General features: G+C 35.5%; 1 protein-coding gene across 1 annotated transcript; it reads left to right on the forward strand.

Moving 5' to 3' along the window:
* Nucleotides 1-3,562: 3,562 nt before the first annotated feature.
* Nucleotides 3,563-99,470, forward strand: LOC140148648 (uncharacterized). The gene is given in 18 exon segments (XM_072170680.1): nt 3,563-5,616; nt 15,377-15,555; nt 16,829-17,049; nt 20,851-21,008; nt 31,511-31,599; nt 51,985-52,198; nt 67,233-67,389; nt 71,005-71,180; nt 75,782-75,904; nt 77,832-77,903; nt 85,706-86,080; nt 90,520-90,647; nt 92,067-92,268; nt 94,230-94,337; nt 94,340-94,486; nt 95,424-97,394; nt 97,910-97,992; nt 98,180-99,470. Coding segments are annotated over 18 exon segments (6,840 nt in total). The 5' UTR covers nt 3,563-4,392; the 3' UTR covers nt 99,393-99,470.
* The last annotated feature ends 44,709 nt before the right edge of the window (nt 99,471-144,179 follow it).

A 144,179-nucleotide genomic window follows, 5' to 3' on the forward strand; every position in this document is an offset into this window, starting at 1 on the left:
TGTCAAGTCTGTAATATGATTGATATCAAATGACTGAAAGACCATATTAATTTTGTCTCATCATACATATTGACATTAAGATTTCCAAATCAGTGTATTAGTTTCGGCCATGCATGATATACCACATTTGAGACTATTTCGACAGTTTTTTTGATGATTTCTTCGGAAATATACCAACATTGACTGAATATCGGAGCCGCGAATGTGGGTTCAGTCCCGGGGTTCAGTGGGATATTGACTGAATAGAGACCAGGTTGGCCGAGGATTTAGCGATCGCCGATTGAGGATATTAAAGGGCGCCACCTGTATTTTTTTAACTTGTTAAACCTGCATGTTTGACTAGCGATAAAATCATTATTAATTTGGTCATATAGGCCTATAAATGAAGGTGAATTTCAGCCCACATAATTGTATTTTTATAACATGTTAACACCTTTTTACAATATTTAAGACTTTGTAATTCTTTAAGAAACTCAAGGAATCGGATAGGAAAAGGAATCCGATAGCAACGTGCATAATATGTGCACCATGTGCACCGCGGGCTATTTTTGTGAGACCTGAGAGCACATCAGACACACCAAATTGTATTCTGAATACGAGGAATGAAGTTCGCGATAGGCCGCCTATCCTATAGCAAATTATTAACAAATTGATATCTTTTTTATATCATGTATATCATTTATAACAGTCCTCGAAGTAAACTTTATAAACGTAATGGTTTGTACTTAAAGTGTATGTAGGGGCCTATAGGCCCCGATGTAGGCCTAGCTGGAGGAAAACCCGTCCATCCGTCATTTATTTGAAAATTTCAACCCTTCGTATTGAAGATAATTAAGCCTATAGGCCTACATGTTCCTACCTATATGGTTTTTTTTTTTTGGGGGGGGGTGTGGGGTGTGAAGTTCAATACGAATAAAGGTCCAAATTTGTAAATGATGGACGGTTTTTTTCTCCACAGCTACACACGTTAAGTAGGCCTACATCATGATAGTTTATCATTAGATTTATAAAGTTTACTTCGAGGATTATTGAATGTTAAAAAATATCGATTTTTAATTAGACTATGCCAAAGTCGATTTTTGATAAATAAAAATATGTTATTAATCATGATGAACGCATTCAGTTGAACCTGAAATTATACTGATGTTTCATTACATCTAAATAAAAGTTTATATTATTAGTGGCGTTAAAAGTGCATGTATTGAATGCAAAATTTCTTTAAGGGGTCTGGAATGAGCGATTTGAGCGTTTCGACAGTATTTTTTGTGGGACATAAGAGCACATCAGACATATCGAATTGCATTCGGAATACGAAGAATGTCTTTCTGATATCAAATAATTTTCATTTTTGAAATTCACGATATAATACAAATTTTATGACAAATTATTAAAATTTGATATTTTTCACATTTTTGATATATAACAGTCCTCGAAGTAAATTTTATAAATCTGATGATATATTCTTAAAGTGTATGTAGCTGGGAGGAAGAGTCGACGATCAATTGAAAATTTTGACCTTTCATATTGAAGATATGGATTTTTTCCAAAAAGTCCTAATTTTTTGGTGTTTTGGGAAAAAAATCCATATCTTCAATACGAAAGGTCAAAATTTTCAATTGATCGTCGGCTTTTCATCCCACCTACATACACTTTAAGTATATTATCAGATTTACAAAGTTTACTTCGAGTACTGATAAATATCAAAAATATCAATTTTTAATCATTTGCCATAAAATGTGTATTTAGGCTATACATTGCGAATTTCAAAAAATCAAAATTATTTGATATCAGAAGGACATTCTTCGTATTCAGAATGCAATTCGATATGTCTGATGTGCTCTAATGTCCCACAATAAATACTGTCCAAAGGTTCATACCCCACCCCTTAATGGCATAATTATAATGGCTCACTTCAATACGGAACAATTCTGATTTTAGACTCTATACCAGTTTCGAAAGCCGAATCACTTGGGAAGTTAAGGTGACTGAAAAGATCAGATGTTAGAATCTATCAATTGCGCACAAATTAATACAAATCAGAGTTTTATGCTTAGCCATAATGCACAATGGGCAAGTGGACTACGGAGAAGTCTAATTTTTAACAAGTTGTCATAAAATTAGCATTTTATCGCGAATTAAAAAAAAAAGAATCAAAATTATTTGATAGGCCTATATCAGTCTAAAAGGACCGGCATTCCTCGTATTCGGAATGCAATTTGTCTGATGTGCTCCCATGGCCCACAAAAATAGGCCTACTGTGCAAACGTAGCTGTTCGATCCCTTAATACAAATACAAAATAAGTCTAGGCCTATAGGGCATAGACCCTGAAAACAGGATCTATGAATGATTATAGGCTACAAAAAAAACACATGTTTTACGGGCGGATGCACTTTTCAAGTAGGGGCGGTCGGTCCGACGGGAGTAAGTTTTTTCTGGACTGACCCTAAAGGCTAAAATATCACCAAAAGTGATCGATAAATAATTTTTTATATATTTTGAAAACGTTTTCTCAACGTTTTTTAGTCAAAATCAATGGGCCTACTGAAAAAAGAGTAAAAAAATAAAATTCTCCCTAACTTGAACACAAAAATCTGGGTTGGTCCCCGGGGGTTGGTCGGGCCCGTAAAACAGTTTTCCGTGGCCTTAGAGAACAAGGAATGGATCATTTTCAAATAATTTTGTGGTGTATAGGCTTATCCTGGTTTATCCTCAGAATCTTATATTTATTTTAAAGGAAAGAAAAAGGGAATTGTTGAACAAAAACTTCTATAAAAGCTATAAAACAATGATATAATTTTTTTTTCCTGTCTCTGTTAGAAGATGAAAACTTTTTGTCTATAGGCTACCCACTTCAAGAGGTCAAAATTAAATTAAAACAAAACAAAACTTTTTTTGGCCCCTGTTCCAATCTGTGTCCCCTCGCCGAAGTATTTCCGAGACTATCTATGCTCTGAAGCAGTATTAAAAGGTCCCGGAATAGAAAAGTTCATAAAGTAGGGTGATTCTGAACTATCGAATGTGAATATCTCATATCGCCCATACGCAAAAGAGACGTTGCAAAGTTGCGATGGTGAATTCCCCGGATGAAAGAAATGACGAACTATAAATTTCACGCCCTATCTACAATGTAAAATATCCATTAAAGTAGACCCAGAAAAGATCTTGCCAATTTAGACGAAATATTTTGTTGCTCCTGATTCAAATCAAGTCAGTTACAAAATATAATGATTGCAATATTGGTTAACTGAAAATGAAAATTTAACTTTCGAGGGCAGATATATTAATTTTGTACAGTTGGCAAATTATAAAACCGAATCACTTGTTTTGGATAATTGATAAAGTAGACCCGATTAAAATGGGAACTTTTGGAATTTTTTGATTGTCGTTATTTGAGAGATGAAGTTATTGACACTGGTTGTTAGATGCTCATGTAAAATTCTGAATACATGATAAATGAGAAGAGATGACAAAAATGCATTTGTACAAATTAATGATTTCATAGTAAATTGTCTATATCAATCCGCAGAAGTGATTCGGTCCTATTTTGCAATCCAAAACAACGAGACAACAGAAATCGGTTGAGAAATGTGAAACAACATGGACGACACTGGCGAATGGTAAAATAAAAGCGAATCGGCCTTAACTCTTTAGTTAGCGCCTTGCTGACTTGGCGCCGCTAATAGGCGTTTGATTTGTGGCAAGAAAAAATCAACCTTCAACAGAACACACCAATATTTTACTGCCTGAGTGGCTTGATTCGGACAAATATTGTCAGAAGAAACCCGGAAGAACAGTCTGCCGGTTCGCATAGGATTTTACATACGCCGAGTTTACACACATGACACACACATTATGAATGGAAGGTGATATCATGCCCTTGCTTTGCCATTATTTGGCTAGCTAGCGCAAGAGAGATTTGTGGCAATTTGTACCTTGTGCTGTACATGTTGTGCCGGAAGAAGGTGACTCACTGTCTACAATTGGTTAATATTAGATTCTTTCAACCAATTTTCAGTTTGGAAAAGTATACGATCAAAGAAAGTTTCTCAATCTCATCGCATCGGTGAAACAATTCATACAACGAGAAAGAGGTGCAATCCACGAATGTTCGTCATGTGTGGTACACTTGGAATAAGCTGCCACAGCCATGGTGAATGTAGCTACAAAGCAAACATTGTGCCCATTTGCCTAAGCAAAAGTGGCACTTGCTCTTACTTGCTGTTTTATTGTAACTTATAAATCAAATCCTCAATAGGAATTAATTCATCAAGACTCAGAGTGTGACTGACACACACTGAACTGTATTGGTTCAGTGTTTGCAGTCAACTAACACTGTTGTTGTTTTGTACAAACGGCATTTTGCAGTTCTCTGCTTGATCCTCTTATAAAATATGAACAGGAAACCTGACAAGGGTCCACATGCACCAAAACAACAACTAGGTAAAAAGGAAGTCATTTCAAATGGAGTGGCATCTACTGAGTCTGAGGAAAGAAATCTTGCATCACCAGACATGCAAGAGGCGTGCTATGGCAGCAAAGGTAAACCAGAGAGTCGGACAGGGAGAACTATTGGGGCAGGGAGTGTACATATTAATGGTCAATCAGCCTCAAATACTTCCACATCACCAAATGTTATCACAGTCAGTCCAAAGGTGACCCACAAGAAAAGCGAGAACATGGTGGGTTCATCCAAGGATTCGGACCATATTACAAGTCACAGCAGAAGGACTAGGCCAAAAAATATAGGCGGTACAGCAGATGCTAGTTTATCCTCAAAGACTAAGGCAATGAGTAAGTCCCATGATACTCATTTGCCAGTAAAGAGAGGTGTGGATAGGAAAGGATTTGAGAAGAAAGTCTTGGAGAAGAAAGGTGCAGAGAAGAAAGATGCACATGTTGATAAGAGAGGTGTGGAAAAGAAACATGCACAACATGGGGAGAAGAAAGATGGACCAGAGAGGAGAAGTACTCCTGGTATGGAGAAGAAAAGTATCCACGGTATGGAGAAGAAGAGTGTGGACAATCAACGGACACCTTCAAAGGAATCAAAGAACTCATCACATGCTATAAAGACAAATGAATCTAGCAACACATCAGATTCAGAAACCCAGACAAATGAAAGAACTTCAAAATTATCTATTGCTGTATCACCATCGAAAACCCTGTCACAAACCAAGACAAATGAATCTAGCAACACATCAGATTCAGAAACCCAGACAAATGAAAGAACTACCACATTGTCTCCTACATTGTCTCCTGTATCGCCAACTGGTGGAGGCAAACGAAGATGCAAGTCAGTTACTATCATGGAACCAAGAGAATTTGCAGATGGTGTTGTGCAGCATAATTTACAAGGTGAAGTTGTTTCAATACCACCACTTTTAATGCACAAAAATCCAAGTTTAGAAAGTGGTCATACCCCTGGAAAGGAACCTGGAGAAGTACCGGTAACACCAGAACATGTTAACGAAGACATTGTTGACGTTGCAGTGGATAAATCATCAGATGGCAGATTTTTGAAGTTTGATTATGAGGTCGGCAGAGGATCCTTCAAGACTGTTTATAAGGGACTTGATACTGAAACTGGTGTAGCTGTTGCTTGGTGCGAATTGCAGGTTAGTAGTAAGCTAGTATTTGGTTTTGTCGGTGTTTATATCCCAAAATTTTTCCATTTTGATATAAAATTGGATCAATTGAGCCCATATTTATTGGTCGAGCTATGAGATTTTAAATATTGGACGAGACATAGTCGAGTCCAATATTTTAAAACACATAGCGAGACCAATAAATATTGAGCGTAAAGCATCCAATTTAATCATTATTTAATATGTGTTGGATCCAATATTTTCACACACTTGGATTCAACAAAACATAATAATGAAGAATATTGGTCTCGGTCACGTCACTATGTCTGTTGTCATGAAGAACGATAATTTCAGTAAGATGTATCGATAATTTATACCCATCATGAAAGACTATTTTAGTATTATTTTGATCTTTTAAAAAATGTCTACCAAATTCTCATATCTGCTAACTTAAAAAAAAGGGAAATATAGGCCTGCTTTGAAATTACTAAGAAATTATTGACGATTACTAAGTTTAAAGGTTGTTATTCCAGTTCTTTTCAGAGAATGCATCCTTGCTTGACTCCTTGAGGCATTTTAATACAAGCCACAAAACCTTGAAAACCCACAACAAATTTAACAATTGAGAGGAGTGGTCAGGTGTGCACACTTCTTTTAAATGCTGAAAATATGTCATAAAACTGTATACAAATTAAGAAAAATAAGTAACTTTTTCTGTATTTTATGGTACTTTTTGTGGTTTTACAAAACTCAAGTCAGATACCTCAACTCCTTTATATTTTTTATATAGGCCTACGTGTAATAATGTGAATATTTTTTTGTAGTCAGGGCAAAGTAGGCCCTATTCTTAGTTGGAGATTTTGGGGTGATTTATGTCAAAATAACATGTATATTGGAAGGATGGAAACTTCAGGGTGCCCGATTATTCGAATCCTATTTTAAAGGAAGGTAACCTGATATATTTGGAAAATAAAATTTAAAAATCAAATTCTTTAAAACTTACGTACATGTATAACATAACATGTTGTCTAGTAAGGACCGTCGATGTTAGGATTTTAAAAAATCGATATATCGGTCACTCATTATCGATAATAATCGATAAATCGATTTTCCTCCCAATTTTAGTGACCTGAAAATTCAAGTCACTAAGCTTCTAAAATTTGAATTAGGCATATGGAAATGTATTAGAAACTTTTAATAGTGGTGAGGTAAAATAACACTTATTGATTCTAGAAGTTTTTACATTTCAAAACACGTCTGTACTGACATAATTGCGGCAGCTAACACACTGCTTACGCCCGATTTTTGGATTTTTTTTTCATTATCGGCAACTCCGATATATCGATTTTCTTCCGAAAGTGATATCGGCGATATTGATATTATTGGATAGCCGATTTTTTTATTATTATCGATTCATTGACGGTCCTTATTGTCTAGAGCTATTAAACATTCATGCAAAAAGAACACATATAAATGTGACAAATTCATGGAATTACTGACATTTATACAGCGTGATACTGGTAGTCTATAGTGTTTATAAATTATTGATAATCATCCTTGACCTTGATATCAAACGAGAGATCATATTTTTCTCATTAACATATTGAAATTATGAGTTCCATATCGGGTTGACAGTTTTGATGATTTCTCCAGAAATATACCGATTTGGAATGCCTAATTTCAGTATGTTATGAGAAAAATATGCACTTTCACCTGATACCAAAATCTGCATTTTGATGGGGTAAAGTGGGGGATGGGCTGTTAATTTAATCAGGTTACCCACCTTTAACAATATTATTGCCTGGCTGCTTTGCATAGTGATCGCTGGAATAGAAAAAAAAAAAGGAAAGTCACATTTGATAAGAACAATTTATTTTAATTCTACGGGGTATGTTTTGTTATAATTTTAATGAAATAAAGTACAAATCACTTGCAAGTATGTTTAGGGAATGTCTCAAGCATAAAAAATTTCAGTTTATTAAAAAAAAAAAAAACATTGTGGCCCAAATTGCACAATTTTTGCAGAAATGTCAGAAATACATGTATACATAAAAATTGAAATTTACATTTTCATCGCATCGGTGAAACAATTCATACAAAATAAAACACTATACATTGCGCAAGATTTAAAACATAATTGGTTAAAAAACAGCATTAATTTTTTTTAAAAGTTAGTAAACCACTACCAGTCCACTCCACAAGTAAACAACCCAATATTAATTATGCCCTCAATTATATTGAAATTTGAACCCCTAATTCCACCCGTCATGAAAATTTACATACAGACGCACTACATTGATAATGGAACATGAAAAGCAAATTTATGGAGAAAAGCAGGGAAGAAATGGGGGAAGGTAAAAATTAAAGAATTAATCAAAAATGCTCAGTTGGCTACAGAAAAATTATTTAATTTGTGTACATCATGGAACATACGCTTTTTGTGTGGCTGTCAAACTGTTGTACGCAGATAACTTTGCAGAGATCGCCAATATGGACACGTAGAGTAGCGTTGTATGCTCGTGTATTAGTATGATTAGTCGCAGAGTAACAAGCGTAGTTGAATTGAATGTTCCACGATGTACACAAATTAAATCATTTTTCTATAATATTCCCAATCATCCTAAATGTAGCAAGAAGAGACCTCTGTAACATGGCTTGATGGACGCTTAGCGCGCATTACTGCACCCCATAGAGGAAAGAGATAAACAGAGAAAGTACCACCGGTCAAAGTCTCCGTGTATTCAATTTAATGCTACCAGTTCTCGCATATTCATGAGGGCCGATTGTTCGATCGTGCCGTGTCAAACAATCACACCAGCGCTGCGTGCCTTCGCGTATAGAGCGTTGCGTGATTACGTGATAGACCATGAAAATACGCGGTAATTGCGTAGCAGTCTCGCCTGTCGCATTTCATGGAATAATCGGCCCTCATTATCGGATGAGGCGGAGACTTTGATTGGTGGTACGCGCTCTGTAGTCCTCTGTGCTGCACCCCCCAACTGAAACTAGTTCTTTTTTAGAAACCATAACCATCCATGGCCAAATTGACTTGTAAAAAACTAACACAAACATACATGCTTGTATGTACTACGGTACAAAATGTACATAACATACCAGAGCATGTTAAATCTTGTTTAATTAATATTGTGTGTTCACCAGGTACCTTTTCACTTCTTTCAAACTTAATGGATATTCATGAGGATTTTATCCACTAAACTATTGATGAAAGAGTTTTTAGGAATGTACATTGTGACTTGTGTGTTTTGTAGTGAGACAGAATAAGATTAGATGGGTTAGGGAACAAACCAAAAGATTGATGATGTCCTATTATAACAAAACTATTTTCGCTTTAAATTAGGCCAAATAAAAAAAAATAAACATGTTTCACGTCCCCTCCGCTTCCTTTTTGAGGTTTCCTCAAATATTTTTTTATTTTCTGAAATTCAGTTATAACTTTTCAAAAAACATGTCTAGGAAGTTGGGATGCTTTCTATAGCCTTGTTAAGATACAAGAATCATTTTAGGAAGGTTTTGTGATCATTAGAGGGGGTGTAACTCTCAGAACAACAAATAAAAAAGGGCCTCCTCCTTTTTCCAGGCATTATTGTACACGCTAAAACAGCTCCAAGTATGGGTATTTACACCAATTTTGCGATAAAAAATAGAAAATAAAAGCCCCTCTTCCTCCTTTTTTTTCAAAAACCGGACGTGAAACATGTTTTATTTTTTACTTGGCCTTAGAGGGAAGGGGTAAAAATACTTGATTATGTTTGTTACAAAACATCGGTCTGAAAAATGTGTCATTATATATTTTTAAGCTTTTCATTTACTACAAAGATAAACTTCTCCATAATTGTGGAGAATATTCACATAGAACTAGCTCTGTTAGCAGACCGCTACACCCCCACCCACAAGCGAAACAAGCTTTATTAATTTGGAGGGCACTTTGTCAGTTCTACACGATTGGTGTGTTACAACTTCACCCTCTCCCTTATTTACTTCACATCGCCCACCCCTACACATGATCCATTTTGCAGGAACTTGACATAAATCTCAGAAGAATGCCATGGCTACTAGTATGAACAGGTATCCCAAACATTTTGAGACAGTGTGACCGACCAGTATGTCCGTTTTGTGAAGGCTGTAAGATTCTGTAGACACACAACAGGGGGTACAAACTTGAACTAATTTTCTGAAGAATATCCATCTTGGGGAATGCTCTACAAAAAATGTACTCACAGCTAGACAGGAAGTCATAGACTGGTGTCAATCAATGACCATCCAATTTACAGGTGTCAAAAGAAAGGATATCCACTGATATCTCTTTGTGTTTCTCAAGTGTGAGGAAGGAAACTTTCAAATACCGTATTAAATAACGAGTAGGTTTGTTTGTTGAACACCAAAAGCAAAGAATAGCCTGAAATTGTTGGTAAAAAATTTACGATTTCAAAAATCATTACTTGTGAAATTGTTTCTAATCTGAGACAAATTTTGCAAGCTATTACTTAGAAAAACATAATTTTTTTCCTTCAAAAAGTGGGGAGCCATAGCCTTCCCCGGCGGCCGGCTCTCCACTTGTTACGGCCCCAGGTCACTGTGTTTATGGGAAAATACATGAGCTTTTACTTATACATTTACATGTACCAGGTGAAGTGGGCGAGGGGCAATCGTGTCACACACCTTGAATGACTAGATTTTTTTGTCTCTGATCCCATTATCCTTTTATCACAAGTTTTGTTTTTACAAATTTATGGCAAGCCAAGATGTGTAACTTTAGATGGCCTATGATTTAAAATATATAGAACTGGGAAAAATGACCTGTTGGCCCATTAAAATAATTTTCTATTTCAATTTTGGTAATGAGCCAGCAAGCAGTGACAAAGCAAGTTTTATCGAAATTTTAACACATGTAGGACATCACAGTTACACATATTGCACAACTTATGAACCGATACTTGTATTGTAAGTAAATTGCGTAATTTGAAGTTTGCACTTTGGTCAAATCAATTTCTACACACATTGGGGCTGGAAATGCCGATTGATAAACCCTGAATCCTTTTTAATTTTAGAAACGTTGCCTGACTGCAAGGTGTGTGACCTGTAAAATAGGAAATAATTATTGAATCAACTATTGATACAATGACAATTTTTTTGTTTATGGAGATATCTGATCTTGCTAGTTCTTGCTGCAAGCTCAAGAAGTCTAGCTTCGGATTTGCTCACCGATAGCTTCACATGCTGTAGAAATCTAGTAGTAGAAATTGATAAAGCATGACACCGTGTAAAGCAGTGAAAGTTTGGAAGAAAATACTGATCACAATGGTGATCACATCAATCAAAAATGTTAAAAATTGCACTGCAACACAATTTTAGTCTTTTTAGACTGTTCAAAATAGGCAACCTTTGCTTTAAGGGGGTACTACACCCCTGTGGTAAATTTGTGACTATTTTTGCATTTTTCTCAAAAAATAATAACACACTGGTAACAAAAGTAATGTATTTTATTGGGGCAAGGGTTCCAATTACTACACTGAAATTTCAGTGACTCAAGACAAGCGGTTCAGTATATATGATCGGAAATGAGGTACACCCTAGCGGTACCTTATTTCTTATCATAAATAAAGAACCGCTTGTCTTGGGTCACTGAAATTCCAGTGTAGTAATTGGATTCCTTGCCCCTATCATACATAACTTTTGTTACCAGTGTGTTATTAGTTTTTGAGAAAAATGCAAAAATAGACACACATTTATCGAGGGGTGTAGTACCCCCTTAAAAGATACAGATGACTTTGTCAAAATAACTACGGTAATACCTGAATGTTGTAGGCCTAAATTCATTGCATATTGTAGATTGTACTGTGGAAAGAATGTAAAAACCTGTTATAAAATTATATAATACCTTCATATTTGTAGTGTTGGGTCATGAACTGTGAATTTGAAAATACAAGGAATGCTTGGTCAGTGTGCAGTTCAGGCCATGCAATCCCAGCATGCAAAAATTATGTTAGTGTGATCTGCAAATCCCACAAAGCAAAGCATTCTTGGCATTGTTTAACTGCCCAATTTACTTTTAAGGTGGTATTGGATGCATTTTCTAGAAATTAGAAAATGCTTTGAGCATGTTTTAAACAGATTAATTGAGTAGGGTAAAGTACACTGATCAATATGCCTTTTGTTTAGACAAATCGGGACATACGGTTTCCATAATACATCAATTTATATTTTCTTTGTATCCTATTGTTTTGTCAATAATCAATGTAGTTAATGAGCTAAAATGACTGCAAAGGCTCATGAATATGTAATTTTAGCCAATATTCTGCTAAAAATCAATGCATAAATGTTCAGGGTACTTTTATTTTACATAATTTTGCCCTGAAACTTGGTCAAAGTGTTTCTAATATGTCCTAATGTATTATATAGTGAAGCCGCCCTCTAATTTGCATATTTGCATAATTAATGAGCTAATTTGCATAAATGCTAATTAATTATGCAAATATGCAAATTAGGGGGCGGCTTCACTATATAATACATTAGAACATATTAGAAACACTTTGACCAAGTTTCAGGGCAAAAGTATGCAAAATAAAAGTACCCTGAACTGGATTTTTAGCAAAATATTGGCAAAATTATATGTTAATGAGCTTCTCCAGTCATTTTAGCTCATTAACTTTATTGATTATTGATAAAAACAATGTGATACAAAGAAAATATAAATTGATATATTTTGAAAACCGTATGTCCGATTGACTCAAACAAAAGGCATATTGATCAGTGTACTTTTGCTCTACTCAATTAATCTGTTTAAAACATGCTTAGAGCACTTTTATAATGCCTCCATAACCACCTTAATAGCTGTAATTTTCTCAGAGCATTATTTTCTTCTTGTGCCTAGCTTTGTACTTCCAAGGCTCTTTCTGAAAAGTACCAATAATTCCTACCAGGTACAAACAAATGTGTTGCCTGCAAAGATGAAGCCAAAATGACCTCATGTCCAGTGACTCCGCTCAATTTGCTCCATTCAAGTGACAATACAAGTACTACAGTACTGTAAGCTAAAGAAAGATGCCATGATGTTAATTGTTATGATATGAAGTACCGGGGGGTAGTCAGTTTTGACCCAGTGCATTCAAAGGACATGATGACCAGCAAGTACCAATTTTAAGCAAAACTTGCCTGCATTTTCATTGAAAAAAATGAATGGGGTGGGTGTATAGTACTAACAATACAAAGACATTGTATTTAGTATTGATAAAATGTCTATAAATTCCAAATTATGACCTGCACCTCTTTGTTTTGTTGCTATTCTTATCAAGTATAATGTTACCTACTTACTACATGTCTGTATGGCAGTAAATTTCCCCTTGCTATACAAGCATTAAGCAGTCATACTTTTACAAGGAATCAATATTTTACATTATGACCCTTCAATAAAATTGATCATGTGAAACTGGTAAAAGGGATTTAAGGTCTTAAACATGTTAATGGTAGAAGGTTATTTAGAAAAGTAGCTTTCCTGTGGGCATTGTGACACCAATCTTTACTTCAAGCATAGGCATTTATGTCCTTCCATCTTCTCTAGTCCTTCAAAAACAAGCCTAAGAATACCAAGGACTAAAGTACCCACCATTCAAAATGTCCCAAAGCAGACTTAGCTCCATTGAAGGAAAGCCAAATTGATTAATTAAAGCAAATCAACATTTTAACCTTGCTCATGTACAAAAACTAGCGTAGCGTGCATGTATGACTGATCAATGTGGTGGACACTGGTGGTTGTTTTGTAAGTGATTATTAAAATGTCCATGAAATTTCAGAAAAGTCATGTTATTTCTGCTTGTCACAAACATTTACAAATATGGAACATTACACATGGGGTTAGAACATATACATGTATGTAGGTGTGTTTGTGTGGGAAGGGGGGTGCTACAAGTATGTACTTGCTGAAACATATTTTATGCTAGGCCTACATAAAATACAGTCATGCATATATTTAAAGTTTCAAACAACTGTAGTGTAATGAAAAAAAATCCCAAAACAACAAAACCAAGCACATGCTTAAAATGCACATGAAAAAAATAGCAACTTTCTACAATGTATGTATTTTATACAGTAATGTGAAGTATGAAAATTACATCAGCCAAACTCACTCCTCAATATCGAATGAAATGTTTTCCAAAAATATGGCAATATTTTGGGTTACATGCTGGAAACTGAGGCTGGAAATATGCAATTTTAGAGGCCAAAAAGCATATCTCAAATATCTCAATTTTTCAAAATCCGCAAATAAATGAGATTTCCCAATTGTCATTTTTTTTAGAGTGGGGAAAAATGTGATTTGTGCTGTTATTTGTACTGTAGCATGCCTTTACATTGGCTTTGGAAGATTTTCAACATAGGGGGAGGCTGGCCAAACAAAAAAATTTGGTGAGCCATCCAGGAGGTGCTCGAGGGGGCAGGAAATTTGGTGAAAAATAGGTCAAAAACACCCATTTTTTTTTTGTTATCTGGTCACAATATCCTTACATCAGCGGGGGGAACTGATCCCCAGCAAGCCCCCTCCCCCGGTTCCTTAGCCTATACTTTTTATATTCCTATTTAGCACTTGGCACACTGCATTTGTACATGTGCTATGTATGTAGCCTGTAATATGAAGCAGATTCTTCTACGTTCACGATCTGTTGATGGAACATGGCCAATGTGAAGAGGATAAAATTACCAATAAGTGAGGAGCTTGTCACATTCATTTCACATGCTCTAACAGTCTAATGCTCATTTTCCCTTGGAGTTTTCTATTTTGTATTAGAAACTAAATCATGAGGAAAATGGAAGAAACTAGTTTTGGTTTGTAAAAGTTACAAATAAATTACAAGTTACAAATAGAAAATGTTTAAAAAAAGATAAATAGAAAGAGAAGCCGTAGTAAAAGTTCTAAAGAATAGATTGTTGACATTGTAAGGTCAATATTCTAAAGCTTGATTGATTGATTGGTATTTTTAGTTTGTTTGTGTTCAAGCACAAGGTTTTTCAGTGGATTTGAAGAACTCCTGAACCTATTTGGAACTCTCTGATCATTCATAGTTATGGTACTTTAAGAAAAAAAAATAGATATGAAAAAATTGCAATTTGTCATATTCAAACTTAACTTGTGTAACTACCTCTTCATCTATCACATACTATTAATGCATGGAAAACACAAGTGTATATATATATATGTCAGTAATTCCAAATTGTGTCACCTTCCTTTAAATGGACATACCGGTTTTTGTATCTCGAAATGCCAAGACCCCTGCATAATGCTGGTTGAAGTACTTAGCTGCAGGCCTTGCCGCTTGAGGCGAGCAATCGCTCTCGCCTCGCCACTGCTCGCCCAAACTCAATTTCTAGTGAGCGATTTTCCACTTGCGATACATGTAGACACTAACAATTGCTCTACTGCAAATCACCCAAAAATGAATCCAATTTACTCGGTACTTTAAATAATTGATTGTAAATTAGCCTTTCACAATCGCTGAAAATGAAAGCCCAAATGGCCCGCAAAATTTGTGGCAATTTGCTCACTTTTTTGTGGGGTTCATAGGTTAAAATCAGTGGCCCAAATTTGGGCTCACAAAAATTTGTGAGAGCCCTCAAACATCTAAGATCAAGGGCCCAAATGGCCCTCAGAAATTCTGGCATATTTCAAGGCCTGTCAGTAAGCCTTTGGTGTTTGTTAAATTTAAAAGTAAACTTTTTTGTGTGTTCAAGCAACCCACTAATCCCTTGAATGTTTGTTTTAAATTTCATTTGTTTGCAGGATAAAAAGCTCAGCAAAACCGAGAGATATAGATTCAAAGAGGAAGCTGAAATGTTGAAAGGACTAAGCCATCCAAATATAGTCAGTTTCTATGACTACTGGGAAGCAACGGCTCCAAGATCTGGTCGTAAACACATTGTACTAGTGACGGAACTGATGACATCGGGAACCCTTAAGACGTAAGTTACAATATCATCAATGTAGTAAACAAGAAATCCATTAAAAACTAAAAATAAAACAATGGTGCAACCAAAAAAACAACAACTTGCAGTTATCGGATTGGATGGATTCTATTTTCAGTTGGTATTTTAAAATACGTATATATATATAAAAATAAAACACACGCTCACACACGCCCCCATACACCCTCGATGTGGATCCACCAGCAAATTTGGACATTGATAAACAACTTTCACAATCTAATGCAAACATACAGAGTTTTAGTTTTATTGCAGCCATTATATTATGTCTTTTTAGAGCTATCTGGAACCACAGATTATATAATCTGTGCTGGAACTTATGAATGTCTGCGCCTTTCCTGCGCATCTGCTTTTATACATATTTCTGATGGGTGTGCCAGTGTTTACAATGACACACCTGTATGCATTTACATGTATGCAAACAAACCTTGTAAAACCTTTATGAAATGATCCAAGATATACATACTCAAGATCCCTTGTTTTGCGTTTACAAATTCTAAATTAGGGTTTAATTTGTTGAAGGCTTCTGTGGTTACTCAATGTACATTTACTGGTCATCAAAAAGTGCATTAAATATAGTGCCATAATTTAATTAACATTTCTGTTAAAACAGCTAGGCCTGAAAAAGTGCAAATGAATTTGTCACACATGGACAAACAGGGGCACTGCAGTTATGTTTCCCGTCACAATTTAAATCATTTAAGTGTTTGGTTGTTAATTAATGATTGGCAATTGCTAATTACTTTAAGTTTGTAACCATTGACCATGTATTTCCAATGTTTTTGATGATGAAGGCCGGGCAAAGATACATGTATGCATGTTTGGTTCTGTTTTTTTGACCGACTGTAACCGACTGACCCCTCCCCCATTCCCATAATGGTGACCAAGTTCAACGCATAAAAAGTTTTCTTTAAAAATATTTTGCCAACTGACTAAATGACCTTCCTAAAACTTATTGTTATTATCGATAAAGTTAGCACTGGTTTAGGGCATCGTGATCCGTGGAACTGTGGTAGTTCTGTGACGATAAAGTTTATAGTGAAAAAAAAACCCCAAAAGATATTGGACTGCCTGACTCCAGCCCCACTTTTAGTTGAAATGGGAATCTGATATATATTTTGGAGAAATGTTGACACAATACTGACAATAGGATGGTGCAGCATGAAGTGAGTTTTAGCATGTTAAGCGTTTGAAATTGCTTGGTTTTAACAATGTAATGGTCATGTTTCTTTTTGGATGATTTTATTAAAAGGTATCTGAAACGTTTTGAAGGGGTCAAGATGAAAGTACTACGAAACTGGTGTCGGCAAATCCTGAAAGGTCTTCACTTTCTCCACACAAGACAACCTCCCATCATTCACCGTGATCTCAAATGCGACAACATATTCATCACGGGGACGTCCGGGTCTGTCAAGATCGGGGACCTGGGTCTGGCTACGTTGAAGAAGAGCTCCTTCGCCAAGAGTGTAATAGGTAAGACTGCATAAGCCATCATTAGATATCCATTATTATTGTGCCTTGATCAATAATAAAAGAATCTTAATGAATGATTTATGGAGTATAATTGCTGATGACTATTATACTTTGTTTCATTTTGGATAAGAATTCAATGTATATTTAGGAGTAAGTGGTACTCGAACTTGAGTGTTTAGCCAAATTGATTGACATTTGGCTGAACAGAGCTAATTTGCTGAAAACTGAAGTACACATTGAAATGAAACAAGATGAGACAAAGTGCATAATTATAATGTGTGTTGTACTTGTAACCATTTGAACGATCCTTCATGATTTGAAACTTCATTTATTTCCTATTCGTTATGTTCAAGAAACTTGAAGCTATGGAGATATAATTAATTTTTTTATTTGTAACTTCAAATGATATCGGAATGCAAGTTGAGAAGGTGAAGAGTGGTCATCGTGATAATAAACTTGTTTTGATACCGTCTGCTAATTCCCATTTAATTACACCTGGAATTCACATCAAAATACTTGGACAGAAGTAGCAGCTTTTGAAATGCCATTGCCCATGAGATAGTTGGAACTTCTGGGGACCTGATTAGAAATTGTATTTTCCCCTCTATTATAAACTAATGTGTTTAGAATTTCCATTGAAAGTTATACTGTTTAAATTATACAATGTATTCAAATCACATTCACCTAGCTAGGATTGTCCTAAATTGGATTTCTTTCAATCATTTCTTGGAATCTCGCCCCAAGAAGTGGGCCAACATATACTGCATGTAGGTCATAGAATATTGAAGCAGAACTTTTTTTTTGTAATGTTGTATCACCATAAATCATGTGGCGTGTTGCTGTTTAGTATTTTTGTCATGAAATGTAAAAAAGCTATTCCTATTGGCAGGTTATAAGCTATTCCAAGCCCAAATATGATTGCTGATTTGAAGGAGGGTAAGTGAGTCATACAAACCAGGAATTATTTTCCTTGCACCAACACACGCTAGAAATGAAATAATAGTAATTATTTAAGTATCAGAGATGAATTTATCCCTTTAATAAATATTTACATGCGATGACTACAGATAACATTTAATGAATTTTGACTTGTAATAAAAATATACAAATCATTGTGATATGATTATAAAGTGGGTGATAAACCTACACAATTACAAGTCTGCACCACTTGGCTCATAATAATGCGTCATATAGATGACCCACAGTGTTTTGACTGATACTTAATCACTAATTGATTTAGAGATAAGATAAACCGACAAGATGTAATCGCAGGCATTTTAAAGATGCAGCGGTGTCAAGGATGGATTGACATCAAAGTTAGGATTGGATGATATTATTACATGTATAATAATATTGTTTTGTTTGAGTAAGCATAGAATGCGGCATTTAAATGTTATCCTTTCATGATTTCATCACTATTATTAGATTTATAGATGACTTTGATAATACAGAAATCATGAACACATTATAAACCACCATCAATCATCGGATTTTCAGTCATCACATCTGCACATCAGTTTTATTAGCTGTGATGTAACTGAGCGCTTAGAATATCTTCTCTCTCTTGTCAAACCCACCCTTTAATTTGAAACTGTGGTGATATGATGGCGCATGAATCAGACAAAACACAATAATGTATTGTACCTAAACTATGAGGCAGTATGAGTTTGATGGCAAGCTAAGTTAATGACCACTATGTTAGTCAGTAATGCAGTTAACTCATAAACATCTTGCAGCAATTTATACTTAGGCTTAAACTTTGACCGATAGGAGGAAAGATATTTGTAGTTCACGTTAGTCAGGATAAGTCACAGACAGTTGCATCTTCCCTTGAGTTTGCTAATCAAATATAGTTTTTGTGTCTCGTAGAATAAAACATGGTAAAAATAATCATGCAGCGTGAGATTTGAATGGGTAACAGACCTTACCTGATATCAAATTAGAGCCGTTACCTAGTGGTCACAAGTCCGTAGCATGATATGTAATTAAGTTTATTATATGAGATGCAATCTATTTTAATCGGTATAGTGTGTTGGGCAGGTGATTATAAGACCTGGTTGAATATGACCTCATAAATCTTTCTGTAGTTGCCATGTGTTTGGTTTATGGAAATTGTCAAGGCTACGTAGTAGTTATTGAAGCCGAAAATGAAATTTAAATTGTCCGTCATCGGGTAACGCTTTTGTACATCATGTGAAGTGCGATGCAATACCATTATTGCTATTGGAAGTGTGAAAACGATGGTTATTCACTGTTTGAATACAATTTATAGAAGGTCGCATGTCATGAGGTGGTCCATTTTGTGTTACATGGTCAAAATGGTCAAAAAAATTATTTTTTAATATGTTATAGATATTGTAAAACTGCAACATCTCATACCATTTTTACCTCAAAAATGTTTATCGTTTTGGTGTAATTGCCTAATTAACAACTAATTAGCCCATAGGCCGCAATGTAAATCAAAATTTTCAAATGCGTTTTTCTCAAATTGGACCTAATTCACATAAAATATCCCACAACAAATGTCTGAAGTTGGATTTTGTCCAATGTGCTAGGATATGTTCACAACATAGTGATGCATCAGTCTCACCCTTCAAAAAAAATTATGCAATCGCATTCACGATATACAGGGTGCGCCAAAAAAAGTTGATATTTTTAAATTAAAATTTAATAAATCATTCATATTTTCCTAACACTACTTCCTACCATTTTTATAATGCAAAAATTAGTTTCCTTGTGCAATTTCCTTTCAGAAAATACATACATTTATCATGATACAGTGAATATTAAAGGAGATATGGACCTTTGCAGTTTTTGCACGTGATTGCATTGACTTCTGTGCATTTAGAGGCAACCCGTGGTACAAAATGTAATGAGAAACTAATATGGAATATGAAATTGATCAATTTTGAAGTCAATCTTGTTTCTTTGAGTAATTGGCTCTAAAATGAGACATTAAAAAGCTCAATATGACAGGGAGTTATGAAGATACAATAATTTATTCAAACCAACAGTATGGAAATCTTACATTTTCCTATGCTAATACATTACTCCTCACCCACCTGCTCCTCACCCACCTGCTCCTCCACCCCGTCAATTTTCAATTCCAGCTGATGCCATTTATTTAGTTTGACTCACTTTTCAGTACTAGTTTACACAGTTTTAGCCCTGTTCTTTAGCTTTAAAATGAGACCCAAAGCAGCTCAATAGGACAAGGGGTTGGTTCACTATGACATTTTTCATTCACCTACATTCGAAAAATTGTAACACCTCCACCTTTTTTGGGGTACCAACTTGTGACATGCGACCAGAAGGAAAGAACATATCAGTTTAATTATGGAATAAAATGTTAATTTGCAGAATTTTAGTTGTGAATTTTGTCTTAAAATTTAAGGTACTAAAGTATTATTTATTTAGAAATCTTTGTTTATGGTGCTTGTTTTCCTTTCGATTTTAATTTCTGTTTTGTGTGTGACTTTTTATAATGGATTTTTTTGTGTTTTCTGCAAACAAAATTGTATTTTTTCTCTCATTCCCAGGTACAGGTCGCATGTGATACGCAGTCACGCTCATCACAAAAGTAGGAAATTTCTGTTTTTGCTTTCTGGTATGATACTAACAGCCCATGTTGTGTTCCTAGTTTGCAGGGGGTTGTAGCTTCTTTGATGGACGCAAGGATTAACCAAGATGTTTTTTGCTCACCGTCAATTTTTTGCTTGGCGGTCTTTTTCCCCCACAGGTTGTTACTTCTCTTCACAGCCAGTGAACTCTCAAAGCGAAATTGGGTATTTTGTATTTAAGGTACTCCGGAATTTATGGCACCTGAGATGTATGAAGAACACTATGACGAGTCTGTGGATGTCTACGCTTTCGGAATGTGCATGCTGGAGATGGCCACATCTGAGTATCCATATGCAGAATGTCACAATGCTGCGCAGATTTACAAAAGAGTCACAACGGTAAGTTACTTTTTCAAATGTATAATTTTTAATAGTAGAAAAAAAAGATGTTTTGGTGTTTGCCTTCATCTGTGCACAGTAACATCAGCTGAAAACTCCCAAAGATAGCACAGTTTGACAAGTATTGACTGCATTCAGTTGAAACTCAGTGTTGCCACAAAATTTCGCCTAAATTTTTACAAGTCATTTGGAAAATCTTCAAAAGTCACCCAAATTGGGCTACCAAATCACAGGTTTGGCAACCATGCTGAAATGCATCCATTATTATAGTGCTCATGGAACTGGAATCACTGCATGGAAGAGAAGGCAAAAAGCCACAAAGGAGTAGCCTGTGTAGTATCGCATGTTGAATAGGGTCAGTGTATTCCTCTTTACTCCCGCAGACAATCTTTCCCACAAATATGTTCCTTGAAATTCACAACGTACATGTACGTACGTTGTACCAAGACACACATACTCATGCATGCGATTTGATGCAAATAAAACAAGCTGGTGTCTTTACTAGTTTACAAAGTCCTGTTATCATTGTGTTAGCTCAAATTGTCAAATCATTTTGGAAGGAAGAATTTTTCACTTGTTTTGGCTTATCTTAAATAATTCAGGTACATGTAGTCTCTTTCTTTGCATGTCCTCTCTGTTCTTGCATTTGTCGGCTTGGAAACAGACAGACAATATACATACTAATTCAATAAATGTAACTCTGAATAAGTCAACTCATTGATTTTCTCTTAACACAAACAGTATAAGTGCCCTTATAAAACTAATTTTATTATGGCCTAGATAATTTTATAAATACATTATTGAACACACCAGGCAGTTCCATGTAGCCTGCCTTTGAAGTACCTCGTTAGAGATTTTGCCCAAAGTTGGGACAGACTACTTGAAATTCCTAATAGATGAGCAGTGTGCTTGTGGTTGGAGTGGGTTAGGAGGCATCCAATCCAAATATTGGGTCATAAGTGACATAATTCAATTCTGGGAATTATCAATAGTCTCGATGGTGACAACTTGGGAGACCTGTATAAGACAGCGTTCAAGCTTTGACTTACGTTTGGTGGCCAGAATGGTGAGAACTTAAAGTGAAAGATATCCTACTTAAAGGAACATTTTCTAGGGTGAAATTTTGTGTAGAAACTGAATCTGACATAAAAAATGCATAAAATTCAACTTGAAAATTTTCCCCATAGCACTGTACAGGCATATTTCTGCCCGAAGTCTTCAAATTTGAGCAAAAATTGGTGCAAAAAAAATAAGTCCTTCAAAGTGGGGATATAAGGGCTAAACAAAAACATGTTGCTCTAGAGGGATGCATTGGTAAGGGCAACATGTCTTTTGTTTAGCCTCAAACCTCCCAGTTTTGAAGGACTTATTTTTTTGCAAAATCTGTGACTTTTTTCACGCCTCAAAATCCTTAGGGGTGGGGTAGCATTCTGCAAGTTATTTTCTTTTCTGTATATCTAGCTTACTTGTTTGTTATATCACCATTTAGCTATTGAAATGCTGAGCAAACAAACACTTAAAGCATCCCTATAGCTCATATCATTGTGGAGATATGGCCTTTTCAAATTGAAAATGATGCGAATATTGTATTTTTTTCTAAATCAATTGTCACCCGAACCCTCAAGTTTCTACCCCTGCTACAAAAATAACGAAATATGTGGATCCCATTCAATGCTTTTAATATCACAATTGTATCCTTGTTACACAATTAGCATAGAAAATTAGGCACTATTTGATAGTTTTCATGTTCATACACTCACAGGAAATCTGCAAGTCAAAATTTTTGTCACCCCAAAACGGCTATTTTCGGCCAAAATCGGACATAAAATTGAATTTTTCTTGAAATCTATAAAAGATAGGGAGTTTTAAGTGCTAAAATCTGATTCTAGATGATATTTTACCCTTGGAAACATATAAACAATCAAGAATTTTTATTGTTTTCACCCCTAAATACTTTTTTCACACCGGTGTCCGCCAAACGTAAGTCAAAGCTTGAATGCTGTCATAAGTAAACTTTTCTTGCACTTGAAGTACTGATTTTATACATGTAGAAGATGGTTTGAAAAATAAGTTGCATTCAAATTTATTGTCAAAGTATTAATTGATAATTTCAATTAAAAGAGCTCAGTTACAACCATGATCATACTTAATCTGCAGGTTTACTGCATTAAGCTCCTGACCAAACATATGTCAAGAACAGTAAATTATAATTCTCTCTATAGATGTAAGTGAATAATAAAATGGTATTTGGCTTCTTATTTTACCAAGCTGGTTCAGCCCAAGGTTTTTTTTGTTGTATGTGCTAAATTATTCATACCATAATTAGGAAAGCATCCATATTGAAAGTAATAATTTGCATTGAGTGGTTTTTCATAACATGCTAAACAGATGAATTTTGAACAGAAATTTGAACAATTTTTTCTTATTTGCATGGAAATAATACTAGATATTTTTTCTCGGACCTCGGTGCACAAATAGATCCCAGACAGAATATTTTATTATACTTAACACTGTCAAGTTTGTGCGCTCAAAAGGCCTGTCATTGATATGTGAAAAATATTGTTAATTTTATGAACAGAAAGATATAAAGATGGCCTCCAAGGTTTATTAATCAGTAAAGATGGGGATGGTCGAGCAATGTGAATTAATGAATCCGCTGCCTTGGAGCTGTAGGTCGAGAGTGATGTTGCAATAGTAAATCTGAAAGATGGATGACATACCCAGAGAGATGAGCAGCTCTGAATAATTTATGATAGTTATAGGCAGCAGAAATGCCAAGTGATGAAAACATGAATGAGTAAAATGTCAAAATGAGGAAGAGGGGATAACAAAGTAAATATGAACATTGCTACATAGTATTCCAATTCATTCGGTATGGACAGCGTATACATCAAGTCAATTTCTAGTTGAAGTTGCTGCTAAATTGAGTTGAAAATAACTGGAATGAAAGGTTGATTGGTTTTTCCTAATCATACTCCTGTATTATGCTCAAGATAATTTATAGCATTTTCGATGCTTTATGAAACTAAAATTGCATTTAGAAACTATCCATCATAATTCAATTACTGGGAAAATAGGAAATGGTTTGGTTTCATTATAGTCCAAATAGTTACAACTCTTTGATTGCAAAGAAAAATTTGAAGCAATTCGGTTCCATTGGTGGAAAACTGAATTAAGGCCAATATTGTACTAATCAGTCATAAGGAGCGTAGCATACTTTTGTGATTTAACTTACATCACTTGTTGGAAAAGCGATTGACGATATCCAAGTGATAAGTCTCTAGCATACGCTAGTGTCAAATCGCAACACAGTCCAACCTCTTTTATCTGGCTACGATGGGACCAAGCATTCGGATATCCGGATAAGTGAAAAATCCGGATAAGTGAATTACATTTAATATTCTGCATTAACTGTCCCAAGTACTGAAATTAAGACGACAAAAGATCGTTTTAACATGAGGTGGTAACACTAAAATGGCTTGAAAGTGCTTTATGCAATATGTTATTCTAAGCATTCAGAGCATTGAATTAAGGTGTTAAATCATCAAAAATATGTTTTCCTGTTAAGATTTCACAGGGCTCCGGATAACAGAGAGATCCATATAAAAGCGGTCCTGATAAGAAAGGTTGGACTGTAGTTGTCTTGTAGGCCACTTTGTCGCTACGTCACCAGCCATTACTGGATGCTAGTAGCGATTGTGGAAATGCTACCAGCGTTTGATTGCTTGATTTTTAAATTGCATGCTGCGACTGCTTGTATGATATGGACATTAGACACATCACATGGTATGATAATGTCAAATAGCTGTCATGGATTTCTTACCTTAAATATATATAGACAGTAAGTGCTGAGAATGTGTCTGGCAAATCTGTCATGATTACATTGTTTATTATTCAGCAAATGTTATACAAATGGATACTGGTTGTTATCCTAACATTCAAATGGTCTAGTGAAGCTAATACAACTAACTTGACACGATCAGTCAACACATAAAACAACTGAAAATAAAACAATAATTGTGCATTGATTGAGAAACCACTGAGTTATGGTCTGCCTCATCCAACGTTGATTGACACATTCCGGTATAATGTTATTGCTGAATCAAGCGAAAGAGTGTCGTTTTTGCCTGTAGATTTTTGCCCCAATATATTTTTTAATTTCCAGAAATCTATTATAGATACATTTTATATGACCTTTGCCTACAGGGATGTGGCTTTATTCATATTCATGCCTTGGGAGAAGGCATTGGCAAGATACAATGCAGATCGATGAGACACTTAAAGTGTTACTTCTCTCATCGTGAAATTTGTAATGATGGCATGCTCATACAGTGATAAAAAGTAACTTAATCATTACTTCCAAAGTTTAAACAATGATTTTGCTCTGTATATATTTGACGTCTACATGTATGATATTATTATGTTACAGAGAATAATGATTTGAAATTACTGCATACTCTAGGTCGATAAACATGAGTAAGAAAAATCTTACTCATACAGAGAACAATGTTTTGATGAATTTCATCTAGTGCAGGTATTCAAGGTGAAAAAAATACATCTTACAAAATAGCGAATCCATGCAATTCTTTGACAAACCTGTTTTTGCTTTAATAGAGTCACCATGGCAACCATACAATAATAAATCATGTTAGGTGATTAGACTTAGTATAAGTCAGGTACTCCCGTACAATGGGTACATGTTTTTGAATACATCTGAAGAGAATTATTGTGGGATCATGTATTATTTTAAACTTGTCAAAATTTTGCTTATGCCTATGGTAGGAGTTATTTCCACTATTGAAAAAGCAAAGAAAAGAAGGCAATATTTATACAAATTGGCATTTATCTTGGGTCAAAATTATCAATGACTTTGTGATGCTGTTGGTTGTAGAGATATTAAATTTGCAATATTGTTGGGTAGAGTAGTGCAAATATGAATGTTGTTGAGTTTTGTTACCAAACAATTTTTAAAGGCTAAGGAAATTCGCAGAATGTTAATTTGAAGGTGGTTGGCATTGTTGATATTTCTTATTGATTTTCCCCGTTAGAGAGAGGGTGTTAATTAGTTTGTTAGAAATTAATTACGTTCTTTGATTTCAATAAGTAGTTCCAGTCTGCTTAATCATGACATGACATCAACATAAAGTTCATAAAACTGACATCCTGAATGCATTTTTTTTTGAGGCAGGATCTTCTTTCCCATGTATAATATTAATAATAAAACTGCAATATGTATAATCTCCGCATCACTGAGTATAACCATGATAACAGCACAACATTATCTTTAAACTCTCACTAAACAAGCCAGCTATGAATACTAGCTGATTTGTTACTGTTCAGTACAAATAAATCAACAAGGTAATCAGAAAGGTATTGTGGTATTTATATGATTCCTTCACAATAATTGTCAATTAAATGGGAAATTTAAACAACAAAAAAAACACTAAAAGAATGAAAGCGGATTCAGTCCATCATTATGACATCAAAAAGTAATAATAAATTAAATCCCTGTGTATGAATTGTTTATCGAATAGTATTCTATTTGATAAAAAATAAAGCCCTGTATTTGATATTTTTGGAATGATTTCCATTTATGATTCGGTTTTATACCACTTCATTATCATCAGTTGTCAAAAACAATCTAGAGCATATCCCGGAAGGCCAAAGTATACTTTGGACATGATATCATGTTTGTTTTAAGTACATGTTACAGTCAGTTTACATGAAGCAACTTGATGTATGCCATTCCCCAGGGTGCAAATGTCTTATCAGTTGCAATATTAATATCTGCTAATGTTACATCTTATTCCCTCAATGCTGTCTGCTGCCTTGATATAATTTGGAAGCTGCTAAATTTGAAACAAAAATGAATGTGCTGAGCTGTTATTACCTAGCTGGGGGGTTTACACCCCCCAGCTAGGTACTGTAATGCTCTCCGATTCTTCTTTCTTCTTCTTCTGGCAACAAACTTCAAAATGCTTCTCCTCCTACATGTTACACCCTACAATTATGTAACTTGCACATATGTATCGCCTATATCCAGTGCCCATATGGTGCAAACAGAATTGGGATCAAAGGTCATTAAAGGGGCATTTTCGGTATATAACCAAATATATCTTCAAAATGCTTCTTCTGCCACATATTACATAGCACAATGACGTTACTTACACATGTGCATCGGCTTTACCCAGTGCCCATACCTTGCACACAGAATTGGGGTCAAAGGTCATTAAGGGAGTAAAATCTTACAATTGCATTATCTGGACATCTGTAAGGAGTATGGGGCTCAAACTCGATACAATAAATCTCATGACCAGGGGAACATTTTATGGGGTCAGGTCAAAGGTCATGCAGAGGTCAAATTTTAGAAACGCATTTCCTGGATACCTGTAAGGGGTACAGGGCTCAAACTTGGTGACAACAAACTTAATGATCAGGGGAACATGTTGGAACACTTTGCAGGGGTCAGGTCAAAGGTTATCTGGGGTCAAATCTTTATAACTTCATTTTCTGGATATCTGCAAGGGGTATGGGGCTCAAACTCAGTGACAACAAATCTCATGACCAGGGGAACATTTTGCAGGGGTCAGGTCAAAGGTCATGTAGAGGTCAAATTTTCTAAATGAATTTTCTGGACATCTGTTAGGGGTACGGGGCTCAAACTCCACAACAACAAACTTACTGACCTGGGGAACATTTTGGAACACTGTGCAAGGGTCATGTCAAAGGTCATCTGGGGTCAAATTGTAGAATTTCATTTTCTGGATATCTGTAAGAGGTACGGGGCTCAAACATGGTGACAACAAACCTCAAGAACAGGGGAACATTATGGAACATCATGCATAGGTCAGGTCAAAGGTCATCTGGGGTCAAATCTTAGAATTGAATTTTTGGACATCTGTTAGAGTACGGGAGTCAAACTTGGTGAAAACAAACCCCATGACCAGGGGAGCATTTTTGGAACTTTTTGTAGGGGTCAGATACCTCCACAACACCAACATGCCCCAGCTAAACCCCCCAAGGTCGAAGATTGCATTTTCTGAACATCTGTAAGGAGTATGTGACTCAAACTCGGTGACAATAAACCTCATGACCAGGGGAACATTTTTGGAACGTTTTGCAGGGGTCAGATACCTCCACAACACCCAACACGCCCCAGCTAGGTTTGTGGTCTATGACCACCATTTGCCACTAGTTATGACACTGTATTGCATCACTAGATCTCAGACTTTTGTCATGTTATTAGTCAATCACAACTGTCACATTTCTTGCATTCAAAATTAGACATTTTGTTATAAACAACCTCATTATTACAACAACAGAATATGCATGCATATGTGCTCCATTCAATGAAGTAGAATCAAAGTGGACCGACTCAGCTATGTTTGTGTGTCATTCATGGAGGCAACTTACATGTATGTGTACCTCCAGATTATTTTGCTCTGCGCCCAGCAAACTTGTGTGGTTATTCGCTGATCTGCATGTAATGTGTTGTGCCAAAAACATACACCTGGTAAAGCACTGCATGTGTAAACCTTCAAGCTCAAGCTTAAAGATAAATAATGATTGTTTAGATTTCAGGCTCTTCGACAAATGCTGTCCACATTATAAATCTGCCATCCATGAGCGCAAAACCAAGATGACATTGTTTGTTGATTTTAATTCATAATTTCAAAAAACAGAAATAAGATGGCAGATTTGCTATAGCATTTATACGTACATGGTGCAAATTTGAGTTTTATATCTTTGGGTATAATATCTTTGGCTCCTTTACAAAGTACACACAATGAAAACTTTGGTTATGTAAAAAGTTTTAGTGTACTGCTTAAGGGATCTAAAATGAGCGTTTATTGAGTTTCGACAGTATTTTTTGTGGGACATGAGAGCACCTCAGACCTATCGAATTGCATTCTGAATACGAAGCATGTCTTTCTGATATCAAATAATTTTCATTTTTGAAAATCACAATATAATACAAATTTTATGACAAATTATAAAAATTTGATATTTTTGAATTTTTGATATATAACAGTCCTCGAAGTAAATTATATAAATCTAATGATATATTCTTAAAGTGTAAGTAGCAGGGAGGAAAAGCCGACGGTCAATTGAAAATTTTGACCTTTCATCTTGAAGATATGGATTTTTTTCCAAAAAAGACCGAATTTTTTTTGTATGTTTTGGGGAAAAAATCCATATCTTCAATATGAAAGGTCAAAATTTTCAATTGATCGTCGGCTTTTCATCCCACCTACATACACTGTAAGTATAAATCATCAGATTTATAAAGTTTACTTCAAGTACTGTTAAATATCAAAATATCAATTTTAATGATTTGCCATAAAATGTGTATTAAATTGCTAATTTCAAAAATCAAAATTATTTGATATCAGAATGACATTCTTCAGATTCAGAATGCAATTCGATATGTCTGATGTGCTCTAATGTCCCAAAATAAATACTGTCCAAACGCTCATACCCCAGCCCTTAAGGGGAATTTTTTCATGGAAATTTTCGCACTTTTTGTGCTCAATGCAGCTCCCACAAAAATAAAATCACCCAAATTTGTTCTGTTTTTAAAAGTATATGTCTACATGTATGTAAGAAAATAATTTTAAAAGTTGTGAATTGAAAACTAGCCAAGTAATTCAAATTGGCAAATCGTGAAAAATTACAAGCACAAAATTAACCACTTGTACATTCTACCGGAGTTGTCAGCTGGGCAATGAAGGGTAACAGACAAACTACGTCAGTGTGGGGTTCCAGTGTTGTGATGCGGTGGTGGGTGTATGAAGCAGTTGTTAATTGTCAAGGTCTAGTGTCAATTTTCAAAATCCCGGAAATGCAGAAATGAATGAAGCAAATTATTGTACATTTGTGCTAGTGTCGGCTGTGTGGGATGAACAATTTCACAATGTCTGTAATTGGTCACACCTAACAAAAACAAATTGTTTACATGAAGCAAAATATTCTGCATGATCATACCCTATCAGTTTGCAGGCCTCTGTTTCAATGATCACTACTCTGTTTGATGGAAAGGTCACTGGCCATAGAACACAATCATTCGTATCTGTAAACCATGTTTACTTACATTGTTGACTTGCTGCGATCCTGTATGTGGATATTTAAGAGGCTCCTCGTTTATTATGCTGTAAAACGTAATGAGACACTAAAATACTTCTATTGATGCAAAAACAGATACAAGGACAGTTTAATTTGATTAGAAATACCCCACTTCATTTTATTTGCTCTAGACTAATATAAACACAATTGCATATCAGAGATTCCGCTTTTTAGGAAATTTCAAGTTTCAAAAAACTTTGCTTACATGTATATTAGGCCAATTTTGTGCAAAATTTGGAAACAGCTGTTTAGTTTCCAGGCATTTTAGGATTTTTTTATCAAAACCATGTAGCATCTCTGGCACATGCAACTTCTGAAAGTAATTGAAAATGTCTATATTGGTAAATTAAATCGATACAATTTGATACGTTCAGTGGGAAGAGAACGGTTTCTACATGTATATCACTTTCATTCCCAATCAAAGATTTTTTTCAGCTTTGTGTATTATAAGTTTCAAAAAATTACTTCCAGTCATATCAAATTGCAAGGAAATTTATTACAAAAAAGATACAGAAAGCAATGTATTTAGCCCAGGCAAATCATGTTGTTTGGTAATAAGACTGAAAACATTTCTATAGAATTAAAAAACTTTCTGTGCCCAGCATTGATTACCCATAAAATTTAACATGCTAACTATCCCGATCATTTCAGTTCTCTCATCTCTTGATCTGGATTCATGGAAGGCCTCTATTGCTACAAAGTTTACTTCCCATTCTGAACCCTCCAGCGTTATCTTTTCCAATAGACACATCTTGGTCACACAATGAAAACCTATGCTGCAATAGTTTATACTATGCCATATGGAACTATAGCTAGCCGCTAACTTGAGTGTATGGATTCTTGCACTAGCTAGCTAGCCAGATAGACCCTGTCTGCGGACACTGATACCTAGCAGCCTTGCCATGAGCAAAGCTGTGATATTGAGCTTAATCAGCCAGTACTCCTCAGGCTGGTGTTCGGTTGCAAGTTGTCGGCCTCAACCTGCTCAACCAATATCCCAATATCGGCTCGAAGTTATCTGATGGTCCTAACAAGCGTGTTTATGGCAAAACAAAGTCTACTGTGGTGTGGAATTTGGTAATGTTTAAAGATAACGCACACAGATCATCTTTCACATCTGTGTAAATTGAAACAGTGGGACTTAGCATTTAGATTACTACCTTTAATAGAGATGCATGCAATCAATTCCTAGGACTTTTGCATGTTTTTCCAGTGAATATAAATTGATGATAATTATGAACATATGGAATGCCACAATTTAGTCTAGTAGTTACTTAGCTAGTCTAAAAAAAGAAATGAAAATGCAAGATAACAATTTATGATATTTTAATTGATAATTTGTTAAATGTATCTTTTTCTCTTTCATTGTTGTCCAACAGGGAGTGAGGCCTGCCAGTTTTGAGAAGGTCACTGACCCCAAAGTGAAGGAAATCATCGATCTGTGTACGAAAAGACACAAGGAAGACAGGTGAGCTCTCATTTGGATCTTGTATATTTGAATGTATTAAGATAATGGATTTGGTTTCAGCTTTCCCATCCTGTTCCCCAAGTCATATTGGATACTGGTCATGACCAACTCTATCTGGGCTCTGCTTATACTAAATAGTTATCTGTTGATGCGTGCTTGATGTGTTACATGTGAATACCATGTACAAAGTTGATGATAGAAATGTTAATGGTTGTACAGGGGCTACAGCCAATGTAGCTTGTTTGTGTTTGAAATTTTGTTGGCTTTAATATTTGTTCTTGTGTGCGACTTTTTGGTCCATTGTGTGTTAGTGCAGTTGAAGACTAGATTAAATTCTATATTAAACATCAAAAACAAAGGTAAGAGGTGCCCAAGGTCTGGGGGTGGTCATCAACATTACATTGAGAGAACAAATAAGTTTACATACCACCTATCATACATCATTCAAAACAAATGACTTGCATACACCCTGCTTTGTTTCACTTCAAACACCATGTCTTGAAGAAAGTAGTGCTTATTAAGAAATTAATAGTTAATTGTTGTCCACATTTGGTTCCTTATTTGACACAGTATGACTTAATTCCTTCACGTTATTCCATTTGAATGACAACATTTTCCTTGATTTGGCTCTAAATACATAAGTGCTCTTGCTGCAATGAGTCCATTCCAAAATGAACCAATAGAAAAATTTGGTATTTAAAAGGCAGCCTTTTTCATATCATATAAATGACCAAATCCAAGTTCCTACTCAAATTAAGTTTTGCTGAATTAAGAGAGGTATCAAACTGCACAGATCAAATCAGTTAACTTAGATAATTGCATGTTAAGTGCACCAGCACTTTCCACAGTGACATTTGGTGAGATGTGCTAGAACAAACCCAATGCAGTAGCGCTTGGTATAGAAAATGCTCAAGAGCACCATTGTAGTGGAAGAGTGCATATTGCAGTCATTTAGTTGCTTAGGAAATTATAAGAGGACACTCACTGCTGCAAGTGTACTTGAAGCACTGTGCACTGCACAAAGCATGGAAAATAATGAGATACATATTTCCAGATATTAATAATACAAAAAAAGGCAGGTGAAAAAAAGAAAAATAAGAAATGCAGAGGTAAATGCACTTTTGTTATTCCTTTTGAGTAAAAGATTTTCAAAAAGTTAAATAAACGAGAGAATTGCATACTTTCACAAGACTGCTTTGTATAGTCCAAAGTTTACAAAATGTAGAATGGAAAATATCTGCTAAATTAGGAAAGCAAATAAAAAATGACAAAACAGTACAAACATTCGCATGTTAAGCACTCGCCCTTAAAAGTTACTTTGAGCAGTTCTGCAGTCTCGGAAGACTCGCAAAGTATCAAGTTTTCTGTTCTGTTAAGTTTCTGTGATTATATGATACGAAATAGAAAAGTTAAGTGCTGTAATTGTTGTGTTGTCGGTGATGTTTACTTTACAATATAGTCTCATAGGGCTTGGAGGAAGTAGTGATACAATTACACACCAAACAAAACTTTTTATGTGAAAACCATTTCACATCATTTCATCCCACGGCATCCATTAGTAGAGCAGTGGGTACAGATTGCCCATCCATATCTAAACCTTTCACGACAACGGTAACTGTCAGCTGTGTTGACCATAAATAGCCGCCTCCATCTATTGGGATAGTTAGTGATGATGATGTTAATCTGGGTTAGGAGTGAAAGGTTTCAAAGAATCAATATGTGTTCCAGTGGCTGAAAGCAAATAACAGTAACAATTGAAAGTTTCATGGCTGCCTAGTCAGTGCCATTTGACATGTACTTGTTCTTGTTGTTTTGTTTGTATTTTTTGGTAGCCAGTTTTATTATGAGGCTGTGTAAGTTCATTTGAAATTTTCACAGGTCAAAGATGGTTTCTTTTGTTGCAACAAATCATTGATCTATCACTCTGATTCTGTTTGAATACCCAGACAAACAAACACACTCACACCACAGACAGAACAGAAACAGTGTGTGTTAGTGCTTGGTGAACTGAGCTAGCAAGTGGGTGGTATGAAGCAAAAAAGAATAAAAGATAGAATGTCCAACTGAAAGAGAAGAAAAAATAATTTTAGTACTGTGCGGTGGGGTTTGTGTTTTAACATCACACCACATTTTTGTGCGCTACACTTAATCAGCAGTCCATCGATTCCCTGTTTTGCTCCGTTTTTAGCGGTGAAATATCCAACGTGCAAGCCACAAGAGCGCAATCACTTTGATTCCCATTTGAATTCATTAAGTGGTTATTACACAACTTGTCTACGGTCGACAATGAACGGTGATTAAAGTAGGGATTGACGCATGTACTAATGCATAATTCGTTGCTACTTGCAACGATTGGCATGGCCAAGACAACACATTTATATGCCATTTCCCCCCTTCCTGGTGCTTGAGCTATACTAACTAGCCTCCAGCATCCGAGTGTGTGTAAAGTGGTATGGCACATGCATGTTTAGGGGTAGCCGCACAGTACACAAAATCATGATTCAGGTTTTATACAATTCATGACAGCTTAATGTAGTGGTCATCAAAGGAATACATTTTGATGCTGTAAACTTCATTCTTTTCATGTAGGACAATATTTGAGGGTGATAGGAAACTATTGGATCATTTCTTATAAAATTGTAGGATGCGAGTGGCAGTAATTGTAACAACTACATGTTGATGAAAGACAACCCGGTTATTAATCGCCAGCAGACAATTGTGAAATGAAAAAGGCATGGCAATAATGAAGCACTTTGAGACTTGATGACAATTGTGCTATTGAGTTGTTACTATAATGGAACAGGTAGATTGTCAAGTTTAAAAAATGGACAATAGGGTTAAGTGAAACAGAAAGGCACATATTGGATGAGCCATACCACAAGCAAATAAAGGTGCTACCCCCAAGCATGGTTCCGTAAGCTGCTCGAATGTATTCAGAAGAGATGCAGCAAAGTTTCCTGTCTTGTCGATTACCCCACCTGCCATCCGCGCAAAACATGATGAGTATTAGCATCAGCATTTCATTGCTCTTCAATAATAGCTATAGAGTTGATGCGATCCTATTGACAACCATTTTGAAGTGATACAGCATCATCTAGTAATAAGTTGTTTTTTGCCCTTAGGACACAGCAAATCAGTTAAAACATAAACAATTTTTTGATACAACAATGTTAAAACCAACAACCAATAATCAAGACTTCCATTTCCATATTCCTTGATTTTGAGCAAATGATATGCTCTAGTTTTGGGGTTTATAATTAACCACCATGCATCCCGTGGGGAGTTGGCAGGTATATTTCACACCTGTGTGGCATGTGTTACTTCAGGTAGACGCATTAATGTGCACATCTGCCAACTTCTACCTTTGGCTAGCCTTTTATAGCGTAGCTTTCAGACTTGTATTCATCATGCCCTAGTCTAGAATCAGAAATGCTATGAATGTCACTTGGATGCACAATAGAGATGTTGCTGGCTTTGATAGGGTCAAGAGTTCATAAGGATGTGTCAAATATAGAGAGATAATACGGTGGTAGAAGTGTATAAGCTACGTAGGTGTTTACAAATTAGGAATCATGTTTGATTTCATTCTTGTTGTTTTTCCCCACTGCTGTGCACCATTTTTCCCAACAGTAACCCTGTAAATGCAGAAGTTGTCCAATATTGGCATTGCTTCAAGCAAATATGGAAATGGCACATGCTGATCAATTCCACGGCAGTAACAACTTTCTGCATAAAGATAGCTAAGCTATAAGTTAAAGCCACTCGGTTCTATTGATCGGAACATTGACTTTGCAGTGAGAATGCGAAAAATATTGCACTCTCTGTGGCTTGCTGTCGATACTAACTTGATCAACGAGGTTAATGTTCTAGTGAGGTTGATTTATGTGCACATAAAACTGGGTTAAATTTCACATCCCCTCCCCCATTCCTCCTCAACCTGTCGAAAATGTCCATTACTTGGCCTGCCCTATGGCCTTGCGCGACCACCCGACTTGCGTTTCTCACACTAACCATGTTTACTATTGTCAAATCAGAGCTTTACTGTCCTGTAATAATTACCATTCCACGAAGGAAAAGAATGCACCACCTGGGGACAACACTCCATCCCTGCCTCGGCCTCATTGATTGCTTACCGCTCACTGATGTGTCCTTGCTTTCTCTGCATATCAAACCTATCTTCTCCCCGTTTGTGAATATAACAGTGGATTGATTTTTTGCCGTTATTATAATTTACGAGTCTGAAATTGCCGCGGCAAACTTAAACAAATGAATATGAAAGCATTTAGGTTAACCCCCAGTGAGTGACTGGGGTTCCTGATAATTGATGATTGCATGATGTTATGTATTTAAATGTAGATGTCTGATGTATGTATGGTAGATGCTACGTTATATTTCCTGCAGAGGCAACATAGCAACACTGTCACATTAGAGAAAAGTTACTGCATACAGGCCCCGGTGGGTTCAGTTTGTATTTAAAGGTAGGACGTATGACCGTTCCAGGATTTGAAAATGACCCCTATTTCACGGGGAATCGAGGACATTTGTTGCAATTTTACCCCCTATTTTGCGCGAAATCAAGGAAAATTTGCCCCAAATACCTCCCCTATTTTTATCATTTTGAGGACGATTTTCATTTCACCCCTTATCACGAGGAATCGAGGACATTTTTCCAAACTAAATACCCCTATTTTTACCATTTCAAGGACGCTTTTGAATTTCCCCCTATTTCACGGGAAATGAGGACAATAACGAAAACTGTAGCGGTAAACGCGGACGAAAGTCCTAGAAATACACCGTATTTTTCATTTCAAGGACAATTTTGCTCCAAAACACCCCTAATTTGGACAATCGCGAACAATTTTGTCCTCGAAAATTCTGCGGATATTTCTTGAAAAGTACCCCTAATTGGAACCATCATGCGTACACATTGTCAGTGAAGACTGAACCCACCGGGATACAGGCTGAGTCAAAAAGAAGTAAACTCATGTTTGAGGGGCTGTAACTCAAGATCTGAAAGGAATCCGCTAAAAATAACAAATACCACTGGAAAGAGCAAATTCTATACGTCTAAATAAAAAAAAGAATTGTTGAAATTGCTCACAGCAAACTAAAGTTATACTCAATTGAATACAACCAGCCATTTTTGTAGCTGCACACGGCTGAATTGACGAATCAGCAAAGTGCTAACATGATTTATTGTTGAAAAGACAACTTTTGCTTTTAATTAATATTCAACAAAGTCCATGACGGTACTATACTTTGTAGGGATACTAATTCAAGTCTCTAGGAACGATCCGGTAGAAGCTTGATTGGGGAATGTTGGGTAAAGGATTGAGCTGATCTTTGGTCTTGCTGTAACGCATGTCTAACTCTAGCAATGTTCACTTGTGATCTAGCAGTTCGTGGTCTGCCTGAAGCTTCCGGCTGTCTGTTCCTTAGTGTCCCATGCACATTGAGCTTGTTCGCATTCTTATATACTGCTCGATTACATGAAACCCGGTTAGCTGTAGGAAATTGGAGACGAAAAAGACGCTGAACTTCAGAGGGACTCTTAGTTTCATGATACTTCGTCGACAGAAACGCAGCGCCCCGTCAGCGGTAAATTGTGGTGCCATGTTGTCATTTGGCCCGCTTTTATTATAAAGTAGTGCAATGAGGTAAAATTCATATTGAAAAGAGCCCTTTAACATGTAGGAATTATTGATCGAAACCAGACCTGCCACAGAACTTTATTTGCATTTGAATATCGCGCCTTACCAATCAATATAATAGGTATGCCCCTACTTGGGAAGTGAAACCGTGTGCAGCTACACAAATGGGTGGTTGTATTCAAATGAGTATAACTCAAGTTTGCTGTGTGCAATTGCATCAATTTCTGTTTTTATTTAGACGTGTAGAATTTGTTCTTTCCAGTGGTATTTTCATTTTTAGCAGATTCCTTACAGATCTCGAGTTACAGCCCCTCAAACATGAGTTTACTTCTTTTTGACTCAGCCTGTATCACCTTAAATTTGAAATGCTTGAAATTTCAAGGTGTGTAATATTGCAATGGCGTTCACTTACCTTTCTACTGATTTTCTCTTATTGGCTCTTGCCTGACAATGATTGAAATAGACATTTATAAAGGAGTGTTAAAAAGCAAAATGCTTGTCAAATTATATGTGGTCATGGCTGCTTCAATTACGCAGTGCGAAAAAAAAGGAAAATATGTCATTTCTGCCAATTAATGATATGTTACTGTAAATGTGTGTCATTTTGAATTCCTGAACGTAATAATTAATCATTTAAAAAGGTTTTATTTTCAAGGTTATGATCAATAAAGACTGTTTAAATGATGCAATTTCAAGCTGATATGGCTTCATTGTTTTTGTGTGAGATAATATCAGCAATGATTTTCAATTTTTATTCTGAATTTAACATGGCAATCAGGAAAGATAGACCCCACCGAGATAGCATTGTTGAAATGCACCTGGTGAGTTTTCCTGTTACGGGGATTGCTCTGAGGCTGTGTGGTATTAAACTAGTGTATAGTCTTGAATTAAATGAAGTATTTTACCCCTTTAGCTAAATGTCTATCACACATAACCCATCATGATTGGCTTGACAAGTCTGCTAGTGCTTAGCAAATCATGGATTCGGTTTGTGTGTTTGATTGACAATACCTACTATTGTTTAACTTGGTCCAAAGTGTAACTTATTCAGAAAGTACTTACCCCAGTTGTTGTAAATTCTGTTTGAAGTACTCTTTAAAAGTTTACACAGAAATGACAGGACATAATTAAAAACTGTCAAATTCATTTACAATGTTTTTAATTGTGTTGTAATGTGACCTGTGTATAAAATGTAGTACAGGCTGTTCACATTCATCTTGTTTCTGTATGTAGCTGAATCTAAATGATATTGTTCTTATCCTCACCTTGTCAGTGAAAATACTCGTCAATTCTGCGAGGCTGATGAGTAAGCTTGAAATGTTAGGTAGTTTCACCCTTAGCATTACAGATGAATATACATACTGTCATCTTGTTGTATATCTTAAGCATTATGAGCTTGTTGTCTAGGAGACACATGTAGGTTGCTGTCGTTTTGCATAGTGTTTTAATGATAATGCATCACATAATTTTGCTACTATGAAATATTTTTTTGTATATGTTTGTGTGCATCATCACCAATATGTGAACGCTCTTCAATAGATGCAGCATTAATAAATGATAAATTTGATTCAATAAAATATAAAATAAAATTCATAAATCATCAAACTCCCCTTTTTTATGTAGTGACATCCAGAGCTGCATACTAAATAATGCTTTATGTAGCAGCCTGCTGGTCTCTGAAGCAAATATACAATTTTTGGACATGTTTTAAATAGGAAGTATTCTTGGAAAAACAAAGTAGCATAAATTTTAAACTTCCTCTACAGCCATGGCTGTTTCATGCCTGCATGGAGCAGTAGGAACAATGTTTGAAAATGTGTTATACTATGTTACATGATGTCTACTTCACATGTAGGAAGGGAGAACCTTTGATTGTAGAAAGGAAGAACTTGTGATGAAAATTGTTGTCATATACACACATTAGAATCGTATGTTGAGTGTGCATATAGATTACACTGATCAGTATTTCATTTCATATATTTTTAATTTTGATAAAATTAAAAATATATGAAATGAATACCAAATAATAGAAATATGCATTGACAGGAAGTCATAATCTGCTCTAGCTTTAGTTCAGCAATTGTTTCCTCATAATCCATATTATGTAAATCATAATATATTCAAAAATATGTTTTTGCAGAAACATGCAGCTGGTTTGGTCATAGAAGAGTTTTATTTTCCTATGAAAGTTCAACAAATGCGTATCTGTGAGAATTAGTCACTGTTTCAATGTTTTTCATTAATATAGGAAATTTTAATATTATGTGACAGCTGAAATATGGTGTAATGTTACATTTTCTTGGATATATTGGTGCAAGCTATCACGTTTTCAAAACCATTTTGACAACGCAGATGAATTAGAGACCTTCTCTGATCTCATGACATTTTATCTATAATATTCTTTATTTGCTATAAATAAAATTAATACGGAATTATTATGAAAAATTTATAGCACTACAACAAAATTACAACATCGTGATGTGCCCAAAATTGTTATATTTTCTCTTATTCTTACTCTTAACCCTAACCCTACCCGAGGTTTTTGTGCTATCGGAAGGGAAAGAAGGAACGAAAAGGAGAGAAGATGAAGAAGAAAGTCACTTGGCACCCCCGGGATTCGAACCTGGGACCCCTCGCATGCCACGCAGAAGATCCCCAGCATGTAGCTACACAGGTGACGTTGGCCCGCCAACGATTCCCTGGGTATATATGACTTGGTCTGATTAAGCGCCATCAAGTCCCGGGAATGCATGCACGCAGAGCGTTTTTAATAGTGAGCTTTAGTGAGTCCTAGTTCTGTTAGGGTTAAGAAGGCATATAGGGAAAACATGCATGTAGCTTAACCCTAACCCTACCCGAGGTTTTTGTGCTATCGGAAGGGAAAGAAGGAACGAAAAAGGAGAGAAGATGAAGAAGAAAGTCACTTGGCACCCCGGATTCAACCTGGGACCCCTCGCATGCCACGCAGAAGATCCCCAGCATGTAGCTACACAGGTGACGTTGGCCCGCCAACGATTCCCTGGGTATATATGACTTGGTCTGATTAAGCGCATCAAGTCCCGTGGAATGCATGCACGCAGAGCGTTTTTAATAGTGAGCTTTAGTGAGTCCTAGTTCTGTTAGGGTTAAATGAGATACAGTTTGCACAACCAGTCTTAATTTATTTTCTCTGTATGCGCCAAATCAAATTATAGGCCCACTAAAAACATCCAACATTATTGTTGTTCTTTGTAAGCTAGGCTTCCTGATTGAAAATAAAATTATTACTCAAAACATAATCAGGCCAGTGTAATTGCACACTGGGTGCATTTTTACATTTGAATATACATCATTACATTATTATTTACAAAAATAAAAATGAATAAAGGCTGGATTGGCATGTATTTGTCATTTCATGCTCAAAGTCATTATGACTGTACATTCTCTGTACACTTAATTTGGCAAAATGCTGTTATATATATGTGTAATATTGAAAGCAAGTCAAATTGAACAATGAAAATGGTTGTTAAAATTTTAAAAGCGTATGTTCCAGTCAAACATATTGTAAACTTATTTGATGCAATGTGCACATTTAGGAAACTTTTCTTTTGATGTGTAATAAACAGGCCTTTTCTTGAGTTTTCTTATGTTGCATGAAATAGGTTCCCTTGGCATTTAATATCCCCATAATCATGCTCCAAACAACGGCTTGTACTTGTGGCAGACAATGAAGGAAGTAGACATATTAGATTGTCAGCTGAAAGTGTCGCTTGAAATATCCCGCTGCCGCAGGATTCAGCTTTTAATCATCATTTGATATTGTCCGCTTGTAAGGTACATTCATTTGTCTGAAAACAAACAGTACTGCAACTTTAATTGGTTTGGTTTTTTTTTTTTTTAAAAAAGTTGTTTGTTTAAGATCCATGTCCGACCAAGTATTCTTTTATTAAATTAACTGTCATGTACAACTACATTTACTGTCTATGTTTTGCCAAAATGAATGTGAGTTTATCCATGTTTCATTAAACATGTTATAGGAAAAGGTCAAATCAACTATTTCTGTGTCGTCTTATTCACATTATGTTGGTTACACAGCCTGAAAGTGTGTGGAAATCATTGCTCATGATTTAACAATCACAATAATCACAGCATGTCTGTTACACATATCTAAATTGTGCGTCATTCCTTCCTATTCACATATTTTGATTTGGTGGTTTTCATATTTGCCAAGAGATGTATACCATACCAATGAAATAGTACAATAGAACCAAGGTAGGTGGCTGGCCTTTCATCGTGTGAGAGATATGCTTCTGGTTTTGATCAGTTACAATATATTTGGCCTAGCATAAATGGTTGAAACTGAGATTTTGCTACCCTGAGCAGTCATAGTAAATGGAACGTGGCTCATTCTCAAAATCAACTGACCCCATACATCACTGTTTTACTGAACAGTATTGAAATGTAATGAAATACCATTCACAACTAGAAGGCATCATGGACGGTCCATGAAGGCACATATTGAATGTAAAACAGTTTATTTTCACTGTAATTTATTTCACAAAGATTAATGCCATGATTTTTACTGTCATAATATATGCCACAAAGATGTATTCATTTTGAAACATAACAAGATAATACTGAAGACCCTAACATGTTACATAAAATGGCTGTTCTTTGATTGTGGCACTGTCATTAGTAAGTTAGTCGAATAAAAATGGTTATGAAATGAAGTAGTTCTCTAAATACATTTAGTAGATTTTCTTACAGAAGGGAGTATTTCCTGGGTCTATGTTGTAGTCGCTATGGGTGGGTAATCTAATATGTTGTGTCCCACTATGAAAATGTTAGTTTTATGATGGTATGGAATTTCATAATTATGTGACGATGCATGCAGGAATGCTATGGTTGTTCTTCCTGCCGGTGGTTTGAATGGCTTCCCAATGTCAAGAGAAAACGGAAAATATAGCAAAGTTGATGTCCTGGTTCAATTATGCCTACCACACTGTACAGAGAAGCCATTGCCCAAAACAAAAAGGCAATTGTTTTCCCACAAGTCATGATTGTGTGGAGTGGCAATTATTGATGTTTACCTGGTCATGTCTGGATATCATATATCTCATTTGATGTGTTTATAGAGAACGGTTATTAGGTAGCCATGTATCTCCATTGATGACATAATGCTCTGAAATCCGCCATGTCATATTTTACGGGCATATTTTTAATCCAAGTTGAGCATTGAGCAGTGAGAAAATATTATGTATTTACTTTTCCTTAAGTTCTGGTAGGAATACATGAAATATACTACAGCTTTAGGCTTCTGATTGAATTTACCACACAAGTATCATCAACAAGACAAGTTTGAAATTGAAGTGTGTAAAACTGAATTTAATGATTTTTTTTGCATGTTAAAATGCTACCTGATCTATGTCCCTATTAGCAATGCCAGGTCCATGTCTCAGTGAAGGAACCCATTGCTGTAGGAAAACTAGTGATTCTGGATCATTGCCAACAGAATGAACATTGATCAGGAAATAGGGAGGAAGCTCAGACTTCAAAGTCCAGGAAGGTCATAAGGCAGCTGGCCATGTTTTGGCAGATCTCAGCAGCATGAAGCCATAATATCCGCTTTTATATTTATACTATATTTACTAAATGAAACCATGGATTTGTTGGTAAATATTGAATCATAGTAGGCAAAAGGTGATCAGTGTTAAAAGGATTTTTAAGCACAGTATTTTTTGTAGGACGTCATACTAATGTGAGGTTATTACCGCTCCATGATTTTACAAAGTGCACGGTTTACAACACTGGGTCTTCGTTTCCTGTAGATATATGCCCCAATTGCTAAATTAGTTGTTACATCATAAATACAAATACATATCCTGAGACGAAAAAAAATGTTGCAAAAAGAAATTTGGATTTTATATGTCAAGGGTGAGTAGGCCTATATGGGGGGGGGGGGGGCATTGAATTGGATTTTCTCTCTTTCTCTCTTGTAACAGAAAATACCAAATTCACTTATACTTAAAAAGGTAGGATGGTAGGATTTTCAAGGATCAAGATGGTGAATAGCAATTACAGCATCAGAGATGTTATGTACAAAATATTTAGAACAACTGCACCCCCATATATAGGCCGATTTGATTGCAAATATATTGCATAAAACATGTAAATAACCCAATCCACCCTGAAAGTGTAACTTGCTATCTTTGATATCTTCTGGCTAGCAACGCACCATGCCAAATTTCAACAGCTTGATCAGGCGATAAGAAAAACAAAAATACTGACTTACTTTATTTTATCTTTTATCTTTGTCCTATCTTGTCTAGATCAGATAGTTTTCACTTTTGCCAGGCTTGTTCCAAAAATGCAAAAATCTGAATTTTAGGGTGTTCTGGTTCAGAAAATGCTGACATGCCTTTAAGTTTTACAACTAGGTATTCCTAGAGCACATTTGGTACAGTATTTTACACTCTTACACATCTAGAAACAGTTAACATCCATGAAAGTTGAGACACTAAGGAGGCAAAGTTTCATTACCACAGGATCTGATGTTGACAAGTTCCTATTTTATAGTAGATTATGGTAATTACAGTTGGCTTTAAAATTTTAACGATAGTACAACGTGAATGTCAATTGCGTCATTAAGTAATGGTGCATACATTCCACTTGGATCAATACACTTTATAGAGAGCCATGCATAAAGTAGATGATTTACAATTATAAACTATACTTCATCATTTTTTAGTGATGTTCATTAAATACATTTTAGGTAAATGTGCATATCATCATTAAGTACATTTTAGATGTGCACATCAACATCTAAAGTATTCAATGTCTTCAGGGAAGATGCCAATATTAAGGTCTATTTAAGAGCTAATTATTAAAATTGTCCAGTTTCAATTAGTATAGTAGAGAGATGAACATAATCATGATACAAATTGGCAGTAAAGAAAGAAAGAACATGTTTTATTCATCATCGTTGACTTCCTGTTGGTATATATCTGATTTTGTTCTGGGTGAAGATAAAATGCATGCATGATAAAAATATATTGGTGTTTTCTGAAGAGCAGTATAGATTTAAGTCCAACTGTTGTATTACGCAATTTGTGGTTTTGTTATGTGAAAAAGATTGTTTATGTACTATTTCAATTGCTCATGCTGCCTTGTGAAGATATTCATATTTTTCATTATCATTTGACACAAATTGATTCACCAATGGTTCTCGGGTACAATGTGGAGGAGCTATTTGTATTGAACCACTCACCAGAGGTAGTTCACTGGAGAAGTGTCAGTAACCTGCCTTTGGTTACTCTTTCTTGGAGCCATGTCAATTTTGTGGTCATATTCTCTGCCATATTCAATGAAATATTAGATGCATGTTATTCCAATACCATCTTTGGTCACTTCTGATGCATGAAATGCATCACCACAGCTAACCAACGCTTGGGCCAATGCTCCATAATCAGTGATAATGAAATTATCAATTTCCATGTGTCTAATCTTACATTTGAATTGCCAAGAGTTTTCAACTTGGAAGTTGTGTTTATTCATTTATGTTTTCATTATTTTTTTATTCAAGCTTAAATCATTATACAGAGTAGCCCCTTTAGTGCTAGGTACTATATCCTAGGGGACCATGTGTTGAGTCCTCAATCTAGCCAATACAGTAAGTGATGTAGAGAATATTGTAGGATGGTTTTAGAACACAGAAAATGTTCATCCTCCACCAATTAATGAATTTAATGTCTTAATAAGAAGAGGACTGCTGTTGTCGAGTGGAATTTTCATTGTTGACAATCGATAAATCTCAAGATCTGACGTCGGCAAGTTGTCGACAAAGCAATACATCAATAGAATCCAAATATTAAGTTCAGAGACCATGTTATGTGTCGTTTATTTACATCCAAATATTACTTTTTAATTACAAGTAATCATATCGGTTACTTACCATTACAAAATATGTTTGTAATGGGGTTGAAACCCTTCAAGGGCCATTTGACTGTGGACAAGGTGTTAATGTCAAAAAAGGAACCATGTCTGAGGATTTTCCAGCAAAAAATAGGGACCCATGTCTAAGGATTTTTGCAAGAGAGCAACCCATTGGAGCGGCACATCCCCAAATGCCTTTTGTGTGGGAGTACCCCCTCCCTCCCCAGCCCCCACTCCCCCATTCCCCTCCTCCCTCTGGGTTGACAACAGCCCTAGAGAGGACAAAATTTTGTTTCTTCTTTTCATTTGATGCTGCTGGAATTCTATTTGCATTTTCTTCCCAGGTTGAGAGTTACATAACCTTGAAGTGTTCAACTTGATAGAGACCTTCGCATTTGCTTTATTATTTGAACAGCCATATATTCTATTTGAGGAACTGACTCATAAAACCCTAACAGTCCTTAAACAACTATTGATAGACTTTGGCATTAAGCAAGTTTAAACTTCCAGACTTCTATTGCTGTCCAACTGTTCATTCACCCAAAGATGGGGTGTACAAAAATTAAAAGTCTTGCAGTTGGGTTAACCAACTTTTTCCTTTAAAAAGCATAGCATTCCAAGAAGAAATTGGGACATCAATGATTTGTCTTAGTATATCTCTTACTTTGACCTATTTGTATATTTGTTTGTTTGTTTACTTATTCTACACATGTTTTTATATTTATTTTCAAATTAGAGAATAAGAAGTCCAATTTTGTGGTTGTTATTGTTTCAACTTCCATATATCCCCTGATAATTCCTGATTAGATTCAATTTGAATTACACCTTTACTTGTTTGTTTGTTTGTTTGTTTGTTTATTACTTTTTTTTTAACTTTGTCTAAGTTAGCTCATAGGATATTTGATCAGGTATTGCTTGTGTCCTCTCCAATTGTGGAATTTGGCTGGCTAGTCGTGTGACCGGACTCATTAGCCCCATTTCCTCATCAGGTTTACTGGCATAGAGTATCAAAGCACAGTGGGATATGCCGATATATTTGACCAATTACCTACATCAATAGTGCACGTGGAACAAAACAAGTCTGGCAGTAGAAATAATATACATATAGCGTTGTAGCAAGATATTGGTGTAAGTGTTAATCTTAATTATCATCTAGGTCAGGCATCTATTTGGTGTTGTATAATTTTCTGCAATTGAAATGAGATGAGTAGCTGCAGTTAAGCTAGTCGCATCCTTCATTTGTTGTGTATTGATTTGTCAGGGCAGAAGTGGAAAGAAACCCTTGGGTAGCACGTGCAATCCATATTGGTTTTACCTGCCTGTGGGAAGAATGCCAGACCTATTTAGCAATATATCCCGTAAGAGTAGAAGACAATATCTGCCTGAATTTTTCAATTAATTGGCTCAATTTGATAAAAAAAAGTGGATATTTACAAGTGGCTTCATCTTTTCGGTTCATATTGAGATGGTTGCCAAACAAGATGTAGCATAGACAGAATTTGTCCACTGTCTATGGATGTAGGCCCCGATGTAGGCATGATTGCATGTGGAATACTTTGTTTTCTATGAGGTAATATAAAGTGCTCAGGCTGTATGGGTGCCCAAGGGAAGATGACAAGTACATTGCACAAATCGGAGAATCCTCAAGCTAGCCAGGGAGAACACCCGCACCAGACAGTACCGTCAATTAAAATGTGCACACACGTCGTTGGAGGGAATCCCACAGCCTTACGGCATCGCCAACTCATGTCATCTCTACCTTGACATTCCCATAACTTTAACGCATCCAGATGAGATGAATGCAGGATTCCGCTGCTTGGTAGCTATTGTCATCTTAGTTGTGCACTTGGAAAATATTTTGAGATACAATATTTTTGGTATGGTGTGCAAAATGTGCTTGTCAGTTGATATAAATCTAGATAGAATAGGATGAATGTATCCATTGCAATGTCATTTGAGGTTATGTTGGTGTTGGTTCAGTTCCCCATTCCAATTGTATGTATCCTGAAATTTGGATTCAACTGAAATGTTTACTCTTTACTTCAATATCATTGTTGGACACTGGACGTAATGAATTGATTTGATCACACTTTCGGTAGCTCTATGTAATTCAACAAGCTGCATCTTAAATTAAGCTAATGTCTTCCTGGCTCAATTTGATTAGAGGTCATGCCTGTATGGCTGAGAGAGGAAGTGAAGGGGAAATAAAGAACTTGGGTCTCTCGTTGTTGCTACTCATCAATCTCATAAAGTTTGTTTCATCAGTGCCCTTTCTCTCATCTCTCATACATAGCTGCATTCATGCTACTTGAGATTGCTTCAGGTTTTTACTCATCATCATCCGATACAGTCGGTACTGTCTGTGTGCATAAATCAAGCATAGGTTTGAATGTCAATTTCATTATCGCCGGGTCGTGCAAACACTGCTGTCTGCTTAGTCCTGGGGCCGCTCTGATGGATTCGTTTTATGTGTGTATCCCCCTGTTCTCTTCCATAGATAACATGCTGCCTGTAAAAAACAAGATCTTGTAGCAGATAATGTGAGAGAGAGAGAGAGAGATGGGGAGCACTGTGAATTATTAGTTACGTATGAATGTTTATATTATGAGTGCTCGTGCCTGCATATCTAGATAGCTGTCTCAAATTGATGAATGTTATTTAGCTGTGTTTGCCATGTCATCTCTGATATATTGCCAGGCAATTTGTGTTTCACATGCAATTCCTTCTCACATGGTTATTTTCTCTCTCCTTTCTATCTCTCCCACTCTCTCTCCCGGTTCTCCATCTCTCTCTTTTCTTCCTGTTTTGCAGTCTCTTGCTCACAGACTCTTACCTGTAAATAACTCTTCCTTTACCCCTTGTCCTCCATCCATTCTTGCTCCACTTGAAATAGATTGAAATTCAAAAATACATGAGATTTGTGTCTCTTCAGAGATGCACCAGTTCATGCCATGTCAAATTTTAAAACATAAGAAAGAAAGCTAAGGCAAATATCACCAACTGCTGCTTGCGGGGCATTGTCAACACTCCTGCAAACACCCTCAAGTAATCCAAATAATTGAGGATCTGTCTAGTCCTTCCATCTGAACTCTAAATGAAAAACATAGTTTGACTTCAACCATCGCCTCATGCCGCATCTATTATCCAAAAATATTATTTCTCCTCGGAGGAAGTGCATTGTTATTTCCCATTCATATATCCAATTGAGAGATATAAGCTTAAAGTAAAATATAATAAAATGGGACATTAAGAACATTGTTCAAAGTCTTGGTTAAGAATAAGACTAGAAGACATCTTTAGACTGCCAAAATAAAATGGAGTGAAGCATTGAATTATTCAACAGCATGATTCTGTCAAAATATTATTTATACAAATGAATGTACATTGGTTTGACTGCTGCTGCATTTTAAATACAGCTTCAGGTCTTGTGTTTTCTTAATTCAGTCATGCAAGCCTAGTAAGAACAGACCCGCTTTTGTGAATCTGTTATTCGTGATTCATAAGACTTGAGGATACGGTGAAGTGTGGAAATATTATGTCAAAATTTGTAAAATTATTTTCAAGTATGATACATTTTCCAGACAAAAACAGTTATGGAATCCACATATTTGCATTGGATCAGTTTTCAAGAAGAAAACCAAAAAAAAAAAAAAAAAAAAAAAAGAAAAGAATAAAAGAAAAATTTTATAAATTTCAAAAACAGTGACTTATACTCTTGTTGACAACATTTCTCAAAATAGAACTTTTTTATTGTTTATTACATAATCTTCAAATATTCATGTACCAGCAAATAGTCAAAATACCATGAATAATTGTGTACGATTCATATTTCAAAAAATATCTATTGTGTATGTTTTTTTGTAGCACCAAAGAATTTCTGTATATCTAGGCTTTGAAATTCTGATAAAACATACTGGCACTTTTTACAATCCTGTATCTTGTATTGTAATGTATGCATACAAAGTTTTGACTTGCTCCCTAGGTAGTAGCCTGATGGTAATGGCAAAGCTGCTGGATAGATGCAAATGAGACACACATTTTATGTTCAAATTATCGCAGACAAATTAGGTTTACAATGACGTAGTATATAGGAAATTTCTTACAATTCATTCCACTTCAGGGGGGGGGGTGTGACAGTGAAGTGAGTAAGATTCTGGTCATGATGAGGTTTACAGTATGTGTCATATATATGCAAAACTAAAAGTTGATCTGATTTTGTGATGAGTTGTCCATCTCACTAGGAAGCGCTGCTTGCAATGGACGTGTTAGAATTAATGAGCCATGTTGATCAGCTGTTGCAGCGTTTCCACTCAACCGTCTCTGTCTCTGCCACCTTTGATTTTCGAAGGAGTTTGCCTAGACATGATAATTGATCCGCTAACAGTATTCGCACGTGGATGGGAGGAGGAAGAGGAGAGGGCCTGCAATACCTTATTGTAATCACTTTCAGTATGGCATGCAGCAAGGGATGGCATAATTCATGTGTTTTAGTAGTCCTAATGCAATGGTGTGAACACTTCACAGTGTTGAAATGTGTACTTACAAGAATTGGTTAAAGAGAAAGTATATATCTTGTGTGTCAGACAGTATGGAAATTGGCAAAGGTAGATAACCTGACTTGGGGAGTGGCTTTTAGGGCAACTCATCATGCATCCTCACATTCTCTCCTTTTACTGGCGGAGACTTGCAAATCATCTCTTTCCTATTCAAACTTATGAACCCACAACAAGAAAATTATATGATCACTTAATTCTAGTGGTGGGAGTAGTAATGACACACACGATATCAATTGCAGCTGCAGATATTATAGGGGAGTTACGAAATAAGCAACCTTTATCTTATGTTACAACTGATCATCCCTATCATCATTGCAAGTATTATAGACATTTTACATCTCTAGCCACACTACGCATTATGCAGTCATTGCGCTGCATTGACAAGTTCATATGTGTTATTCCGCCTCACATGTCTGTCTCCATCTTCATCAATACTATTTTTAGCGTACTTAAAGATTGATATTGCAGACTTAAAAATTGCTCTTTATTGCTCTAGAGTGAATCTGAGCTTCAGACATTATAGGGTGTGAACTTGTTCCATTTGTCTGTGCTTAAAAGCAAAAAGAAATCAGGTGTTAACACACAGGTGTAATGCAGTAAGGCAGTGTAGCAGGTTTTTACTACGTCATGATTTGAAACGGTTAGAAAAAAGATATTTTGATCAGATAGTTGGCCTCTGTGTGCCCTTATTATGCTGTAGCCTGTTAGGTACTTGCATATCTTATATTAATCAAATATGTGTCAAAATAAATTGAGAAAAGCATCCGCAGTCAATCATGTGTGATTTACAAATATGAAAATGAAAACAAGGTTGGGTGAAGTGATGACCTGCACCCTCTGGGCAGGCAGTAACGGAATCTACCCATGACGGGAATATGCTATGTGTAGTGATGACGGGCCAGCATGGCGAGCTAGCGGAGAGAGGATGATGAGTCATCCTCCATGTGCTTCATTATTACAAACGTGGTGGAATTACGGAGAGATTTTATTAATGATGATGGGGAGGAGGACAAGGTCATGGAGTTAGATTAACTAGATCAGCTATGATATGTTAACAGGAGATAGAAATATAATCTCTCTCGTGTGATTTTCATATATTAAAAGTTGAGAAAGTAACTGAGGAAGTTCACGTTTGCTGGGTGTCCACTGCTATTTGAAGTATATTCTGATGTAATCACAAATAGTACCAAAAGGACCACACACACACCCCCACACACCCACAAATAGTCAAAATCTCACTGTTTGCCGCTGTAAATGAACATTTTGTAAAGAATTACCTTAAAACTAGATCCAGCGGTATACACAGTTAGAATTACCAATTGTCAACATCATGATGGCAGATGACAGTTGTCCGGAGATGTGTTATTTTTCAGGGATGTTAGAAACTTTTGAATTGACAGACCGACCGCCCTCCCTTAACACAACTGTTTTTGGGTGTTTTTTTTATGTATAAACATGTAATGTAAAACAGAATTATGCTCATGGGAGGCTTGCAGTATTAAATTGTTGAAGCATTTCTACCACAAACAAATAGGAGTGTTATTTTAAGGCCTTCTGTTTTAAAGCAATGTTAAAATGTTTATATCCATCTTAGTTTTATATGTGGTATGAGTGTAGAGGCGAAGATCTTGGTCCATATTTCTGAAACGTTTCTCCCTCTCCACACAGACTTAATTTCATTATGTCGCTGTTGCCAATATATTTCCAAATCTATAATCAGAATTTGATTTTGGCTGGTTACTTGAAAGAAAGCAGCTGAATGTATTTGTAGAACCATATCCTTCATACATAATTATTTGTGTACACCCACATTGGGTTGTGAAGAAATTTTTACAATCTATTGACTATGCTCACGTCCAGCTCACATTATATAACGCATGAACAAAATGGCAGCTTATCCAGAATAAAATTCCTTGCATTTATTATACTTGTACATTGAGCCTAGCTCTCATAAAATAACATGAATTCATGTAGAATAATTGTGTTAATTCATGTGTTGTAAATGTGTCTGAAACTTTGAGTCAATAAATATGTTGATAACTTACTTTTATTATGACCGTTTATTAACTATTAAAGGGGCACTTCATGATTTTTATACCGTCAGAAACCTAGAACTACATAATGTTTGTATATATAAAAGCTTCAGCAATTTTATGTCGAATATGATGATATTTCTCTTCTCAAAACCAGCCTATTTGGATTGTTACTAGATTTGCATAAATTGAGATAAACTCACCACTATCCTGTATTACTTTTATTATTTTCAGACCTAGCATTCAGGATATGTTAAAACATGAGTTCTTTGAAGACACTGGATTCCGGGTTGAGCTGGTGAAAGATGGTGAGAACACAGACAACCTTCTGTTGCAACTGAGGGTAGAAGATCCTAAGAAAAGAAGAGACAAGCACCGTGACAACGAAGCACTTCAGTTTGACTTTGATCTGCAGAAGGATGAACCTGAACAAGTGGCTGCTGAAATGGTAATTATAATTAACAAACATGCACGTCACTGTTTTATTTCCAGTGTAGGATATAATGAAGGTAGGAGGAATATACAACGGATCACTCAGGGGAAAAATCAAAGGGTCCACTTTACCCTTGCCTCTGAAATTCCAGGGGTCCTCGCCAATTTCCAAGGGTCCCATAAAAGTATCAATAAAATGTATTTCTGGAAAGTGATTGTAGGGGATTTCCATTCATGAGTGTGATGGTTTAATTTTTTTCTTGAAATTCTAGCTTTTAAGTAATGTTTTTCTTTTAACCACAACTGTGTAGGTTAGAGAGAGCACCTTTGCACTTAATGTTAATCTCTAGATCACCAGGTATGGACTAGGGATACCACAAACCAAGAAATGAAATTGCAACTTCACATGGAAACCAGTTTATTAAACCACTTTCACTGTTGCTAATTTGATCATAAATCGGGGTAATAAATCCTCAAAATAAAGGGTGAAAAATCAAATAAATTAAGCCATTCATTCAACAAGAATTATGTTTAGGAGAAGTCCTATTTATTCAAGGGGAATATGTTGGGATGAATTCGGCATTACACATGCTAATTTAGGGTTGCAGAATTCGTCATCGCCGACATAGTGCATTATTAATACATTAACTGTCAAATTCGGAAGAATTTATCAACACAGATGTTTTTCTCTACACTGTGCTTGCTCAAATCTTTGGGGTTCCTGTAGACCTGTATGTTAGGAAAATCATGGGTCCTTGTCTACTTATGCTTGTAGTTGACCTGAGGACCCACCTTATTTCGAGGTCTGGGACCACTAAGACCATCTTAAAATCAACTGGTAGGTTTATGTTTCAAAATAGGACAGAAATTCTCAGGTAATACTACTGTCTAGTCACTTGTTTGTTATCACTGCACAGTTTGAGTTCAGATCTGTCTGTAGGTGTTTGTTATCAGAAGAAAAATTTCTATTCTGAATAACCATCCACTTGTGAAATTTGGCAAAGTCGGCAGAACTTGGTGGTTGGTAACCATGACAATGTAGGTTTTCATGTGTGTGCTTCATCTATAATGGGCACAACAACAGTCATAAATTCTGGACAGCCGCCACAATACAGCCTACACAATTTGCGTATATTACATTAGAACGCTACACTTGGGAAACTCGGAATGTGATTTCATTTTTCCTCTGTGTAAATAAGATTCCAATCTGGCCAAGCAACATTATTTGTCGAAGTTACTACAAATTTTATATTGCAGTTAAATTACAATGTCTTTTAGTAGTTGTTTTCAATAGAGCAGAATATAGCGTTTCAATAGATATTTGCATTTATAAGGTTATGTAAAGAAAGAGAATAAATAAAACAAGGACAAATCAGTTGTTAGTATCAACATGGATTAACTAGAATATAACTGAAAATAGAGAGTACTTTCACATTTGTGTTCTGAATAATTCACAAGGTCTGCCATATTGGCAGGAATGGAGGGTTGTCTGCCGCAGCTGATATGATGATATGATAGGCTTGATTCATCTGCTGTTTAACGACTGTGACTCATTCAATTGTTGATTAGACCTAGAGAAAGTATTAAAAAAGGACATAATATAATTGCATATTGGAAAACAACAAATCTAACATCAAAGTTGATGAAAACATATGGACATACAAAACAGATATTACTTTTGATGGCAGTACCAACTTTTACCATTTTATACCATTTTCACCCTGATGTGGCAGTGACGTCAGTGAGTATTTCACTGCCACACCAGGTGAAAAATGGTATAGTAAAAATCCAATGTGTAGATAAATATTTTCAACATGACACAATTGTTTCCATTGCTATCTAGTTTGTGATGGTTTTGTCAAGTTTATCACTAATGTGCTAAATGCATGGTTTGACAATTATAGGTTAATAACTGCGCATTAGTTATTTGGAGGGCATTGTGGAAAATCTAAACATTTTGCCTTTGGAACCGAGGGATATTCCGAGGTCCAAAGCAAAATGTTTAGATTTTTCACAATGCCCGATATATAACTGATGCAAAGTTATTAACCAATTCATAACCGCTACTTTTAACTCATCACTCAACCAAATCTGAAGATTTTATTCTCCGAAATTTGTTGAAATAAGCAATTTATATTTCGCCCTTCAAAAAGTCGAACAGGGTAAAACGGACTTACCAATTACAGCACTGCGCAATCACGCCATGTGCAAATATGGTAGTTGCGTGAGCGTATAGAGTTCGGGCGCAACAGATGCGCACTACGCGGAAGTCATTGTACCGCGTAAGCATTAAATGTCATTGATGGATATCAATAACCTCCGCACCGGTACACCGCTGTGTGCGTAAATCATCTAACGACCAATTTGATTGGGACGCAAATATGGCGTAATACGCGGAGGTTATGAAATGTGATTAGTCCACAGAACTTCAATGCAGCAAGAGATAGACTTCAAAGTTGGTAAGGTTGTAGAGCACGATGAGTGCTGGTGCTGTATAGTCATTTTATGTAACAATGAAATGAGGTCAACTTTTGGCTATTTTGTTAGTGTTTACTTGGTTTGTGTTCAGTTTTCTCATGTACTGGAAATAAATATGAGTGTCAGGATATCAAAACATAAAATATATAACCCAACAAATTCCTAATATTGTTGAATTCATTAATAAACTTCCCATCCAAGAATACTTTTGAGAATATTTCAAGGCTCTGCCAAGACAATGCTATTAATCTGCTTTTTTAACCTGAAATAGTATTGATTAGAAAAATATGTTTCCAATGTATGCAGGCAATGAAGCGAGAGTTTCACAGCTTACGCTTAATAAGACTCTGGAGGTTTTACTGTGTATTTGACAAATATGCCTGCAAACTTGCTCTTACTAGGTTCATTGTAAGGTATTTATCCGAGAGAAAAAATACTAGTGGAGGGTGAATGCGATCGTAAGAGCTTTGAATGGTATTTGTTTTAAAGCAGTACTGTGAAGCACATCAAATGGGATTAAAACAACACAAGGATAGCTGAGAACGGTAATCCCAAATGTGCAGCAATCCGTTTTCATATATAAGAAAGTAAATTTGGAGTAATATTAGAGAGTGCTTATATGTGCAAATGGCAAAGTACTTCTTGTGAATTGGGTGATTTTTATAGATTTGCAGTTGAATTACTTAGCATTAATAGCCGCAAGCAAAGACACTTTTATTATCACTTCAAGCTAAAATATTAAAACCTCATTTATTTCACTAATTGCTTTGAATCAAAATTGGGAAAATTACCTTATATACCGGTACTGAAACTGTTTCATTAAGTTGCCTTTACTAATCAAATTTTGACTTGCATAATCGACTTATTCTGCCCATGAATAATGTGAACATTGGTTCAAGGAAAAGTTACTTAGCATTGAAGCATAATTAATGAGAATTAATCATTTCTTCAGCCGCCTTCACAATTTCTGAACTCTTCAGTTGTCTCAATCTTTAATTAACTTTGCACACCTTGATTGATATGGTATACTCTACTGACGCATACGATATGGCACATCTGCCCTGTGTTTTGTGATATATTCGTTGAACGACAAAATCAGTGTCCATGCGCAGAGTCAAATGTAATCAGATAATTAAAAGATACCCACTCTGTGAGGATGTGGGTGAAGTTCCGAGAACCGACAAACGACAAACCAATATCAAACCAGCGTTATATAGAGAGCATCAAAATAACAAACACATCAAAGTGAGGTCTTGGATGAGAATTTCTTGCTCTAGTATTTTGTTAGAGAAATTGTGTGATAACTTGTATTGATTAAACAATATGGACAAAATATTTTTCCTTACTTGACCTAAGCACAATTCCTTTTAGTAGATCATAGATGAGACTGAGAGTTGTTGTTATTATTATAAGAAAAGTAAGTAGTATTTACTGTGGTTTACTTATTTTTAGAGCATCAAGTTATCAAAATATGCAAATATTATGATATTTGATGAAATTTAACTTGACATTACTTTTTTAGAAAGGAAATAAAGTGACATTTGAAGTGAAATCAGTATTTGAATATTTTCAAAATGGCCTCCCCAGTTGAACTGAATTGGTTTATCATTTATAAGCTAGGTAATGCAAGATGGGAGTTAATCTCAGATAGTGACATTTTTGCAGCTGTACTCTGAGAGGTGAACCAGTGAAATTCTAGTTTCAATGTTATAGATATGTCTGTTTTGGTATGGTCCTAGAGAGCAACTTTCAGGTTTGTATAGATAATAAGAATTCAACTTGTAGATGTACAGTGTACACAGTGATTAATTTAATTACCATTTTGAATATCTGCAATAGAAAGATGATGCTTCCATAACATGTGAAAAAGTATCTAGATGATAATGCTAGTCATGCAGAATTGCAGATACAATTTAGTTAAGTTCATAGCCGCTGAACAATTTGATAGTACATTTGAAGATAATTTTGACAAATTTATGAGGATGATGTCTGCAAAACTCATGTCTCCAGTTTCATCTTAAGGATGAGTCAGATGGTAAAACAAGTAATCAGTGCTCATTGATGTTGAATTAGTTGATCGTCAGTATGACTAGCCTTGTCCCATTTGTGTCTGAATGACTGAACATTTTTATTACATCAAGACATATGTTACATCTGCCATATAGTATTCAATACCTCTTTCTTCATCTAGACACAGTATCACTACCCATAATAATGGCATTCTCGGATTTTCCCCCAGTACTCAAGCCTAGATAAAATGTGCATACAACCAGGAAGCAGTTAGAGGCCTTCTTGTAGAAAATCTTAGCGTTATTTTCAGCACCGGTGTGTACATAAGGCCATCAAATACATTCTAATCTAGTTACCGTAGTCAAATGCATTACTCTTTATGAATGCACAGTGGTGGAAAAAGTGGCTTAGACCCGATGATATTTGATACATGTGCAAAGCTTAGATAAGGTTGTGAAGGACCAGATGCAGTTTTATGGAATATTTCCAAGAGCTTGGGCAAAAATATGAAGGTAATTTGACACTGTAGGTGTCAGACACAAGAACGTGATTAACAGCCAATTGGATTTTGATTACGAAGTAACCATTTGCCAGTTATATTAATTATTCCTTAGCAGTGGCAAATTTAACTAGTGGAACATTTTGTAGAAGTAACCAGTTGCCAGTTATATTAATTATTCCTTAGCAGTGGCAAATTTAACTAGCGAAACATTTTGTACAATATTACAAAAACACTACGTTTTTTTTGTTGCAGACTGTTTGCCGACAGTTCAACTGCTGACACTGCCAAATTATTAAAATTTATTCTGGCAAAAATGTTATTCACTAATGTTATTATGTAACAATTACAACTTGCATGTGATATAACACATTACTGTCCATTTATATTCACTTGCATGACATTATCATACTAAATTACATTGATAATCAGCCCAGTAAATTTCAGTGGAATAGGCTTTTAATTAACTTACCCACTTGCATAATGTGCAAATATCAGACCCAATAGCAAACAAATAAGAGTGATGAACAAAGCAATAACCCTTTTGAAACAGAATTGTATTTAAACATCAAAATTATGTTTCCTTTATTTTAGTTTAGGAAATTCTTTGTGATTTGTGATATACCTGTGCTTATAATTAAGCTATGGTACTTCTTACTGCTTTTCTGGACCCCTTCCTATATCTTTCATTCAGCTGCAGGGGAATACATTGTCATTGCTTTAAGGGCAGGTAGGTTTATTGATGGAGGGATTTGTTACCACATTATGAAATGCCCTCTCTGAACAAACGAACGGGAAGTGCAGAGTGTCTCGCTGTGGTTGCTATGGAACAATCTCATGTTGTCTATAGTCTTCATCATGATGAAAAAAGTGTTCGCTCACAATTTGTCTTCACTCCTCATGTAAATATGAGAATACTGACTAGGTACAAATATATTGAGCACAGTTAGCATTTGAATTAACATTAAATCGACCAACAAATGGAGAAACTATTGATAGAAAGATCTTGCATCATTTGATGAGAATGCTAAAGTTAAACTTTAAGCTTTCTGTCTCCATATAAATTTTCAAAAAAGTATAAATTTTCAAGAAAATGTTAACAGTCTGATATTAACCTTGGAGGGTCTTTGTATAATGTTTTGAAGCTTCTTGAGAAGCTGAAGGAATTCAGATAATTTAATGAAGAAGTAACTAATAAGATTTTTTTGACAATAAAAAAGTGTATTATAAGATATTTGTCAAATATTATAACAATATAAATGCATTCCAGTGAAGGACATAGATTCTATATGCTAATATCCTTTTTGACCAGCACTTATTATGTCTGTTCACAAAGCAGAACAAATTTACTTTCCTCCAAATCATTGGAATTCCAAAATAAGAAATGTAAATACTGACCAACCAAGTAGCAGTAGGTTAGTAAATATGGGAAATGTTTTATTATTTATTATTAATGGTCAGATTAGAGCCAATGGCTTGTTTACTTCATGCCTCTGCAGATATGTCTTGCCTTTTTGTTGCAATGAATTTTAGCAAATTTGTTGCTATGATTTGTAAAAAGTTTTTTAGTTCTTTTCCCAACAGACATGTAAGTTATGATGTAACCCCATCTGTACTGTTTTGATGTACACAGCACAGGTTGAGAAATATATTTTGACTACATAAGTCAATATAGACCATATTATCTTTTAACTCATTTTTCTTGGAGTTATGTCTTTGTGTCACTGACCCTTTGATTTGTACTTCATGGTGTTTCAAGAATACTGGATTTTATCCAAATTTCTTGAGCTATTTTGTCAAATGAAGGTGCTGGTCATTACATATTTGCCCTGGATCATGTTATTGACCAGGCAGCATTATAAATAGCACATTTGAGTAAAAATGTACTTGACACTTCCATCTGCTGTGTCAGTGTCAGGTAAAAAAAGAGGCCAAACCATTAGGGAGGGTGGACATGTACGTGGTACGGAGTAGGGGTGCAACAGTAGCTATGAGTCATTGCTTTTGAATATTTAACACTTAGTGTAGTTCAGTGGATTTCATGCCAAATTTATAATATTCAAATGTTAATTATAAACTACATCAAAATAATCAAAATGTTACTGATTAGTAATGTATAGTATGAGCATTGATTAGTCAGCTATGAAATTAGTTTTTAATGAGACAAATGGTACTATTATGTTGGCTATTGGGTATTATGTCTGTATAGCTACATGAGGTTGAAAATGGTGATGGATTTGCTCAGTAAAAAGATACACTACTACACTAGATGGCAGATGGCATACAGATTGATCATGTGAGGTTAATGTGCAGAATTCTTAATATTTAGCTAGATCAAACGTCAGATTCATACATGCAGCTATATATCATAATGTGAAATATGAACTGAGCACTAAACTTTCAGTGTCATTTTGACCTGATAGTAGTTCTTGTAACATAATCTGAATAATTTGTATTTTGCATGATGTAGAAATAGTAAAAATTATAATGCTTCAGTCTTGAAACAGGATCTTGATTAGGCTATTTCAGTGAGTGACAGCGACTGAAAACATACTAGAATCTCTTCATTGAGATGTTGGTATATCTTGATATGAATACTGTGCACTCAATGTGCTGTAGTACTGAAAAGCCAAATCCATTCGGTGTTAAACATTCGGGGTTTATATCCATGTAACTGCTCCCATAGTACAGTACTGGTAATAGTATAATTTTCCATTTGAAAACAACATGAACTTGTGTGTTTCACTTGATAGTGAATTAGTGATACATAAAATGGGGGGGGGGCATGGGCATGGTGGTGCTCTACCTCGCAATCGGAGGTGCCATCATGTTGTGTACTTGGGCAAAGTGCTTCATCTCACTTGCTTGCCTCTCTCTACCTAGGGGTGAAATGGGGAACTGTTAGGAATATTGCCATTGAACGCCAAAGGTATGAGAATGCCTTGAGCATTGTATGGCAGCTGACATATTCTAATGATAGCAATATAAAAGTAAAGCGCTTTGATATATGTGAGAGGCGCTGTATAAATGTCAACATTTAAAATGGTATTCCGCATGCTTTTCCATAAACCATTCAATAGCTTTTTCTGAACTTAAGTTAAATTTAACCATTTTGTGCAGGTTGCGTGTTCAGTGATGAATATGTTTATTTTTTGATTTCAGCGAAAAAACATCACGTGAAAATCTATTTAAACCTCGATATTCCTTAGAGAGAGCAACTGTTGATGGATGTTTCATTTATTTTTGGAATGTGATTCCATGTTAAATGTTTGAGTAATCCAGGCATTGACCTGTTATGGGTGCTTTAACAACAATGATTAAGGCCATGGACAACTGAATCTTTCTTTCCTGTAACCATGAACTTTTGTGCCAATACATGTCATTATTTTACATAATTTTGTTTTTAATATTTTGACCTCTATGTGAAAATAGTAATGTGCCACTTTATCTTCTACACTTCATCATTTTGTTGAGAATATTACTTAAAATCTAAAAATTTGAGAAAACCTAGGAAGATGATAATACACTGACATTTTAATTTATGTTTCTAGCATGCCAGGAATTTGCAATAAACAACCAAATTGTGTATAATCTTTGCGAACACTTTAGACATAAAATATATGCACGAATCCAGGCGATGATTTGATAATGAATCTTGTTAAATAATAATGAAATAGTCATCTCATTACCCCAGAAATGTAACAGGAAACAAGAGATTGCATTGTATTGGCCATGACAAGATGCCAATTCAACTTCACCATGAACTTGACTCATTCATTTACAAAGGCAGTAATTGTGTGATATATATCAGTAAAACAGTCAAAATGGTGGTAATATCAGGAAATAATTGTTTGTATTGGAGCAGATACGGAACATTAACCAACAGATGACCTCCAAATGATTATGTAGACAACATAAGTATGTTGATAATGAAAACGGTTTTAGTTTTAGAGCATAATCCACAATGTCAATCAAAAGGATGACCCACAACAAATTTGCAGTATGTATTTTGTAGATATGTGGCGATGCTTCTCTGGCATGCAATTATGTTGAAATAGTAAAAGGCTGAGATGGTTTACGAAAAGGCTTGTTTATATCAAGAGGTTGATGCTCATCTATCCTACCAAATCCATAAGTCAAGGTTGTAATCAGCAATTTATTTTTGGTGGATATGTTTCCTCGTAGATGTATGATTAAAGTTTACATGTTGGAGGGACATGGTAGATAATAGATCAGGTAGGAATGTTGAGGTTACTTCTAGGCCTAGACTTTGCCCTTGTTTTAATCATGATGACTGATAGACTAGATTGGCTGGCAGGCTTGCTGGCTGAGAGAAAATAAATTTATATCCCTTCGAAAACATTTATCACTGTTCTAAAAAGAAATAGCACAAACCTTTCAGTTATATTGGAATTAAGATTCAACAGAAGTAACCCAGGTACTTCAATGGATAAGACAATCATGATTGAGACCAGTCCTAGATTGAGAAATATGAACAAGAGGAATTGAAAATATTCTCTGTTGAACTACTTGCAGGTCTCGGGAACTGTGGATGAACTTTGTATGTTGTATATGATATGTTTCAATTTACTAATCACTTCAGGGATACATTTACGAACCATTTCAAGTATAGCAGAAAGAGCACTATGTGATTCATCCATATAAAAATGGGCTAAACCACTATTTCAATTGATTGTTGAAATTAATTAACCCCTGCCCCACCAAATTTTGTTTCAGCAGATGTCCTTCCTTCCATTTAGTTCTTCCCATAAGACCCGCCTAAAAATTCTTGCAACGTTACACATTCATGTGTTCATCAATTATTATTTTTGAGTTATTTTCAATTACATGATATATTTACCAAAACAGAAAAATATATTCTTTTAATTTTACAATTCATGTAGACATGATTTTATGTAGAATATTATGCTAAAATGCTTCACAATTTTTGTCCTAATTTTTGTTGTTGAAGTCCCTTTATATTTTGCCAGCTTTGTTACATCATGCAGATCCTGTGCTGAATTTTTTATGAACAGAATAAATTGTGTGCATCCGCACTGAAAGAGACAAATATGATTTGAACAAAACAAATAACTATATTCAGCAGATGTTAGGGATTCATTTTGACCATATAGTCTTTTGTCTCAGTTGCGCACAGAGATATAAAAGAATAAAAAGTCTCTTACTCAGATCTTCTATGAATGCTGGACTAGGTAAATAACATTCAAATGACAAGAGGTCGTTTGTTTGAGTGCTGAAATTGTTGGGATTCAAAAGTGTCATGTCAAGATGAAATATGAATGTATAATCATGATATCTGTCTTTGCAGTGTCCCATCAGTTTAATGCAAAAGCACTTTCTGTTAAAATTGGTAATTTGTCTAAATGTTCAGACTGTAATATTTGCAATTCGCATAATGAATTAGGTATTTTGATATGGATGTCCTTGGCCCTTGCATATTAATAATATGTTCCGCAGATTTTTGACCCCTCTGCTAAGTAACTAATACAGTCATTTTGATCATGTGAATGATAAAGTTTGCGGAGAATAGCCTTAAAAGTCAAATTACATCATATATGGCCTACAGTTCCACTTCCCGATATATGAAGCTCACAATTATTGTAATACACAGTATCAAACCGATTCGTACATAAATGAAGCATTTACAAGGTCAAAGCTAATCATAGTTCAGTTTTAGTCCTGTGAAATTATGATAAATGTTACATTATTTTTCATAGCTGCAACAAAATACCCCACCCCAAATATGGTTTACTTCATGTTAGTAATACATCAACTTAATCATGTTGATGATAATCTGATCAATATTTTTATGAAAAACATCCTTCCGCAAAATCAACTGGTGCTGCTATTTGTAATGTGAAATTTTATCCTTGTAAATATTATCTCCTTTTATATATTAATCACTAGCCATGGCGCCAGTTGTTCATTATTTTCCCTGACAGTGTTATTCAGTGCCAGTTTGATTCCAAATATGTATATTTTGGTCATAGTTTTACTTAAAATAAACATGTATTTCAGTGGCAATGCAAGAAAGTGAGCGGTATTTGCATGAAATAAACAGCTGATGATATATATATAGTAGGTAATGAGACAGGTCTGCATGTGTGGGTTTTTTTTATGGGGGGGTGAAATTGCTTCAGATAATTCTAACAAGAAAACAAGAATCTTTTGGAATTAGTTTAGTTTTAGAAAACAATGCTACCATTACAAATATTTGTGTATAACCACAGCACAAAGTAGCAATGGGTCGTGAATAAGGTGATATTATTTTTTTAGTGGTCAATGGCAACCATTAACAAAATATTTTACTCTCGTAGTACATTTGTGGATTTTATGTTTTACAAAACAAGGGAAATTTATAATGCATATATGTTTAATGACTGGCTGGAGAGAAATAGAAAATTGTAAACAAAGCTCATGATCAATTTAACCGCATTGATTAACCGATAGGTGATACACAGATGGTAATTATTCAAAACAATGTCAAATAATTAACAGGCAATAATTGTGCATCTGCATGTCACTGTACTCTGCTGTCTAAAGGTAGGAGTAATTAATACCAATGTTTCGATATTAAACATGAATAGGTGCTTCTCTGTATGTGGTAGACAGTCTAATAATAATAATTATTATGGTTACCGTTAAACAACCTTTGGGGACTTTGTTACATGAATGAATAGGGAAATTCCTGTTTAGTTCTAATATTATGGTTACCATAAAACAACATTTCATAGACTTTGATACATGGATAGGGAAATTCCTGTTTAATGGGGATTTTATAAACAAAATATAAATAGGCCGTTCTAGTGCATTGTACAGGGAGGCAAATGTTATAGTAACCGGTACTGACTCTTGGTTTGTGAGAAGGGAAATTCCCACTTCGGTAGTATGTATGATGCAATGCAGGAGTCTGCAGTGTAGGATCCCTTCTTTTGTGTAAATGTTACAACCGAAACAAATATTCAACATCTAAATAAAATGCATGAACTTTCTCAGTTTTAGGATACAGGCATTAAAGCAATAATGTGTGATTTGCATAAAGAGTAGATTCCTATTTAAATGTTTGTTTTCACTGATCACATTATCCCCTTTTAATTTCGAGCCAAACAAATGAGGTATAACGAAGAAAATTGTGATTTCATTCCAGCGCCTACAATGCGTGTACTACGCTCGCCGATCGGAACATGTAATACTACACGGAGCATCGCGCTCGATGTGTGTACACATCAGCTGACATGCACGGGAGATGTTAGCAAGCAGTCGATCGATGAACTCTGAATAAAACCGGGTCGACCCGGTTTTAATATAAAAAGTTAAATTTACTGTTATTAAAGCACTTCAGGCTTAGTCTTTTACATGGTATTTTAGTACACCACTGGGCATTATACATGTAATTGTGCAAAAAGTAGAAATCCGAGTAAAATTGAGGGTGTCGCTGTGAAGCAAATCACACATTATGTCTTTAAATGACTTTTAAAATAATGATAGCTGGTTAATTCTCGAGAGTTCCGATGTCTGCAAGGTATCCAAGGACAAAACAGATACTTGGTATGGATGTAATATGAGTTGTTTGTTGCCAATATCAAGGATGTGCTTATTGGTTTAAACGGTTGTTGACATTTCTTGTGTCAGTTCTATCAATACTTGTTTCCCTTTTAATATATCCAAAAGAATAGTTTTCGATGTGAGCATTTCTACAGCACAATGTCATTGCCTTTGTATAAATGTTATCACACTGAAACAGAAAAAGGATCTAATGAATGAAACCTGAACTAAAATGCAGGAAGAAATGCAGGAAGTAGGTGGAACTGGTGCAAACCATCTACTCACTACATTATACTCATAGTTATTCTAACCTTTCACTACTGTCATATCTGACATATTAGGGGCAAGAATGACACATGTTCTAGATTTGGACACATTATAGCTGTTCATTTTTGCAGCTTTGTAGAGTAATAAGAATGAAAATGAAAGCTGTATGTATGTATTAAAGCTTGCTTCTGCTTTTTTTGTGTTCATGTGCCTCACACAAGAACTGACTCAGACTAGTAGATTCTACAGCAATGCTTATTAGCATTTTTTGTGAAGGGGCTCTTGAGGGCAATGTAACCTGCAGGGAATATTAAGGATAGTATTGGGGAATTTGAGTCGAATCTAACAATAATGTGATGTAGTTGCTGAGAATCTGCTGCATGTTTTGCTAGTGGAATGAAAATAAAAATTATAATAAACAAAAAAGAGCTAAAAGAAAGAAACTTGCACATTAATGTGAAAGGTTTCTCATTCAGTAGAATGGAAACAAAAAACCACATTCCCTTGTCATCATTCTTCCCCATATCTAAACGGAGAATGACCGAGCAAGGTCTACTTGCATTTTCATATGTGTAAGGAAGCACCGCGTGTTCCTCGTCATTCCCAAAGGCAAAATTCTCAAGTGTCCGATGTGATAAGTGTGTCTAGGCAGCACTTTTTTTATTACACGTTGGATGTCAAAGGGAAATTTTCACATTTTCCAATCAGCAAATAGCTATCGTTTGAGGTTGGACATATTGGCTGCATTAATGTAACTTCAGAAAACATCCCAATTAGGCTCTTTATCTGCTAGGCATTGTGTGCTTTGTAATAGGATACATGGAAATGGCGCTACTTGATAAATTGAGTTTGGAAGAAAATCATATATTGCGTTGGTTTCAATTACTTTAAAATCTCATTGTATAGGTATGAGTTTCTAAGAAAATACAATTTATCCAGAAGAAATTATGAAGAAATTTAAGCAGTAGAATCTAACACTGTTAGATAACTTCAATCAGCTTGATGTAGACTTAATGTGTAGGAGTGAAATTTTCAATGCCATTTAAGGGATCGAAAATGAGCGTTTATTGCATTTCGACAGTATTTTTTTTGGGACATGAGAGCACCTCAGACCTATCGAATTGCATTCTGAATACGAAGCATCTCTTTCTGATATCAAATAATTTTCATTTTTGAAAATCACAATATAATACAAATTTTATGACAAATTATAAAAATTTGATATTTTTCAAATTTTGATATATAACAGTCCTCGAAGTAAATTATATAAATCTAATGATATATTCTTAAAGTGTATGTAGCAGGGAGGAAAAGCCGACGGTCAATTGAAAATTTTGACCTTTCATATTGAAGATATGGATTTTTTTCCCAAAAAGACCTAATTTTTTTTTTTTTGGTGTTTTGGGAAAAAAATCCATATCTTCAATACGAAAGGTCAAAATTTTCAATTGATCGTCGGCTTTTCATCCCACCTACATACACTTTAAGTATAAATCATCAGATTTATAAAGTTTACTTCAAGTACTGTTAAATATCAAAAATATCAATTTTTAATGATTTGCCATAAAATGTGTATTAAATTGCAATTTCAAAAATCAAAATTATTTGATATCAGAATGACATTCTTCGTATTCAGAATGCAATTCGATATGTCTGATGTGCTCTAATGTCCCAAAATAAATACTGTCCAAACGCTCATACCCCAGCCCTTAAGAAACTTGAAACAATTTTCTGCTCTGTTGAATAAAACACTATAATGAATATCCTTTTCAGTCTTGTTCCACTTCGTTGCCTGCTATTGCATAAGGTTGTCTGCTATTGCATAAGAAGGGAATGTCATCCAAATAATTAGATTTTTATAGAAACAACCTGTTATTCATTGCACAAGTTATGAATGTAGACTGAGGCTGGCCCAACTTTTGAAACTAATACCGAATTATTAATCTGATGACATCAATAAATTGGATGACTTTCAAGTATAGGTTGCATCACATGTATATAAGCTAAGTTTGCATTAACATTTTCTAGGAAAAGGAAATTGAATTGTTTCTACAACTAATGTAAATCTATCTGTTGTAAATCTATCTGTCTAAAGTTGCTGTGATATATGACAGAGAATTGAATCAATATAATCTTTCTTTTTTGTTTATAATCATGCTCTTGCACTAGTTTTTATGTCATAACACTTGTTTGAATAAACTATTTCTTTCTTTGCTTTTCTGTTAACTAGGTGAGGTCATCTCTCATCAACGAAGAAGATCACAAGACTGTTTCCAAGAGTATCCGTGACCGGGTCCACATAGTTAAGAAGAACAGGGTGAAAAGAGAACTAGAGAAACAAGAGAGGGAAAAGGTTGAGAAAGATCGGAAAGAAAAGGACAATAATGGTACGTTCAGTTTTCATGTGAAGGATACTTAATGCTAGACAAGAGTGAATTGTAAACTATGTAGCCATTTTATTGCATTAAAATGCTTGGTTAGTGCATTTTAATATTCGGTAATTATATTTTAATGTTCGCCAAAAAGCCGTGTAATCTGTGAGACAACAATTTCATTTCTACCCATTCCATGAAGTGCATTTTAATGTTCGGTAATTATATTTTAATGTTCAACAAAAAGCTGTGTAATCTGTGAGACAACAATTTCATTTCTACCCATTCCCATCAATTATGTTAATAAACTGAAGAAAATTTTGTAGCATTTAAAAATGATTCGATAGTCTTGAAAGATTTGCTCGACAGACGAAGCTTGAAGGTAAATATTTGATTCTGCCACCCAATTTAATGTTCCTATATTATTCTGTATTGTTGATATTGTAGCGTTGTGCCTCAGCGGTAATAGCAGTAATTGTATGGTGCAATACTAATTAAATAATCTGATCTTTCCAAATATTTGAAAAGGGGCTGGATATGAATTTTCATGAGGGACCGGCATTTTAGCCGATGATTGATGATACTGCCAGGGGATATTACACAAAATACTCCCAAGCTACCCAAATTTCAAAGTGTAACAGTTAATTGAATAAAATTCAGCAATTGGTATGCACTGTGACATTTTATAATTTCTTCATTTGATGTTTTGAACTTACCGGAGAGTCAAACATCAGTCAAAGGTAGAGAATGACGCATGAAATTGGGCAAGATTTTATCAGAATTTTGTAAGCGAATGTATATTAGAGATACTACCAGAGGACAGAAAATATCAAAGCCAGTTACATCAGCATTCATCAAAGTTATAGGTTCAAAGTCCCTCACTTATCAAAGAGTTAGTTGTACTGTTCAAGATGAATTGATATAACACAAACATGAGGAAGAATATTGCAAAACCAAAACAAGGATGAATAATTATGAACAAAGAAAGTTGTGGATTATACTTATATGAATTGAATCGTAGACATAGAACTTCCTTTCAATTTGTCATGTTTATCCGTAATTTCAAGTCTAAATTTCCTTCCACACACCAGTTTTCCGGGAAAGTGATTCTCATATGTCCCACCTTTATCATGTCTTTTTCAGGAAAGTGATTCCCAAATGTCCCACCTTTTCCATTAAAGTGATTCCCAAATGTCCCACCTTTACCATGCCTATAGCCAGCACACGTGAATTTTATTCTATAGTTGTAGCACCAAGAGATCTGAACTTCATGCCCCAGTGCGAGATTCAAATAAGAGGATTGCTTTTATTTTTGACTTAATATGAAGTACTTTCTATATTTTTATAATTATTGTCTGGGCTCTTTCAGTGGACTCAAAGACAACAGCATGTCCTTTAGTAATTTAAGATGCTGTGAAAAGCTATTAATTTCACATTATTGCTTTGAACTAGTAGTAGTAATGTGCAATTAGTAACACATGTAATCAATGTAAGTCGGTATTATCTTACTGACTGACTAGACATGTCAAAAAACAGATATTCAATACATAATGCAAAACATGCTCGTGCATTTAATGATATTTGCATGCCAGCCGTGCATGTATCAGGATGGTTTCCAGACTATAAGAAATAAGAAATGTAAGTCAAAAATGTAAAATTTGTAATGATAGGGAGCATCTCTTTTGAAAGTCTGTTTCAGAATAAAGCTCTCTTGATCCCATTACTCTCAGTATGACACAGAAGTGCAGTTGCATATAGATAGACCAGTTAAATTTTGATACAGTTATCACGGCTTGTTAAGTCATGGAAGAGATTGCACTATCATTACAGGGTTGTATCTGGGATGAGGTGATCACCTGTAAAGTACAGAGTCTTTACCCTTTACATGGATCTTCTATCTCACTATCTAAATAATGTTCTCCCTGCAAAATAAAACCAAAAAATAAATTTATTTCTAGCAAATTACCAGAATCTTTTTGCAAAGCATACATATAATTGAAGTGTTTGAGAGGCGTATGCACATTGTGCGTCACAGCCATGCACTTTGTAGCCAAGAACCTTGTTTAGAGATAACTGTGAAGAGGTGCGCTAGGAACCAAAAAGTACAAATATATCCATTAGGATGTTACACAACTTCCTTGAACATTCCTTGAACATTTGATATGTTAGAATCATGTTCGTATAGAACATTGTTATCTTCACCTGTCAAGCCATTGTCAAGAAGATGAGCAAAAGAGTCCTTTCTCACCCTATCGCCTTTGGGCAATTTGGTCATTCTGTGTAGCTTCCATAATTGGTGATTGTTTTCATCGTATTGTTTTTCAATTTCATCCTATAAGCCTTTACCCATTTGTCCAAACAAAGTGAATATCAGAATATGTTCACAGTTTTGCTTCAGGCATTATGAGGCATAACTACACGTGGAGAATAATAACGTTGACATTTTCTCCATTCATCCTGATTATTTTTTGTTTCATAAGCATGTTTTCCTTTTATCATGGGCTAATTGAAGTAGGTAGTTTTAGTGCAACCTCTAGACACAGATGCACCTAAGTAATTTGTTTTTCATTATTGCTAGATGGACATGCTTCAGTGTGGCCAGCAGCGTAGAAATAATAAAAATTGCAGTTTGCAATAGTCATGAAATGATAACCGTATGTAGAGGTAGAGAGATCTTGTTTGATTGGCAAGTGCTTTTAGTTGAGAATTGATGACTAGGTTGATAAGGTAGCTCAATCTTCTAGTAGTGTAGATTGCAAGTCTGATATGGTTAAACTTCAGCTGAAGTGTTTCAACTGGTTCTTTTTTGTTCACTAGTAACAGATGAAAAGATTACCTAAATATTATACAGCCAATTTTCTATATTAAATAGAAAGTCATGTTATGTTTCATTCTGAATTTGAGAAAATGGATGTAAATATTGCTTGCCAAATATAAACCAGTTGTCATAGCAAATGATAACATGAGCGAGGTACTACGCAGGAAATCCCATGCCAGTTAGCATTAACTTGTCCAGGATTTGCAGGTATCATATTTTTCATGTGTTAAAAAAACAAGGGGGTGTTAGCAAGTTATGCTTAGATGTTGTACATAGGCATTAATGTTCACACATTATAATCCTTAATTGGAGGATACAGTTATATCTTTTTGTCAAACTTTGTGGATGCTCTCTTGTGGCTTGATTCCAATTTGTTAAGGAAGTTTTGTCACTTCCTCTTTCGTAGGTCACCTGTCAAATGACATTGTTGGTACATGTTAACTCATAGCTGTGTTCGTTTCCTAGTAGGGCTGAAAGCTGTGCTCTAGCAGGCCGGCCGGCATCTAATCATTGGGAAGTCACATGGTCTCTGTTCAGTGTCCGACCAACCAAGTGGTTTTGGTGGAGAGGATGTGGAAGGACAACAACACTTAGCAAAAGCGGATACAATTAGATAACTAATCTAACACCAGTGAAACTTCAGTGGTGACACTGAACCAAATGCTCAATCCTGTGTTGTTGTGAGCATTCAGTATACATGTTTGTGATGTCTTCCCCAACTTCCCCAGCAGGTATTATGTATTACAAAATTGTACAATGGAGCCCTCCACCTTACATCAAACTAACAAAACCTTGGTTTCCATATTCTGCAGGCGAGAGTGTACCTACTGCAGATAGTGGCATGGGCTCATCTATTGCGCCGTCAGACATGTCAGGTGTGTCCTATGGAGTATCCCAGCCGCACTCTCAGATCCTTAATGCATCACAGCAGCCCCATGTACAGCCGCATTCCCAGCCTCAGATATCACAATTCCAACCAATTCCACAAGTAAGTATGTCACTGTCAGGTGTGTGTGTCTGTGTGTTTACATATTTCTGCATATTTATTATGATAAATGAGTGGTCTGTAGACTAAAATATATGAAGATGTTTACTGGGTAAGTAAGGTCAATTTGCTGAGATCACAAGAACTGTATGCTGCCTGCTCAAGAAGTTGGGCAGTGACGTCAATGCGGTTTTTATGATAGTGGTGTGAAATTGCATGTGTTGACCAGAAATCGCAGAGCCCTTCTGAGGGTTAGTTTGTGCATGTGATTTATTACAGAGATTGCTAGGATGTGAAGTATCATTACTGTCAACTTCAAGCTGAACAGGCTATAGTTGTAAACAGCACCAGTTTAAAACATTTAATGTTTTGTTGGTAGCAGCCTGTACAACATGTGAATAAATCATGGCACGATGGAGCGAGACTTGGGCATGTAATTTAAGCGTCATGTATAAAGTATCATTGTCATTTGCAATTCATTGGCATACCAAGCAAAGGGAATAACCAGGGTTCTGTCTAAATTAGATGATCAGCATGGCATGACGCATGTTTTGACACTGTGGATTAATTGGCCAGACAAGTGGAAAAGGTAGCCAAAGTGCAGACTTGAGTAAGACTATAAGGGGCACACATTATGTTTTGTAATTACTCTTGTCATTGCAGAACATAAATCATTTGGTTAATGTATCTATACTTTGTCATAGTTCTTTGTGCAATAAATGGCATACATTGATACCTCAAGGTTGAAGGTTCATTTCATTGGCAATCTCCTCAGTCCATAAAATACAAAAACAAACAAACATACAGCAACCTGACATGAAACTTAATGAAATTGTTATTTATTAGTTTACAGTGTTAAATGTTCCTCTTATGAATAGAGTATATTTCAATTGATTTTTATCTGCCTTATTTATTATTTTTTGTAAACAAATTCAATATTTTGTACCAGCCTGATATATTTTCAGACATGTGAGAAAATATTCCCTGTTGTCTGGAGAAACTAAATTGACTATTATTGAACTGCATATATAAACATACGATGCGAGTCGTGACCACATGGACGATTGTCCAAGAGATTGTGGCTTTGTGTAGTTATGAAAGTAACAGTCAAAATGCGCTTTGGTTATTCCCCGGGCTATTCAATCTAGTGACTGAAAGTTGAGTGAAAATCAGAAGTAGTGGAAATGCAGCATATGGTTCAAGTAGTCTTAAATCAAAGGAGAGACTATAAATTCTTATGCCTAAAGGCTGAATGTCATCCACCATTCTTCAAATATTGAGGAAAAAATTGTGCAAGTTCCCAGAAGTTTTGTGACGATTGCTAGACATCATGATGCCACGGCGTGATTGATTGAAACTGCGTAACGTATTTGAGGTGTTATCACGTTTCCAATTTACATAATCCACTACACACATGTCAAATATCCAGAGATTTATGGATGACAGTGTTAGTGCTCTTCATAAAATGCATGTTTCTTTCACCCAAAAAGAAGCACCAAGTTATAGTGGTAAAATGTGATGTGACAGAGGTACTAAATCCACTTAGTACACCTGAAGTAATCAGTCACATGTTAAACAAGTTGTTTCAACTGATTCTAAAGGATCGAATTCATACACGGATGTGAATGCATTTATTTGTAGTACATGCAGGGAAGTTTCACATGCAGTTATTTGGTATTTTGACTTTTACATTTCCTCAGGATTGTAATAATGAATGTTGTCAATGATGCATTGTTACTGGCATTGTTACTGCAGATAGCAATTTCATTGTTGGTACATGTTCAACAAAGGTTGATAGCCATTATTTTGTTTCCTTACCATAAATAAGATGTGGGTTTTTCCAATTGAATAAATTAAAAATTTATCACTGCATTTTTGGACAGTACAACAATATATGGGAATAACCACTGCATTATTTTGATTAAATCCTGACGTATATGCATTCATATAATATTTATACGCAGGAAGCCTTCCCAAAATAGCATTGAATCCCAAACACACCAGTGGAGAGTTGTGTTGCTAGCCAGCAACTAATCCCATGATGTCACTAGCTAAAAATATACATAGCAACTTAAAACTAACGTAGCAATAACACAGCATTGACACTAGACAAGAAACCACTTGCGGATTTATATCATGAAGTTTTCGATCACACTTCAATAAAATGCTGTCATATGAATGAACTAGATTCTCAGTGTAACTGGCATGATTAGCAAGTTTTAGAACTATGTAAATAATAGCAAGTCTTTGTTTTTTATACATTTGCATGAAAGTTGCATCTCATCCCTTCCTGACCTGAGATAATGAGCAGAGTCGGCGATCCATAAATATACAGGAGACCGATATGATTATGCAGCAATCTGTTACAGACTATCAACTTTTCAATACAAAGACTATGAATTTGTGATTCCGTGCTAATCAGAGCTATTTATTGAAATTAAAAAAACCCTTCTATACATAATAGTGTCTAAATATAAAAATACATGGTGACTCACACAAGATAACTTGCAAAAGTAATTGCGTTTCATCATAAATTGGACAATGTGCCAACATGCTGGCAAATAATTCAAAATTTTAACCTGTGAATATCAAGTCTAATTTGATGCGTAGGAATAAAATTGTATTTACTTTGAAAGCCTCAGATAAACAGCAAAGGTGAAAGCATTTTAAGGCCAGCCATTTCATTAGCTTTTGAGGTCATTATTTTGTAGTTGCTTTGAATGCACTTGTTTTTATAGCGTTTTGTTTCTAATATGGCTGTATTAATCTTGCGGATTGTGGCCTGTAATTTCAGATAGCAGCTTTGATTTAAGTATAATAATGGTAAACCTAATTCTGTTGTTAGATTAAAGGCAGGTCAGGCATCAATGAGGTATTCATATTTGAATATAAAAAACAACAATGACAACACAACACTGTATGTCCCTTCTGATACAACACACCACACAAATTGGTTATATTTTAACTACAACTTGCACTAAATGATCAACTATTGTCTTGTTTAATTATTTTTGATGTGTTATATGTTGTTCTTTTTATGAATTGAATAATATTCTCATATTGAATGTTTATGAATATAATGGTAAGAATTTTTCATGAGGGAGAAATATGGACTGTTCCATTCACTCAACTTAGCAAATCATATTTAACCAAATAAAAATATTCTTTCCATTTAATGAATAGAAACATTCAACATTCAATATTTTGTTTGATAAAAGTACTACATGTATATAAATTCCTTGTCTTCCACTTTTAGAATTTCGTGAATCACCAATAAAACATATAAATTGAAAAATATCTAACAGCAACACCCACACTTAAAATTGGAGAGATGTGGGGGTTACTGCATGTTATACGCTTGCGTTTGTCAATAGCTCCGTGTGAGTGCAATGAAAATAAAATTGTGTGGAATAGTCTTTTTGCAGCTATCAAATAGCAAGCATCTTTTTAAAAGTTATAAATATATTGAGGGTTTTGTCTTAATAGATAAGCAATTTTGTTTTGCAGGTTTATATTCAAAACGACATGCGAAGACGATCAAACAGCCCCTATAATCCGTCAATTCCACATATATTAGTAGATAGAAGACCAAGTGCTCCCCCTGGTTTATCCATCCCAACCAATATTGGAGACAGGCGACCAACCACCTCAAGTCACCTGCATGTTTATAACGTTGAAGATAGACGTCCAAGTTGTCCAAATCAGCTAAATGCGCCTTTCGTTGTAGACATTCGGCGGCCAAGTTGTCCCCAAACATCGGTAAATGAAAACACACTGTGCTCCTATGCAGACAGGTGTTATCTGTGTTGCTCTCACGTTGATTGAATTGTTGTGACACTTGCCTTTCATCTTCAACAAAAGGCTCCAATGAGTCTTGCACACTTTCCTGATATTATTGACATACATAATGAATTGATGCACACATAAATTTCCTTAATAAGGCCAGCGATAGATGAAAAAAACCTGCTTTTGTGAGCGGTCCTTGTTTTCTATGTCATTAACTGATCTTTGCATACATAGTCAGGTGTACTTAATGTCTCATGAAGTTAACCTGACTCTGATGAATATGCTGTAATTGAGTACCTGTTAATGTCCAGAACATGTGATGAAATACAGGGAATGTTTGTCCTGTTTGCAAGTGACAGTAGATCAGATACTTTTCCTTCAAAGACAATTTGCAAGCCAATTTGCTTCCTTCATTGCCATATCACCTTTTATATAAGTCAAGATAGCTACATTTTTATATAAGTCAAGATAGCCACAAATGACCACAAAGCAAATGATGCATTATTCAGAGAAGATATTTACATTTTGTGGAAGCATATGTTTGCGTTCAGAATTTCTTTCTCTTGCCTAGCCTTATAATTTTCATTATTAAAGATTTTGCAGCACCGGATGTTTGAGATGGCTCTTAACTTAATAAATCATTCATTCCACAGTTTTGGCTTTGAGGCTCTTTTCAAAGCATAACATTGATTGCTGTACCTTATATTTCACAGTGTGACGTGAATGAGTTGCTTACACCTGAAAGTAAAATGCAGGAGAGTGTTTACATTTAGTGTCATAGTCTCTTTCTTTGCTTAACTTTTCCCTATCTTTTACAGCAATATAATGCTCAACACACTCCAGGCGCCACAATGCCAAACCCTGCCACAGCGACAGCCCAACCAAACCAGCAGCAGCCCCATGCACATCAATCTGGAAATTATCAGATGGCCTCTGGACAGGTATGAATAGTTATTATCTCTCCCCTCTCCCACTCCAGCATGATGGTATTGAAATCTAAAGCTGCAACTCGAAACAAACAGATTTCTGTAACATTCAGAACTGTTAACATGTAGGTAAGTGTCTGGCAAACTTTGGTAGGATATGCCAGAAATGAAATAAGTCTGAAGAACATTAGAGGAACAGGTATTGAAAGACATATATATCCAGATTTAATAGTTTGTGGCTTTGTTGAGTCACATCAAATAAAGAGAGAGAGAGAGAGGGGGGGGGGGGGGGAGGGCAATACAATGGGATGTGTTTTAATAGCAGCGATAAGAATTCATAATACTTCATTGGAGATGCAAACAATAGTTTCAGTTACACTCATTGATGTTCAGTCAGGGCCAGCTTTGAAATCGGAAACCTGCGATCGTAAACAGCAAGTATAATTTGTTCAGCAAAAAACATTATACATTTATGTCTGTGTGAACGTGCATTTTTTAGTTTGAGGAAAGCGTTTCTAAGCAGGCAATGTTTTTGCTTCGTTTATTCTAGTCCGATTCTCCAGTTCCCAATAGTAGCCAACAACAGGTTAGTAAAGCAAGTGTTTGCTATGTTTGATAAGTTTTGTGAACTTGGATTTCTAGTGATTGTTTGTGCACACCAAACACTTAAGTAAGAAACCACATCACGCACCACACCAGGGACCGTGATGTTTAGTCATCTGCATGCCATGGGTTGATAGTCTACTTGTTGTTTTGTAGCTATGGCAAAGCCGAAAGGTAGTTACTATTTTTTAATGTGGTAGGACATGATCATCATCAAATGCTATGGCTTGTAGCGTGTCAAATTCCAAAGCATGAGGAGTTAGAGTTTTTGTACAGCTGTACTTGATGTTGTTTCACTTAGAATGCGGTGTAAGGTTTGCATGAATATAAATGTACAATTTTGATGTGGTACGTGGATGCCGATTTGCTGTGAACACATTAACATTGGCAATAAAACAAGCGTGGAATGCAAGTTATGTTGGAACTGTACACAGCTTTTGTAGCATGCATTAACAAGCAATCAAAAGTGGTTAGATTAATATGCAAATGTTTGTCATGACATGTGGGAAGCAGCAATAAATTTGATCTTTTTTTAGAAAATACATCATTTGAAATGCACTCACTCTTTGGAATGAAAAAATCTTCAACTGTAACAACTTCAGCGATGGGTGAATTTATGCATTCATATCAAGTTTTATATAATCTCTGTATTGCTCACATTGTATTTAATTAAAATGTTTCAACGGTAAGAGATTTTTTCATACTTGAGTTGTTGTGATGGACTGAGCATAGTAATGAATATTTTAGAATGTGTAAGAAAAGAAATGGAAACATTGATTGCTCAAACCTGTGCTTGGAATTGAGGAATTGATGTTGTTCCTATGCATTGAATGGAGTGGGAGAATAAAGCCTTGAAGTTATGAAAGAAGAAACTTGCTATAATGGTGTTTGGTGACAGAAAAACACACATTTGGGATATGTAGAATATTGTCTTCTCATCAGTGATTCCAACCGTCATCAAGTATGATGCGTGCATATCTATGATAATACATACTACAGCTAGAATTTCAATCAGTAATGGACTGCTATATTTTGATTCACAGCTCAACTATTTAAATAAACACTTAAAAGGTCAAAGGCATTCAATTGTCGATCAAAGATTTATCATTTTCATCCTTTTATGCTGGAAAAGATGCCTGTAACTTATCAATATAATTTCCCTCATTTGGTATGTATGAGAAAATGTACAATCCAAACCACCGCAGGAGTGCAGATATCCAATAAATGTAGTAACCTATTATTTGCTGCATATCATTCAAGCAGAGCAGGGATGTTTTAGTTAAAGACCCATTACCGTGTAGTACTATGAGGTGTGTGCACTTGTTATGTATTTTTGCAGACGGTTGTGTATAGTAGACAGTTCAGCAATGGATCATACAACCAACAACTTCTGCAATACCACCATCAGCAGGCATGTCTTTGATGTTATAACATGAATAATTAACAAGTAGCTGACCCAGCTTTAAGTTTGGCATACATGTCTTTGATTAATCACTTCAAACAACCTGGGTGGTGATTATTAACGCCAAAGGTTTTTCACTGCTTGCGCAAAAACCGATGCACTCAGTGCATAGGCATGGTGTTTTAGCAGGCTGCCATATCATGATACCGGCATTCAAAGGGAGGTTGACTAGGATTGGTGAAGATAAATTGATTAAATGGAATGGCTTGGTGTTGCTTGATATCACATTGACAGAATATCATGAATGCCGTACAGTCTCTACAGTCATAGACATGATTATATTCACTGTGTCCATGAATTTTGATCAACTTAAAGCTGGGTTACAAGCTTCTTTCGTTACCGCTTATTAAAAAGTTCCAACAGATACACTAATTGTAAAACCAATAGAGGGAAATCATCACAATTCTAATAACATTATTAAACTTTGTAACAACACAAACACAAACAAAAAACCCAAACATGTGATTGTTTTATCAAGATCACTTCCAAGTCATGAATTTGAGCAAGCAAATCTGCTTTTAATCAAATTAAAAAACAGATAATTATAGTCCGGATATTTTGACATCTCCCTTGCAACAGATGTTTAAATTCCCATAGAATAGTGGTCATTTGAGTGGAACTTGACAATGCTTGATAGTTGTTCGAAACTGGTATTTTGATTTTTCAGTTTCTGTTGTATTTGCATTGTATTCTTTCATGTGTGGTGACTCTTGAAAATCACAGTGCATACAACAGAAGTGAATGATTAAATCCTATTGTTGCAATTCAGAAAGGTCAATATCCCAGATGTGAGTGTCAAAACTAACAGAATAAAATTACATTTTAAACCATGCGTTAAAGAGTAAACTTTTGAAATGGAATGTGATCCTAGAAAACATACATGTTTGTTGTTATGTTTGTTAAACCCAAATCTCCTCTTCTGTAACAACTCTCTGGTGCACTGCTTTCAACCCAATGAAGTCATTAGAGTGGACCTACAACCTCCTTAGTAAACATACCTTCCCAAATTTCTTTATACTTTCCCAATTTATGAACAAATCATACTTAATTTCTCTAATTTGTATTTCTAATGTCATCCCTCCATATTTTTTTCTTCAAATTTATCCATATTCTGCAGTAAAATATCATGTAACCTCCGTACAAAATATTTTAAACTACCAAGTTTTTTCCCTCAATACTCATGTCCTGGAAATGATATCAAGTTTTGTTTCACTTCATTTAGGGAAAAGGTACACGCTAGCTGTAAAATAATACAGATAGGGAAATAAGAGTTTTGTGAAAGTTATTGTTTGCTTTTGTTTCAAGTAAACTTTATGAATATCTGTATTTTATTTGCCACATCCAAAATAATTTAATGTACAGCTGATACGAGAATTACATTGATTAATATTATTTAAAAACATACTGTAGGACTGGTTTGAATAAGGAATTCATGGACATACATACATACTAATACCTGCCACCATTAAAGGTGTTTACAGTCATTTTACCAACAAAATACATTTAATTTTTGACATCCTTAAATGAAAACCAAACTGTAATGCTTTTCACACCAAAAGTTATATAAGTTCAATTCAATTGCCCATGTATGATGGTATCCCTTATAAAGTGGAATAAACAGCACATGTGCAGTATATTCAAGGTGTTGTATTGTACTTAAGGAAGTTGAACTTACATTTTGGATGTTTAAGTAAAATGACTGTATACACTTTAACTTTATCCCTTTAAGGAATCAGATAACAATGTTTGCACAGTATTTTTGTGGGACATGAGAGCACATCAGACACATCAAATTGCATTATGAATATGAGGAGTGCCCTTCTGATATCAAATAATTTTTATTTTTTTTGAAATTGCGATATGCAAATTTTATGGCAAATTATTAAAAGTTGATATTTTAGAGTCCTTGAAGTTAACTTTATAAATCTAATGATACGTAATTTAAGTGTACGTAGCTGGAAGGAAAAGCTGTCCATCATTTGAAAATTGACCTTTCGTATTGAAGATATACATTTTTCCCCCAAAGACCTAGGACATTCCTCATATTCAGAATGCAATTTGATGTGTCTGATATGCGCTCATGTCCCACAAAAATACTGTGCAAACGTTGCAATCCGATCCATTAATTTCCCTAATCCACTAAATCCAGAATTATGTAGATGTCAGGGTAGCTGTACATCTCTAGTTTTATGTCACTATTTTCTCATCATTTTCATTTGACGTTCATCTTTGAACACAAGTTAATGAAATTTTAAGATGGAAATTTGTTTATCTAGCATATCAAATATAGATTTAAGTGGTTGATTCTGAGTTTTGTAAATGTCAATGTTTGTGGAACACTTCAAGTAATTCAACTGCATCATATAAAGACGATATTTCATGTGAATCAAATTCTACCTTTTGTGTGCATTGAAGGGTATTTAATTATTATTAGAGGATGCAGAGATTGGCTTTTCATTAATTGCAATGGCAATATTGCACATCATGCATTTGGTTTATTTCCATTTATTTCTTTTTCTGAAACATTACAATTTAAAAGTTTTTCATTAGACTCTGAAAATATTAAAAATTAGCATTCTAACTATATTCATTATAGAAACATTCACATCTTTTCAGGGTCTGAATTTTACATGCATTTATGATATTCATGATGAACTAATATGGCAGTTTGTGTCATTTCTTTGCTGATTATTAATAATGTTTAATGGCTGTTAACCAAGAGTGCTTTCGTCATAAACATGTTACCATTTTACCAGAACTGACCTTTAATGTTTTCAAAAACCAAGCCCAATCATGCTCTAAACCTTTTTATGACCGCTATTTTTGTCTTGACTATTAATTGAATCATTTTTTGGCTTATAGCCTGTGTAAACATATCAAGACCATTTTATCAAGCATGGTAGCTTTACCTTTTCTACCTTTTGTTTGCAAGCTGTAAGTTTATTAAACTCATCTAACCTTACAGTGGCTTGATGTGACCAGCTATTTCTAGCTGTTCTCTCTCTGACAGATTATATTATTTCCAACTACAAGAATCAGATTATTTTCTGATTTTTTACCATTAATTATTCAACAAACATAATATACAATTTTTTCAATTAGTCATTAAAATTTTTGCCCAAGGAGTGCAATGTCTCCAAAGTAGCTTGTCTGGATGTCGTAAACAAATACTTACTTAGAAGAAAACAGTGTCAGACTTTGTTGAATTTAAAAGCTCACAAATTTATGCTCTTTGCATTGATTCTGTTTTTTTCCGTTAAATTTTAAACTTGCGTTTTGATGGATTTGTTTGTAAGTATTAATAGATAGAGTCACTCCCAACTTGTGACAAAGTAATCTACATTCAGTTGAAATTTTAAATGAAGAGTTGCTCACAATTTGTGTGAATATTGTTTCTTCAGTATACGCATTATCACTGTAATTTTGTGAAATTTAATTTGTCAGTAAGTCGAGGTTATCAAAACAATCCAACAGTAGCCTTGTCAAATTCAACATATTAATCAGAAAATAATCTGATTCTTGTAATTGGAAATAATATAATCTGTCAGAGAGAGAAAAGCTAGAAATAGCTGGTCACATCAAGCTACTGTAAGGTTAGATGAGTTTAATAAACTTACAGCTTGCAAACAAAAGGTAGAGAGAGGATTCTTGGAATATGTTATCATAACACTTGTAAAGATATGACATGCAGCAATAATGAAGCAACACTTGTTCAATCATACTATTAATCACACAGTATGATACAGCAGATTTTCAAGTAATATTATGTGCCCATTCTATAATACATACTGTGACTGTTTGGTGTGAAATTAATTCAATGATCTCACAGTTTCAAAATTGCATCATTGGATTGAGATGATGGCGATAGATAGGTTTAAGATAGCTGTGTTCAGTGGAAACCATTTGGCCATGATGCATTCTGGTGCATATCCATTTTCTAGTCAGCCATAAAGCCATGTGATGTGATGTTAAAGGAGTTAAAGCTGTGAACCATTAATAGCAAAACAGAGTGTTGTCAGGAATCATTATACAGCCGATCTATCAGATCTCGCTAATATTGCGCAGTCCTTGATCGCTTAGTATGGCTTTCAGGGAAATCGCATCGTACCTGGTCAGGTATAAATCATGCGGCAAGTACGTCCTCCAGTTAAGTGATGCTGTTGCAGACAGAAGCTACCTATATTCATGGACAATTTTAAAATCAAATACACGAGTCTTTGTTTGTGAATCCGTTGATGTATTTGTAAATCTTTCTCTTAAATAAGCAGCAGTGTTTGTGAAATTCTATGAGATTGTGCTACAAGTGCAATTACATCCACTTTATTGCCTCAGACTTGAGAATGCATAGCTTAGAGTAAAATCCATGGACAAACTCTGAAACAAATTTCAAAATCCATTTTGTATTATTCGTATTGTTCTTTATCTTTGATACCCACACTGTAAAAAATTGGATTTATTATTTAGATGTTTACTCAGAATTTGCTATGAATAGAAAACAAATAGGCAAACTAATATTTTTTTTTGAATAGATAAAACTATTGATTTTTATTAATCATTGCTTAAGCTATTCAGCTAATATCCATATCTCAGAAATAAATTAGTAAATTTAAAGGTAGTAATTTAAAAATGCATTTAGCTAGAATACGTCAATTATGATTCCATATTGCTCTGAAGAATAAAAATAATAATGATAGTAATGAGGCTGATGTGTTAAAAATAGATGAGGCTGGACAAAAGTACTTCTCAACTCTGCTAACCCAAATTTTTTTTTAGTTGTGGTACAAATATATATTTAGGCTTCCTGCTTCTCCTACTTACTGACTAAAAACATTTTTAGCTTATGTAATATGTAACAACTGTGTTTGTTTGACCCTTAGATTGTAGTCCCTTTTACTAATGGAATTACAAATATTTATGTAAAATAAACAATATTTAGTTCATTGGAGAACATACGTTACCAGAAACATGTAAACCTTTTTATTCAGCCTTTAAAGCAAGATCAATAGCAAATATAAGATATAGCTAGGTTGAGAGAATTCCAGGAAATTGTTTCCACCTACTGTTCAAAGTGTTTCTTAAATACTAATCAATAGAAGTTGTCTTATCTCTTTCTTGCAAGGTTAATCAAATTAATGGGAATTGAACGAACTGAATTCACTCTGTAATGTTTTTGTCTTGAATCAGAAATTTTTGGTCAGGTGAAGTAGGATTTAACCTTTTCTATCGAATCCAGAAGTGGTAATTAATAATTTAAGTTTAGTCATGTAGTGAATCTTTAAAGCATGTAGGAAGGTATAAAATCTTCATTTATTCATGAGATGAAATTGAATACTCCCCTTGTTCTGCTTTATCTAACCCCAGGATATCTCGTACATTCAATGCAGTGCTGATAATAGTACACCCAACCTAAATGTCTGGCTGCATGCCTAATTAAATATATACCGGCAAACTAAGTAGTTGCTGTGCTGTGAAGTCATTTTATTTTTGCCTTTTTTTATTATATTTGAATTATGGGTGGCTAGTTCAGGCAGACATAAAAAAAAAGCATATAGCGGGAAATAGTTAAATACATAAGGCATTTATGACATGAGTCACATTGCTATTTATGCACTAGTATTTTAATATAGTTCATGTAAAAGGAATTCAAAAGAATTTGAGGAAGGGGTGACTGAATTCTAGCTCCCTGAATGATTAACTTTAGATTGATTACAGTGCTGCTTTAAAAACTTTTTTTAAATAATTCAATATGATATCAGTTACTCTCAGCCTGTTTCAGTTCATGAATCTTCCCCTTCTTGAGTTGCACACATTGATTAATAGCAATATATCAGTTTTCCTGAAGAAATTGAATTAGTAGTGTAGAGATAGCGAAAAATAGAAAGGGGGAGTTGTTTTGAAATGAGTTATATCCTGTAGGTGGATCCAAACAAGAAACTCAACATTTCCTAGTCGTTAACAGCACCAAAATTTCTTATTAAACGTGTAGGATCGGGAACCAGAATCTTGTCTTTGATCCAATTTAATTTCACAAATTGCTTTTAATAAGTGCAGAACAGATTTTCTTGTATCACATGCTAGAAGCGCTAATGCTTGTAGCATAATGGCAATTTAAGTAAAAGGTTGACATGTGAAATGGGTAAAAAAATGCATTATTTGCCATTATCTAAATTTCCACAGGGTTTTTCAACATCATTAATGTAGATTAAGATTTTGGGTTATTTCTTCATTTTCAGTATCTTTTTATTTGTATTTCCTGAATTTCATTCCCCAACTTGACTTGATAAACTGATCTAGATAGAATTTGAAACTCGAAAAATGATAATGAATTTGTTATGCATGGGCATTGATAGACTTCTACAAATTGTATCAAAATGATAGACACCCATCTGTTTTTAAGTTTTTTGTCAATGTAACATTGGATTCACTTGAACGGATCAACATTTATAGGTTGTTTGTTTCCCCATTAAGTGTTGAGGGCATTGAAAGTATATCTTATGTTGCCTCTAGATGTGATATGCTGGCCCTTCATCACTAGGAACATATGGTTACCAATCATTTTGATAAAGTTGTCATGTAGTACTGACAGTTTTAAATGCTATAATAGAACATGCAATAGATCTGACAGAATTCCCTGAAAAAAGTACCATTCATGATTGCTCACGCACCATCATGGGAGCAACATCTCTAAGTTCAGAGATTCATGTAGTTGGATTACCAACCAAAAATTAAATTTGAAATGCCCAGAATCATGAGTCTTATTTCCTTCTGGCCTGTGACCTATGGTGACAAGTAATAGAACTCTGATAAAAGACATAAAGGGAAATAAATTGCTGTTACGTAACTATTTTTAAGGACACTTAGATCATATATTGAATGTCTTTGCTGTCATTGGACCTCAAACGTAATTGCTGCAATCTATATTATGACCTGCACCCATTGAGGGTCCCCACCTGTCACATCACAGCAACTCCAGCAATTAAGGTGCTTCCTGAGTGGAAATTCTGACTCATTTCACCTATTAGAATCTAGGGTGTATTCCTGCACTAAATAGGCTTATCATTTTGGCACCCAACAAAAATTCCCGTACATACTGCAGTATTGTGAGTGTACCATTTGAATTAGTGAGTGCTTTTGGGCTTAAAATTATCTGTGGCAATGATTTATATGAAATGTAAGCATCAAAGGTTCATGTTTGTCAGTGTTGCCAGTATAAATAATAATGAACTGGGTGGGCCTGCAGGTTGTTTCAGATATGGAGTAAATCAAAACAAAAGTAAATTAAGTCCAAGCACTGCATGTAACACAGTTCTAATATAATATATTGCTAGATATTCAACAGACATTGCAAGTGTATTTTTTACAGTGCACATACTTATTTTTTGCATCATGAAAACAAGATTTAATAATTGCATGATAAATCCTGATGATGAATATATATAATTAAGAACTAAGATCTGAGATATTAGCAGTGATATATTGCATCATGCATAAGTATACATAGGATGTGCTACAATGACATGGATGCAGAAAGAACCCCTTCTTGTTTTTCATTCTTTTATTTGAACCCTTCTTTTTTCATCATCTTTATGTTCTTCCACTTTCTCATTCTACATTAGAAGTTAACAAGGAAAATGGTTTACCCTTAACTCCATCTTCAACTAAATTCAAACATTTTCATAAGCTAATGTGTTTGGTAAGTAGAAATGTGTTCAAAATGATAATTCCTAATCTTCCCTATTTAAATGGTACAGGACAACACCAATGTTCAATATGTCCAGACTACGGCCACCATAGCTCCACAACATGGACAGCAAGAACCTAAGCAACAGACAGTAGCAACACAAGTGGCTTATCAGCAACAGCAACAACAGCAACAGCAGCCAGTAGTAACACAAGCGGCTTATCAGCAACAACCAGTAGCAACACAAGTGGGTTATCAGCAACATCAGCAGCAACCACATCAACAGCAGCAGTCAGTAGCAACACAAGTGGCTTACCAGCAGCAGCCAGTAGCAACACAAGTGGCTTATCACCAACAGCAGCAGCAGGTGTCAATTACAGCAGGGCAAGTGACCAACGTAGTGCAGCATCATCCAGTAACAAGTTTTTCTGTCACCTATGTTAATGTAAGTTCAAATTTCAGTAGTTTAACCATGTTCTTTCCTGTAATATAGTAGGTGTGTTGGGTGTGTCACATTGCCGCAGCTCATGATTGCAAAACAGGTAACTAGATGTCAAGAAGTGTCTGTGTGAAAGCTTTGTATATAAGGTATGGTTGAAATCTGATAACTTAAGGAATAGACCAGGCATTAAGCATTCATCACAAGCCATGACTTTTACCAAGTCCATTAATCTACTGTTTACAAATTAACTAGAATGAGAATTCAGTTCACAACATAGGAGATTAAAAACTTGCAAGGATAAAGCAATATAAACCAAATTGTATGTGACATCACAAATCATTGTGCTGCCCATTTAATGAACTTGTTCATCTCATAGTAATAGGAAGGCATTTATTTTTATCTACCCATAATAATCCTTTTGTAAATATGAGGTTAATTTATTTTGAGGGTATTGTGAAAAATGTGAACATTTTGCCTTGGGACCGAGGAATAATATTCCGAGGTCCAGGCAAAATGTTTATATTTTCACAATTCCCGAATAATAACTGAATGCAAAGTCATTGACTTCAATTTGTTTGATGCCATCTGTATAATATTATCATATTAAAAAAATACAATTTTTACAAGTTTGATTGGATCTCAAGATATTACTTTTTAGGGTAACAAAAGCACGAGGTTATGAATAATATGTAGTCCATGATATTTACCATCTTTACCTTGGAAGTTTGTTAAGGGGTACTACACCCTGTGGTAAATTTGTGACTATTTTTTGCATTTTTCTCAAAAAATAATAACACACTGGTAACAAAAGTTATGTAGTTTATTGGGGCAAGGATCCCAATTACTACACGGAAATTTCAGTGACTCAAGACAAGCGGTTCATTATATATGATCGAAATGAGGTACACCTAAGCGGTACCTTATTTCTTATCATAAATAACGAACCGCTTGTCTTGGGTCACTGAAATTCCAGTGTAGTAATTGGAATCCTTGCCCTATAATATACATAACTTTTGTTACCACTGTGTTATTAGTTTTTGAGAAAATGCAAAAAATAGACACAAATTTATCGAGGGTGTAGTACCCCTTAAGTGGTTATTTTCCATCATGACCTCTCCTTTATTTGAGGGAGTTAATCAACAAATTGGCAATGTTATGACTCCTCATCCATCATAAGCCACCGATACATTGATGCACCTGTTGTCATCTCCTGCTGATTCTGCTGCTGTAATATTTCAATCTAAACTAACTCCACTTTGACGCATTCCAAAAGTCAGTATTATACTAGAGCTGCTGTGGCTCAAGAGCCGCGAATGTCAGGCGGTGGTTTCTGAACAATTTATTTCTCTCAATTAGTTATTTTTGCTGACCCAGTTATATTCAAGTTTAAGCCCAATAGATGACCTCTGTTCCATTTTTTCATGTAGCAAAATTTCAGCTTGATACATTGAAGTATAGGGAAATGCATAACTAACTGGACACACAGAAATGGATACAAAAGAAGTTCTATATATGAAATACCAATAAGTATGATTGCACCATGAGTTAAGGCTACCATTTACCAAATAGTGCATAGTGCTAGTCCATAATGCACTACAGTTGTTATGTATTATCATGAATGCAGCTAATCTGGCAAGTGATTCTTGTTGTTTGGTTAACATCATGCTACTGACCCTTGTGTTTTTGACCCCAAGCTGGGTACAACTTAAATTAAGCTTTAATGACCCTTAATAACCACTATGTGATCTTTGACTCCAGTTTGTGTACACTGTATATAAACCTTAGGCCAGCGGTTCTTCTAACCAGGTTTGGTGATCATAGTGTTAGCATTTAGAAGATGACACCTAATACCCCTATATGACCTTTGAGCAGTATTTTGTTTACATCACATTATTACATGAAGCTTGGGTCAGTGGTTCTCCTGGCCAACTTTGGTCAAAATTGGCTTTTCACAATATATTAGGAGGTTGCACTACAGAGCATAAGTTCCATCACTTAACATAATCAAAAGATTTGCATGAAGTCATGTGATTTTACATCTAATCTCATTATTTCAACCAACCTGTTAGATTGTGCTAATCACTGCATAACTTTTTAAAACCCAGACAGTCAATAGACTTGCACTGACATGTGCATACACGGCACATTTATCACTAACATTTAAATTGATTAACATAGAGGCTATGTATTTTCTGTAGCATTATTTAGTGACATAGCCATATTGTGTTTGAAGGTGCTTGCATTCTTGTTTCAAAACCCTTGTAAAAAGGGGATGTTTCATACTTTGGGGATTAGGACTAAACTCTATGGTAACCTGTGATTGAATATTCCAGGGACTGAAAGAAGTAATTGCAGTAGTTCACATAAAGGGCAGTGTTCTGCTTCATTTCCTGATAGTAAAAGAGTCAGTTTCAGTCATCCATTTACCAAACCATCTTGACTGTTTTACTGTCGGAGAGTCTTATATGCTGGTTTAAAATGAGATCGCAGTGTCTGCAATTGTGGACAAAACCGGTGTTTAATTCAGTCTGAAGGGGAAACTAGATTTCTTAACAAATTTGACATTGTTAGAATTATTGCAGTAGCTGTCATTGAAATGTCCTTGATTATTCGTAATGTGAATATCATTTGAATTCCTTTGAATTTGAGAACAGGGTTTCTGGTTAATCATCGCACATGATTATTTGCTTTTTTAAAGAAGTTGCCTAGAACAAATATTGTATTCACTTGATTGTCAAAGCCATGACAGTGTGAAAAAGGTTTTGAAGGTAGCATAGAATTTACAGATACAATATTTGTTCTGAGTGAGAGTGTGAGATGGGGGGGGGGGGGGTCATGCCTGTGTGGTTTGGGTATGCTTGCATGTGTGATATCTGTACAAAATACAAGCAAAATGACTGGTAAATTGTTTATATATTCGGTGTGCACTTTAAGCATATGCAATCCAGGATCTAGCTACAAAGAGTCACTTTAAGCACCAGAGAGAAACTTGTGTGATATCCAATTTCATGTGCTATGTAATTTGTACTCAAATGTCAAAATCATGAAAATAAGCTGACACTGTCAGACACTTTAGTCTGATCTAATTTAAGCAACTTTATTTTGAGACTGATTTTGACATCTAAAGTTAGAAAGTACAAAATTTGCTAACACACAGCAGGTGTTTTTTCCAATCAATATTTGTATCTTATCGCAAAAGTGAGTGATTTCCTGGAGACAAATGTAATTTGGCCTCGAATCTGAACTTAACGGGAACCAAATTTTTTGGCTCAGTCATATGAAGTGTTTCCTCCTCAAATTTATGTGGTACTCTGGAAATAGGTTTATGTGTTACCAATCATCAAGGTGCTATATAACTTTATCTGTGTCAAATATTTTAACAAGATGCAAAATGGCGGATGCTTAAGTGCATAGTCGTGTTATATGTTGTGGTCTCATGTCAGAATTTCATATGCCTTTTTTCAGATTTTGACAAGTACCAAAATAGAATGTTACCCGCTTCTGTTTAACTTAATGTGACTGTCAGATAGAGAGTGAATTGGATTACTTGTTTTTTTTTTTAAAGTCATCAATAATAAATATGCTAATTTCCTCCCGAATGGAAGCGTATTTTGGCAATCTGCTGTTCCTTTTGTATGGTGTGATTTCAAATGTTTGTCAATATGAGTTTGAGTTTCATTTCAAATATCAGTTTTAATTATCAATTTTAATCAGTATTATTGTCGTGCCTAGGTGCACCTGCCCCTATACATGCAAAACTAATCAAACATGTATCATTTTGTTTTGATAGAATGCTCTGTAAAATCATTAATCCTTGCCTCTTCCTTTTGATGAATACAAGACGACAGTATTGCACATTAACATTATGCTAGCTAGTACTACTGATATAATAGATTATGCAATCAGTACAACTTTAAAATTGGGTGTCATCATTGTCTTGTATGAAACTGCTGAAACCAAGATGGGAAGCATTTTATATTGTGTGCATGTATTCAGGGTGAGAATTAGCTTAAACATTTTCCGTAGCAGTTTTTGGCTAATTCCTCATAATCAGGATACTTCCATATACTAAAGCACTATAAAAAGTGCTATACAAATGCAAATTTGGGTAGCAATTACTTCAAAATGTGGAGCAAACTGCTATGCGATACAGCCGAATTCGAACCCTGCATGTATTAGACCACCTGTTTGCTGCTTCAACCATTCTTAATTACTGATTCGTGATGCAATGAGAAAGTCACATTATGTATTCCTGCACATATCTCTGTCTCAGTGCTTGTTAAATATAACACAACACACAGTTTTACCAGAATGAGAGAATTACTTTTTGTACTTGGTTAATTGTATTTAAAAACATAGTGTCTCATCTCATGCTCAGTTTTTTACTCAGTTTTACTCAGTTATTTTAATCTTGTTATTTGTTATTGTTGTTGTTGTTACAGCCTACTGTTGAACCTGTAGCTCAAGGCTCCCCTGCTCTAGACAGGAAGGAACTGCCTCCCACAGAGAGCCACAGCAGCAACACCACCACAGCTCAAGCGGTCTCCTCAGTCTCATCGGCAGAAGACGGGTATGTGAACTCACTTGTCAGGTGTCATCCCATAGACTAATCAAGAATACTTCCTCATTGTATAATGATATTACCTGATGTATAAAATGTATGCTAACTCAATTTAAACTAGGAAAGTAAGTAAAACTGAAACATAATAATTATGTTGGCCTGTGTTTCATCACATGACTCCACCTTATTTACACTAATTGAATGAGATCCATATACATATTTGGTCATCTTTTGGCTGTTGCTATTCACTTTATATAGCTTGTTGCATTCTGATAAAGCTCTTATGAAATGGGTTGTAGTACATATTCATGCAATGGACTAACAAAATTAAGTTCTTTTGTTTCTATAAAAATTTAATAAGTATTATTACACTTGAAATTATGTAGATATTAGTGTACGTGTGAATTATGTACAAACACATAAATGCATGAGCATCTGAATAATATCTTGCTTATGTGGACAGGATATCTTTTTTAGAATCTGATTTCCATTTAACATGTCTCACCACAAAACTTGACTAAATAACCCCAAGTCTGATCAAATAGAAGGGCATTAAGGACACAAGTTCCTTGTGGTTAAGAAAAGACAATGTGCAAGATAATGTCATAAGGAAATCACTAATTAGTATAAAAGCCTGTATATAGAACAAACACCATGAAAACAACATGTTTTTCTAAACATTGAAGATGAAACATTTCCAAAAATAATTGTGTATATATTTACAATTATATTTACAATTGTCAAGATTAAAAGCTTTGGATTTGTTATGTGTCTGACCCCATACCCTTGGTCAAGTTGCCAAATAATTCACACTTGTGGACGTGATTCCAAGTGTTTTATGTTTCCTACCAAAGTTTATAAAGGTTCACAGTTCATGTTGAGTCTCATTGGTCATTCCCACGTATGACTTTTATCTTCCGTCCCAATTTAATTGACAGTTCTGAAGATTTCCCCTCTACTTCCTTGCCATTAGCAACCAACATTTTATTTATAGCATAGACAATTCCTCAACTCCTATGATGCTATCAACGCTTAACCCTCCCCCACTTTTCCGTGCAAAGTTTTGTTGGTAGCTTAGAGAATTCCTTGCTTTCAGTTAACTGTTATTCATAGGATGCCGTGTGACCACCAATGTTATTTTCCTTTTATTAGGCAAAAAGTTGTACATACACAGGTACCAACATCATAGAAAATATATGATTTATTCACCACTATTAGTCAAAAGTGTATCTTATGTCTCACCACATATGTAATGTGTGTGCTTTAAGAGTACTAAATTGTATGTAGATTATGGGACTTTTTTAAAAATCAAATCCTCACAGATGTGAGAAATATGAAGGGTTTCTTATAATGATTTTGCAGTAGCACACTGTTCCCCTATGTTGATCATGGGTTTTATAATTTGTATTTTGCTTCTTGATTTTGCAGTGTTGAAGGAAAAGTGGAAAAGAAGGACAAGGAAAAGAAAGCTCGGGTAAAGAGCATAAAGGGGAGAAAGTTCAAGCTGAGCATCAATTCAAAGGACGAGGACCAGATCGTGGAGTGTGCATTTGAGGCTCAGCACGGCAAGCGGGTCACTTTCAAATTCAGCCTGGAAAATGATGATGCACATGATATAGTGCAAAATTTGGTAGGTGGATTTACTCAATAGACATGACAAATGTGTTCTTATAAAAACAACAAAAGTTAAAATGTTAGAAAACTTAAATTATGTGACAAATTTGAAGCAAATGGGACAAGCAAGTGAATTTTGCTATAAATAGGTTTATAGCAGTATGATATTTCCTGTGCAGATGAACTTGAGAAATATACTTTTACTTTTTTAGAAACAGGATTGCTTTTATATTCTTTTCACCCACATTTCAATTTCCAAAGAAATTGGAAATTAATGTGTGAAAAAAGTATCTTGGCAAATTTTCAAGTGGTCTGGCAGTATTTACACATATAACACCCACATGACACCCACGTATATTATGCATAACTATGCAACATTCATATAACAAAATCAGTTTATGCAAATGTCCATGCACATTTGTGTCACATACATGTATGCACTGTCCACATCAGGCATGCTCATGCCGTAAATGTTGGTGCTAAATTATTTTATTTTATTTTATTCATCTGGCCATTAACAACAAGATTGAGACAAAACAATAAATTGGGTCTACTGAGCTGCCGGGGAACACTGAAAGCACAAACGAGCACTGTCACCACAAGGCGCAGCGCTCCCAACTCAGCAGACCACACACATACAAATCATTTTGGAAAAAAATACAAAAAGGCATCAAATTATGAGCTGTTATTATAATTCTGACCTGAACCGATAAGAATTACTTTCAGACAGACTTTCAGCAAAGGTACATTGGTCAAAGTAGTTTTGATAATATTTAGACCATGTGTGTATATGTGTCAGCAATATAATACAGGAAAGTGTTACATTTGGCATGGGAATTAAAAAGGAAATAGGTGGAGTTTGGGTGAAATAGTTCAAATCCTGGAAGTTTAAGTGGAACTTTGTTATCCACCTATGGCAATCACAAACCAATATTTTCTCTCTTTATGCGATAAACTAGTAGCATGCCTTCAGCATTGCATTAGACAGAGACAGCGCGATTACTGAGCGATATGCAGTACTTCTATTTGTATAGTAGTATAGGAAAATGTATTCCTAATTAGAGCAATTCATCTCAAGGAAACAAAAATTTGCAGCCATCTGTTCAGTAAGTTCCGTTGCCCACATTATGACATAAAGACCAGAACAAACATAGAATGTCTGTCTACTGTACATTGACAACATCTCAAGAAGAGGTGACAAATGATATGTGGGAATGAAGCACGAATGTTTCAAAATGAGTCGTAGTCTTGTATATGGAAAGTGGAAACCCTGTGGGGAATTGTTAATGACAATTGACAGCTATGATAAATTGACCCAGACTGGCTAGCTTTGCTTTCACATGTCTCTGTCATACTGGCATAGCAGCATTAACATAGAACATTCATGTTGTATGTTAGCTAGCCCAGAGATGACTAAACAGAATGGGGGTTAAGTACTCGTTTATCACATTGGCAACTGTTTTCGGTTACACCACATTTTCATGTTGAATGTTTCAGATTTAAAACTTGATAGTACAGCATGACTAAACATGTAGTGTATTCCCTTATATGGAATTGTCTTTCAAGATTAGTGTATGATTTGTTTTATAGTAACCCCCTTTGACATCAACAATTAAACACCTCAAAAAATAAGACATGCTTGAATATGACATGGTGATAATGGAAAAAGATTCACAATTGTAACATGAATGAATGTTGCAAGATAACACTTGTTAGAAAATGGAGAGGGAACTCTTTTCAAAATAACATTAATTCATGTTAAGTCTGTGACTCAGAATGAATGGATTACTTTGTCTCCCTGGAGGATGTGTGGTTACCATTTTGATTATGTTGTAGCTGGAAACTGGATTACAAGTAGGTAGCTTAAAGGCACCGCTAAAATTGGGGATGAAATTATGATTAATGACCAAGATTGTTTTATAGCAGGTAGTCAACAAGTATTAAGAAATAATTTGTCATACATTTTTCCAATTGCAGACTGAAAGTAACCTCATCTCTCAGAATAGTGCCAATGTATTCCTTGAGCAGCTGCAGAAAACGTGGGAAGAGGCAAGAAAGATGAATCCCCTCCACCAGTTCAAACTTATCCAGAAGAAACAGCAGCAGCAGTAACAGCCGCTAGTGGTGAAGCCCTGCAGGCTCCTAGTCCACAAACAGTACCAGAGACCCTTTCAGGGCCTCCATCTGGGGATACATCTGCTACACAGAGCTCAGATGATCAGAGCCCTCCTCAGGTAATAATGTGATTTCCAACATTAACAGCTTCCTTATTCTTGCATTTTATTTATTAAGTAGCCCATATTATTCTACAGGCATTCTAAGAACTATGTACCCAAATCAGTTATCTAAGTTAGATACTTACTAAACATGAGTGTTCCTTGATGCAGCCAAATAATGCAGCTGTTTGTCATTGGAGGTTAACACCCGACAATAAATAAGGAGAGACCCTATCCACCGGGAATCCAGCCAGGCTCAAACAAACTGCTTTGTGAATGCGGTTCATGGTCATGTATATCAGATACTTAATGATTGACCCTTTATGTTCCTGTTTTAATTTATTAATTATATGGTTCCCCCCGTCAAGGATTTTAGAAAATTGATACGGTCACTTAGGCTTTTTTATTCATTATTGCCCACCAATCATTATTTTGATACATTTAGTGATGGACTTTTTCAGTGATCACACCTGAATCAAGCATAAAACATGTTTTGAAAGTATTTTGCGACAGTTTAAACATGTGATTGTTATTTAAAAAATTTGAAACACTTAAAAATATAGCAACATCTTGGAGTATGGCAAGCATAAGGAGGTCACACAAAAAATGTCATTATTAATCATATACCTTGCCTCCATTGATCTGAAATGTTGCCCAAATCATCAGAAGATATGATTGGTATTTTGAACAGATAAAAATACAGATGTTTCTTAAAATAAATTTTCAACAAAATAATGAAAGATTTAGCAAAAAAGAAAAATTGTGCTGATGGGAACCATATAATCAACTTCCATTGTCTTGGCTTTATTTATCCAAATTATGCAGCATGCAGCTGTTCAAAGTTGTCATGGTGCACTTTTTTGCCGATTAAACAAACGTCCCAGAAAACTCATAGGTGTTATTTTGCTCAAATCTAACAAGATGAAATTCTATTTCTTTTTCCTTGTTACCTTAGATCTCTGGAAGCCGAGTACCTGAAGCAGCATTTGGCACGTCCGCTACTCCGGTTGATACTAGTAATGCCACCGCTCCGGGTTCTCCCAGAAAGGAAGTAGTGAACAGGTCTGGTAGTCCACCGGAAAATGTGCACACAGTAAAGGATGATAGTGTGGAACAGATCTTAAGACCAAGGCAACAATCTGAACCACTTCCTGCAACAAGGCCTATTATATCACCAACAAATGGCGGAGAAGTAATTCAACAACAACCCCAGCAACCACCACAGTTACAGCAGCAACCACAAGGAAATGTTAATGGTAACGGCAATGTCATTGCTCCTCAACCTATATATCCAAACCAAGGAGGAGTGCCACAAGGATTTGTACAACCTGTCAATAACTTCCCACATGCCACAAGTGCTCCAGCTTTATCTGATCAGAATACTGTATGGGTCCAGGGAGGTGCACAGACCCAATTTGCACATCCTCAACCACCACAAAATCTAGTACAGCCAGGGGGCAACCTCTTGAGTCAGCCTGGTACACCAGCTCCAAGCCAGGCTACAACACCAGCCCTTTCTCAACCTGTTACACCAAGTATGGTGGGTCAACCAGTGACCACTATGTCACAGCAGCCAGTAGCTGGGCAAAATGGTCATACTGCTACAACAGTGAGTGCTTCACAGCAGTCTTCATCCAAAAAAGGGAGCACCATAGAGAATTTACGTTATCAGCTTAGTAAATTGCACCGAGGTCAATCCCAGCCACCAACACCAGTACATACCCCTCATCCAACAGCAACCTCTGAGGCGATTCCAGCAACTCAATCAAATACAGTGTCGGATGCAGCAACAAGCATATCACAACAGACATCTGGAAACCCTTCCCAAGTAATCCCTCCCACAGGCCAAATGCCTGGCCCTCAACGTCAACTTTCTCAACCAGGCATGCTGGATCATCAAATGGACCCCCATGCAGTTCCTATAAGTGTTAGCGCTAGTGCCCCCAGTCTTGATGTGAATGCAGCTGAATTGTATCTAGATAGGAGGAAATCTGATGGTGAAGTATTGAAATCTGGTGCGGGAAGATTCCAGGTGGAGAGAGTGGTGGAGGAGGATCCCATTGACACAGATTCAAGCAATGAGGGTGCACGTGTTGAGTGGACTATATCAGATGAATCGCTGGTTATTGATGACAAGAGACCAAGAGCACATTCAGATGTACCGAGAGTGCATCCTGATGTAACGAGAAAGTCTTCCAATGAATTAAATGCAAATGTAACTTCCACAGTATCAGACACTGCCAAGCCAGTCACTGTAAAAGGACGATTCCAGGTGACCCCTACAGACCCAGATGTTTTGCCTCCCACTGCTCGCTCATCAGATGGGCAACCCAGCCCCGAAGTGAAGGAAGTGGTGACTAGCCTGGTTACGCAGACAGCGCAGAATATCGATCATGATAAGACATCCCCAGGAGCAAGTCCAACTCATGCTGTCCCTAAACCACAGACTGTGAAACAGGGACGTTTCAAAGTATCACAAGTGTCTGTAAAAGAGGATTTGGCTGCAGCTGTAGACCGAGTAAATGCTGAAAATGCAGCAAGCAAACAGCAAGCAGCTGCTGCTGCTGCAGCAGCAGCACAGCAAGTTGAACCAAAAAGGCCATCACTCTCATCAACCCCTCCCATACAAGTGGAAGGCAATGTTGTTTTTGACTCTGAGCCCTCTCCAAGGGAGGGCACCCCAACACGAACACATGTGGAGAGAAAGAGCAGTTTGGTGAGTTCTGTGAGCAGTGGAAGAGGAACACCAGACAGTACAATTGCGGATACAGTTCCACCAAACCAGGTTGTGACGACTGATACAATGGGTTATCCCACCGGCAGGTATCCACAGCAGCAACAGCAACAGCAGCTACAGCAGATGATGACAGGAATACCTACATCCCAAGTGACACCACCTGATAGGTCCAACTCGCCTGGATCTGTGGTAAGTTTGAAATAAGTTGCAGTTATCTTTAAACATCAGGAGTCGGTTCATTTTATAGGAAGTACTTCATGATAATTTTGAAAGACTTCTCTAAAATTATTTATAGTAAATGATCAATGATGGTGGTGATAGAGCATGACAATCTCTGGTGCTGTATAGTTTTGTGTCAAGTTCTCTGCATATTCAGGAATTCATGAGCTCATTTGCACACTAGCAAATAGAATCAATTCACTCGACCACCTTAGCACAATAACCAATGAACATTCTATGTATAGTAGTAGGCCTATGCTAGGGCAAAATGATGTGCAAATTTTCTGCTTATTCATGAATATTAAAGCTCATTTTACAAACTGCTGGTGCTCTAGTATAGATGCCTTCAGTTTCCTGTTCATACAAAGTGTGCAGGTGATTAATTGTTATCTTTGAAAACATGTGAGGTTTCCTGTAAAAGCCTTTATTTATGAATTTTAATTTCAGTAATATTAAATTATCCATATTATTGCTTGTTTTTGTAGGCTGCTCAAGCTGTAGTAAATGCTAGCCAATTTAGCTTAAGTCCAGATAGTGAAGATAAAGAGCTACATGAGATCCTGCAAAGGTAAGACAATTGTACCAAACCTAGCAAAACAATTTCAGTTATCTGAAAACATTTTTTAATAATTATATTTTTTGATTGCTTAGTGTTAACTTATTACTGTCCCATAGGAGTGAAATAATGAATGTCCTCACAATATGATATATGTTGAAATGACTTCACACTTTTTCATTCATTATTTTGTGTACAGACACCAAGAAGAAAGAAAAACAATGGAAGCCCGTCACCGTGAAGAAATCATAGAGCATATGAAATCTAAGCGGATCCAAGCACCTATACAGAGTCCTCCCTTTATTGGCTATGGTGGCTATGGCTACAGCTACATTCCCATGGCTCCTGCTGGTTATATGATGGCTCCGCATCCTCATGACCCGGCAGCAATGTTTTCTTCAATGATTCCGTATAGTGGATTCCCCCATCAGTATGGTCAAGGACCGTCGATGCCTCACATGGGAAGAGGAAGCCCTCCAACACTTCCTGCTGGAATGGTATCTGTAGCAAGTGGGCCGAATCCCATGCAGTTAATGTATGGCAGCAGGATGCAAATTCCTCCTGGGTATGGCATCGGCCATGCATTAGATGCTTCATTACTAGCACCAACATCGATGCCTTCTCATACGAATGTCACAAGTGGTTTACCTGGCTCTGAACTAGTAGCATCAATGCCTACACAAAGTAATTATACTGCTGCTCCAATGGGAAGTAGTTCTCATACGAGCCTCACAAGTAGTTTACCTGGCTCTGTACTGGCTGCTGGAATGACTGGACTGATACATCGAAGCAACAGTTATCCGTCTATGGAGCAGCAGTTTCCTGGTGCGTTTGACCAGCAAAATGCTCCTGTTATGCATACTCCTGACAATGTTCCTTTGCAACAGGTGCAGACTAGTGTACAGCAACCCATCCCACCAACATCAATCCCAGCCTCTGACATAGGGGTGTCCTTACAGCACAGTACCAGTTCAAGTCAAATGATTACAACGACTAATGTAGCACAAACCAATCCTGTGAACACTGCTTTATCATCAACAGAGAATAGACAAACTGTTCAAGTAGCTAGTAATCTCCCAAATGTAGCCCCTGTTTCTGCACCAACAGATTCCAGAACAGCAGAAACGTTTGCAGCTCCAGCTCCATATGTAGACACAAGGCAAGATGATCAGGCAATGGCAGCAGGAGGAGCAGGGCCAAAAAAAGGTGTCTTTACCGATGATTTCCACCGGTTAGCAGACCTAAGCGCCGCAACTCCTCAAGTTATAAGACAAGATGGAAAGAAGATCACATTGAATGAGCTGAAGATAAATAAGATGAAAGCAGACCTCAATGTGAATCCAAATGGTACTGCAAAATCGCAGGGGCAGCCTGGATTCGGCCAAACTGGAAATGGAGATACCAACAAGTAGATGAAAGTTCTGCAACTCGATAAATGATAATTATATGTATCCACAGTACCTGTATAATAGCATTGCTTTGTATTGAGAAAAACTTGTAGATAAAATTGCGTGCTTTCTTCAGAGTGAAAGATGAAATGCATTATTCTTATATCAATTTTGTTGTTTATTCTTTATTTGGTAAAGTTTACATTATTGTTATTTTGCCTCTTGTTTGGAGAAAGTTGAAAAAAAAAGCTGTAAATGATTTCTTCAGAATGAGGGTTTTGATTATACTAGAACTTGTCCAAAGTTCGTTAAGCATTCCACTTTTTTCGGTTATTTTGAGTGCCGTTGCTGTAGTAACCATGATTAGCCCACCAACTTTTGTAAAAGCTTTGTGTTCTACAGTGACAGCATAATAATACAATGCAGTGAGCATGGCAGATTTCTGCTAATCTGTACTTTGTTTACCCTGTGTTTGTTAGTGGCGTCGGTGTGGTTGTGCCACAAGTATGCCAACAAAATGCCTTATTACGAGTGTGTATATGCTCGGCAGGATTAGGTCAGCGGACTCAATTCTATACGGCTACCAGCACAATATACCCCCACGTCACGACCAAATTCGAGGTGTAACAAAATCTATATATGCCTTGAGAAGTGGAAGGAGTGGGAAAATACAGGTGGATGATGGTTTTGTGTATTTACATGTCAAAGAAGCATACCCAGATGAATACTTGTATTCCTTACACCTGTGTTTTCTTTAGGTTGATAGGTGTGAAATTTAACATGAATCTATCCTCCCAAATATTACCTTCTACATGTAGTAGCAATGTAATGTTTTGTGCTCCAAAGTAATCATGGTGTGCAAGTCGGCTATTCATGGCGTTCTAAATAGTTAACAAGGAATGTGGTTTTGATCACGATACTGACAAAACTTCATTGTTACTTATATACCTCAGAATGCCTGCCATTGTAGCATCGCTGGTGATTATCAAGGCATTTAATGCTTTGAAACAAGTTTGTCATGGCTTTATTTTTTTCTGAAGTGCAATGTAATTTTTATCATACCTCAATATGGGAAATTCCCATCAATTTTTTCATTCGACATGTCAGCCATGATGTTGTTTACAATGTATTCATGTTAAATTTCACATGCAAAATGAAACCACTGCTTTATTATTATATTATTATTGTTAGTACTGTTGTATTGCTGTAATGTAAGTAAATTACCCATAAATGGTCGTAACTGTCTGCTAGATCATACTGAAAAAAGCTCAATTTGTAAAGAAATAGCCCTGGCAAACCAATGCCAAAATGGAAACTGAATCTGTAGGAATTATATATGTAGAGGATGCTATTCACTAAATGCCAAAATTGTAAATAGTATATATATATATATAATATTATTTTGTATTTTCCCCCAAGTTTAACAGACATTCTTCAGTTCTGCAACACACATAGTGGAAACATTGTAATTACCCTCGGATGGTTTCAAAATTGAGATGGTTTCAGATATTTAAGGCAGGTGATTGTGATGTAGTAACTGATCGGTGAAAGGTCCTTTTGAAACTCTGTTGTGCATTATGATGCAAAACGCCTATCAATATAAAAGTATACATAGGTACCCTGTTAAATGTTCATATATAAGCGCAATGCAATGGCGTGTGTGCTTGGTCGAGCGCCGGTCATAAACATGTTAATGCCCGGGTGCTTATTGTAACGATCGCAGGATAGCAAAAAAAGTAGGGAAAATATTTTTTAGTTAATGATTGTTCAGGAATGTCTGAATGAGGTCTGCCGATTATATTATGAACTCCTAAACAATGGACAATTTTTGTAGATGACAGTGTGCAAAACTTCTTTATTAATATCTATAGAATACATATACTGTATCCAATCTTTCAGGTTCTCTTCACTATCTATCAACAGTTGCATGAAACTTACCTTGAACTTGACTACTTTACAAGTCAGCACCCCATGGCATAAGACATTGTTTACTATCTTGCTGTGGCACTGGTTGGATTGGTCAACATAAAATATTGCACATGTAGTCAACCTTGGAACTAGTCAACTATATGAAGCAAATGTGTGTATGATAAGGAATTGTCACTAAAGCTCTGCAGTGTTTTCTGATATTTGGATATCAGAGAATATCCATGTCAAGCGAGAATAGCATTTGTTCCTTTGATATAACTATTTGAAATCTTGCTAGCAGTCCTCTCATGTCAGCAGAGCTTAGATAACCTCCACATACTAATATACAAATTATAATACCAACGCCAATTTACTGATGCTTTGAGGTGAAATACTAATATTAAAAAAAAAACTGAAAAAAAGTTCTCTAGACATATTTTTACACTAAGCACTGGAAATGAGAGTGGCAGTGTTTTCTATATAGTGTAGCTATCCAGACAGACATTAGGCTATCCAGTTGCAATCCATACAGCCTCTATCGAAGACATGACCTTAATCTTCCACACACAGTGTGACTTTCAATCTGAATGGATAACTCCATTTGAAATCTACACTCATGTGGAAGATTAAGGTCATGTCTTCCATAGGGGTGTATGGATTTCAACTGTATTAACACATTCCAAGTCTGTTACCTAAGGATTCATCCAAGGTTGACTAGTTGGTGACATAAATTATTTCAACAGGTGTCCACATGGAGAGAAAACTTTGTACTTTTGTCATGATTTGGCACCACCTTGTATTATATGCTGTACTATGTAATGTAAGAAAGTAGCCAATCATTACTACATCACATTGTCATGTAAGATTCAATCTATGAAGAAATTCAACTTCAGCAGCAATAAGCAACATGGTTCGTATTAATATGCAATAGTTATACATAGCTAGACAGTTCTTCTGCTCTCATAATGTACTCCAAATATTTTTTGAAGTTGTTAGTCAGCCAAACAATTTAGTTCCAAAGTAGTAAATACACTCATTGCTGCATGAGCATCATACCATAGCAAAAGAAAGCAACAGTTACTGATTTCATTGGTTAACTAGCCATGGGCATTGAATTATTATAAACTGTATACCATCTTGTAACCAATTTGTATTATAGTTACGACCAATATTATGTATTTACCCATTTGTCTTGTATATTGTGGGCTTATTAGAGAATGGTGATATGCTATTAATGCAACAGAATATGTTGATTGTAATTTACAAATTTGTCAGTGTATTTATACCATATTAAGTATGATAAAACTGCGTGCCTGATATTTTTTCTTATAATGATGATGATGATGTTATTATTATTACTATTATTATTATTACCAATGTTATTAACACACAGTGTTATTGTGGGGTTTATTTTGATTCTGATCACAAATTGTAAGCATAGCAACTCTTTGAATGCAGCTTCTGATTTGGTGTATTCACCATGGACTAGAAGCATACAAACAAATGCAAAAAAAGCACCGATTCACTATTGTGACAAGTTTTTGGCCCAGGTATGTGTGCCAATAATGCCTTGAAATCCCCCAGTTTTGAAAGTAGCAAAGAGCCCATGGTGTTTACTACTAAATGTATGCATTAACTAATAAGTGCCTCCTAAACACTGTGCTTTTAAGTGTAAACCATTTTGTTGGGATTGATTTAAGCCCATTTTAATGAAAATATAGAACTAATGAATTAAAAAAGTACATGTCCATGTTTTTTAGGTTCAAGTACTTGTTAAGCAGCTTATTTATATAAAGCACTTGTGTATTATCCAATTCCATTGGCATATATACAAAATTGTGTGAATATATAATCGTCTCATCTCTACTCGGTGAACTCCTCACCATCAAAGTAAATCATTATGTGAACAAAAAGGTGAACATTACAGGTTCAATTAGTTGGGATATTCATACAGTGCAGCAAGATCAGAGTATATATATATCCATATTTGTCAAATTGAATTTGGAAAAAAAATCCTAAAAAATAGTCATGATCTCTGTTTGCTGTAATATATAGCCGTTTCTAGATACCGATATCATACAATTGGTTTTTGTCACAGATACATGTATGGTAGTGAATTTTTGTCATAACTCCAAGATGCTGATATGTGTGTGTGCATGTGCAAGCATTTCAGAGCAATTGGACCTGGTGCCAATTCACTCATTGAGTTACCGTGCCACACCATCAAAAATCTAAATACATGTAGCAAACAAGAAGTTCCCCTGGGCTTTTAACATGATCTGTCCTTCAAATTGCATGCTTCAATTTTCAGACGGTTCTATGCAGATGATGTTACAGTTGATGCCAACTTTTGCAATAAACTGGTAGAGTGCACACTTCCGTGGCTTTTACCGCTCAAGTTTCCAGGAATTATTTGAGGCAAAATTTGTCTATTCATCAGTAATTCGATGTTGTGACATGCTGAAATCCATTGTGGCATATTGCAGCATCGCATGAATATTTATCAGGTGAAAAGCAGACAAGTTGTCTCGCAAATATTTTCTGGAAATTAAGTTTTGAATGTCATAGAAGAAGGTTGAACTCTTTTTACGCCTGCATATAAGAACATACGTTTATCTACAAAATATTGTACCATGATCTTCTTTAATTCAAGTAAAACCTCAAAATAAGCAAATAAATAGCTTTATCAATTTTTACCTCAATAAGAAGAAAGTGTGTGGTCATTAAATTGTTCTTGATATATGAAAAAAAAAAAGCAGCTAGCTGTCATTTTCTACGTAAACTTACTCTATACCATTTAATACCTAAAATACACTTGTAGTGGAATCAATATATGTATTCATGAAGTATCTTCCAGCATTTCCAAATCTGAAATTTTCAATAGATTTTTCAAGTTCTAATAAGCAGCCCAGGGGAACCAGGGCAAAGTTTCTCCATATCAGCACAGTTACAATTTTGCAGAAGTATAAAAAGTGTGTGTACTTAAAAGTTATTATTTTGACCTCATTTGCATTGGTGTGTTCCATGTGAAATTTGCTACATACCTGTGTGATGTTCATTTTGTAATAACACTAAAAATCAAACTACTGATATCTAATAAGAAGGAAGGAAGGAAAAATATTGTACTCTTCTCTCTTTGGAGTATCATCATATCAAGCATTTCTTGCAGTGGGTGTATGATATGAAACTGACTATTAAGGTCAGTATGTAGTCAGGCGTCTTCCGGCCTTTTTCCGCTGCGACAAATGCAGCAGTTATAGTAAAAGTCAGAGATAAAGAAACTAGTTGGCATCTGATAACCAACTCTCCACAGCCTGCGAATGGTAGTAGAGTGTAATAGGAAAGTTGGTTCATCTGATGCCTTCATCAGAGAAAAGGAATGACAGAAAATGGCCAACAAAGTCAGCAAATTATCTACAGGCATTATTGACATGTTGTTTAAAGGGAAGAAAGTTTCCTATTACTAAGCTCTAACTTATGAGATGGTTTACATGTTTTAAAGTGCATAACTATCCATGTGGCAGGATTTGATCCGCTGCATTCAGAAATTTTAATCATCCAAGGCAAATCTTAAACAACCCGTTTCCGAGTTTGATTGGCAGATTCCAACTAATGTCTTTATCTCTAGCTCCGATTACAAGTTTCTGCTGCCAGAGAACACATCAAGAAGTGAGAAAAGCTAATCACTTAGCAGAAAATCAGAGCCGAGAACTGAAAATTGGTGCGGAGAACCGAAATTGCAGCGTATGTAACAGCGGAACAGTGCCTGGAAAAACATTGGGATTCTATATACGGGCCTTTAACATGTTGGGTCAGTTTCCTTGCTGCATTTGGTCCATCTCACACCAGTGTCTGTATATTGTATCTATTTTCTATGCAATAAGGGTTTATCCACCCTTGTAATATGCATGTACAGTATTAACCACTTTGAAAATACACCAAACCACCTCATCTTTATGCAAATTACAGAATGAGTTATGAACAGAGAAAGTGTTCACAAAAAAGTTTGATTATTCTATGTTATTTTTTTATTTACCAAATGAGATGACATAAAGATGAGGTTGGTTAAGCAGATTTTGAGTGATGGTTGTGGTTGTGTGCTGGGTTAACTTAATTTTGAAAAAATAAAATACTGTGCTATGTTCCCAATGTACAGTGTGTAGGGTGTGTAATCTGTTATCAAAATGTTTCATTATTCTGTATGAAGTTTGTATGTATAACAAACAAGTAATTTGGCAGAAGACGTAATATATTACTTGAAAATCATTCAGAGGTAATTGTCTTTCAACCAAACAAAAATGTAAATTAATCTTTGCATCATTTGAACTATGCAGATAGCTTGCTGTCTACATACAAATATTTAAAAGGGAAAAAAATCTGTTAAACATTTAGTGATTTTGAAATGACATGGGATAGTGTTTGCAATGACTCAATGAATTACCCTAAATTAGAAGTAATATATTACATCTTCCAGTAAAAAAGCTTGGGCCTCTTCATATGTATAATATTTATACAGTTAAAAAATATATAGCCTTAAATGGTTCACGTCATGTCAAAAGGAATCCTAGTTTGAAGATGTTCTAGCTAATCCACCAAAAATAAGGCAGTTATTTAACATAGTGTTTCACAGTATCCACACTAGGTAATTCATTATGAAACAAGAAATAAAACTGTACATTGTAAAATATATATGAAACCACCAAGTTCTTACTATTAGTCATACGATTCCAGTATCTCATTGTAACAAGTGTTTCATTACTAAATTTCATTGCTTCACGCTTTATTATATGCCTTTCAATGCAATTGTATCAATAACGAAGGGCTCCTCTATTTTAGTGGCAACCATTTGTGGCCCTTAAAGTGTTGCAATGAAGCCTAGTATGCACGCTACTGAAACCAAAGTATACCACATGTGCGGTACTTATTGCATTCAACTTTCAAAATAAACATATAATATACCATTTTCGTATCCCCATTAGATTTTGATTTTGGTGAATAAAAGTTGTTGCATTTACAAGTATTTGTTTGGATTTTATTTGTTTGGTTAAAGCAAATGAAAACTGAACATTAAGTTAACTTTGTATTAAAACTAAACCTGAAGCATTTCCAGGGAAGAAGGGATGGTACGAATATGTAGTATGTTTACATCTTCAGTAGATGTTATCAGTTGTTGTAGGTGATCAGTTGGTTTTCGTCACAGCTGCTGGGGTGAACATGAACTTATCAAGTTGAAAATTTTGATAAATATGCATCTGGTTGGTGCAAATGAATGGTGTGATTCTTGTTAAAATAGGGTAATTATTTTTAATTATTTATTGAATTATTTTTTTAATAATAATTTTGGCATTACTCAAAGGAAAGTGAATTGCTTCTAAAGAATAGAAATTAGTTTATCTTGTGTATGGCTGGTCGTGCATACTTATGCTCCAAGTGACATGCACCAAATGCAACCCAGTTTGTATATTGCCAATTGATGAAAGTGGCATGGTATAAAATGAAAGCAATTTTGAAAATGTACAAGAGATAAAAAAAAGTAAAAGTTTCAAAAAGGTTCAATTTGTTATTCAAGATGTTGTGAATAGAGCCAATCTGATATAATAGACCAATACACCCAAATGCCATTCCATGCCCAACAATTAAAGTCTTATTTTAAGTTATCGCATTAAATAGATTTAAAAGATCATAAACTTTGTTGATTTATATTCATGATTTAATATGACAAAACTCAACAGAATAATGCAACATGTAATGCACATATCATACTAGAAGGTGCATCGTGCGATTTAAGAATCACAAGTAATCAAACACTAATAGTGTTTTCTTAAATCAAACACTGGTAGCGTTTTTAGCTAGCGTCCACTGTGGCTAGCAAAGTTGCCCTTTTTGACGCTAGGGCACGACGATCAGATATCGACAATCGCTCTTCTGATAAGTGATGGAAGTTACGTGATATAAAAAACTACGCTCCTTGCAATTGCATTGTATGGTATGGCTTTAAAATTGAAGAATCTTGTCTTTTGTTTTTGCTTTGTTGTTTTGGTATCAATATCTTTAAAAGATTTTTTGTCTTCAAATCAGTTACAAACTAATGTTATGGCTTTAATTTAAATGTTTGAAATAACTTGTATTTGGTATATGTAATATGTAAACTTAAATTGTTACATCTGATAAGATATTGAATTTATAAGCATAGACCCAACACAAGGTCCCTTATTTCACTGACATTGGAATTATTAAGATGTGATTAACTATACTAGTCTTGTATGTTATTTGGAGAAATGTTTAAATTTGACAACTTGCCGAAGTTGTAATATTCAGAATACATGCAGGATTTGCTATGTCTGAACATTATTTTCACAAACTTGGTTGTTTCACCTTAAATAAAAGAAGTTTTCATCATTTTGTGACAGATTTTGACTTGCAGAAATTCTATCTCAGAATTTTTAATGTTGAAATGATGTAAGAAAGCAAGGAAAATATCAGATAATTGGTTTAGAAACTCAAGATTTATCACATCTAGTAGTAGTTCCAGAAGTTGGTTCACACATTCGAAGTTATCCACAAACTTTTTTCCCCAAAGTTAAAATTATAATGGCAAATTTTGGTGTTATGTAGTTTTTTGCACTTTGTACAAAGTGATAATGTTGCACACACTATGTACTATATACACAGCTATCATGATAGTTCATCATAAAATAACTTATTACATTAATAAGACATTTTAACATATCTTAAAGCCCCGCCATGTAATTGTACCTACAATTCATATTTAAAAACAAAACAATATCATTATATCCATGTTAGACACTCTTAAAACCATAATAAAACACCAACATAATTATTATAGGAGTAACCTTTGAATTGGCGCAGCAAACTGAAAACGTCTACAGAAACAGGTTGCTGAATGGTGTTTCAAACATTTGTACATCATTATTCTCATATTGTCCTCAAAGTTCAGTATACTTTGAACGATAATGTATGTAGTGGAGAACTATGGCATTGTGTGTGAGGTTTATCCAACAAATTTAAAGTCAATTGTCGCTTCAGTACTTACTAATACTAGAAGATGTGTGACCTTTGATTACAAATGAGAATAATTGATCTATCAGTACATATGATAAATCATCTTTGATGAGTTGTAAAGAACAAGAGAACTGATAAGCTGAGGAGAAATGAAGAGATCAAACCAAACCAATTAAACCAATAACTACTGACAATGAACCTTAATTATTGTGTCCAATGTCGTCTTAATTTTTTGCTTAGTGTTGATGACTTGTTAGCAATTTTTTGTGTGCAAGTTAATTTCCTAGAGGTAGGTGGGGGAATTGTATTGCAGCTTATATTTTGCCCGGATATTTTGTTAACATTTAGCGGAACATTTCAGGCTTTTTTTTCATTGGGATTATGAGAGTGTTCTTCTGATGCCCAAATCTCCATTTTGATAGGATGAAGTATGGGGATGAGGCTGTCGATCTTGTCACACTTGGATAATAACACTGGATCTAACCTCAACTCACTGTAGGCTTCTGCTGTCTAAAACCAGAGATGTTTCTTCTAAAGGGTGTGCCATGATCATCAGCCTCATTATCATAGGTATCTGAAGAAATGTCACATTTTTCTCATTACCCAAGTAAAATTTAACACCTGAGATATGTTTTGTTTATGATGGTGTGAACAAATATGTAATGAATTGTGGTAACCACAACCGCAAGTATGTTCTATCCTATGGGGCACTGTTATACACATTTTAGCTTGTATCAAAACCGCTGGACTTATAGTAGGTACGCCCTTGTGGTGGCTCTGAAAATAGCCGCTCAAGTGAACTGGCCCTTGTCCACCATAAGCGACGGAAGCTGGGGGTGGCGCACATTCCCCCTTATTTTTTGCAGGGGAAGCTGAAATCATAAAAGAAAAAATAATTGTCCTGTGCATCTTCCAATTTAGTTCCAAAAACACCTCGTTTAGGCTGCGGTCACATAGAAGTATTCGCTATACGAAATATGCTCATTCGATCAGGCTGAGTTCATATAGCGAATACCGTATACTTCTATGTGATTGCAGCCTTAGGACCCAAATATGATCAAATTTTGTGCGCCCACTGGTCCATCAAATTTGCAAAACCCCTTCATTTGGGGCTAAATATGCTCATCCCCAACCCCTTTTTAAAATGTTTCCGCCGTCACTGTATGTTGTCCACTGATAGGTTTGTGGCTCTGAAAAGAGTTGTTTTTGGTAGGTGCCTCTGTTCTACTGAAGATTTGTGGTCTTGAAAAGAGCCTTTGAGTAGACTGCCTTTTGGCTACAAAAATAACTGAAGAATATAATGCATAACTGGACATATACGAGGGTCATTCAAAAAGTTCTACCTCCACCACCACATTTTTGTTATATTACGTGCCAGGATAAAATCTTTGCTACAAAGTCATTTGATTAAAATGTGCTTTTTGGTTGTTAAGATGTGTTGGTTAAAGTGAATACAGATTTTGTATGTCGGAAACGGTTAAAAACTGAAGCCAAAAGTTTAGTAAGCATATTGTAGCTTTGAATAATCTCCATAAAAATGTTTTTAAGATGCAGTTGTTCAACTGCTTACTCGGGATAAATATTTTGTTCCTATTTGAGCTCCCTGACATGCCTTTGGACTTCAAAACAAAATAAAACATATTTTATATGAGAAGAAATCAAAAGTACAGACACACAAATGATAGTGAAATTTGCCCGATTTCGACAACACCATTTTTAATGGTAATTCGTAATTATACTACTAATTATGTCCTTATTTTAAGCAAAGGGTGCATCTTGACGTGGAAATAAGATGAACAATTTCTTAATAACCTTGTATATACTTACAAAATATAGAAAATGTGCATAAGACTAATACGACTTGAACCAACAAGTGCTCACCCAATCAAATTCAGCAACCTATGGAAAATGGTCAATATGAAGCTATCCTGAACATTTATCGGTTTTGTTGTGCAGAAGACATGATACCCGGTAAAACTGTTCTACCTGCAAGCATTAGATATTGATTGAATTATTTGCACAAAAATAAAGCAATTTAAGGGGGTGTAATACCCTTATTTTCATCAGTACCCCTCATCTTTTTTTTCTTGCAAATTTATGAAGTACATAAACATGTTCATCACCTCATGTCCTGAACTTATAAAAATATCTCTACCTACAAAGTGCTTTTAAACCATTTTAGTATATCATTTTTGCCCTATATACTTTTTTGTTTACCTGTTACTATGGGATTATATTAACTCAGTATGTATGCCTCATAACAAAATTTATTCTATTCAAGTAGTACTTGAATAGAATAAATTATATCTTTTGTTATACCATCTTCAGACTGTGATCAACTAGGCATGCTAAAATATCTCTTCCACAATGAATGGTATAGCAAATTTAATACTATATAACCTCTATCATGTGTTGTTTGGAAAAGAGATTTCTATAAGGCTATAGGTCATCATAGGTCAGGTTATAGGTTACCTGGTTGAGGTCAAATTTAGGCATCCATTTTAAATAACATGTGATATATCAACATAGCTATAATGAGGCATCAATTTTGATATTTGGTCGAGTTTGTCTTTTACTGGATATATAATGCTATGATGGACAGAATAACATTTCTTGGGAATGGATGTAAATGGTGAGTACAATTTAGATTCTCTAGTTGAAATGGATTGGACAAAAAAAAAAGGTAAAATTGATACCAAAAAAACGAAAATGAAGCTTATGAAAAACTACCTAATCTGATGGTATAGGTGAAGAGAAATGCATTTTTTTTTTCAACATAACTGTAGTTTGGTTGTGGATACTTTTTACCTATGACTTAATTAGGTTTCAGTGAAATAATGTCGCTACTTAAAAATACACAATATAGCTCAACATTGAAAATAAAAAGAAGCATTTTAACCAGTTCGTTTGTTGATAGGTGTGGAGCACTGAAAATCACGAAGTTCATGAAGTCATCAAGAACCACTTATTCCCATTTTACATATCAACATTATTAATTATTTCTCTAATGCGTTAGCAACATGTATCCAAAATTTTAACGATATCCGTTGATAGTAAGCTTTCCAAAATGAAGTGAATTTAAAATATCGGCGATGTACCACCTTTTGGCTTCTACATGTAAAAGCATGTAAGCTACATTGATACCGATGCCACCAATAGAACGAGAAGATTTGCCCCTTCATTTTGCGTACTACTTTGTCCAATTCTTTTTCTCATTTCTTCACAAAATGCAAAAAAATGCAATGGGTGTAGTACCCCCTTAATCATTTTCAGAAATAAATCTGTAATGATTTCCACATAGATGTGGTTTACCTTTTTAATCAAAATTAGCATTTCTTTTCAGACCGTTTCTGTATAAGCTTTAACCAACACATCACAACAACTAAAAATCAGATTTTTTATCAAATAACGTTTATTTTGTAGCCAATCATGAGTAATTTCGACTTTCTGGCACTTGCGATAACAGAGGTAGAACCTTTTTGAATAACCCTAGTAAAACACCGTATTATATAAAAAGATATATTCTGAAGAAGACTGGCCACAGTCTACTGAATAGAACAACTTGGTGGTCTGTGATTTGTGCAGTCTTAACGTTGATCATTTTTAATGATCAGTCTGGGGGAGGGAGGGGTGGACAGAAATTGTGTATACAAAGCATTGCAGCTCTCTTATAATATCCAGGGGAATGCCTCCTGGATCTACCCCTGGTGATGAAATGATGCTAATGAAAATAATGCTTGAAATTAAAAATATGGGTATTAAATGATGGCACTGACATAGCCAGTACACGTTTCCGAGATTTATTTCGAAGGTCAGTGGTGAACTGCTCATTATTTTGTGTCGGAATGATTAATAATGCAGTAGGAGTGACCGGCCAGTAATTATCTGGGTTAAATTCATTTGCTACATCTAATGATTAAATGAACTATAGCAAATAGGGAATTCTAAAACAACACTACAAGTGATGATGAGATAATGAATAACCTCGACCACAGGAACAAACAAATCCTTCCGTGCATTTTATGTATATATTATCAAATGTGACAGAGCAAAATGTTTTGGGGAATATTATCTGTAATAGCCTTTAGTTTACAGTTGTGTAAAAGGTGGAAGCTCTATAGTCCGACGGTTCTTTATTCCGACGGTTCTTTAGTCCGAAGGTTCTTTAATCCGACGGTTCTTTATTACGAAGGTTCTTTATTCCGATGGTTCTTTATTTCGAAGGTTCTATAGTCCGAATTTTGAAAACGGTTCTTTAGTCCGAATATGGAACTAGGCTCTATAGTCCGAATTTAAAAAAAGGTTCTATAGTCCGAAATTGCAAAAGGGTTCTATAGTCCGAAACGGATACCGTGTTCTTTAGTCCGAATTGGTAAACAGGTTCTATAGTCCGAATTTTATTTTCATCATTTGTTTTAGTGTCAAATCATTATTTATTCATTCTTGATTTCGTTCGATATTTTTTTCATTAGTTCTTTCTTAAAATCCCTTTCTCATTTTTGTTTGTTCTATATTCAAATTTCTTTCGTTCTATCTTTATTATATTCTTTCTTTCTTCTCCTTGTTCTTTCTTAATGTTCATTATTTTGTTCATTATCTTTGTATTCATTGTTCTTTCATTTGGACTTCCTTTTAGTCTTTATTCAGTTGTTTCATTTGTTCTTTCATTTATTTTCTTTCATTGTGTCTTTCTTCGTCTTTTGTTCTGTTTGTTTTTTTTTTGTGTGTGTGTGTTTTTGTACTTCTTCAGGTTTCTTTATATTTTCGTTCCATTCATTATTTTTCTTTTCGTTTCTGATGGTGTAAAAATATGTCAACATTTTTGGAGCAAATAACGTATTTTTAAGATCGTTGTTTACAGTAAGTTGGGGATATCAGGTGCGAACGCAGGATTTGTTTTTGATGACGGGGTGGGGAGGGGGGGAAAAAGTAGCGTCATCCCGTTTACCATAAACTCTGCTATTATCTAGCTAGAGGGTGCAGTAAATGTTAATGTTATAAAAATATTCGGACTATAGAGCCTTTTTACTGATTCGGACTAAAGAACACGGTATCTGTTTCGGACTATAGAACCCTTTTGCAATTTCGGACTATAGAGCCCTTTTTTTTAATTCGGACTATAGAGCCTATTTTCATATTCGGACTAGAGAACCGTTTTTAAAATTCGGATTAAAAAACCTCTTTTAATATTCGGATTAGGGAACCTTTTTTAAAATTCGGACTATAGAACCTTCGAGATAAAGAACCGTCGGAATAAAGAACCTCTTTTAAATTTTTTTCGGACTAGAGAACCTCTTTTAAAATTCGGACTAGCGAATGCTATGAACACATGTTCGGACTAGCGAACCTTCGGACTAAAGAACCTTCGGATTATAGAAGCGTCGGATTATAGAGCAGTCCCCGTTTAAAACACTTTGCTGCAAGAATTTTGTAATAAAAAGAACGAAATTTTTTTGTAAAATTCTAAAGCATCTCCATTTGGAGGAGGAATATGATTTTCCTGCAGCACCATTGCACATGGCAAGATGCAGGCCATGTACTATGATGATGTACATGATGTAGGCGGCTCCGCTCTCTGTAAACATGTAAAGTAGAATATTACAAACAGAGTGGAAAGCTGTTTATATTTACAAGAGCTTTAAATGACGGAAGAGCGAAAATCCGAGTACCGCAAAGAGGAAGGCTTGTTTCAGGAATAGTCAGACGGCTTCAGGACGGCAGCCAAACTAGTTTGTATATAGGCCTATAGGTATGCAGAAAATAAATAATGACAGAAGAAAGTTGCACATGCAAAAGTGGTGGTCGGAAAAAACAAACAAAAGATAGTTAATAGATTTCGGATTTATTATTATCTATGTCAATAAACATATTTTTTGTTTAGTATAATCATAGATTTTCATTTATTATTATTTTTGAACTCATTTCGTGACATGATAGGCCCCTACAACGAATTCAAATGATTGTGAGACTGAGGAGACGGAGCCAGTGCTGGAGAATGATGATAAGACATTACTTGACCATAATATTGTCCTAACGTTTTGACCCATTTAGGCCTATATAATAACACATTGCTAATTTTTCGTGCCGGTAAACATGGTAAAGTCATTTTAGTAGTGGGTCAGCGGGACGATTTAGAGGCTTTGGAGCTGTTTGGAAATGTTCCCCTCGCCCCCTTGGCGATTGATTGATTAATTGGTATAGATCGATTGATTGATCGACTAGCAACATTAGGGCCTATTATTTATTTACCTATCAACATTAGGCCTAATACTTTTTTGTTCGACTGGTCTAACAGATTTAATCGTGACATTGATTATGCCCGTGATTATGTTTTTGTTTTGTTTTATTTTTCAAAAACTTCATAAAATTAGTGATTTAAGTTTAGAAATTTTAAGTGATAGCCTACTGACTTTTACAAGTAGCCCTTAATCACGTGATTGGCAAAATAGCTCCTGCATAAATTCAGCATAGGCCTAATTCACCCAAAATTCTAAACCAAATCTCCCGGCCAAATCTCTAACTTTTATCCTAGCCCTACACCCGGTATGCAAACATTGATCAGCTGATTGCCAGGTGCATTGCACCTGCTACCGCATACCATTATCTGCCGTCGCACCAAAATGAAACTTTATATGTGACCGTACAGCACAAATGAGCCGTAAATTCCCAAAACTTCATTTCGAGCTAGAGGTGAAAATACATGCAAAGGTCGTATTTTGGCGAAATTGAGATTTTGCAGATTTGAAATGCTTAAGCTTTCTTCTATACACCTACAAAGTTTTATTTTAAAGAAATAAGCGGAAATATGAAAAAATCTTCATTTTCTGAGGCCCATCTGATAAAATCAATCCAAAATTAGTGGTGAATTAACAGCTGATTAAATATGCAAAACAATATATTATCAGTCTCAACCTTCTTTTATTATTGTAATAATACCTACACTGTGTCTGTGTAAAATTTAAAGCAAATAGCATGTAAGAAACATACTGTTTGCTTTGGAAATATACTGTTTTTCATTTCAAAATTGGTCATTTTACTTCCTTAACTTTGAGCGCGTTTTTCTCGGTTTCGCGTTTTGATTCATGACAACATTTGACAAGCCATAACTTCGCTTCTGATTGTCATATGAAGTTCATTGAGGTGTCATTTTAATCCTTGAAACATGTTCTTTGCAAATATCTAAAAAGGCAAAAATGACCAGAGGGGGAATTTACGGCTCATTCGTGCTGGACGGTCACATATTAGTGTTATTACGCACGAAAAAAAAGTGCCTCGAGTATTTAAACTTTAGAATAATTTGTTGATGAGGACTGAATTAAAAGCCATTCTTACCTATAACAACTGCTAACTGTTGAAACAAATTGCAAAAGGACCTTTCACTTAAATTTTTGTTGGTTTCTTGTAAAGTATTTCTATTCTCATGTCAACATTGCTCACAGACGACACGTAGTGATGCGGTCGAAATCATTTCACAAAATGTGTGCTTCACAAACCGGTTGTTAGCAAAAAGTGTTTCGTGTTTGGGGTTTTGGCCCGGGGTTTTAGCATCTTTTGGTGTAAAATTATGTCGAACGTTGCTCTATCAACAACATATTGATCAAGGGAGTTAATTCACAGGCTGAACAATGTAGAAGATGTGATACGAAAAGTAAGTAGACCTATTTCTCGTTTATCGCTCTGATTTTTACGGTTTTATCTGCCCATAGACCATAGGCCTACGCATATGAGATTGGAAGTCTACCCAACAGACCGAGGGCTCTGTGCTTTGGCGAAATGCATTATTAAGTTTGTATACATAGCCGGGATACATAGTAGGCCCTATAAATGACCTTTGTGACTTATTCCATGTTGATATTTTGCGGTAGGCTAGGCCTAAGCCTAATTTGATTGAAATTTGCATTAGGCCCTGTGTGTCTCCACCCAGCCGTAAAGACTACGCATCTGCAGCGTGGGCCCGGAGCGTGGGATCCTTACACCGTCAAAAACATAAGTTCTGATCTTGAGGAAGTCCAGAATGCAGCTAGATTTGTTACCAGTATTTATAGGAAAAACATAGGCCTAGGCCTAACTGTTACCGCACTGAAAAATCTTTAGACTGACTGCCACTTCAAGAACTTCGCAGAAGAAACAGAATCTCCTGCTTCATAAGATCCTGAATGGCATCATGGACATTGACTACACCAAATACATCGCCCCAAAGACAGAACGGACCAGAAGAGGACACGACAATTAATGCCAAATTTACCAGACCAACACCTAATGTACTGCCAAATGGCATGTTTGAAATGAGATTTCAAACTTTGTATAGTGAATATTTTCTTTCTTTCAATTGGATTGAAAAACAATGAAAATCGATCATTTCTACTGAAAATTCAATCGAAAAATCACCCGACAGTCAAAAACGATCGTGATCCAAATGGATTCTTTAATTCTTCTAGTATTTGCAAAAACAAAACAAAAAATAAACACACAAATTTGCTCTACCTCGTACCAGAAAAAAAAAGATTTGTTATTGCGATTGCGAATATTCGCAATAATTGTTTTACATTTGGCACTAATATGCTTCCGTAGGCTTTGCCCCTGATGTGAACTCATTTTAACATAAAAATAATGTTTTTCATGGCACACGAAATTTAGATGCTATAAAACGTAAAAATTGTAAAATATGGACAAAATTCGTTTCACAAATCCAAAAACAAATTGTTGAATATAAAGAACTTTACGATTAAAAAAAATTGTCTCGCCGAGGTGTCTAAAAAAGAAATTGCTTCACAGAGGTGCGTCCCTAAGAAAAGCAGAATAGCTCTGTGAAGTTGGTAGTTTACAGGAAGGACACCCAAACTGACTTCGAGTGAATATCTACTGCTGATACTCTACTTGTTTTTGTTAATTTGTTAAACTGATAAGTAAGTTATCGACTATTGCTGATATCGGTGTTGATGAAGTAGGGTTCATTTGATAAATCAGCTAAGCTGATGTCGATGACGAAGAACTAGATATGATTGATTACAAGTATAATATCTACTGCTGATACCGGCATTGATGAAATAGGTTCATTGTATAAATCATCCAAGCTGATGGCGATGATAAAAAAACTATTTGATTGATTACAAGCACGATATCTACTGCTGATATCGGCCTTGATGAAGTAGGTTTCATTGGATGAATCAGCTAAGTTGATGTCGATGATGAAGAATTATTTGATTGATTACAAGCACGATATCTACTGCTGATATCGGCCTTGATGAAGTAGGTTTCATTTGATAAATCAGCTAAGCTGATGTCGATGATGAAGAACTAGATTTGATTGATTATATATAACTTATCTAATGCTGAAATTGGCCTTGATGAAGTATGTTTCATTTAATAAATCAGCTAGCTAAGCCGATATCAATGATGAAGAACTATTTGATTGATTAAAAGCACGATATCTACTGCTGATATCGGCCTTGATGAAGTAGATTTCATTGGATGAATCAGCTATCGATGATGAAGAACTATTTGATTAATTACAAGTACGCTATCTACTGCTGATATCGGCCTTGACGAAGTAGGTTTCATGGAATAAACCATCTAAGCTCTTCAAGATTCCCTATAAATATGTGCAGAATGTATACCTTATTCGTACCTTTGCTGTACTTGATGCAGAATTCTTATTGTGCAAACTGTGCGATTTATGTTTACCACTGCTAACCTGGTACTTGGTATCGGTGTTCATTATTCAGTTCCACAATCGACATACAAAGCAAATCCAAACACAATTCACTCTTCTGAAATTTTTAACGGCAGACGATTTGAATAGCAATTAAACTCGATATTATCAATATATTTGTTCGGAATAGTATATAAAAATCAATTGAATGATCATCAAACACAGGATTCGACCTGTGCAGCGGAAGAACCTAAATCTGCAGTGTTATTGAAATATTTTGTTATAAAACATCTCAATAAAAATGTCGGCGGATAGGAAGTGCCTGAAACTGTCACATGTAAGCTCCAAATCAAGCTATTTATATGCAAATGATATCAAACTTCTAAATAAACTGAAATTGGTTTTGATTTTCTCAAATAACGTCTTTTTTATTTTAAGAAATTTATATATTCACACCCGGGGGAATATATCCCATATGATATATTTTGTTCATATGCGCAATCAAATGATGATGTTTTAGTTATATGCTTGTGATGGAAAATTACATTTTACATGAAAATATTCAGCTTGTTTTGTATGTGCTTTTCAAACATTGATGGATCCTCAAAATTGTAGAAATAACAGGGAACAATCTGAATTGCCTTTTATTACGTTGAGTAAATGGAATGTTAAATTGAAGGTAATCCGCTTGTTGACAAGTGTCTGTTTTACGCATCTTATTAGGCTTAATTAGCATGATTAGTGCAATATATATACAAGAGCACTTGAAAATTAGTCTCGACATAGAGTAGGTGACTAAAGTGAAAGCGAACAGATTTACATTACTGATGTAATATGTTTCTTTCTTCACTAGCTGCTGCAGGACAAGTATACATACTTTTAGAAATGACGTTAATTATACTCACATGTATTGGATGTTAGGGTAATATTGTGTTACCCTTAATGAAAAGATCGATCCTAGTTTGTTATTTTAATGTCATCAATGGTGTGTAGACAACACTTTGTTACATCATAGTTACAGTCTATCACCCAGGAGTCTCTCTTGGCTTGGCTTCGCTAAGGGCATGTGCATTTTAAATCGCCCACCACATTCCATACAATACAAGAAAGCCATTGAACAGTGTAGCGGCTCGTTCGAGCATATCGACAGACGAGTCCCTCGCCTTTGTTGATAAACAGTGATGTCAAGTGGTCTATAGTAGTTGCTGGTAAAAGTCTGATCAATGATGGGGGTCCTGTTGCTGCTCTCTTTCCGTCTCTTTCTCTTGTCTTCCAGGTAGGTTTTTCTCGTAACTTCAAAGGCAGAGTCAGACAGCTTGATGGATGGTATGTCTCCAAACATTACGGTCAGCAGCCAGGGTAGACCAGTGTCTGGGGTCTATATATGACTTGAGGCAGTCTTTGTACCTCTTTAGAGGTGCCCCTACATTTCGTCGCCCAGAGGACAACTCGCCCTACAGAATGATCTTTGACAGGCGGTGGTCTTCAATTCTGAACACATATCCTGCCCATCGTAATGAGGTCGTTATTCAGTCTAACCTGACCAAGCTGGTTTTCATGGAACTGGATGATCATGTTAAGGAACTTTGATGGACAGCCTAGGAGTTCCATGATTTGCCAAAGTCCTTTCCTGCTCACAGTGTCAAATGCCTTTGTTTTGTTCACTACACATTTTCTGGAATAGAATAATATGAGGAAAACCAAAACTGGCTGTGAATGAAAGGTTACATAATCTGAGAATACAAATGTGACTTCAGAACCTTCAGCACCTACCGATTGTGACTCACACGGAGGGCTATTTCCTCGAGCACCGCGTTGCTCGAGCACAGACTCGGGGAAATCTGCCGTCTGAACGCTTTCGAGGATTCCAGTCCTCGAGTTTTTCCCCAAATTTATCCCCGAATTTATCCCCTAGAAATTTAGGGGATTTCACAAGTTCCCCGAGTGGTGCTCGAGCTCTACTGCCGTGTGAACGCTACATTTTGCGATCCTTGAGCACTGAGCTTGACCTGAGCATGGTGGTGGAGTTCCATTGCACTACGATAGATGTACATTAAATATTGCAATTGTCGCTCATTCTGCCTCTTCTTTCTCAACAACTCTCTTCTCCCAATCAACGGTATCGATGCCAAATCTCGAACATCATCAGCACTTTCCATCATCCCCCATCATGAATTTAAGTACAAACAAGAGCAAAACGCTCTTCGCAGATCGTGACATCGCAATCACAGTAATTGGTGCCTTTTCATTTGGTGGTATGGTTTGTTTACGTTCTGCCGAGTTATTCGCTGTCGTAGTGCACGTTAGTAACCATTGGTTACTGCTCCAAGCCTTGGCTCATACACCTGTTCCGAATTTTGATATGCCATAGACTTTGCGTTGTGATCATTTCGATCAGTGGTTCGTAACAAAGAAAGCGTGATCCAGTTGACCTAGCAAAGGCCATATTGTAAAATAACTTTATTTATACACGGTAAAAACATGTTCAATTTCGCGCGATACTGCAAAGGTCACATTCAGCTTTCGGTTGTAATTCTCGAACTGACGTCATCAGGCATTGCGAAACTCGAGGATTACAGGCCACGACGGAGACGTGTGGACACGCACTCGGGGATTGACTTAGGGATCGCAATCCTCGAGCACGCCGATCCTCGAGGATCATATGACTGTCTGAACACGGCTCCTGATACCAATTTGCAGTCTATTCCAGGTGCGAGGTGCAACATAGCAGAAGGTCACCTGCGTTCAGCTGACATATTGGTTCTGATTGTATTGTACTCAGTCAGGAGGGTGGTATCAGTGGCAGAACGCAGGCCAGCACGCACAGGGCAGCGCAGGTACTCAGACAGGTACTCAGGAACACTCTGGGAGATGCATTTGAACACAGTGACTAAAACGTTCAAAGTGATGCACTCTTCAACAGGGAGCCAGTGCAACTGTTTTAAGTACAGGCTGGCATGAAAGCTCATGAATTTCATGTATTTAAGGGCTTTACATATCAACGGCCCAATTTCTGGATGCGTTGTAGTCTTTGAATGTCTGCTTTACAACAAGCAAGCAGCAACCCGTTGCCATAATCGATCTTGGAAAGGACACGGGCTCTTACAACAAAGAACAAATAGTCTTGGCATGAACGAACATAGACATTAATTTGGAAGTCAAAAATAATCCTTTACGTACAGAATCTGAAGGACAGATGGATGTCGATCCCAACCCTCAAACAAGAAATAATCATGTAAACCCTGCTTCGTTATGAAAATATTTAAAATATTTTTAATTTATGTTGGAGAAACTTCCTATTATGAGGCGAATGTCAATGTGCAGTGCAGTCATTTAGCTTTGGGCATGAATGTGAAATAATGTGTCAGAAGCAAACTCATCTTCGTAAACTGTCTTCAGTAGATACCTTTCAGTGTGATACTTAATGATGTGTACGGAGACAGGTCGAGAGAATCTCGTGCAGCTTTTTTGTACTTGGTAAACTATACCTACGTGACAGAAGTGTTTACTTAACATGCTTATACGTCTCGTAACAGGTTGGTGCTACCAAGCACTTCTTTGCCATAGCAACCATAAACCGTGATTGAAGTACAATGTATGACAAATTGCAAAATAAATTGGATTTGGACTTTCGTATATAAATCTGCGTCTATGCAATCACATGGTGAAACATTAACGTGGTATCTTAACTGTCTTTTATTATATTAGGAACCCAGCAAACACAAGAACGTTTTAAAAACGTTTTAAAAAAGTTATATTTTGGCTTTTGATTTAGGTAAAAACGTTTTAATAACATTAAAATGTCGGGTTATATTATAAAGGTCATGATAACGTTTTAAAACGTTTTGTAGGAAAACACACTACAACAATATATTTCAATGTTTTCAAAAATGTTATTGTAAACTATTTTTGCAAACATTTTTGCCAAATATTGTGTCAATACTTAAATAACATTATGTTAAAATATTTGAACCCAGCAAACACAGAAATGTTCTTAAAATGTTTTTCAAAACCTTTTAATAACATTTAAATGTCGGGTTATATAAAGGTCATGAAAACGTTTTTAAAACGTTATTGAAAATATTTTGGGCAAACATTTTTCGCAAAATATTTGTTCAACCACAAAATAACATTCTGTTTAGAATGTTTTGTATCAAGTTTTCAAGAATGTTTTTGGAATGTTATTAAAACGTTTTTATACCCTTTATAGAACCCGACATTTAAACGTTTTCTGTAAAACATTTTTGTTTGCTGAGCAGTAGATTGTCAAAAGATGTTTTTTAAGATAATGAAAACGTTTTAGACTCTTAATATACCCTTTATATAACCCGACATTTCAACGTTTTCTGACAACCTTTTATAACCTTTTGCGAATGATGTCGAAAACGTTTTGTGTTTGCTGGGAATGTGCCTTTCAAAGGGCAGTTTTAGTTTGTGACTCTATAAAAACACAGTTAATGATTGACATTATAATTATAGACCGGACTGTTAGCATTAGCAAAATAACAATTAAATGTTTAAAATGATTTCATTATTTTTGCCGGAAAACTGTTAAAATAATTGGTTTGAAGTAGTCTAGAGCATTATGCTGGTGTCACCCGTTCCATTCATTACGTCAGAATCCCAATTCCCTAAATTAAGCGAGCCTTGTTTCTTTCCACCATCATAATCTGAACAGCTTGATGCTCAACTTGGACTTGTAAATTGCCGACAATGGCATGAATGAAGCAGTGTGTGTTTTGTGTAATATAAGTTCATGCTTTATACTTTGCATGAAAGCAGGATATCCTTTTCGCGATAGCTACTTTCAGATTTATAAAGCAAATGACAGTATCTACTGTATCTTGCCAAGCTAAAGGCATCTATACTTTGACGAACTGCTTGTATAGCATGTATAAGGGTTTCTAAAGATAATCGTAGGTCGTCTTAGGCAAGGTTCGTTAAAATGTGAAGAAGAAAGATAGTATCAACTGCTACCGGTTTGAATATTAAAACAGCGCTCAATACAGAGTTACCTTAATTTTGTGTAGTTACTTGTTTCAGAGCCAAATTTTGGCAGCTTTTGGCTGACTGCACTCTAAATTTTGCAACGGATAATGTAGTTGTGAACAAATGGTTGAACCATTTGTTGCACTGTCTTGATGCTACGTACTTTGAATAAACCTTTTGAAGAATTGTCTTTTGGAAAAAGATGAAAAGCTCCCAAAAGATGAAAAGCTCCTAAAAACTGTCACATTCGATGGTGATCTTGGAAAACATCAGCCAAGTTTCGGTTATTATGCAAATTATATCAAAGTTCTAAAATTCAAACTGGAATTCGTTTCGATTTTGTTAAATAACATCTTTTATTGTTTGAAATTTAAAGTGTCAGACCCGGAGGAAATTAATCTCACATTATGTACTTTGTATGTGCTTTCCAAACATTACTGAATCATCAAAATTGTAGAAATAACAGAGAATTATCTGATTTGCCTTTCATTACGTTGAGTAAATGGAGTGTTAACTTGGAGACAATTTAAGGTAATCCGCTTGTTGACAGGTGTCTGCTTTACATATCCTATTAGATTTAATTAGTGCACTATGTAATTAACAAGAGCACTTAAAAATTAGTCTTGACATAAAAAAATCAAAGCGAATAGATTTATATTTCTGATTTAATCTGTTTCTTTCTTCACTAATCACTTGGTTGCTACAGGGCAAGTATACTTAGGTAATAATTTACTTTGAGTAAATATGATTTTAATACAACTGTACTTTATGCTAAGTTTGTAATTGTATAAAGATCGATCTTAGATTGTAATTATAATATCATTATGACGCTTACTGGTGGACGTTTTTGGCATTTTGTAGGTATTAAAAAGACCTAAAATGTTTTAAGATATATTTAATGAATAACCACACTTCGTATATGTGTATCAGTAATATTATCATTAATAGACACGCTTTGCATGGAATATCTGATGCATGTTGTAACTTAAAGTTACTCTGGGAATAGGACGTTTCTCAAGGCAGTATAAGAACGCCCTGCTACATTATAAAAGGCTCGAACACGATTTATAATTGATGTTAGAGAAACATCCCTATTGTGAGGTGAATGTCAGTGTATAGTAATTTGTTATAGGTATGAACGTGCAATAATGTCAACATTTCTACTGCGCTTCTTCATAAAATGTCTTCAGTAAGAATTTCAGTAGCTACATGTAGCATACAGTGTGATACTTAATACGGAGTCAGGTCGAGAGAATGTCACGCCACGCTTGTAAACATTAGTAAACTCGACGTGACAGAAGAACAAACTAAATGGTATTTACGTAACATGCTTATACGCCTTGTAACAAGTTGGTACGACCAGGCATTTGTTTTACCATACGACCCATAAACCGTGATTGAAATACAATCTCTGACAAATTGCAAAATAAATTAGATTTGGACTCTTGTATATATATCTGCTCTATTCATAGTGAAACATTAACATGGTAACTTTGATTATTATCTGCAATGTGCCTTTCAAAGGCAGTTTTAGTTTGAACAAGTGAATGACAGAGTAGGTATAAAAAGGCATCCGTTAGATCACAGATTTTTATCTTTCTTTTCAGTTTCAGTTTTCGTTTATGCTTTCGGATGTCATTGTTTACGCTTTCGGATGTTTTTCCATTCAATGGGAGCAAGATTCTGTTGATCTTCGCTGAGAGTTTTAGTTAAGAGTTACCTTAATTGTTTGTAGTTACTAGTTTCAGAGCTGACATTAAAATGATTGACTTGTGCATTGTGTTTAATACATATACTTATGGCTGCATGGGGTTGAAATGATTGACATGCATAGTTTCTAAGACATCCGCTTTTTTATGGTTAAGAACTTTTTGTGCCCTGGCTGAAATGATTGAATCGTGTAGTTTTCGCCAAGTTTTCTGAGACATCGTTTTAGTTGAGATTGAACTAGCGTCTAGTCTACATGGTTTGGGGTCGAAATAATTGACGTATGCAGTTCTAAGGCATATTGTGCCTGAGATTGAATGACCGTGTCACGTCCATGTGTTTGTGAGACATTTTTGTTGTCAAGATCAATGAGATACGATGCCAGAATAATGACGATTGGGATAACAATAGGAATCTTGAGTAAAGAAAAGAATCATAAGACAATGTACTTCAATTAAATAATAATTGTTTAAAAGTTTGCTTTAATTGAATTTAAAATTAAACAAGTCCTGAGTTCCTGTAATTTGTTACTATTGAGCGGGAAAAATCTCTATTATGTAGTTTTTGCCCTTGAACATGGATGAAGCAAACCATTCAATATAAAATCTACACCTACAAGGCTTTATCCATTTTTAAGGGCCAAAAGTAAATATGAGGTGTTTCCTGCATGTACTTTTGGCCCTTGAATATGGATGAAGCAACCTCTTCAATATAAAGTCTACACCTACAAGGCTTTATCCATGTTCAAGGGCCAAAAGTCCCCAAAAGTACATGTGCGGTTTTCCCGCCCAGTGACGTTATGCATTATTTTTTAACTCGTGCTATTACTTTAATTGGTCGAACTCTATCCGGTTGCTTGTATCGAAGAATAAGTACACCTGCTGCTGCTGCTCCGTTCTGCAGCTCACGGTTGTTTGATGGTATTCATTTTTAAGCAAAGTTAAACACTGATGGCGCTATATATTTTAAATCTTACTCGCATTTTTACAAGGGGTAGACACTTGTATAATGGCATTAAAACATCATAAAAATGAGAAACATATAGCAAGGACATTTTCAAACTTTATCATGAAATGAAAGTAATATACATATACTGCCATGAGAGGTTCTTGTTAAAACTATTGGCCCGAGGTGAGATCAATAGTACTATTTTCCTGAGGGGCGCAGCCCCGAAGGAAAATAGTATTAATTGGTCTCAACGAGGGACCATAGTTTTAACCAGAACTTCGAATAAAGGCAGTATATATTTGTTTTATATACTTCATTAATATATTCTTTGTTTATTGATTGGTTAAAAGAAAATTATTTGACGTTTGGATTCTCCAGCTTATATCCTGAGTGAACAGCACGACCAATTTAAGCACAACCTATATTTTGCCCTTCAAAAAAATCGAATAGGCTAAAATCGGGCTAACCAATTACAGCAGCGCGAAATCACGCTATGGCAGTTTCGCGTGCGTGAACCGTTCCGTCGCATCGAATGCGCGCACGCGGAAGGTATGATCAAAAGTACTATTTACGGCTTGGAGGTACTATTTACGGCTCATCCGGGACATTGAAAATACTATTTACGGCTTAGAGGTACTATTTACGGATAGGAGTACTGATGGTAGAACTATTTTTGGTCATGTGATCCACTTTTAACCAATCAATGAACAAGAATATATTAATGAAGTATATAATAACTTATATTATTGGACTAAGTTAAATTAAAAATATATATAAATAGCGCCCTCAATTTTCACACAAATGCACAGTTTATAGAATAAAAGCATAAAAAGATGAAAAATTTGACAAAGAAAAGAAAATCTATGTTAAAAATAGTTACAAATATATGTATATATTAGTGTGATAGCTGTTGGTATTGTCCAGGTCTAGAATTGAACATTATATAATGTTTTGTTAAAAATGTAATAAATGACCACATGAAACAACCGTATCTGGCTGTGGTCGAATTAAAGACTGGTTCAGTTCTAAGACATATTATTGCTTGCGGTTTAACTTGTGTACCGGGCTTGTGTAGTATCTAAGACCTCTAAGTTGAGTTTACCTACTTTGTGAAGTTCCTGTGTTCGGGACTGATAATAACTGAGCTTATATCTGATATATGTATTTCGAATGAATTCTCTACGGAAGTCGAGAAATACTTAATCTCATTCAAGGTTCCATAAGTCTTTGTATCCAGAATTGCGTTGATAACAGATTAGAGACCCGCATCATACTGCAGTTACTGTCCGTTTTCCTATACACAATACACAGTGCTCTCACCATTGACGCGCGACCTCTACAAATGATGCATGTTGGAAGAATGGACACTTGCCTAGTTAACATCACTGTGTGAAAAATAACCAGCCAATATTTAATTTATTCTCCAAAACTTCTAGCAAATATATTTCTCTAACATGACCTAAAATTACAGCTAGGTTAGATGTTCAGAAATGGTCGCACTTTTGTAAAATATGAGTGAGGGCAAGGCATAGCTAGCCAACTCCCCGTGTTAATTGAATGGAGATTTGAACGAAAATATTGGTATCGGACCGCTCACTTCTGAAGGATGCCACAAAAAAACCGGTAAAAGCTACATTTAAACTATTCTAAATAGGTTCTAGAAAATATAGTTTTGTAACATGTCCTAAATTTTTAGCTAATTTAGATGTTTGGAGAGGGTCGCACTTTTGTGTTTTAGGAAGGATATGTAAACGACAGATAACACCAAAAATATGAAGAAATTATTTCCAAACCGTGTTAAGTCAACAATCATTATGTTGCTCATTTTGAAGAATGCTGGTTAACAAAAAGCAGGTCTTTGTCTCGTTTCGTGAAGAAAGGTACACATACCATTGTTTCATTTCGTTTCCTTTATAATCGGTTACCCAACTGAAGCTATAATACCAGCTTTATTGCGATGTCGCACATTGAAAACAGACACTTGTGCACAACCAGAGAAGATCTGATTTAATCAGTTGAGCTGCTTCAATGAGTGTTATCTTGGTTTAATAGCTTTTAATGGGGTTTAAGTCCTGCAAAGGTCGAGATGAATTCTACTGTATACATGACTGCATCATGTAATGTCTAATTAGCGTTATGCTGCGTATTGAAACGTACTCGTCATATTTCCTTCCAATGTAAGACCTGGAAAAAAGTTTGCATGATTTGTCTCTATCGACTCGTATATAAGATTCACAGTACGTGGAAACTGCCACTTTTAAATTCGGATATTTTACTTTAACAGCATTACTGTGTTGTTAATATTGACCGACCTTGGACAAATGGGGTATCAAACTGCGCGTAAATACGCCATCCTTTTTTCTATGTCAAAACATTGTGAATACAATAGTCAAAGCTATAGGCGTATCTATAACAGCTGTGTTACTTTTTGTGCAGACTTGATATAAAAATCAATTGAATGTTCATCAAATATAGGATTCGACCTGAGCAACGGAAGAACCTAAATCTGTAGTGTTATTGAAATATTTTGTTATAAAACATCCCAATAAAAATGTCGGCGGATAGGAAGCGCCTGAAACTGTCATATGTAAGCTTCATATCAAGCTATTTATATGCAAATGATATCAAACTTCTAAATAAACTGAATTTGGTTGTGATTTTCTCAAGTAACATCTTTTATTTTAAGAAATTTACATATTCACACCCGGGGGAATATATCCCATATGATATATTTTGTTCATATGCGCAATCAAACGATGATGTTTTAGTTATATTCTTGTGATGGAAAATTACATTTTACGTGAAAATATTCAGCTTGTTTTGTATGTGCTTTTCAAATATTTCTGGATCCTCAAAATAGAAATAACAGAGAACAATCTGAATTGCCTTTTCAGTCTGCCGCCTGGACAACCAATTCTTTAGAAATGCTTAGTCGCGCTAAAAGTCGATCGATACATGTAAAAATCAGCACAATTCAGAGATACACCTTTTGCTATGAAATTAATTTTCTCAGTCAAATATAAAGCAATATTTTTTTTTCTTCAGTAATGTCAGTTAAAAACTTGGTGCTTGGATATACATTTTTTTAAAATCCTGGTGTTAAAATTAAGCATCAAATTGTGTCTTTTAGTGTGATATTTTTGATTTTTATAGGCCTTGAATTCGCCTGCGAGCTTTTTACGGAATTCATGTTTTATCGTCTCAAACTAACATAGTTTGCTAAAGAAAGATATTTCCCACCTCTGTAAAGCACATCGTGTGGGTCTATATGTTATAGTTTTGTCAGAATTTCCGTTTTTGTTTTACCCTTTTTCCATTCAGTCTCCGAAAATGTCAAACTAAGTAAAAGTAGGCAATGGTGAGTACTTTTATCTCGAGAGCAACCAGCAGAAATAGTCGATATTTCCTTTGTTGTTATCCAGGTCAATTTTTCATTGAAAGCAAATTGCCCGACCAGCGATTAAATCCCCAATTGGGTGTTCTGGTTAAACATGATCAGTAGGAGCGCTATAGGTCTGGGAATTTCTTTGCTATATTGAAGTTCTGGCAACACTATAGCCATGCCGGTATTCCTATTAAACCCAGGGATATCGATCCACAATGCTAGTACTAGCCTTTAGATTTCACGTGTTGATTTAGAATTTTTTCAGCCGACAGTGAAAGATGGTGAAATCAAAACGGAAATTCTGACAAAACTATGATATATAGCTCACGGTGATGTGCTTTAGAAAGTTGGGGAAAATCCTTCATTAGCGAACTATATTACTTTGAAAAGCTAAAAGGTTGATCCAAGAAAAAGCTCGCGGGCCGAGCTGAAGCCTATAAAAATCGAATATCTTACACTAAATGACTGAATTTCAGGCCTAAGTTTAACACCAGGATTAAAAAAAAAATCAGTATCAAGCATTATAGTTTTTCCAGCCATTTACTGAACAAATGAAAATTATTGCTTTTCATTTGGCTGAGAAAAAAAATTTTACACTGAAAAGGTGTAACTCAAAATTTTGCTCATTTCAACACCAATTTCGATCGTTTGTATTGCCTCATTAAATGACTGAGTGAGCCTTGCAGAACAAAAGAATCGGTTGTGCAGGTAGCTGACTGTTTTATTACGTTGAATAAATGGCATGTTAACTGTCAGTTGAATGTAATCCGCTTGTTGACAGGTGTCTGCTTTACTCATCTTATTAGACTTAATTAGCATGATTAGTGCAATATATAATTAGCATTAGCACTTGAAAATTAGTCTTGACATAACATAGGTGACTAAAATGAAAGCGAATAGATTTACATTACTGATGTGATCTGTTTCTTTCTTCATTTTCTACTGCAGGGCAAGTATACATACTTTTAGCAAATATGACGTTAATTATACTCACATGTATTGTATGTTAGGGTAATGTTAAGTTTGTAATTGTGTTACCCTTAATGAAAAGATCGATCCTAGCTTGTTATTTTAATATCATCAATGGGGTGTAGACAACACTTTGTTACATCACCATGATCACGCAGAGTCTCTCGGCTTGGCTTCGCTAACGAAGATCTAAAGGCCGTTGTCCACATTTGCCGCTACAGGCTCGCTGGTGATTGACAAGGCCGGTTCCTGTATCGCTGTCCGTACAGGTCCGACTGCAGTAGTTGCTGGTAAAAGTCTGATCAATGGTGGGGGTCCTGTTGTTGCTGCTCTCTTTCCGTCTCAAAGGCAGAGTCAGACAGCTTGATGGATGGCATGTCTCCAAACATTACGGTCAGCAGCCAGGGTAGACAAGTGTCTGGGGTCTATACGTATATATGACTTGAGACAGTCTTTGTACCTCTTTAGAGGTGCCTCTACATTTCGTCGCCCAAAAAAGGACAGCTCGCCCTACAGAATGATCTTTGACAGGCGGTGGTCTTCAATTCTGTACACATATCCTGCCCATCGTAATGAGGTCGTTATTCAGTCTAACCTGACCAAGCTGGTTTTCATGGAACTGGATGATCATGGAGCTGGCGAAGAGCAAACACCATATCTGTAGTGCCTCTGTTGGATCTAAAACACATTAGGGAGGTGTTCCTCTTTGTAATAGTGGTTACCAGTATATTCAAGAGGATCCGTACAAGAACTTTTCCAGCGATGGAGAGCAGGACATTCCCTCTATAATTGGAGCAGTCAGACCTTTCCCCTTTGTTCTTGTACAAGGTGATAATAACTGCATCTCTTAGGTCTTGAGGAAGATTGCCCTGATTCCAGCAGCAGGTGAAGAGTTCATGTAGTGTGGTGTGCAGTGTCGGTCCATATCTCTGCGGGTATGCCGTCAACTCCTCCCGCCTTAAGTTTGCAGTCTTCATATTAGGCCAAGTATTGGGCATTGTGTAGGTATTAAGGACCGATACATGTTTTCAGATGTATTTAATGAATAACTACACTTTGTATATAATTTCTTTGTGTGTTTCTGATCAGTTTCTGATCTGCATCTTAAAGGTACGTTGGTGCTTGACTTATTATCGCTTATTGTTATCATCAACATGACCAGTCCGATGAATATTGGGTTATTCCAGAAGAAGATAAGGGAATTCCCAAAAATATTTTTTTTCAAAGTGGGAATTCCCATTTTTGGATAATTTGTTTTTGGTTTGGGACTACATTTAGAACGAAGCACTCAAAGACAAAGTCAAAAGAATAATATGAGGAAAACCAAAACTGGCTGTGAATGAAAGGTTACATAATCTGAGAATACAAATGTGACTTCAGAACCTTCTTGAAAGCACCTACCGATTGTGACTCCCTGATACCAATTTGCAGTCTATTCCAGGTGCGAGGTGCAACATAGCAGAAGGTCACCTGCGTTCAGCTGACATATTGGTTTTGGAGGGTGGTATCAGTGGCACAACGCAGGCCAGCACGCGCTGGGTAGTCCTTCGAGAAAGACCTCGGCTAGGGGGAGGGGCTCGGCGAAGCCGAACAACGAGGCCGAAGGCCGAGAAGCGAGGCCGAAGACCGAGCTATTAATAGATTTTAACCTAAGCCGATAGTCATTCTTGAAGGACTAGCGCAGGGCAGCGCAGGTACTCAGACAGGTACTCAGGAACACTCTGGGAGATGCATTTGTACACAGTGTCTAAAACGTTCAAAGTGATGCACTCTTCAACAGGGAGCCAGTGCAGCTGTTTTAAGTACAGGCTGGCATGATCGCATTTCATGTATTTAAGGGATTTACATATCAACGGCCCAATTTCTGGATGCGTTGTAGTCTTTGAATGTCTGCTTTACAACAAGCAAGCAGCAACCCGTTGCCATACTCGATCTTGGAAAGGACACGGGCTCTTAGAACAAAGAACAAATAGTCTTGGCATGAACGAACATAGACATTAATTTGGAAGTCAAAAATAATCCTTTACGTACAGAATCTGAAGGACAGATGGATGTCCCCAACCCTCAAACAAGAAATAATTATGTAAACCCTGCTTCGTTATGAAAATATTTAAAATATTTTTAATTTATGTTGGAGAAACTTCCTATTATGAGGCGAATGTCAATGTGCAGTGCAGTCATTTAGCTTTGGTCATGAATGTCGAATAATGTGTCAGAAGCAATTTCAACTCATCTTCGTAAACTGTCTTCAGTAGATACCTTTCAGTGTGATACTTAATGATGTGTACGGAGACAGGTCGAGAGAATCTCACGCAGCTTTTTTGTACTTTGTAAACTATACCTACGTGACAGAAGTGTTTACTTAACATGCTTATACGTCTTGTAACAGGTTGGTGCTACCAAGCACTACTTTTGCCATAGCAACCATAAACCGTGATTGAAGTACAATGTATGACAAATTGCAAAATAAATTGGATTTGGACTTATTATTATTTTGGCCGGAAAACTGTTAAAATAATTGGTTTGAAGTAGTCTAGAGCATTATGCTGGTGTCACCCGTTCCATTCATTACGTCAGAATCCCTATTCCCTAAATTAAGCGAGCCTTGTTTCTTTCCAACATCATAATCTGAACAGCTTGATGCTCAACTTGGACTTGTAAATTATTGCCGACAATGGCATGAATGAAGCAGTGTGTGTTTTGTGTAATATAAGTTCATGCTTTATACTTTGCATGAAAGCAGGATATCCTTTTCGCGATAGCTACTTTCAGATTTATAAAGCAAATGACAGTATCTACTGTATCTTGCAAACCTAAAGGCATCTATACTTGACGAGCTGCTTGTATAGCATGTATAAGGGTTTCTAAAGATAATCGTAGGTCGTCTTAAGCAAGGTTCGTTAAAATGTGAAGAAGAAAGATAGTATCAACTGCTACCGGTTTGAATTTTAAGACAGCGCTCAATACAGAGTTACCTTAATTTTGTGTACTTACTAGTTTCAGAGCCAAATTTTGGCAGCTTTTGGCTGACTGCACTCTAAATGTTGCAACGGATAATGTAGTTGTGAACAAATGGTTGAACCATTTGTTGCACTGTCTTGATGCTACGTACTTTGAATAAACCTTTGAACAATTTGTCTTTTGGAAAAAGATGAAAAGCTCCCAAACGATGAAAAGCTCCTAAAAACTGTCACATTCGATGGTGTTCTTGGAAAACATCAGCCAAGTTTCGTGAGCGCATGAGGTATGCAAATTATATGAAAGTTTTAAAATTCAAACTCGAGTTCGTTTTGATTTTGTCAAATAACATCTTTTATTGTTTGAAATTTAAAGTGACAGACCCGGAGGAAATTAATCTCACATTATGTACTTTGTATGTGCTTTGCAAACATTACTGAATCATCAAAATTGTAGAAATAACAGAGAAATATCTGATTTGCCTTTGATTACGTTGACATTGAGTAAATGGAGTGTTAAATTGGAGACAATTTAAGGTAATCCGCTTGTTGACAGGTGTCTGCTTTACACATCCTATTAGATTTAATTAGTGCAATATGTAATTAACAAGAGCACTTAAAAATTAGTCTTGACATAAAAAATCAAAGCGAATAGATTTACATTTCTGATTTAATCTGTTTCTTTCTTCACTAATCACTTGGCTGCTGCATGGCAAGTATACTTAGGTAATAATTTACTTTGAGTACAACTGTACTTTATGCTAAGTTTGTAATTGTATAAAGATCGATCTTTATTGTAATTGTAATATCATTATGACGCTTTAAAACTGGTGGACGTTTTTGGCATTTTGTAGGTATTAAAAAGACCTAAATTGTTGTAAGATATATTTAATGAACCACACTTTGTATATGTGTATCAGTAACCTTCTTTTTGTGTTACTGACCTGGTGGTTTAAAAGACGTTATGGAATCTTTGTTAATGATTTATTAGCACTTATTGTTATTATCCACCCAATATCCGTTGAATATTATCATTAATAGACACGCTTTGCATGGAATATCCGATGCATGTTGTAACTTATAGTTACTCTGGGAATAGGACGTTTCTCAAGGCAGTATAAGAACGCCCTGCTACATTATAAAAGGCTCGAACACGATTTATAATTGATGTTAGAGAAACATCCCTATTGTGAGGCGAATGTCAGTGTATAGTAATTTGTTATAGGTATGAACGTGCAATAATGTCAACATTTCTACTGCGCTTCTTCATAAAATGTCTTCAGTAAGAATTTCAGTAGCTACACGTAGTTACACTTAGTGTGATACTTAATACGGAGTCAGGTCGAGAGAATGTCACGCCACGCTTGTAAACTTTAGTAAACTCGACGTGACAGAAGAACAAACTAAATGGTATTTACTTAACATGCTTATACGCCTTGTAACAGGTTGGTACGACCAGGCATTTGTTTTACCATAGGACCCATCAACCGTGATTGAAATACAATTTCTGACAAATTGCAAAATAAATTGGATTTGGACTCTTATATAAATCTGCTCTATTCATAGTGAAACATTAACATGGTAACTTTGATTATTATCTGCAATGTGCCTTTCAAAGGCAGTTTTAGTTTGAACAAGTGAATGACAGAGTAGGTAAAAGGCATCCGTTAGATAACAGATTTTTATCTTTCTTTTCAGTTTCAGTTTTCGTTTTCGTTTATGCTTTCGGATGTCATTGTTTACGCTTTCGGATGTTTTTCCATTCAATGGGAGCAAGATGCTGTTGATCTTCGCTGAGAGTTTTAGTTAAGAGTTACCTTAATTGTTTGTAGTTACTAGTTCAGAGCTAATTTCTAGCTGACATTAAAATGATTGACTTGTGCATTGTGTTTGGAATGATTGACATGCATAGTTTCTGAGACGTCCGCCTTTTTTTATGGCTAAGAACTTTTTGTGAATCGTGTAGTTTTCTCCAAGTTTTCTGAGACATCGTTTTAGTTGAAATTGAAGTAATTTTATAGCGTCTAGTCTGCATGGTCTGGGTGCGAAATAATTGACGTATGCAGTTCTAAGTCATATTGTGCCTGAGATTGAATGACCGTGTCACGTCCATGTGTTTGTGAGACATTTTGTTGTCAAGATCAATTCGATAGAATCGCTGAAGATTCTGAGACAGCGTTCTGCAGCTCACGGTTGTTTGATGGTATTCATTTTTAAGCAAAGTTAAACACTGATGGCGCTATTTATCTTAAATCTTACTCGCATTTTTTTTACAAGGGGTAGACACTTGTATAATGACATTAAAACATCATAAAAATGAGAAACATATAGCAAGGACATTTTCAAACTATTTTTTAAATCATGAAATGAAAGTAATAACTTATATTATTGGACTAAATTAAATTTAAAATATATATAAATAGCGCCCTCAATTTTCACACAAATGTACAGTTTATAGAATAAAATAATTATAGACCGGATTGTTAGCAAAATAACAATTAAATGTTTAAAATGATTTCCATTATTTTGGCCGGAAAACTGTTAAAATAATTGGTTTGAAGTAGTCTAGAGCATTATGCTGGTGTCACCCGTTCCATTCATTACGTCAGAATCCCTATTCCCTAAATTAAGCGAGCCTTGTTTCTTTCCAACATCATAATCTGAACAGCTTGATGCTCAACTTGGACTTGTAAATTATTGCCGACAATGGCATGAATGAAGCAGTGTGTGTTTTGTGTAATATAAGTTCATGCTTTATACTTTGCATGAAAGCAGGATATCCTTTTCGCGATAGCTACTTTTAGATTTATAAAGCAAATGACAGTATCTACTGTATCTTGCAAACCTAAAGGCATCTATACTTGACGAGCTGCTTGTATAGCATGTATAAGGGTTTCTAAAGATAATCGTAGGTCGTCTTAAGCAAGGTTCGTTAAAATGTGAAGAAGAAAGATAGTATCAACTGCTACCGGTTTGAATTTTAAGACAGCGCTCAATACAGAGTTACCTTAATTTTGTGTACTTACTAGTTTCAGAGCCAAATTTTGGCAGCTTTTGGCTGACTGCACTCTAAATGTTGCAACGGATAATGTAGTTGTGAACAAATGGTTGAACCTTGGCTGCTGCATGGCAAGTATACTTAGGTAATAATTTACTTTGAGTACAACTGTACTTTATGCTAAGTTTGTAATTGTATAAAGATCGATCTTTATTGTAATTGTAATATCATTATGACGCTTTAAAACTGGTGGACGTTTTTGGCATTTTGTAGGTATTAAAAAGACCTAAATTGTTGTAAGATATATTTAATGAACCACACTTTGTATATGTGTATCAGTAACCTTCTTTTTGTGTTACTGACCTGGTGGTTTAAAAGACGTTATGGAATCTTTGTTAATGATTTATTAGCACTTATTGTTATTATCCACCCAATATCCGTTGAATATTATCATTAATAGACACGCTTTGCATGGAATATCCGATGCATGTTGTAACTTATAGTTACTCTGGGAATAGGACGTTTCTCAAGGCAGTATAAGAACGCCCTGCTACATTATAAAAGGCTCGAACACGATTTATAATTGATGTTGGAGAAACATCCCTATTGTGAGGCGAATGTCAGTGTATAGTAATTTGTTATAGGTATGAACGTGCAATAATGTCAACATTTCTACTGCGCTTCGTCATAAAATGTCTTCAGTAAGAATTTCAGTAGCTACACGTAGTTACACTTAGTGTGATACTTAATACGGAGTCAGGTCGAGAGAATGTCACGCCACGCTTGTAAACTTTAGTAAACTCGACGTGACAGAAGAACAAACTAAATGGTATTTACTTAACATGCTTATACGCCTTGTAACAGGTTGGTACGACCAGGCATTTGTTTTACCATAGGACCCATCAACCGTGATTGAAATACAATTTCTGACAAATTGCAAAATAAATTGGATTTGGACTCTTATATAAATCTGCTCTATTCATAGTGAAACATTAACATGGTAACTTTGATTATTATCTGCAATGTGCCTTTCAAAGGCAGTTTTAGTTTGAACAAGTGAATGACAGAGTAGGTAAAAGGCATCCGTTAGATAACAGATTTTTATCTTTCTTTTCAGTTTCAGTTTTCGTTTTCGTTTATGCTTTCGGATGTCATTGTTTACGCTTTCGGATGTTTTTCCATTCAATGGGAGCAAGATGCTGTTGATCTTCGCTGAGAGTTTTAGTTAAGAGTTACCTTAATTGTTTGTAGTTACTAGTTCAGAGCTAATTTCTAGCTGACATTAAAATGATTGACTTGTGCATTGTGTTTGGAATGATTGACATGCATAGTTTCTGAGACGTCCGCCTTTTTTTATGGCTAAGAACTTTTGTGAATCGTGTAGTTTTCTCCAAGTTTTCTGAGACATCGTTTTAGTTGAAATTGAAGTAATTTTATAGCGTCTAGTCTGCATGGTCTGGGTGCGAAATAATTGACGTATGCAGTTCTAAGTCATATTGTGCCTGAGATTGAATGACCGTGTCACGTCCATGTGTTTGTGAGACATTTTTGTTGTCAAGATCAATTCGATAGAATCGCTGAAGATTCTGAGACAGCGTTCTGCAGCTCACGGTTGTTTGATGGTATTCATTTTTAAGCAAAGTTAAACACTGATGGCGCTATTTATCTTAAATCTTACTCGCATTTTTTTTACAAGGGGTAGACACTTGTATAATGACATTAAAACATCATACAAATGAGAAACATATAGCAAGGACATTTTCAAACTATTTTTTAAATCATGAAATGAAAGTAATAACTTATATTATTGGACTAAATTAAATTTAAAATATATATAAATAGCGCCCTCAATTTTCACACAAATGTACAGTTTATAGAATAAAAATTACCACAAAAAAGCATAAAAAGATGAAAAATTTGATAAAGAAAAGAAATTCTATGTTAAAAATAGTTACAAATATATGTATATATTAGTGTGCTAGCTGTTGGTATTGTCCAGGTCTAGAATTGAACATTATATAATGTTTTGTTAAAAAATGTAATAAATGACCACATCAAACATCTGGCTGTGGTCGAATTAAAGACTGGTTCAGTTCTAAGACATATTATTGCTTGCGGTTTAACTTGTGTACCGGGCTTGTGTAGTATCTAAGACCTCTAAGTTGAGTTTACCTACTTTGTGAAGTTCCTGTGTTCGGGGCTGATAATAACTGAGCTTATATCTGATTTATGTATTTCGAATGAATTCTCTATGGAAGTCGAGAAATACTTAATCTCATTCAAGGTTCCATAAATCTTTGTATCCAGAATTGCGTTGATAACAGATTAGAGACCCGCATAATGTCTAAAGCAGTTACAACAACTGTTATACATTAGCGATATGCTGAGTAGTGCGTATTGAAACGTACTCGTCATATTTTCTTCCAATGTACAGACCTGGAAAAAAGTTTCCATGATTTGTCTCTATCGACTCGTATATTGTCTGTTAATAGCATCAAGATTCACAGTACGTGGAATATTTTTGTCGTCATGGCGCCTTCCCAAATATGTAACATAACATCTCACGTATCTTGCGTGTCGATGGCACCTATTATTGTTCACGAAATTGAGACCCGAATTCATCTCAAGGGAAAGTATTGTGAAAATGAGATGGAAATTATTCCTATGAACATGATGAAGTGTAAGAATGTTCCGTCTCAGCGGGTATAAAAGGAACTTTACTGATATGTACGGTATATGCATATCATCCTCAATATCATCAGCAACATAACAAGTGTGTTGGGCAATTCCGGCAGCCCTATTTATCGACAGTACTTAAGGTTTATTTGTCCTGCCTTTCTCTTTAAGATTCCCCTAGTGCAGTAATGTATAATGTTATTTGTACCTATACTATGATTGGTGCAGAAATGTATCTTAACAGCTCATGGTGCAACCAGCGCGATTTATGTATACCGTTGCTAACCTAGTCCGCGTTCATTATTCAGTTCCTCTGGATAATATATACAAAGTAAATACAAACATGATACACGCATCAGAAAATTTTAACGGCAAACGGTTTGAATAACAATGTTATTTTCGGGGTATTCTGACTAAAATGGAATGTCTTTAACATTTTGCAAACAGACTCAATCTGTAGTATGTGGCTATATGTGAGTGGACGCGGCGAATCAGCCGTAAACTCGGCAAATTGTATTCTGAGTTAAAGTGTAAAATGTATGCGAAGGTCGTATTCATATGTGTATCAATTCGTTGCGACAAGTATCTTATCAAACGCTGTTTAAATCAATCAATAATACTACTGCTGAAGACGATAATAAGCTTCTACCTATTTCTATAGAATAGTTCTTGTCTTTGTTTGCTTTGGCTAAATCCTGTTCAAGTGGTAGATAACAAAGCATTGTATTTTGTCTAGGTATGTATAATCAACAATGAACAATGAGAGGATATTTCTGAACCTCGTTGACTTGGGGATGATTTGAAATGACCGCCAATTATGACTGATGGATATTTATTACCAGAAATGTAGAAAAAGAGACACATGTAGAACCGATAAAAAATACAATTTTGTCGAAGGAACAGAGTTCAACAAATCATAACCCCGCTTTTGGATATCGTTTGAAGTCAAATGATATACCATTTTAAAGCTTATGGTATATATTTTCTAAACACGAAATAAAACAAAATTGACTGGGGCCGACTTTACGGCTGATTCGCCGCGTCCAGTCACATATAATAAAACATTTAAAACAAATCCAGTAAAGATTTCGGTGGATCAAAAGCGCATGCTGAAATTGTTACATGCTGTAATGATCTTAGGAAACATCAGCCAAAATGAGGCCATTATGCAAATGATATCAAACGTCTAAAACTGGAATTCGTTTTGAATTTGTCAAACAACATATTTTATTTGAGAAATGTTTGTGATATGTCCCGACTGTATTTCAGTCTTTTAGTTGCAGAAGTTGATTTTCAGTGTAGTAACTAGTATCGTTGTCATCACGACAACGGTCTTCGTTGCTGTTGCATCAATGGCAGACTTATAATAATATCTTAGTCCTGGATATAAGAAAAGAAAGAAATGAAGAAAGAAAGAAAGAAAGAAAGAAAGGAAGAAAGAAAAAAGAAAGAAAGAAAGAAAGAAAGAAAGAAAGAAAGAAAGAAAGAAAGAAAGAAAGAAAGAAAGAAAGAAAGAAAGAAAGAAAGAAAGAAAGAAAGAAAGAAAGAAAGAAAGAAAGAAAGAATTTTTTACTATAAAGGGAAATGGATTTACTAAATGGACCTACTTCGTAAAATTACGTCTAGAAAATAGGGTATTCGTAATTTGCGAACGGTTACTTGAGATAAGAATGGTTAAAAGTTGAGCGAAATGGACCCCTGGAAATTATGTTGCATGATTTGGTTTTATCAACACGTACAATGTCATGATTGTCTAATAAAAGCAAAAATATTCACCACTGTTTCACCGTCCGTGGAATTTACTTGTCGTTGTGGCGCCTTCCCAATCTTGTGACATAACATCTCACGTCTCTTGTGTGTCGATAGCACCTATCACGTATCTCTTGTGTCGATACCACCTATTGTTCATGGAGACCCGATTCATCTCAAGGGGAAATAATGTGAAAATGAGATGGAAATTATTTCTATGAAGTGTTAGAAAGTTCCGTCTCAGCGGGTGTTTTTAGAAAGGATCTTCACTGATGTATTATGCATATTATGATCTTCAATATTCTCACGAGTACGAACATAGCAAGTGTGTGGGCAATTCCGGCTATTTTGTGACGAATACCATCCATTCATACATGGTATAAAAAGTTGTAATCGTTTCGTCAATGCTCGCTGCTTACAATCTGACAGTCATTTTTGTCGGGATGATCAGCTTTCTTTGCCCTGCCTTGCTCTATTGCTCTTCAAAATTCCCTAGATATGTAAATAAATCCAGGTCTGGTACAACTGTTATTCGTACCTTTGTTGAATTTAGTGCAGAATTCTATTGCACGGCTCATGGTGCAAGCTGTGCGATTTATGTTTACCGATGCGAACCTGGTAATGGCGTTCTTTATTCAGTTCCACAATAAAGCAAATATAAACCCAATACACCCTTCTGAAATTTTAACGGCAGACGATTTGAATACCAATTAAACAACATTAATTTCATGATTTTGATTTAAACTTTTGATCCAAACACAAGGAATTAATTCCTACCTCGGAATTTTCAGATGGTACTCCATCTTTCATCATTTCGTGGACTTAGATAAAGTTCACATACGCGATAGGGACAGCAGGTGGTTCCAACGTGGAGTCAAGGAAGCAGTTCACATCAAAGCCAACCAACCATCTCGCAACAAAGACGAGGCCGGTTCAAACTCGCAAGAGTCTACGAGTCTGTTATCAGGGAAAGATGGAGTACCATCTGAAAATTCCGAGGTATGAATTAATTCCTTGTGTTTGGATCAAAAGTTTAAATCAAAATCATGATTTATACCAACACAGATGAACTTTCACGAACATTTCAGTACATTTGTGCGCAATAGGAGGAATATATATAAATCAATCAAGTGTTCATAAAGTAATACAAGATTCAACCTGTGTAAACGAAAACCCTAAATCTGTGGTGTTCTTAAAATGTTTTGTCAAAAATATTCCAGTAAAGATTTCGCTGATCGGAAACGCCTGAAACTGTAACATGCAATATGATCTTCAGAAACAGCTACATTTTTGTAGGCTCAAAATGAAGCTATTTATCTGCAAATGCTATCAAACTTCTAAAAAACTGGAATTCATTTTGATTTTTTTAAACATCTTTTGTTTTAAGAAATTGATATATTCACACCCGAGGGAATATATCCCATATGATAATTTTGTTCCTATTCTCAAACAAATGATGATGCTATAAATTCCAATTAAAAGCAGCTATATGTTTGATTGAAAGTGAAGTGAAAGCACTCAACGGGAAATTGCATATTCCATAGGAAAATATTGAGATTTGCCTTTCATTACGCTGAGTAAATGGAATGTTAACTCAGAGACAGTTGAAGGTAATCCGCTTGTTGACAGGTGCCCGCTTTACGCATCTTATTAGACTTAATTAGCATGATTAGTGCAATATATAATTAGCATTAGCACTTGAAAATTAGTCTTGACATAGAGTAGGTGACTAAAATGAAAGCGAACAGATTTACATTACTGATTTAATATGTTTCTTTCTTCAATTGCTGCTGCAGGGCAGGTATACATACTGATGTAATAATTTACTTTGAGAAAATATGATTTTAATACTCACATATGTGTGTATTGTTAAGGTTATGATAAGTTTGTAATTGTGTTACGTTTAATGAAAAGATCGATCATAAATTGTTATTTTAATGTCATTATGGTGTGTAGACAAGCTTAAAACTTGTTACATCACGCAGAATACGCTAACTATTTTTAGAATTGTGTAGGTATAAGGACCGATTCATGAATAATCACACTTTGTATATAAACAGTTACCCTTTTTTGTTGGTAATCTTGTTTCTGATCTGGCCTCTGGTACCTTTGTTATTGATTTATAGCAAGAAATAATTATGTACTGACAGCTTCTTTGTAAAAGCATTCAACAAGATTTTTTAACTGATGTTGGAGAAACGTCCTATTATGAAGCGAGTATCAATTTGCAATCATTTGATTTGGGCATGAACGTCAAATAATGTGTCAGAAATAATGTCAACATATCTACTCCATATATTCATTAAATTGTCTTTAGTAATGTCATCAGCGCACCTAAGACATAATATATGACTGCAAACTGTAACGCCCGACCAGCACTTGAAGTCTATGTAGTACCATCAGCCATGTCTCAGACTTCAGGTACTTGGGTTCCAAGAAGGGCTCTAGTGCTGGAGACCTAAAAAGAAGGAAAGCACTCTAGCCTGGGCAGCTTTCTGGAAATTGGAACGCCTCTGGAGAAGCCCATCCCTGCCAATCGAATCAAAAATCAAGCTGTTTGAGACAACTTATGTTACTGTCTTTCTGTACGGGTGTGAGTCATGGGTAATCACTAAGGACATGGAAAACAAGATCAACGCCTTTGCAACATCTTGTTACAGAGTCATGTTAAACATCAAGCGTGTGGATCGGATTCCAAATGAAACCATCTACAATCTGACCAACACCACTCCACTGGTTGCCAGAGTCAAGATTCATCAACTCAAATTTCTCGGCCATATACTGCGTCTTGATGAGCCTGTGAAAGAATATGCCCTTTATATTCCACCACACGGGAAGGGAAAAAACCGGGACGGCCGCGCACACTGTACTTACAGTATGTCCAGCACCTCCTGGGAGATACTGAAGGGATGCTGCAGCCAAACAAAATTGTTTCGCTTGCCCAAGATCGCAATAGTTGAGAAAGCTTGTAGTCGCCTGCTCCGCAGCCGACTGATGATGATGATGATGAGTAATGTGGGAATCATCATACAGTGTGATACTTAATGATTTAAACGGAGGTAGAGAGAATGTTACGCCATGCTAGCTTTTTTGTAATTTGTAAACTAGACGTGACAGACAATATACGTCTTGTAACAGGTTGGTGATACCAAGCATTTCTTTTACCTTAGCAAGCATAAACCGTGATTGAAATGATTCATTTGTGCAGTTGTAAGACAACTTTGTGGCTGAGATTGAGTGACCGACTCGTATGTTTGTGAAACATCTTTGTTGCCATAAAAACGGTTAAGGTGATAGACTCTTGAAGATTATGAAAAATCGTTCTGGCTGAGGTCAAATTAACGACTGGTGCAGTTTTAAGACATATTTATTGGTTGGGGTTGAATTAATCGACTCATGTAGTATCTGAGAACGTCTTTGTGGCGGAAGCTGAGTTGACAGACTATCATGTAATTTAAGGGATATCATTGTGTCCGGGCTGATTGGATTGTGACCCACTAGTGAAGGTTCTGATATATCATTGTAGTCGAGGCTGAATTCTAAAATTGATTCTCAACGGAAATCGAGAAATCTTATGCAAAGTATCATAAATCTTTGTATCCAGAATTAACAGATTAGAGGCCCGCATAATATCCGAGACAGTAACAACTGTATGATATATTACTAGCGTTTATATTCGGCGTATTGAAATGATTGAAATATTCGTCATAATTCTTCCAATGTAAGACCTGGAAAAAGTTTGCACAATTTGCCTTTATCGACACGTACATTGTCTCATAAAAGCATCAAGATTCACAGTCCGTGGAATTTATTTGTCGTCATGGCGCCTTCCCAATCATGTAACATAACA

Source organism: Amphiura filiformis, chromosome 3, assembly GCF_039555335.1.
Source record: "Amphiura filiformis chromosome 3, Afil_fr2py, whole genome shotgun sequence".
NCBI classification, from domain to species: Eukaryota; Metazoa; Echinodermata; class Ophiuroidea; order Amphilepidida; family Amphiuridae; genus Amphiura; species Amphiura filiformis.